The sequence below is a fragment of the Oreochromis niloticus genome, linkage group LG4, assembly GCF_001858045.2.
Source record: "Oreochromis niloticus isolate F11D_XX linkage group LG4, O_niloticus_UMD_NMBU, whole genome shotgun sequence".
Taxonomy (NCBI): Eukaryota; Metazoa; Chordata; class Actinopteri; order Cichliformes; family Cichlidae; genus Oreochromis; species Oreochromis niloticus.
In genome coordinates, this window is record NC_031969.2 from 27,081,452 (window position 1) to 27,201,735 (window position 120,284).

At 39.3% G+C, this 120,284-nt stretch overlaps 5 protein-coding genes and 1 long non-coding RNA gene across 12 annotated transcripts in view; 5 read left to right on the plus strand and 1 right to left on the minus strand.

Moving 5' to 3' along the window:
- LOC102079655 (uncharacterized) overlaps positions 1 to 436 on the plus strand; it is a 772-nt gene extending 336 nt beyond the window's left edge. Inside the window, exons 2-3 of the long non-coding RNA XR_269168.4 lie at positions 4 to 152; positions 284 to 436. This is a non-coding gene — a long non-coding RNA (uncharacterized LOC102079655). The remainder of the gene's footprint in view (positions 1 to 3; positions 153 to 283) is intronic.
- A 5,358-nt stretch (positions 437 to 5,794) lies between these two features.
- Positions 5,795 to 6,735, minus strand: rprml (reprimo-like). Its single transcript, XM_005468874.4, has one exon. The coding sequence runs from the start codon at positions 6,243 to 6,245 to the stop codon at positions 5,910 to 5,912; it is 336 nt and encodes a 111-aa protein (XP_005468931.1). The 5' UTR covers positions 6,246 to 6,735; the 3' UTR covers positions 5,795 to 5,909.
- A 6,767-nt stretch (positions 6,736 to 13,502) lies between these two features.
- Positions 13,503 to 25,419, plus strand: LOC100699105 (integrin beta-3). Of its 2 annotated transcripts, XM_005468875.4 has the most exons (15): positions 13,503 to 13,692; positions 14,756 to 14,841; positions 15,366 to 15,570; positions 15,828 to 16,080; positions 16,181 to 16,343; positions 16,647 to 16,808; positions 16,896 to 16,991; positions 17,078 to 17,167; positions 17,283 to 17,414; positions 17,495 to 17,924; positions 22,080 to 22,302; positions 22,697 to 22,797; positions 23,034 to 23,150; positions 23,533 to 23,699; positions 24,076 to 25,419. In XM_005468875.4, exons 1-15 carry the CDS (start codon positions 13,551 to 13,553, stop codon positions 24,139 to 24,141), a joined length of 2,433 nt encoding a protein of 810 aa, XP_005468932.1. In that variant the 5' UTR covers positions 13,503 to 13,550; the 3' UTR covers positions 24,142 to 25,419. The 2 variants fall into 2 exon arrangements, with proteins under 2 accessions (XP_005468932.1, XP_019213252.1); XM_019357707.2 differs by lacking the exon at positions 14,756 to 14,841 and having other exon boundaries at positions 13,504 to 13,692.
- Positions 25,420 to 30,344: 4,925 nt separating this feature from the next.
- mettl2a (methyltransferase 2A, methylcytidine) lies at positions 30,345 to 34,068 on the plus strand. Its single transcript, XM_005468876.4, has 9 exons — positions 30,345 to 30,532; positions 31,055 to 31,143; positions 31,666 to 31,934; positions 32,060 to 32,109; positions 32,214 to 32,274; positions 32,364 to 32,503; positions 32,614 to 32,720; positions 33,125 to 33,190; positions 33,286 to 34,068. Exons 1-9 carry the CDS (start codon positions 30,381 to 30,383, stop codon positions 33,426 to 33,428), a joined length of 1,077 nt encoding a protein of 358 aa, XP_005468933.1. The 5' UTR covers positions 30,345 to 30,380; the 3' UTR covers positions 33,429 to 34,068.
- A 181-nt stretch (positions 34,069 to 34,249) lies between these two features.
- On the plus strand, positions 34,250 to 46,745 carry tlk2 (tousled-like kinase 2). Of its 5 annotated transcripts, none has more exons than XM_019357705.2 (21): positions 34,250 to 34,371; positions 36,075 to 36,184; positions 37,647 to 37,724; positions 37,840 to 37,906; positions 37,990 to 38,033; positions 38,235 to 38,333; positions 38,863 to 38,961; positions 39,177 to 39,269; positions 39,481 to 39,591; positions 39,746 to 39,882; positions 40,552 to 40,704; positions 40,797 to 40,863; positions 40,967 to 41,064; positions 42,088 to 42,169; positions 42,395 to 42,486; positions 42,592 to 42,681; positions 42,769 to 42,938; positions 43,435 to 43,573; positions 44,349 to 44,460; positions 45,219 to 45,326; positions 45,457 to 46,745. In XM_019357705.2, exons 2-21 carry the CDS (start codon positions 36,077 to 36,079, stop codon positions 45,628 to 45,630), a joined length of 2,121 nt encoding a protein of 706 aa, XP_019213250.1. In that variant the 5' UTR covers positions 34,250 to 34,371; positions 36,075 to 36,076; the 3' UTR covers positions 45,631 to 46,745. The 5 variants fall into 5 exon arrangements, with proteins under 5 accessions (XP_019213250.1, XP_013125092.1, XP_019213249.1 ...); XM_013269638.3 differs by having other exon boundaries at positions 34,251 to 34,371; positions 36,075 to 36,157; XM_019357704.2 differs by lacking the exon at positions 34,250 to 34,371 and adding an exon at positions 34,386 to 35,005.
- A 1,276-nt stretch (positions 46,746 to 48,021) lies between these two features.
- Positions 48,022 to 73,789, plus strand: mrc2 (mannose receptor, C-type 2). Of its 2 annotated transcripts, none has more exons than XM_005468877.4 (29): positions 48,022 to 48,517; positions 53,853 to 54,245; positions 56,777 to 56,950; positions 57,079 to 57,243; positions 58,327 to 58,440; positions 58,709 to 58,852; positions 58,941 to 59,132; positions 60,545 to 60,699; positions 60,847 to 60,951; positions 64,645 to 64,760; positions 64,850 to 64,998; positions 66,380 to 66,579; positions 66,972 to 67,114; positions 67,206 to 67,302; positions 67,388 to 67,517; positions 67,625 to 67,657; positions 67,761 to 67,927; positions 68,180 to 68,348; positions 68,435 to 68,577; positions 68,760 to 68,868; positions 68,965 to 69,131; positions 69,209 to 69,317; positions 69,409 to 69,647; positions 69,745 to 69,907; positions 70,032 to 70,181; positions 70,435 to 70,548; positions 70,914 to 71,093; positions 71,254 to 71,277; positions 71,384 to 73,789. In XM_005468877.4, exons 1-29 carry the CDS (start codon positions 48,391 to 48,393, stop codon positions 71,602 to 71,604), a joined length of 4,392 nt encoding a protein of 1,463 aa, XP_005468934.1. In that variant the 5' UTR covers positions 48,022 to 48,390; the 3' UTR covers positions 71,605 to 73,789. The 2 variants fall into 2 exon arrangements, with proteins under 2 accessions (XP_005468934.1, XP_005468935.1); XM_005468878.4 differs by having other exon boundaries at positions 48,023 to 48,517; positions 71,387 to 73,789.
- Positions 73,790 to 120,284: the final 46,495 nt, after the last annotated feature.

Below are 120,284 nucleotides of genomic sequence, written 5' to 3' on the forward strand. Positions count from 1 at the left end.
TAGGAGCCATCTGAGGTCACCTTGGCAAGTTCGACACCTTCTCACTAGCATTGATCTGCAATGCTGAATAAGAAAAAGAGATATATCTAGATGACAAGAGCACAAGGGTGACACACTGGAGCTGAAACAGAGTGAAGGACAGGGCAGAGAAGGTGAATGTTATTCTCTCTTTGGTGGGCCACTGTCTGGTACAAAGAAAGGTAGAAAGAAAGCCAGAAAAGCAATGTGAGATAAGGCTTTGAATATATCTCCTCAGACTCTTCTTTTTTCTTTTCTCTCTAAGGAGCAGGACTGACTGACAGACAATCCGCACCACCACCACCACCTCCTCTCCTGGCTGTGGGCAAGCTTTGTATAGTGCTTACCACCACCTTGAGCTAATTAACACATCTATATGCACACTCTGAGTTTATTAATAAGAAATAAACTAGTTTGCCACAGACACCAATTATCTTTCATTTGGCAATTTAAGTGGTTGGGGGAGGTGTGTCATAGGCGATGGGAAGGGTTTTAATGGTCACGCAGTACAATGGATTTGCAGTGGAAATCAATAGGATGAAGCGCCCACTGTCCCCATGAGAGGACGCAGTCATTAGAGAAAAGCATATTAAGACCATTTGCCTTAGACAGAATGAGCTCCCATCCTGTTGGATGTTTACTTTTGTTTATTGTGGGCTTGATTAGTCCCATGATGATCTTCTCCATCTAAGGCAGCCAAGCTGGTGTCTTTGTGCCTCAGCTCCCTCTCTCTTCAGTACTCCTCTCTGAATGCAGACTTAATCAAACACAACCTGTGCCAAGCTCCCTTCTTCTGTTTTGATCGGATCTCCCCTGTGCAGAGCTGTCTCCTCGCTCTGACTGTGCCTGTACGTGTACCCAGATGCAGAATTTGACCCAAATGTGATCTTCGGCTAAACACAGAAACAGAGATGAAAGATTGCTTAGTGCAGTGTATGACTCGCCATCCCTCATGAGAATTAGATTTAACCCCACCGCCGGTCGGTCTGCACAGACAGTGAACCTCAGCTCTACTGTGCTCCATTTAAAAGTTTCCTTAGGGTTAGAGGTTCATTGGGTGATTTAATTTTGAATAGTTTATGGTCTTCTCAATGAAAGATTAAGCACATGGGTAAACAGCATGTCTATATAACAGTGAGTTACTAAATGAGCCTCTTTTTCTCTCAGTGCATAAAAGCTGCATTGCAGAATCAAGCTGTACCCACCTCCCAGCCTGCTAAAGATCACACTATCACTGACTTTCGGTTTGTTTCATTTTATTGCAAACATCTGTTCCTTTTGCATATAATTAAGCTCTTTACACAAAACAGCACATGTGAGAGCTAAACCTGTGAATACTAAGCATTAATTTGCATTTTGTTTGTAACAATTCACGCTAAATGGACTAAAAATTGAATTGAGTAGTCCCACCTTTCAAAAGTGTAAAAACCTCCTTGAGGTAAGCATTTCTATTAATATTCTGCTTTCAGAAGCACGCAAATAAAATAAGTGCCCGCAACGGTTAAGAAGAGAATAAGAAGGGGGATAATTAATTTCTTTAAAGTGTAAAGCTTTTATCGTTCTCTATTTTCACTCGCAAATTACCTTTCCTTTTATGCCCCAGGGCCACGCTTTCACTTGACTAATTCTTGAATCAAATATTGTCACCTCGTTGTTGTTCTTTATTTCCTAATTTATTCCATTATTACGCGACAGCATGTTTTTTTTGTGTGTTTGTGAAAATAATGGTGTTGCCACTTTATAGAAAAAGATGGGTTTTTTTTTTTGTAAAGTACAGACAGATAAAAGCCATCAGAGAAGGAGGAGTGGACAGACCTGCTGGAGTGAGAACACACTGACATACTGACAGGTGAATTTCAGGACTGGACAAGTACAAAAAAAACCCAGTGAACCGTCGCATCGACCAAAAACTGGGGGAAAAAATGCCTAAGGCTTGTATCTGACAGCACAGTGTTATCGGTTAAATTACGCTCACATTCAAGCTGAGAATATGCCACCATAGAAACACATTTCCAAGTGTGAAATGCTGTAGGTGTATCAGTTTGTGGATGGTCTGAAACCCATTAATTAACTGTTTATGTGTGTGTGTGTGTGTGTGTGTGTGTGTGTGTATATATGTATGTGGGAAACTTTTCAAATTCATGGTGTTGTGGGTACAGAGTGAGGCAGTTTTATTGTTTGTTGTTCATTTGCCTGCACATAATAGGTTGATTTAAAGATTCATGAACTTGAATGTAAGGACTGTTGGTCCCCTGCTGAATGGCACATGGCACAATTTGCATGGATGATGTGGAGAAAAGGCAGTGAGTCTGTTTGAGGGCATATCAGCACCTCTGTGCACGGATGCCTATGAGTTTACACTACATCCCCCTTTTTTTTGATTGTTTGTTTAAATTCCACTGATTTTGATGGACACAAGAGGTCATGCAACATCTTTTGAAATGACTGCCAAGTCATACTTTTTCTATTGTGTTCATGCACCTAAGGGAGAGAAAGAGAAAAAGACTGTTTACATCCACCTGTGTGAGATATGAGATATCGTTTCCATTCCTCATCTTCATTGCATGTATTATTACTTCCTCCTTTGAATACAGCACATCCCATTAGAAACAGAATGAATGGGTCTGTGAAAGGCCACTTCATCCTTGTGGGACCTGCGTCGGCATAGAGAGCAGATCTTTTGTGCGTCTTGCCCCCTAATCAAAAATGCCGAGGGAATTAAAAATGGCTATCTACGCAACGTCGCTCGTCCTGACAAATAGATGGCAGAACAAGACACTTTCACAAAGATTTCAAAAAGATTCTTGCTCAAAGGCAGGCTTCACGTGAGAGCTATCTTTGTTATGGTTAAGTGTCGAATGCCACAGCCAGTTTAATCACCTGTATTTCTGTCATGAGTTCAGTACACCGTTCATTATTTTTTTGTGAGGTCTGTGTTGTAAAAGGTCAGCAGTGATGCTTCTTGACAGTCAAATGTACACTTCTGGAGAGAGATCTCGAAGCGCGACAAACCCTTGCCAAAGACACAAGTGCACACATTTTGATTGGGGTGAAGGGATAACATGCTAATGTGTTATTCCTGCACTGCTACATTAGCCTTTTAATATCCTCTTCATGCACTTGTAATAATTAACCATGTGTCAACCTTAGCTGACGCAGTCTTAGTCACAATCATAATTATGTTTCCTTGTAAAGTTCAACCTGCAGGCCCAGTAACAGTACATGATGTTCTTCTCTAAACAATATTCTAAAATTGTCTCAGATCATTCAGGTGATGACAAGAATCACCATAAAGATGCACACTGACAACAGATTGTAGACATGCGGATTTTGCTCCGTGGTAACTCTTTAACATATGCATCTGTGATAGTGGGCGACTAGCAGTGCTCATAATGTGACAATTCACAGTGGGTCTTTGGCAAGAAGGTAAGTAATTTTAATTGGCACTCAGCCAAGTCAAGAGAATAAGCATTTATGTGAGAACATTACAGAAGATTCAAAGAACGGGGATTTACTTTGAACTGTTCGTCGTTTGAGCGGTACAATTACTGGCTTGAAAATATCTGCAAATGAATAGAATTTGTAAGTTATTATTTTCACATGCAGGCCAACTATGGATGACTGATTATGCAAGTAAGTGTCATATTACCAGTTATTCACATTATTTGCGTCACCTTCTTGTTGTCTTGATGTACAAGCAAACACCTTACATGTCTCATACAACCTATAGTGTGTGTTTCTTGAATAACTGCATGTATTTTACTCCATAAAAATATAACATAGATATATATTTTACTGTAAAGAACTAAAATATTATTTTGAATAGAGCCCACTTGTTGCTGTGGTTTCCAGATCATAACAACCATACAGTTAATGCTATGGGAAGGTTTGAGATAGTGTTTTTGGTTTAGTGTGTGGCTTGTTGTACAACAGTTAATATATAAATGATAAAAATATTCACACGTGCCTCCCTGTATCCAGTAGACATTTATGAGAACAATATCAGGATAATTTTGGATTTTTTTTTTTTTTGAGTATTGACTAAATTAAAGGATTTTGAAGAAAAGATTAAGTAAAAATGAATGTTTTAATAGAAATTCTCTCTACTAAATGAAAGCGGCGAAGTCATCTGGTCTCCTGTTTAGAAAGTCTGGATACACCACACACTGCAGTTACCTGTCTCTAAGAAAACATGACACTGATCCCAGTAAAGTTTAATCATTCATGCTTCCATATTATTTTCTCTTGGCTTGACAGTTTTTCATGTTGTGTTGAAATAGTGTGTGGAGTTGTTCTTAGTCATTAAAGTCTAATTATCTAATGTGTTTTATTAATTCATAGTGTTTGTCTGAGATACCTTTGTCAGAGTTTGATGGTCTGTTGAACACGCTGTCTTGTGTGCATGGTCAGTGGACACAGGTGTGAATGCATGGGTGTGTTTGTAAGGATTCATCTACCCAAGCTCTCCTAACAAGTACTGAAAAAATAATGAGAACATCGGTTGCTTCAGAGTGGGGTACATCAGAGAGAAAGAGGAGAAGATACAGATACATATAAGAAAGAGATGTTAAATTGATTCAAAATGCTGAGATGAATTCAGTGGTAACCCAAAATCTTTTTCTCTGTTTAAAATTCAAATAGAAAATGATATCTTTTGGTTATGAAAATACAGGGATGTACCATTAAAGGGAAAATGATGTATTAAATGAATAACAGCAGTTCTTGGATGTCTGTACCTGTATTTCGGACTGCTCCTCAAATTCCACCTACGATAAAAATTTTCTGTCATGTGGTCATTGTACTTTTTTTTTCCATACATAAAAATTACCCTGTGAATGCTTAAAGTGCCCCTACATCAGGATATCACTGATATAATGCTTTTACTTTGTGAATAATCAATAATCTGATGTGATGTGAAAGACAGAAAGGTTATTCCACACTTCTGCTCAGATCCGAGCTTACATTTTTTAAAAGAAGGTCAACAAGGTTCTTCAGAGATCTGTATAGCACAGGATTAATCACAACTGAATGTTAAGGAGAAAGACTTTTTTAAAAAGACTTCAAAATGCAATTACAAGAGAAATAACACTGTAGCCTTTTCCTCTGAAACATGTTCTGTTTAAAAACAACTAAATAATACAAAGTGCTAATTAATTAACAGTTGACAAAGCTTAAGATAGTTGTTACAACTTTTTTACTTGCATGCCGCAGTTTCAAGTTTTTGGTACAAAATAATTCATGCAGCATCGATGATTTCAAAGTGCAAAACAGATCCAAAGTCACTTTACAGAGCAGTTAGCGAGCATGCCAAGTAGGACCAGAATCACTCCATAAAGCTGTAACGAAGTTTGTTGAAAACCGGAGAGGCTTTTCATACTCAAAGTGTACCAAACAAGAACAAGAAAAGAAAATCAAACTTTGTATAGAGAATACACACATACACATCCATCACGTCCACAGAGTACACTGGCAGGCGTGGAACTATAAAAATTCACAATCATGCTTTTGGACGATTTTTTAAACCAAACATTAATAATCATTCGAAATTTACCAGAAGAAAAAAAAAAAAAATCAAAAATGAGGTAACGGCTTGTAAACATGTTTTTTTTACTTTGTTCAAGTTGGCAACGATAAATTCACTCAAAATATTCAACAGATCGGCCCACGTGTAAACAGCTGCCCTTATTTTACGCACAGACTTTACGCACAAACATTGGTCGTTGGACTACTTTCATGTAGTCCTTTTTTTTTTCGGAAGGTCATGTTTTTGCATATCTTAGTCACAAGGACACACTTTGATAAGTACATGCAGATGTAGATCTTGATCTGCTGTTCGAAATGTGCAACAGATCCCCATACCGGTTCTCCATCCACCTCTCCATCTAGGTGAACTAGCTGAGCCCAATCATGACAGTTTCCACGTCTTTGGAGGGTCTCCGGTCCCTTACCAGAAAGTTAATCATACTTTCCGACTTGATCATCAGGTTGCACCCAAGAAAAAATACACCGAACACTACAGTGAGTGACAACACGCACAGCACTGCGATTTGCACCACACGCATTACGAAGAGTTTGCGCTCGTCTTGCAGCAGTACCAGGGACCCTCCGCCGTCGCCGGTCACCACGCTGTCGGTTGCGTTGCCGGAGTATGTTGCCAGGGTCCCGGCGAGGCTCTGACTGCCGTTAAACATTGCGTCCTGGGTCACGTTGAAGAGGGAAACATTCATCTTTTGTTGTGGGTTAGCAGCAAATCACGCGACTCCAACTGGTAGGCAGACAGTGTCACCATAAAACCCCGACTCCGAGCAAAACTTAGTGTCATATGACTACTGAGACAAAAAATAAGAGGAAGGTATCGAGAAATGACAAGCTTTTGAAGTCCAGTTCTGCAGCCAAACATCGAGCTTTGCCAAAGCTTCGGTGCGTAATGACCACATCCACATCACCGGACCGCTACAGTCAGAGAGTGTCGGATCAAGTAATAACCCAACTATGGTAAGTTTCTTTAATTCAGAGTCCAAGTTTCTCTAATTCTTCGCGAGTCTTCTGCACAGGAAGGAAAGTGCAAAATGGTGTTTCCCGATGGTGTATTAAGAGACACTCCCTGCGCACCCGAGCTCGCCTGCGAGCGTTTTCTTCCACTGTGCCAAATCTCTCGTGCCTTTTAAAGTGATGATGAATTCTCCGTGGACCACAACACCGCTCCTCAATAGAGAATGCGGTCAGGTGGCTTTGCATAAAGCGCTACTGCATACACAAAAAAGGAGAGAAGGAAGGAAAGAAAGAAAAAAGACAGAAAGAAAAAAGAAAAGAGTTTTCCCTACTTGTTTTTATTTTACTGCCACCTGTTTCAAATTCATTTTTTATTGTTTTTGTTTGTTTGCTTGTTTGTTTTTATACTGATCTGAGTAGTGTAATAGTTCTATCTTTACAAATGTGAAGATGTTTTTTAAAAAGCATGTAAAGGTATTTCAGATACACCACGAATGGGGTTAAATGGGTTATTAACAGATATTCTGATCTCCTTGAGGAACATAATACCCATGTATGCACATTTTAATGGCTGTACAAATCACCCTAGTACTGATTGAGACATACATTAACTGTGGTGGCTTCTTGGGAAAATATTTACCTCGATGAACATTGTGCTCAGTGAGAAATAAGTTGACTGCCACCTGCACTGAAAAATAACTGAGAGGTGTTAATTGAGTCTAATTGGTTTTTGGTTTTTGTTTTTTTCGTTGTTTCTGAGTAAGATGTGACTGTGGCTTAGGAGGTGAGAGAGGGAGCAGTATTTGCAAGCTGTAACTTGGAAATGAAGACTTGAACTAATAAACTTCTCTGTGTTTTCCTCCAGGCTGCTGCTGAAATTAAATTTCTGAGCTCATATTTATTGGAATGTGTTACTCAAATATTACTTTGACGTTCAGGTGTAAACTGTTGGTGGCATGAAACAGAAATGAGAGCTTTCATGCAATTGTATCAGTTAAAGATTTTTTAATATACTGGAATATCTTTCTATATTAATAATGTTATCCTCCTGCACTCATGCACACATAATGTGAGGTTTCATTTTAGTCAGTGACAAATATATGAAAGTATTTGTGGAGTTTCCTATTGAGATGTAGGAGTTTTAATCAGAAATTAACCTTTAAAAATAGCTGAAAAGAAGTAGTATAATCAAAGTAGAGAGTATTAAGCTGCCTTGGCTGAATAGGCACCAATTTAATATTTATTATCTCACAGCTGCTGTGACTTCCTCAAACTGCTGATATACGACACAGTTATGCATGAGCACATTCAAATTTTAAAGCAAAGAAAAAAAATGTTTTTTCTATTTTATTCTAATACCTCACTTGTTTGGTTGTGAGATAACAGCGATGCATTTCAGCAGATTAATGAAAGAAGAAAAAAAATGATCCTCACACATTATAAAACTCACCAAGAGTTGTGTGCAGAGTCTGTCAGATTAATCTTCTGTTTGTCTAAAAACAACGGCCATGAAATTCAATTTAGGGTGCTCCTGATTTCTGGGTAAGCAGCTTTCAGCCACCGACTGACAGGCATGTGTACAAACAATAATTCGCTCAATCACAAATACTTTCCATGAGCCTGGGGGTGGTTTACTTTCAGATAATTTATTAATGGCTGACAACAGAAGAACAATAAGTAGTTTTTTGTGTACAATAAGATCAAATCATCTCATTAGCCTTTCGATTTGGTTGCTGCAAATTGATTGCCAGCATGTAAATCAGTGCTGTACAATCTGACTTTGTTCTATTATTCACTTTAGTGTGATTATAGAAAGCAGCTTGTACTTACACCTAATCTCTCTGTCAATATGTAAATCCTCCACTACAGTTCAAACCTACCAATGCTTCCTCGAGGCTTTAAACTACAGAACTTCAAAGAATGTGCAAATGAGGAAAAAGTAGTTGCAAAATCAGCAGGAGGAAACTTCAGTTATTCTTCTGAACTAATTAGCAAATTCTGACACACAAGTACAAAGAGCTCATCGTGTCATTATTAAGTGGTTTTTCAAGAAGTTTTGCACGTTAGAAGCTTCTTAGACTTCATTAACCTGTTGCTTATTTAAACTTCAAACTCAGCAGAGCGTCAGAGGCTTTCCTGTGAATGCCTCAGATTTCATTGATGCAGCAGTCACAGGAAGAGACATAACTGGAGGTTATTGTTAGTATAACTGTAGATGAAAATATATTCATATGAGAATGCATACATGAATGTGAGTGCCCGACTTGTTCCTAAGCAACAGTAGACCTGTGAGCCCAGTGACAGATGGTTGGTGAAGTTATTTTGGTTTAGAGGAGAAAGAGAGGGAGGGAGTGGTGAGGTGCCTGGACGGAGGAGAGGGGGGGGAAATGTTTCCACTTAACATGAGGGAATTGGCAGCCTAGCAACACAAACTAAGTGAAGACATCCCTAGCAACAAAGATTTGGTGTTTGACCCCACCCACGTCCCTACCGTTCCTTACCCATACATCATTTTTTCTCTGAGTTGCTGACACAGGGCCTAGACTCACCTTTTCCAAAGATAACCAAAATTCCCCAAAACATCCTACCCATTAATTATTAGATTTCTAATATGTCCAGTTATTAGCAAATTAAAAAACACATAGGAGGATTAATTTCCATTTCCATTTAAAAAGTGTGTTTTGATATTAAATATGAATAAATAAATTATCACAGAAGAAAATGTTTTCGGCATTTCTTGTAGATTAAACACAGGCTGATAAATATTGTTTTCTGTGGATGGAGTCAGCCAGGTCATCAAAATTCATGGGGCTGATCTGGTGTGAAATAACTAAATTCCTGCAGTGTAACCAAGTTACAGCTACTTGGCCAACCTTAGCTTGATAGCTGAAGAAAACTATTACCTGAGAGGAAATGCCTGCTGTCCAGCTGACTTGCTAAACTACTTAATCAGCTAATTATGCCCCATATTATTAACTCATGTATCATTTGTGGATCTGTCACATCAAAGTTAACTTTATTATCTTGATCAGGTATACAATATAAACTTAATTAGGTACACCTTCCTAGCAGTTTCATCCCCCCTTTCCTTCAGAACTACTTTAATTTTTCAAGGCATGGATTCAAGAAGGAGTTAGAAACATTCCTCTGTGATTTTGGTTCATTTTGACATGATTGCATCACACAGATGCCAGCTGCACATAATTTTGTTTTATCTGCTCCCTCATTCACAAGTGGTCACAAAGCAGATGGATAATCATATTTGATTTGGGAGAGATTTTAACACCAAATTCCCTTCTTGATGCAACCCTCCCAGGGATTTTTGTCTCCTCTCAGTCCCTAGGGATCTCTTATGTGATAGCCAAATGTGCTAACCTCTGTATTATGGAGCCACAGTTCTCAGTTGCATATCCATGCCATGAATCTCTTGAAATCTGGCGACTGTGGAGGTGATAATAATAATATAAGTACCTCAATGTCCAGGAAACCAGTTTGAGTTGATTTTGTGTCATAGCATGTTATTTTGCACCCATCAAAAGGTGGGTACATGCTGGTTATAAAGGAGTGTTTGTCAGCAATACTCAGGTATGTTGAGAAATTTAAATCTTGTCAGCCACCCAGAGTGCACCAAGAAAATATCTTCCAAATGTTACACCACTCCATATTGACAAGGTAGCTTCACAGAGTTGCTGAAGATATGCTGGCTGTTCTATTGGATTAAGAGCTGGTGACTGTGGAGGGCATTTGACTACTTTGAACTCACCAGCATATTCAAGAAACCAGTTTTAGATGATTTGAACTTTGTAGGATTGTATGTTATCCTGCCAGAAGCAGCTACTGGAAAACGTGTACGTTGCAGTGACGTCAGATGCAGAGACGTCAGCAACAATACTCAGGTAGGCTGTGGTGTTCAGACAATGCTCAGATGTGACTAAAGGGTCCAACATGTGCAAATAAAATGTTTCTCACACCATTACACCACCAACAATTGCAGCATAAATCAAAACTATACAGGCAACATTTTTCCAATTTTGTTTAAATTCACCTGAATCCCCGTTCTGATGCTCAGTTGGAATTTAGTAGATTTTCTTGGCCATGCTTAAATGTCTAAACGTGTTTGGCCGATTAGACATTTGCCTTAATGATCAGTTGATAGGTGCACCTAACAAAGTGTTTGGCAAATCAAAGCACAACATAAAACCAGGCAACAATACATATAACAGTACAGGACTGTCTAGGGTGGTTTATTTCTCATCATTGCTTGGCTCATGAGAGCTTGCTCGCACATACTGCAAGCTGCAGTTCCCTTTGCCTGTCATTAATAACAGTGGATTTACACCACTTGCACAGAAAACCTTGAGGAGCTGAACACCTATAGGACTCACAGTTACACATAATTATATTATAATAATTATACATTGACGTAAATGACATGGATACGTACCTTACACAAAGCAATCATTAAAGTTATTTTTAAGAAGATAGGGACTTCTTTAGTTTATATACAAGTGGATATTAGACTCTCTAAGAATGTGTGTTGTCTGCTGTTTATTTAAGATACAGTTTGCAGAACTTATAAATTTAATTTAAGAATTTCCTTCCCTGTCTCTCCTGTGCAGACATCTCATGCTCTCAGATGCCACCCATTAACCTCATTTCCACTTAGACATAACCCCACATCTCAGTAAGCAGGCTACCATGATGTGCCTCATCATTTCTGCCTGTTTACTCTCAATGTTCAGCCACTTTGTCATCTTCAAGCCCTTTTTCCCCCCAGCTGTCTCTATATGTAACCGCAGGCCACATTAGAGTTCCCACGGTTCTGAATCTTAAAAAAACAACAACAGAAAATCCCCCTTTCCATTTGTCCACCCCTCGTGTGTTCTCAGTTGAATGTTTTTTTATTTATTTTAACTTTTTTCACATATAAGCTATCATCCCCTGGGAGGCAAATGTAAGCTGCAGAGCCAGAGGAGCTAGTGTAGGAGGAAGATCAGATAGCAAAACTTCATAACGCAAATACACATTTTCCTACGTCAGTAACTGTGGGGCGCATTTCATAAGCTGGCTGACCACACACCTGAAATACACCTCAAAAACTCATATCCCCCCATTTGACCTTCCCACCTGCCAGCTAAACCCACCGAAGCAGGAAACGGTAAGCTGAGTGCAGTTAACCAAAAGCTGATTTTGCCCGAGTGTGATTGTGTTTGGATATTGGTCCAGTGTGACAGCATTTTCAGACTCAGTGAAAAGCTTAAAGGGCTCCTGATAGATCCGTAACATAGGTCAGAACCCCTCCACCCCCTTTCTTCCTCCTGCTCCACTCCTTGCTTCTTGTTCAGTCTTAATTGGCTGCCATCTGACCCAGTCGGCAGCTTTTTATTCAGGACAACTGGCGCTATGCTCATCCCAATATGTCACTCATCTGTGGGTGCAATCTCCACAGATGGCTCTGGAGCCAATAGATCCAAACCAGTCAATACTGAAGTTTGGTTTTCATTGCCTGCAGTGTATTACCTGCACACTGCACCCACACCCACAGCTTAATACCAATAGAACAGTTAACTATTATAGCTTTTCTACTCATTTCTCTATTTCTGTCATTTCTTCTAGTGGCAATTCTTGGACACTGATAGCAGTATCTTAGCAACCAGACAGAGATTAAGAACGGGGCACAGGGATAAAGATTCAATAAATGGACAAATGTACAGATAAGAAGCATTGTCTGCTTCTACAAGCACGACCATACATAAACACACCGCTGCCACCGCAAACTTCCCAGGGTTGATTTCTGTAGGAAATTGTTTATCCCATTTCTCCCTCATTTTTAACTGTATTTATTGAAGTAACTTACTTGTTCTATTGTAATAGAAGCTGGCACATGTCCAAGTGCTCCAACATTTACTGGAATCGAAGGAGGTCTTCCGTGGCACGAAGCTGTGAGTCTCAAGTCTCTAGTGAACTTTTAATAATAGCTTGAAGCAAAGCCAGACATTAAAACAAAATCTAGAAAGGCCTGCAAATAGTTGCCACTTACTTATTGCTGTTACTCTATCGCCATTTACTCTATTTTCTCTTTTAGGCATTCTATAAAATCTTAGTGTTTGATATGTCATGTGTTTCTAGTTTTGCCAGCACACATTTCACATTTTGAGGCGATTGTTATATGCTGTACTCCTGTCGGTCCAGTAGAGGGCATGGAGGCATGCAAAGCGAATAACATTTAACAGGATTTAACAGCCACTTTAAGCAGTGTTTACATGCAAAGCAGCACAGATCACCAGCTGAGGTTTTCACAGTAAACCACCATACAAGCTCTACACTATACACTTACTTCCTTACTTCCTAATGCGTCATTAAAACAAAAAGCCTACTCTAGCCTACTCTTAAACGTGTAGTCTGCCACTGCAGTTCAAGTTTCTGACTAAATCTAGGCATTTGTAGTCTATGTTGTAGGCTCACACTCGCAAGTGATAAAATAATGCATTCATTCTGGTGGGCACTCTTTTTATAGGCATTTTTGCAAAAGTTGACCATTCTTATAGTATAATAATCTATTTTGTTGCACGTGTACAACCACAGTGAAGAGCTATTTTATTCTGTTGATGGAATTCTCTTACACGTCCCTCATACCATCTCCACCAAAAGCAATAATTAACTAAAAATGTATTTATTTCTTATGAAGCGTTGCCAAACTGCTGATGTTGTCAAAATCTAATCACGGTTTCATTTCATCACTTGTTTGAGCCACAGCTTTCAGACTTTTGCAGACCTGCTTAAAAAAAATGTCTCTAGAAGGTACAAAGACTCCTAATTTCAGTCCGATGACTCACTTTCTCTACTTCTGCGAAATGAAGAAGGATTTGTGTGCGTGATTTCTGACGACACTCGTTGGTCTTGTAACCCCCCAAGTAATCCATCAGCACCGATGGTTATCAAACAACTAAGGGAGCAGTCTAAACATGTCACGGTACAAATATTGTACACACAGTGGATGGGAGTTTATTACAGTTTTAGGCAGTGGGCTATGACCCAACATGCAGAATGAGGAAGCTGAAGTTGCACAGACACATACGACTCACTTCAGATCCCGGTTCATTTGCTGTCCAGTCATGGGGACTTTAACAGACCGTTTAGCTATACTGGTTCTCCTTTTGTCCACAGCATCAAACGTCTGCGGTAAGATGGTTTTATTAATAATATTTTATTCAGCCTTAGGCTATTCTTTTTCATTTTTTATTTTCACCTGCTGATTTTTGTCTCATGTCTTTGAAAGTTCGGCGTAGCATAAAGTCGATACATGTGCGTGTGATCACAGTTATTTAATAGCCTACAATTTTCTGAAAAGGAAAAATAAAACCGCAGCTGAATACCTTAACCAGATAGACGCTGTTGTTTAGGGGCTGTAATTGGGCTGCTTCCTCGTAGCTTTCGCCACCTCTCCTTATAAGGGAGTGAAAATAGTCGGGATGTGTGTCCCATTGGAAGGTGACCTGCTCTGGCTTCTCTACTCCACACTATAACCCTCTTTTCGACTTAACTAATAAATGTTTCTTTTCTTTTCTTGTCTTTTCCTTTCTTTTCTTGTCTTTTCTTTTCACTTGTCATCAGTTCAGCTTAAATACCCTAGCACTCACACTAACTTTTGATTTCACTGATGATTATTTTTATTTTGTTACAAAACAAAGCCAATCAATGAATGAACTTAAGTTTTGTGAATGAAAAGCAACATACAATCAGGTGAGTGTAGTAAGCAAGTGCATTTACATGAGATGATCTTTGACTATGCCTGACTATGATTACTTATTGGCACATATTTTTTCAACTGAACGAACTTAGGTCATGATTTTATGATAATGCTTATGAATAATGCTTATTCTCTCAGATCATTTACTTTACCTCACATTTAACAAACTTATCACTGCTGACCGTGTTTCAGTGTTACTCTATAATCAGCCACACCCAAAGGCCTCACAAGAGAATACACAGAAAAGGGAGTGGACTTCATTGCTCTTCTGACTTTTTACACATTCAATTCAATTTGAAGATTTTAATTATATCCTCTTAGACTGTATCAAACACTTAGAATCTTATAGTATCTGAAAAGAGCTAAGTAGCATCTTAGTGCTACTTTGCGTAAAACCAGTCAACAATGTATGTCAACTGGTTAGAAAGTTAGAAAAACACTATACTCTATAGTATTGCATATATTTTTACATTTTTCTGGGTGTCATTTTCACAGATTCCAATATATGCACATCACGAGGGGTCACAACATGTCAACAGTGTCTGGCTGTTCACCCGAGCTGTGCATGGTGCTCTCAGGAGGTAAAAACACACATAAACACAGTTTCTACTCACTCCTCCCCCTCATTCCTCAGTGAAGCAAGTTAGAACTGAAATCTCATTCCCCACCAGCTTGCTTCATTCCATCACCCTCTAAAGCTTTTTCATGGTACCTGGTCAACACAGATATCCACCCTAGGCTCTCAAGAAGAATTGTCTTGTTGCGTTCAGATAGCTACTTTTGGCTGCTCCCTTATTCACAAGGGGTCACCAGGGCAGGCACCTCCACAGATATTTGTTATTTGTTTGGTGATTTTCTTGTTGTTGTTTTTTGTTTTTGTTGTTTGGGTTTTTTTTTTTTTTTTTACTGGGGTGGGGTGGGTGGGGGGTTAACATCCAGATGCAACCCTAAAGGGATTGATCATAATGTCTGGGGACTGGGGATCTTTTATTTGTTAAGAAAATGTGTAAACCACTACACTATGGAGCCACTTGCTGTGGTATTATATACATTAAATTAAGTAATGAATGCAAAAGGCCCAACAGAATGGCTGTGATTGTTTCAGGAGTTTGGGAAAGGGACATCTGGCACATCTCGCTGTGACCTAAAAGAGAATCTACTGAAAGAAGGATGCAGCGCAGCGTCACTGGAGTTTCCCTCCAGCACCCTCACTATTCAGCAGGATGTGCCGTTTAGTGACAAGGCATCAGGAACAGCTAAAGATGTTACTCAGATCAAGCCTCAAAAACTCCAGATGACTCTAAGACTAGGTATGTTAACACCCAACCAGATATCATCTGTATAAAGATCAGGAAATACATGCAACAGCACCATTATGCAACCGGCCATAAAGAGTCATTATTATTGTTCTACGTGCAGAAATAGCATGATGGTTTTAAACTGATATTAATATTACATCTTTTTCTCCTGGTAGTGGACACCTTTTGAGTTAATTCTGCTGTGTAGTTCATCAGTTTTATCCTCTGTCCCTTGTCCAACTCTGTGGTCCTCTTCTTGTTCCCCTCAGGTGATGCCAAACGTTTCACTGTGTCTGTGAAACAAGTGGAGGATTATCCCGTGGACCTCTACTATCTGATGGATCTCTCATATTCAATGAACGATGACTTGGCTCGCCTCGTCACCTTGGGCAATGATCTTGCTGCAGCCATGGGCAAAAAAACAAGCAACCTGCGTATGGGGTTTGGGGCCTTTGTGGACAAGACTATGTCCCCATACATGTACACCTTTCCTCCAGAGACAATCAGTAATCCGTGCTATGGGTAGGTATGATGAAGCTCTGGTGGAGATTTTTCTACCAGATGTGTTTAGCAACTTTTTCACTGATTCATTTTCCCACTTTCACTTGCTTAATATAAACAGGATTGGTGTACAATGCCAGGCTCAGTTCAGTTTCAAGAATGTGCTGTCACTGACAGAGAAGGTATCTCGCTTCACTGAGGAGGTGAGGAAACAGCAGATATCGAGAAACAGGGATGCTCCAGAGGGTGGATTTGATGCTGTCATGCAGGCGGTGGTGTGCAAGGTATAAATAACATAAATATGTCAACTACTGATACACGTCCTCAGAGATTTGGCAACACGGTATGCCCCTATGGAAAAGAAAAAGAATGTTTTCTTTTCCTACAGTAGTTGATATTATATACACATAAGTCTCTACACATATACTTTTCTATTATCAGCTCCTTTTGCATTTTTTAATACAAAATATTGGTAGTTTTTTCAGACTTAATTATAGATATGCTGTATGCTTTATCTTGTTTGTTTTTGGTAGTTTTAACTTTTTAGATTATATTTTATATTCTATTTGTGTATCCATCATAATTAGGATAAGATTGGCTGGCGTCCGGATGCCTCACATCTTCTGGTGTTTACCACTGATGCCAAAACTCATATTGCTCTGGATGCGCGCATAGCTGGTGTTGTCCAACCGAATGATGGACAGTGTCACCTTGGTAGTGACAATCTTTACAACAAATCTACTGTGCTGGTAAAGAGAAACAGTTAAATGCATAATTTTAAATGTTTTTGGACAAAGTGCTGCTTTTCCAACCTATGTTCTTCTGGTGTCTTCCAGGACTATCCCTCTTTGGGGCTCTTAACGGAGAAAATGACTGCAAACAACATAAACTTAGTTTTTGCTGTGACCAACTATGTGGTACCACTTTACGATGTAAGCAAAATGCACTGCTTGCGTCACGTGATAAATTTACTATTGTAAAAACTTTAACTATCTTACCACCATGTCTCCATTGCCAGGAATACAGTAAGCTTATTCCAGGCACAACCGTGGGAACTCTGTCTGATGATTCTGGGAATGTTATTCAGCTTATTGAGCAGGCATATGCGGTAAGGAGTTTTTGAGGTTGGAAAAACAAGTGGAATTTGTGAATTAATAATGTCTATTTGATCTGTAAAATATACACTAAAACCAATACATGATTTATACCTTTAACTTGAGCAGAAAATTCATTCTAAAGTGGAGCTGGAGCTGTTGAATGTCCCAGAGGAGTTAAATCTCTCTTTCAATGCCACTTGTCTTGGAGCGGTCACCCCCGGAATTAAGTCCTGTACTGGCCTCAAGATCGGAGACACAGTAAGTAATGGTTCAGGAATCTTCAGCATGTATCCAGCATTTCTACACAGACTATCAAAGAGGCATTTCTTCCTCTTCAGGCGTCATTCAGTGTTGAGGCTCAGTTGCGGAGCTGTCCTAAGGAGAAGAGTCGCACCTTTACCATCAAACCTTTCGGCTTCAAAGATCGCCTTGAGGTTACGGTGGATTTTGCCTGTGGTTGTGAGTGTGAGGCAAAGGCACAAGCCAACAGCTCCCTCTGTAGCAAAGGCAACGGGACCTTCGAGTGTGGTGTTTGTCAGTGTCACCCAGGTCGGCTGGGCCCGCATTGTGAGTGCTCACTTCAAGACTACAGTCCATCTGATGATGCCAACTGCATCCGGGAACCAGAGGGCAAAATCTGCAGTGGAAGAGGCGGCTGTCTGTGTGGACAGTGCTCGTGTCATACGAATGGGTTTGGTCGGGTGTGGGGAAAGTACTGTCAATGCGATGACTTCAATTGTCTGCGCTTTAAAGGAGCTCTGTGTTCTGGTGAGTAAATTGTTGTTGTTGTTTTTTATCTTTTTTTTTTTATCGTTAAACCATCAGTTTAACATTTTGCAATAGCACAAAACCTGATGCACAAACTGAATATCAGTCTTCACTGACAGAACAAATTGCCTCCTGAGCAAAATCAAGAAACATTGCTTCATCAAGGTGCAAAAGCTTTTAGCTTCACATAAGAAACAAGAGGAACACACACGTGCCACACCCAATATATTTAGGTCAGACAATCACATGCAGTACAAAAAACAATTTTTTGTCATACACTTGGCCTTTCACGGCCACATCCAGGTCACTGTGACACTCAATCCGTAGTTGATCAAAGTAAACGTGCAGTGGTATGTGCAAGTATATTATTCTAAAATCATGACATTTATAAAGTCTGTAGTAAGGATCTCGAGAAATTCTAGAGACTTTGCAAAAATGGCCAGGTTATTAAAACATCAAGCATATTTTCTTAGTTTTGCAATCATGTTGCCATGCTGATTTGGGGATTTACACAAAATCCACCTCCACTCAATCAGCTTTTGAAAATATCAAATCATGGGCACTGAACTACCTGCAGGACGCTAAAGATAGACAAGAAAATATTTTATCATCTTAAAAGCTGTTTTTCTTCACTAAGAGCAGGAAAAATGAAGTTTCTCTTCCCTTTTCTTTCCTTGCTCTGAGGCTTTGTTGTATGCTTTGTTCCTTTCTCTCTTTGTATATAAACATATCTCAGTTGGTTTACATAGTTTTCCTGTTACAGAGGTAGCTAAGCCAAAAAACACTAGGCTACTTAAAATTCATGTGCCATCATTAAGACAATCTTTTCTTGCTTATAACAGACATGTAAATTATTATACAATTGTTAAACATAAGCAATCATACTTATCAAATGACCAACCCTTTGTCAGATCTGCAAATATGATGTCTGTGCTCTGTAGGCGGCCAGTCAGAGAACACACCCATTTACTGCTATGTTTTTGTGGTGTGCAATTGCTATCTCTATCATTCCCAAATGCAAGTTGGTACAACTCACTGCAGAGTTACTCAATTACAATAATAAAACTTCAGTAAGCTTTGTCCCTGAGTAATTTATTGTTACAGCATATTGGCTCTATGATTGGTAAAAAGGAGTATGACTAATAGTAGAACAGGAAACTGCTCTTTTATCTTTATCAGTAATGAGCAGAGCAGACTTTGTGCATATTAACCCTAACTAGAATGAAATTAAGAGAATCTCAAGTTTTCTATATTCTACTTTTTATTTTATTTTTTAAAGAAATAAGGAAACTTTTCCTATTAGGGTTAGTACTCTGCTTTTACTCAAGCTTTGGAGTAAACATGTCAAGTACATGGACTTGTGTTACTGAGATACCTCTTCTTTCCACAGTAATGAGGACGCGAATACCATGAATCACGTGCTTACAAGCAAAGCTCATGGAGCTATAAGAAAGTGCATTCAGACACAATAAGTTAAGATCCTGTCAGCTTTCATTACAGAATGTGTAAGAAAATCAGTTTTAGAGATGTTAGTCAGTCACCCTCATTTTTAAAAAAAGTATATTATTGAAATCTGAGACAGTTATTAGTCCACTGTGATTTTCAGTAAATTGAAATAAAGTGCAGAAATATGACATGAAAGCCCCAAATTAGGCGTGCATCCTCTGGAATCAAGTTTTACCTTAAATAAATTTATCTTACATTGCCAAGCTGAAATCCAAATGTGACATACTTGTTTCAACAAGGCAAATGCTCTAACAGGTTCTTTCTTAAGGGAGATTATCTTTTGCAGACACAAAGCCAGTACTGGTGTAAGTCAGTCTATAGAGCATTAGTGGTAAACCGCAGTTTGCAGAAGAGGTATTTAAAGCACGAGTGTCCCTTGGCTGCATCTTAGTTGAAGCTACCACGACACAGGGCATAAAAAAAGTTCAATCTCTGTGACATTCCCTGTGCGTGTGCAGATCTCCTACTGCTATGAAGCTCTTTCAGGGCTCAAGAACAGGTGCCAGCAAGCATAACCCCAGGGAGCACAAACAGGAGGGAGGAGAATACAGGAAAGTTTGCATTCCTCTGGTGATTTTTTTTTTTTGTTTACTTCTTTCCTTATCAGTAAATTTCACTTGATTGCGTTTCCGCTTCTTCTTCAACAATGTAAGGTTGTGCTTTAGTAATCTGTCTTTGTCCCTGTCCTTGTCCTTTTATCATTACCCCACTATTAACCTGTGCTCTGGGATGTGTTTAATTAATGAAATTATTGTGCTTGCTCACAAAGAAATGTGCATGATGTAAAACTAAAAACCCCTTTTCATGTTTGTGAATCAACTTTCATTTAATGAAAGCAGCACAAATACTGACTCCTATTAAGTGTTGTGTAGAGAAAAACAAAAGCTAACTCGAAGCATTTGTAACCAAATAAATGTTACACATTTTTCTCGTTTCCAAAGCCTTTAAACATATCTCAGCTCTTATGTTGTTGACAGAGTTATTGAGATAGATTACACAACAACTCCACCGCCGGGCTTTATATGTGAGATTGTTAACCATTAACATGGACGGCCCTGCTTAAAACACAAGTCTCAGCTGACAAGGTGGACACGGTGGAATTGTTTCTTGAAGCTTACAGCTGCTGGTGATTTGTTTTGAGCTCTGGAATTAGGGACCCTTACACCCTCTGTGATCTTTCATGACTAGTCACTCCCCCTGTCTGATCCAGATGGACTGTGACTCACTCGCTTGGCTCATAGTCATCGAATGCCAGATCCTGTTTAGTTTCCTACCCTGTTGTCGTTGGGGCTCAGCAATAATATCTAAGGTGGCGTAATGTGCTGATGTGGGGTGTTGCTCAGTAATGCAGGAAGAAAAGCTCACCAACCAATCTTCTCAGGAAATGGACGAGATCTTCCCAGAATGACTGGGTGTTTGCGTGCTTTCTGTGCTTCACAACATCTGAGGATGTTTGTGTCAGTCTGTGTGTGCCTGCTTGCCCGATGGGATCAGGAATCATTAAACTGTACTTTCACAATAGAACATTTTCTGCCCTTCTCACAATGGGAATGATTAAGGGAAATGCATGACGCCCATTGCTGAGTAATTCAGATGCAAAAACAGCTACCAAGTTATTGCTTAACACAGCAGCATTTTCAAGAGAAGATTCAAATGATGTGGTAAGAGATCTGAAACAGATGATTGTTTTTTATTTAAACAAAACAGTTCAAGCAAAGAAGGTCATGACAAAAGAGGCAAAGTTATCATTTTTTATAATATAACAAGATAACTTTAGCTCTAATTTCTTGCTCTCAAATAGCAAAGAAGTAACACCTTTATACCTAACTATTAATTACATAGTTGCAGAATCTTCAAACAATGAAGACCTAAAAAAAACCCTAAAACAATAAAGCAATAAAACCACATCACTTAAAACATAGTACATACACTCTTTACTTCTGGCGCCCCCCATGTGCGGCAGCCTGTTACAGCAGCTCTGCTCATTTCTGAGCTTCTTTCTTATTTCCTCTTTATTTTCTCGTAACTTTTAACTTAAGTTTTAGCAATTCAGTTCTGCATGTACTACCATTTCGTGCTAGTTCTGGTCATTTTTCGAACAAATTTCCCACGTGTGGGACTAATAAAGGTTTATCTTTCTCACAAACACACAAACACTCACTCTCTAACTCCACTTCCTTCAAAGAACATTGCAGTGACCTTACATTAATTTCATGAAGAATAACACTAATCCTATCTAAGCACACTAATTAGGTAATATAGGTAAGTATAAACACAGACAAATGTGCACACAGATTCATTTATATTTATGCAAGTAGTATTTTGTAGGTTTGTGTCCCTCTTGTAGTTATGCACACTGATCTCAAACTTAAACTGTATATTTTTGATTTCGAGTATTACAGAATAAATTTTGAGCACTTTTATAGTCTTACCAAAAACTCACTTTATACCACAAATGACAGTCTTTTTACAGAAATGTGCACACCTTACAGTCACACCTTCACCCAAATGAACCTACCCAGGTCTAGCCAGTCAGGCTGAAACCTAGATTTAATCCCAGGATCTTTTTGCTGTGCCCCTACCATGTTAGACACTGCATCACCATGCTGCCCCAAAGAATTAGCTTTTCATTCTTTTTAATTCTTTCAGATCACGGGAAATGTGATTGTGGGGTGTGCAAGTGTGACGCTGGATGGAAAGGAGAAAACTGCAACTGCACTACGCGTACTGACACCTGCATGTCCAGTACTGGTTTCCTGTGCAGCAGCCGGGGTATCTGCGATTGTGGGGTTTGCCTTTGCACTCAGCCTGGTGCCTACGGAGCCACCTGTGAGAAATGTCCCACCTGCCCTGACGCCTGCACACTAAAAAAGTGAGTTAATCAGAGATGACAAAACAACAGAAAAGTCATATAAGAACTTTTAATTTTCAACCAAATTTTCCTTGGACAAATTGATTTAGCCTAAAAAAAAATTTCACTGGATTCGTGAGATATCATGTTTAATTTTAGGGTAAGTGATTGATCAACTTATTGAACAATTATCAGATCTTCCCTACGTCTAGATAGCATACTTGGCTTCTCAGGGCCCTACCTGTTGTTGGCAAAATAATCTTCCTCAAATAACTCAGTTTGCTTACGTTTTCCACATTCCATAACACAAACTACTCCTGCATATTTTTTTAGTGCAGACGCTATCATGTATAAAAGATGTAATGTGTGATGTCCACTGAATGCATATGAAATGAACCGCTTACTGTTTTTGCAGGGAGTGTGTTGATTGTCTGCACTTCAAGAGAGGACAGTACATCAAAGACGACAACTGTAATAGAATGTGCACAGATGAAATTGAAGTAGTGGATAACCTGGGTGAGAACTCCACTATTTCTAGTCTCTTTATTACTGCTATCCTGGCCTGTTGTGGTAATGTTGTATTTCTGCTTCAGATTATATGAGCATAATAAAATAAAAAGTATTTGGAGGCCTCATACAAACATTGTGGTCAAAGAGTATTGTGGACTGCTCGATACTTTAGTCTCATAAACATACCTTAAAACAATGTCTTACCTTGTTCTTCATCTTCACATGATCTCGTCCCACACAAGGGGAAAAACGCAATGGAGTAAACTGCTCGTACAAAGATGAGAACGACTGCGTGCAGCACTTTCAGTATTATGTAGATGATGGCGGCAAATCCATTCTGCGTGTCGTGAAAGAACCAGGTATTGTGAAAGTTTGTGTGCATTTATGGGATTCTTAAACTGCCAGAGAACTGAACGTTATAATTTAGGCACATTATTAGGGGAGAATAGTGTGTGCTTGCGTTCCATTTCAGTCTGTTTTTCTGGACAGCCATAGCAACAGGGGAACAGTGTGTGCATCTTGTAATGTGTTATTATCTAAAGAACACATCATCAGCCAGTTACCCACATCCACACTCTCCCACACCACAGAAACTCAGACACATAGCATTGATGCTTCAAATAATTGTGAAATGTCTCTCACCAGATTGCTTAACTTCTGATTGCACTACATTTCTTAGCAAACATGGTGTTGCCAAAAACTGTAAATTAGCTCAATTTCTCCCTCTCTCATGTCTGTCAGAGTGCCAGCCTGGTGCTGACATCTTGGTGGTGCTGCTGTCGGTGGCCGGAGCCATTCTGCTACTGGGCCTTGTTGGCCTGCTCATATGGAAGCTGCTGGTCACAATCAAAGATCGTAGAGAGTTTGCCAAGTTTGAGGAGGAGAGAGCCAAAGCCAAATGGGATACGGTGAGAAATAACTACACTGAAACACAAGAGTACAACAAAAGTAATATCTTTTGGCTTTCTATAACCTCTAGTGCTTTTAACAAATCTTTTTTCAATTTTAAGACCCAAACATGAATATGTATAAGATTTTTTTTCTTTTTCTTTATTCTTTTGAATTTTAAATTGTTTCCATGATATTCATTTTTTACTTGCTTTTATTATTGTTCAGCAATTTGTAACTTTGTTTTGAAAAGTAATTTTCTTAATACAAGTAAAGTAATGCCAATATACTGTAATAACAGAATATATCTGCCCTCTAGTCTAGCCTGCATATGGCAATGCTACATATCACCATGGAGCTGAAGTAAACACCATGACCTCTGTTTTATTTTCATAGGCTAACAATCCTTTGTATAAAGGAGCCACCTCCACCTTTACCAATGTAGCATATCGGGGAAACTAACAACTAATGGCCAAGAGGAAAATCTCAGGGGTCAACGACAAAGATGGAATGTAGCAGCACAGAAATGGATTGCGAAGAACATACTTTACACTGTCATGTGACCAGCTACTGTAGCTGAAAAAGCAATTAATGCTGTCAACAACTTGATGTAATGATTGTACATAATATAAAAGGAAACAAAACAAAATGTTTTGTTATAAATCACAGATGGCTGTGTTCTTAGGCATTCTGTTTCTACACTGTTTCACTTCTGGTGTATTCTAAAATACTAAATGTGCATTTAAGAGACAGAGATTGGTTGTTACTATGGTTTCTCATTTTTGTGGTATTGTGTCCACCACTGCAATATTTTTTAAGATGAATATTTCTGTAGACCCATTACCACTTCTCCTTTTTCCTAACAGTCAGTTACAGTAGCAGCAATGAAGCTGCAAGAATGCAGCTATTTTTTAAAAGCCACTGCAGATCTAGTTTATAGTGATGTCTGGGATATACACTGTATTTTAACCTCCTAGGACCTGGGGTCCACATATGTGGACATCACATTTTGGGTTTTCTAGACCAAAATACAAAATTTTGCTCTACAAGGGCCTGATATCCAATTACGAGGACATTATACTGCCACTGTTCTATCAAAATTTAAAGTGAATGTCCTCATATGTGGATCTCATTTTTCTCAGAAACAAAAATCAGGTTAAAAAAAAAAAATCACGTAATTCTTTGTTTTTACATTCATCAGGTCCCAATCAGCCCAAATAGCAAAGAGAAATTAAAAATGCATGCCATGACAAAGTTTGGATCTTAGAAGGTTAAATGCAAAAAAGAAATTGCCACTTCAATAATCTTATAGCATAATTCTATAAAGATTTTCTTCTATTTTGGTGCTTTTGGGGATTTTTTATATATATATTTTTTTCTTTTGTAAAATATATAACTTATTCTGTGCTCTTTTGTGCCTTTGGTTTTGTAAATGCAAGTTTTATTTGATTCAGTTCTCTACTGACCTCCACTGTGCCACACTTTTTTAGCCTCTCTGAAATGTGACGTACATTTTGGTTTTACATTTTTGGTTCTCTCAGGATGTTAGCATTTTTTTCACATCTTTTAAAGTTGTTAGCAGTTAAGGTGAAGACACAAATATTCAAGCAACTTTTGTGTGTCACTTAATACCTGTTTTCCTTTGAAAAATGTATATATATTTTTTGCTTATTAAGATCTGACTTAAAACAGAAAAATGAAATTGCAATAAACATTCACTCATGCACTCTTCAGCAAGGAGCTAATTGTTTTTGTTTGTTTTCTCCCAACTCTATTCATACGAAGAAAAATAATAAAATTATTTTGTTATGGAGGTATTGCAAGAAAACCAAATCCATACACAAAGAAATAGAAAAATAAGCCTATAGTCACTTGATTTTATGCAATTCTTTAATAATGAATTAGCTATGATCATGCACACAGTTTCACTATGGTGTGTGTTTCTGCAACAACTTATCTATTATCAAGTCAGTCAACACTTCCTGCTGTGACACACACAGGATATTCTTTCACGTGTCTACAGTATGCAGTTCAGGCAATATGATACACTTCGCTTCCATCTACATACCGCTGTCATCACTACAAGTATCCAAATTGTTACCCAGTACTGCTTTCAACTGCTTTGCATTCAGTACTTCAATATTTTGGCTTAGTTATGTCCCCAGGCTAGTCTAGGAGTTAGAAGGGACTAACATAAAGTTAAAACAATGAAGGAGGAGTCAAGATGGTATTTTTTTAAAGGTTTATTGTCTGCTTAAAGTTCTGGTTCAGACTGAGGGTTAACTTCAGGGAGAGCAAAGGCCAACATAACAAACAAAACATCCCTGATACGAAAATAAAAGAAACTTACCTAACTCCAAAGGAAACAAAATATACAACCTATAACGATAACCTACCTAACAACACATAAACAGGAGAAAACAGGATCACAAAACAAAAGGCGGCTCTCCCCTACAAGCAGTCTGAACATGGAAACACAAGTATGGCAATCAAAAATGGCCAGAGGGCCCAGAAACACAGCTCCACAGGCATTATATAGTGCTCTGCTGATCGGCAATTAGATGGATTTAGGGAGCAGCACCCAATCAGGACAGAGGAGGTGGAGCCGAGACAGAACATAAGGATTTATTTCACAGAAGAAAACCAACATCCTCCTGGGCGATGTAACAGCTTTAACAAAAAAAAAAACAACAACAACATCCAGAACTTGTTATAGACAATATCACAGCTGATATTGTTTTACTTACCATGGGACTTCCCCGAAGAGTGCACTTGTGAAAGCCTGAATCGTATTTTGTCTCCTCTCAGTGTTAAACTGAGATCTTTTGCATGTTAGCTGAATATGCCAACCACTAAATGACAAAACTACACCCCTTTCATAAACAATATATTGTTGAATTTACTGTGTTTTCATATATTAGGAAAACAGTTTAGATACTTTACCCCACTTGTAATTTAATTGTTCACAACCACATGCAGGTGCAGGTTTATATCTTAACTTCTGGCTTATTTCAAAATTGGTAAACTTTACAAATGGCCTAAAATTATATGCAGTTTTAGTTGTTATGAAATGTTGAATGTTTATTATTTGCTTGTATTGTATTATATTTACCTGAATGTAAGATTAGTGAAGCTGTGATGTCACACAGGCGGTAGGATTAATAGTGATCACCGTATCAACACAGCTAGGCGTGAGCAAAATTTGCTCTACAAACTAGGAGAATAAAAAGCTGTGAAGTAACACCCTGCTGTCTTGCAGAACTCTGTTAAAAATGATTCAGTGTTTGCCACAGTAATTACATGCTAATCAAAAGTAACAAGAAATGATTGCATTTGAATTTCAGTACTTGTATTACATGTTGCTTTCAGAAATAGTGGGGGGCGATCGTGGCTCAAGACTTGGGTGTTCGTCTTGTAATCGGAAGGTCGTTGTGTCCTTGGGCAAGACACTTCACCTACCGCCTACTGGTGTTGGCCAGAGGGGCCGATGGTGCGATATGGCAGCCTCGCCTCTGTCAGTCTGCCCCAGGGCAGCTGTGGCTACAACTGTAGCTTGCCTTCCCCGGGGTATGAATGTGAGAGTGAATGAATAGTGGTATTGTAAAGCACTTTGAGGGTCCCGAAAAGCGCTATATAAATGCAATCCATTATTATTAATATTAATTATGGTACTGTACAAAACTCTTGAGCCACCTCTCATTTCTTTAGATTTTGCTTCCAAGGAGCCAGGTTTTCTTTAATTTTTTAAAGCAGTCTTGAGCAATAGTTCTACAGGCCTTCTAAAAGTGTTTCAAAAACTGTCTCGGTTTCTTCTTCAGTCCAGTCCTTGCACCTGACAATTTAAATTTTTTATGAATCATTAAGCATAAAAATGTACCTAACTCAAGAGATTCAAGATTAGGTTTATTTGTCACACACCATAATGCAACCAAATCCCTACACAAAGGGATATTAAAGTCTGACTGTGCATAAATAAGAGGACAACACAAATGGAGACTGAAAAACAATAAACGTTTTGGTTTGGTTTTTTTAATAACTAGTAGGGCAACGATAGTCGAGTGTAGATGAATAGATGTTTAGAGGGTAGGTAGGTAGTGGGTGAGGTGGGCTTAAGTCACCGTCTCATTTAGCAGCCTAATGGCCGGAGGGTAAAAGCTCATTCTCATTCTCAGCCAGCACATGGTAGTGTATCACTAATGGGAGCATATGAAATAGTCTTTTGCTGGGGTGGCTGGAATCTCTGGTTCTTTGTGAAATTTCACATTGTGAAACGTTCTATGTTTATTATTTGCTCAGGTTGTATGGATTACCATCCTAAGGGCAAAATGGTGCTATCCGGTGCAGTTCCCCATCCGGGTGGTCATGCCCGCATTCAGACTGATCACCATGCTGCAAGTGTAGAAGTTTCTGAGCACTCTAAGCAGGAGTCTTTAATTGTCTGATGTAATAGAGGCATTGATGGGCTCTCTTTACCAGGGTGTTAATGTGCTAGGACCATGCAAGGGCCTGAGAGATGTAAACACCAAGTTATCCACCCTCTCTACATGGGTGCATTTTATGCTGAGAGGGTGAAAGCTTTTCTGCTGTTTCCTGGTGTTGTCCACTACTAGCTCCTTGGTCTTACAGACATTCAGCTCAAGGTTATTCCCTTTACACCAGCTCACTAGGTGGTTGATCCCATACTGGTAGACAGACTCGTCATTATTTGAAATCAAGCCTACTATCGCTGTGTTGTCAGTGTGTTTGACTATGATGTTGGAGTCTGAGGTGGTCACACAGTCACCGTTGTACGGGGAGTAATTGAGCACCCACCTACATGAAAATTGTTTTAACTTGATCAAGCAAGAGTGTTTAATTAGTGTCCCTTCCTTTTGAGTATTGTAGTTTAATACATAAGTGTCACTGCAGTCTCTAGTCTTCTCCCTTGTTTCTATTATCAGATATATGAGTGTGTTATCAAAATGTTTCTTTATCATTCTGTTTCCTTGCACCATTAGTGTAATGAATTGTTCGAATGAACCGTTTATTCAGGGATGAAAGTCTGAAAGTAGCTCAGTTTCTGATAATATGACACCCCCTGTTGGTTATTTGTTAGATTTGTCATAAATTGTGTGCTGCAACATGAGTGACATTTCTTTTAGCTCTGGAAATCTGCCTATAATCTATTCTAAGACCAAGTCCTTTGCACTACTTTGTTCTCCAGTGACCCTTTTTCTTGTTTTGTATATATTCCTCTTGGTTGTATATATTTCTCCTGTTTTTCATTTATTCCTGCTGTCTTACTATTTATATTTTATTCCTGCACTGCTGGCATGGAGCACCCATAATTTCGGTGTATATATAAAATGAAAATAAAGGGCTATTCTATTCGATTCTATTCGATTCTAAATGGACATAAGAAAGTGTTACAACTTCAGGCACAAAGTAGTAGGCTGATTCTGAGATGAGACAGGTCAATTCTAAACTGGGTACCAAGGTAACTTCAGTACAAATCTCAACAACAAAGATGAAGATGTCTTTGACAAATTGTTAAAAATGCCATTTTTTCTCATTGCCTTGATAATTTTAGTCTTTTTTTTAACAGCTTAGTTGAAAATCAAACTTCATAATGGGTGATGCTAAGGCAAGAGTTTTATGTGAAGGGTGTCTGGTGCTTTCTTTAAGAGATGCAAACAAATGAAACCTTCCTTCTTTTCAGTGAGCCACAAAGGCCCGTCCTAAAGCATAATGTGCTATATTCCTCTTTTTGAATCTAACTGGAATTATGATTTACAAAAAGAACATGTTACATCATCATTTTTGCAACCACAGGTGTTGTCTTCTGCTTAGATAACAGGTTTAAGGCACTTCTATAATGGCGGCACTTTTCAGACTCGGATGTAACATCCTTTTCATTATATACAGACTATAAGTAGTTCTATTCAGAGAAGCTGAAAGTCAGACTGAAGAGATGAGTGGGCACGATGGAGCTGAGGTATTCTGCTGTATATAACTACTCAGCAGTTTAAAACTTCAGCTTTTGGCTCACGCAAATTTCTTTAATATGCATTTTGTTCACTTGCTAATATAAAACTTTGGCCATGTGCAACTTTTGAACATTCCAAGATTATATATAAAAGGAAAAAAAAACATTTTAAACACACACACACATATATATATATATATATATATATAGAGCCATTAACCTAATGCCATATAAAATAATTACATACTACTGGTTTATTGGGAAATTTGATTTACGTAAGAGTTTTTTAATCTCGACTATCTCAATATCTCAATATCCGTCATCAAGTGAATCTAATCTAAAATCTGAATCTAAAATGTTCGTACACGATCAGTGAGGAGTTCTTTACCGACGGTTTTTAGTATGTTTTTCTAAATTAACCTCCCGAAAATCTTCCTAACATATGTTTCCCTCTAGTGTGTGAACACCTGTAAGTGCTACTAGAAAAATAACAAAGTGGAAACGTGAAAAAGAGTAATGTAATGAATTAAAACTAGCCTCTCTTCTTTTTAAAAAAGTGCCGTAAATCTCCAGATAGTTTTACTATCCGAGCTTGAAATATGTATTATTATTATTATTTTTATTTTATTTGTAAATACAGCTGTTAGGGCTTTTCACTTTAGTTATAATATTTCCTCTCGCCTTTGAATGCATCACAATTAAACGTCCGCCCCTTCTTCTGCACGTCAGTTCCAACATGGCGGCGCCCCACGCTGTGGACGGGGTGGAGGGAAGCAGCAGTGAAACCGGGCTGACTCTGTCGGATTCATCTACCTGTGATGTGAAGAGACCTCAGTTCGGGACACGTATCCTTACAGACCCACGACAGGTCTTCCAGCATAACGCATGGTCGGTATCTTTTAACAGAACTCCCCCCAGTAGAGCAGACATATGTTCCCGTGCATCTCTGTCAAGGCTGCTCACTGGGACACTGTTATGACTTGCCATAGATTGTGTGTAGTTCTGCGAGCCGTTATTTTTTAACATTGACATTAATTTAATGTTAACATAACATTATGTTAACAATTAAAATAACATTAACTGAATATGGATTTCTCCTACAATGTAATCACCGGGTTGAACTGGTTGCTGAATAACATCTATAAAATTATTACCAAGTATTTCTCTGCACCTGATTGGTCAGCCTTTCATATCTAAATACGGAGTTATATATAAAACATCTTTAACATGTATCAAAGATTTGTGTAAAAATGTTCAGGCTAAATGTCAAAGTACGTTGCAGATTTTATTACACCTGCTTACAACCCATCACCAATCTGAGTGAAAGTGTCATATCTTTAAGTATTTCAGGATTGAGAGTGTTTTTGTGTGCCACGTTGCTTTGGGATAATGGGGTTTTCTCACCATCAGGGACAATGTGGAGTGGACCGGTGAACAAGAAGCAGCCGCTAAGAAGAAAGTCTTAGAAAACAGTCTGCCGCTACCTCCAGAGAAACAAGGTTGCATCATTGCAGTTATACACATAAACCGCACAGTGTGACTGACAGTAAAGACCAGTAAGAGATGTATAGCTTATCTATCAGGAGGACAGCCATCCCCAATGTTGCATCCACTTTTCTTTCATTTTTTTGTTTCTTGTGAAAGAGACCAGATCTCTGTTGCTGCTGTTAGCACAAAAAGATTGTAGCTGTAATTAATTTTTAGCCACTTTTTTCAAATTCAGCTTAACTTTACAGGTCATGAGATATTATAGTTTGTTTTTGTTTTTTATTTTTGTTTTTAAATAGACTTGCAAGAATTTCAGGCAAACTTTTATTCACCTTGTCATTATGAAGTATTATGTGTAGAATTTTGAGGCAAAAATTAAAGGCTGTAACATAACAAAATGTGAAACAGATGAAGTGCTGTGAATACTTCCTGGATACACTGTGTCTTATTAAGTACTTTAAAGTGTTTTGTGGTGATATGTAAGCAAGGCAACATAATGCTCCAGTACTTAAACGCTTGCTTTACCTTTGCAGAGGAATACGACAGCCGGGCCAATGAGTACTGGAACGGCTTTTACACAATCCACGAGAATCGTTTCTTCAAAGACCGTCACTGGCTCTTCACAGAGTTCCCAGAGTTGGCCCCACAGTGCAGCCTGAACCATGAATCTCACCCTGGTGCCTCTGGTGCAGTAGAAAGTCAGCAGAACAGTCAGGATCGAGAACAAAGTGGGGAACATGCAGCTTTGTCTCACACTGATGGTGACTTTCCAGGCTCGTCTGCCACCTATCGCATACTGGAGGTGAGACAGTATAACGAAAGCAAGTTAGTAAACTTAGCTAAATTTTCAGTTAAAGAGATAGGTTTTAAGAGGATTTGTTGTCATGAAACAGTTTTACTGTTTTATTTATATAAAATTCTGTACAGGTTGGATGTGGTGTAGGAAACACAGTTTTTCCAATACTAAAGACCAACAAGTAAGAGCTGTCAAAACATTTCAATCTATGTTTAAAAACCACACATCTTATTTTTTCTCTTGCAGTATAATGTGCACAATAAAACAATAATTTGCCCTTTGCAGTGATCCAGGACTCTTTGTTTACTGCTGTGACTTCTCCAGCACTGCTGTGGAATTAGTCAAGGTGAGATAATGATGATGGGATCATGAAAGGATGATCATTTCTCAGGTCGTAATCTAGCTAATAAATTAAAACTGTCCTCTTGTCATCAGAGTAATCCAGAGTACGACCCAGGGCGTTGTTATGCCTTTGTTCACGACTTGAGCGATGTAGAAGCCAATTACCCCATCCCTGATGGAACCCTTGATGTTATAGTGCTAATCTTTGTTCTATCAGCACTGCATCCCAAGAAGTATGAACTTCTTTTTTTTTTTTCCTCTTCCCTTTTGTCTTTCCTTTGGTTTTCACTCGGTGGAAGTAATTAAATTTTTACTGCCTCTTATACTTTCACCCCAACTTCAGGATGCAAGCATCCATCAGTAGACTAGCACGCCTCCTGAAGCCCGGTGGAGTGATGCTGCTCAGGGACTATGGACGCTACGATATGGCACAGCTCCGCTTCAAGAAAGGTTAGGATAAATTTCTGCAAGACACTGGGCTCAAAATTTTCCACTGTTTGATCTTTAGAGTTTTGTTTTACCCGCTCTAACACACTTTTTTTAGGTAATTCCAAATCTATAAAACCCCATGATAGTGAATTAGACAAGTGGTTAAGAAAATGGGTGATAGATGGTCTTAAATATGTTTAAAATGCATTAAGAACTGCTTAAAATGCAAAAAGTAACAGTAAATCCAGCTGTGCAAGAAGTTCGAATTTGTGGTGTCATAGGTTTAAAAGGGCCATATATTAATGGATCCATGTATGTAATATTATCATGTAATATTACCATGTTCTGGCTTATTATTTACATGATAATTGATATGTAATTTTCTACAACTTGCTTGAAAATAATGTGCTGGTGTTTTTCTTTAGGAAGGTGTCTCTCCGAAAACTTTTATGTCCGAGGCGATGGAACGCAAGTATATTTTTTCACTCAAGGTACAAAAAAGGTCTTAATAAAGATTTATTGGGGTTTATTTTTGTAGAGTTGCTTTCTGATGGTGTATCCAAAAATATTTCTGTGCTCATTTTAGATGAGCTCCATGAGCTGTTCACTCAGGCTAAGCTGGAGAAAGTGCAGAACCTTGTGGACAGAAGGCTACAGGTGAACAGAGGGAAGCAACTCACCATGTACAGGGTGTGGATTCAGTGCAAGTACCGCCAGGCTCCAGTTTAGCCACCTGGGTGTGAAAGTGGGGAGAACCCACCTGACTTGACTGTCAACTACAGCCATAACTAGGAAGTGAAGAGAAGGTGGTGTCTGCTTTTTCCAGGGTGTGTATGGAGTGGGGATGAAAAGCTTTGTGATGAAGGGAATGCAACAGAATATTTACATACTGTAAAGGTTTTACACGATCCCAGCTGCTAAACTGCAGATGGACACTTTTTTATGCATAAGTTTCCTGATGGTGCAGCAATCCTAGCTGTAATAGTCATGTCTTGTCACTTTCTTATGGAAACCTGTTTCAGCCACTGGAAAAAAATAAATAAATAATTACCAGGCAGAGCTAAGTCTAAATTTCAAGTTATCTCAAAATTTCAAGTTGGGTTGCTGAAAATTTCAATTTACTAACTAGATCTCTTAAAATATCACCTTTAATAAGTCAAAATTTCGAAGTACTAAATCAAAACTTTGACTTGAGAAAGGCAAAAACATTTTTTTTTCAGTGATTGTTCAGTTCAGTAATTTAGGAAAGTGCTGGTTACCCATATGTTTCTCTTCTGACATATTGTTTCTGATGTTTTGAAATAAACTGAATGGTTTTTAAGATTTTCCCTTTTGTACATGCAAAATAAAAATAAATTTAAAACATGAAGGGTTTTTTTTATTTAGTATTTAAACCTTGAAAAGTTCAAGGTTGTGCATTTGTTCTGATGCTACTTTGCTTTCCATCTCACGTTTAGTGGTTGACTGGCTGGTTAGGAAAAAAAGACAACTAATCAATTAGCAATTTGTTGATATTAAGTCCGTGAAGTATGTGGGTGTGAACATGATGGGAACTTTCTGATAAGTGATCCTTTTAGTAACTGTGGGTGGGCGCTGGTAAATTGTATTGTGTACAGAGGGATTTGCCATTGGTCCAGACAAGAGATTTGGAGCAGGCGTGGACTGAATGAAGGTGAAAATACTTGACCAATCTCACGAGAAAATATGAGATTTTACTGATTATTGTTTACATTGCAAAAACATGAGAACCGAACCGAATCGATCCGGATTCAGCTGAAACGCCTGCAACAGCACAACTTCCGAAATAGATTGGTTTCTTCCCTGAAGCGAGGAAGGCGACTGGAGACGAACTTTGTTTTGGTCGAGCTGACACCCAGGACCCTAAATTCATCACATCACCGGGGGAGATAAAGATAGGGGGGGTAACTAACGCTAGCTTAAAGACATCATTTATACCTGGTGAAAAACGCAGAATCTCGAGGGTCGCCATTGTGTGGAACGAGATAACCCGACCGATGCACGGTATGGTCCTCGGAGAGAGGGATGTGATGGGGATCCCCGCCTAAGTGGTATAGAAAGGCGGGTTTGGGATACCCGGAGTTGTCGAGGCCTCCGAGGGAATCCTCCGTCGTCTACCCTGAGCTACGCAGCGCGCTCCCGTGTCTTGATCGTTGCAATAAGCACGCGAGGGACGCGGCTGTGGATGCGGCCTAGCCTGGGAGGGTCTGCCGAGAACAGGGGGAAACAACGGAGACAGTTTCGGGGTTAACAGGCCCTTCAGAGGACCGTGAAAATATTAAATTACAGTAAGTATTTCGGTTGGTTGTCGAAGAAAATGACATATCTGGGCAAGCCTCTCGCTACATGGAGACTTCGTGGCACGAGCACCTGGCAACACAGAACAGAGATGATGCTTCTTTTTTGAGTTAGCCCGTTGGATACCTAATGCTAGCCATGTAATATGTTCGCAGAACACCTTACTGTTTCGGGGTTCAATTTACTATTTATTTGCCTGAGCAGTCATTTGATCGAGCAGGAGTAATCAACGTTTGTCTGTTCTGGGAGCGTTAATTGTTTGTCAAAAATCCAATCTTTATGTTACTAGCTAACGTTAACTGTTAGCTGCTGTATTGCAATGCTACGCTAAGTGATGTCCAACATCGGTAGACTTGTAGCTCATTTTCCAGTCTTGGCTGATTACTTCGCGGGTTATTCACAGAGGATGTTTTAGATCAATATGTTGTCATTATAACGTTGAGCCAGCCAAACCTGTAATGAGTAGAATTAAGGGCTGTTTGACATGGATTGACATGGATACCACAGGTTGCACTTTTTATTTTAATCCATGCAATTCATAGATAACTGACTTAGAACACAGTGTTGGGCGTGTAACGTTAACCTTTGCACAAGCTAGCAAGCTGGACCCTTATTGTCTATTGTGGCCTTTTCCATTGCTGTGAGTGTACTTGGCAGCCCCTCCATTAGTGACCTTTCATAACTCCAGCGCCATGTAACTTAGGCCTATAATGCCAGGGCGTTATCACATGATGCTATAATTTCCAAGCAATCACCTCACACATCTGGCCCACGTCTTTAATGCCTATTCAATGTCTGTTATTAGCTATATGTTGGGCTAGACTGTGCAATGTATTATTGAGTAACAAAGTTTTGTGGCTGGTACTTGCTGAACACATGATGTATAACATTGTTGTCAAGCTTATTGATGACTCAGAACAGGAATTTTCCACATCCATATAGCTAAAAACAGCCATGACTCATCACAAAAGATGGCTTTTGAAACAGTGAACCCTCACTCCCACTTGAATATTCCACACTCTTCAACACCTTCCTTAATCTGTGCTCTTGTCTCTGCAGCCATGATGGAAGAACTGCATAGCTTGGACCCCCGACGGCAGGAGCTGCTGGAGGCTCGCTTCACAGGGGTCGGTGTGGCAAAGGTTTGTGTTACAGCAGATGTCACAAAGGTGAAGCATCGGAAGTCTAGTCAGAGAGCTTATTATAATTACAGATTTTCTTAATTAAACATTTTTGTGAATCTCTTCCCTTTCTTTGTCTAACTCAGCCTCAGTATCATTCTGCTGTTTGGCCTGGACAAGCTTGGCCCCACTCCTTTTCTTTGTCTGTCTCTGGAGAAGGTTGAGCTGTGTCTGTGTTTTTTGGCTGGTGTGATATGGCATCTCTCCCTGGCTCATGATGTAGCGGCTGTATATGCAAGTGGTGATGCTTGCCAAAAAGGCCACAGACGGGACAGGGGTGGTAGGGGGAGGAGGAGTGAAAGCAGAAGAGGAATGCAGAAATGGTTCTTGACCAGGTGTAAGTGAAGGCAGCATTTAGCCTCACACCCCCTTTCTTGCTACATGGATGGGGCTGTCTTTGTGGAAGGTGATCTTGGAACAGTTAGGGAGTGAGAGTCAGCGCCAGGAGTGGGCCCTGTGCCAGCCATAGGCAGAGCTGAGCCCAGAGCATGGCATGGCTGCTGCCGCAGAGAAGATGGCGGCTCTTGCTAAGGCATCATGCCACAACCACCCTGTATGACAAGTGTGTGTGCGGGGTGGTTTAGAAAGTGAGGGAGAAGTAATTCAACAAATCACTCTGAAGAAATATCGGTTGGTGGTCTAAAAGCCTTCAATCTTACATAGAAGTTTGGAGTTTTTTCTTTGACCTTGGAAAGCCTCGTGGCACTGCTACTGTCTTTGTTATCACTGACTTGGCATGAAAATTGTTATCCTTTGCAGAAAAAGATGTAGAGCACCTTTTGATAATGGAGCATAGGGGGGTCAGAGTCTGTTGGAAAGTGCCCCCTTGTTTTTGTAAAACAACCAAGATATGAATTTGGAGGGGGTTAAAAAGAAACCATCATTTGTAAATGACGCGAGGCATCTTTTCAATGTCTTTCTCTGGAGGGGGCACTAGTTAAGACTATAGTGAACAGGAGAAAAATAGATGACATTATCTAAAGGTGACGGAGAGACAGAGGAATACATCCCCAGCAGCATGCCTAATGTTCAGCCATTTTAGGAGGGTTCAGTGAGAGAGCTCTAGTGTGCTCTGAATGACTAAGTATCTCTCCCTGATTGGACAGTGCCTCCTGAATTCTGATGTGAATCACTTGATTGACAGGCATCACCTAGGGAACCAGCATTAGAACCGATGCAGGTCTACATTCTGTGGGAAGTTAATGGTGATGGTATTTAGCCAAGCCTCCGCATCCTTTCCCTCAGCTTGTCACCCATTTTACTCTCTTTTCTAACTCGTTCTCTCTCGCTCTTGCTCTCCGTCTCTCTTTCTCTCTCTCACACACACACACGGGCATGCATTTTGAGGATGAACTTTATGTCTACATGTCTCTTGCACCTTTTAAGCATATGTGTGGTTATTTGCTCTCTGTAAATTCTCTCATGTATTTTTTTACCTGACTTTTAATAGGGCTCAGGTCAGAATCAAAATGAGTCATCCAATCAGAGTCTATGCAGTGTGGGCTCGCTCAGTGACAAAGAGCTAGAGGTTAGTCTTAACCCTTACAGCATTATTGTTGTTGTTGTTGTTTTTTTAATGCCAACCCCATCTCTGGGTGTTATATTGTAATGCATTTGGCTGATTCATGCTACTTTCCTCACAGACTCCTGAGAAAAAGGCAAATGACCAGAGAGTGAGGAAACGCAAAGCAGACCACTTTGACAGCCAAGGTAGGATTGTCTCTTTGAGTTCTTTTTATCATGTATCCCACATTTCCTCAGCTCCTTCTGAACTCCCCGATTCTCTGTTCCAGGCAAAGCAGGAGCAAGAGGACATAAAATTAGTGATTATTTTGAGGTGAGTGGCAGAAAATGTTCTCCCGTTTTTTGTGCTGGGAACAGCTACGCTCACATCCTCTGGAATGCTTCAGTATTGGGTGTATAATATTTCACATATCTTCTAACACCTTCTTTTAGCCACCTTGGTCTTTTCCATTGAACTGCTTTTTTCTTCTTCTTCTTCTTCCATTCGTCATTTCTTCCGTTACCTGTCTATCAGTTTGCGGGAGGTAGCGGTCCTGGTACCAGCCCTGCCAGGGGAATTCCACCAGTGGTCCGCTCTTCCCCACAGCACTCTCTGTCCAACCCCCCTGTCATGGTGAGCACGTTTGCTCTATGGTCTTTCTCGTGCTTTTCTTTACTCTTTTTTTTGTTTGTTTGTTTTATCTCAGCACTTTCCATTGTCTCACTTGTCTTATTAAGAAGATGTGAAGAATCAAATGTGGTCTGTAAATGCCCTGTACAGAATCTGTGTTCGGTGCAGTACAATGCATTTAGCAGTTAAAACCAAGGGGAAAAAGTATTGAATGAGAAATGGCTTATTTAATACTGTTTGTCAAGCAAAAAGGCAGCTAATAATATTATAATCCAAAAGAGGTTAGATGAACCTGTTGCACATTTGCTACTTTTGTAAACCAGAGGCCTTGCATCTCTCCAAGTAAAATGAATTGTTTAATACACCTGAGCTTCTTTTTTTCATCCAAAACTTTAGACTTGCCTATTTTATCTCCTATGCTTCTCATTTATTTCATTTTGCGATTTCCATAAGTGTTCTTGTTCCAGATTGCTACCATGTTTTATCGCAACTATTGTGATGAAGGCGACTGATGAGTGTTTCTATCTTCCAGGTGCAGCAAGGAAGCCCGTCATCCGTCAGCTCCAACACAGAGCACTCCTCTTGTTCACTGAAGCCTCCTTCTCTTCACATGCTCCACAAAGCCACACAGGTACTGGACGCACTCTTCCAGCTGGCTGTTTGTCTGATTTAACTCTTATTTGAATTGTAAGTTGGTAAATAGTCAGCATATGTACCAACAAGTCACAAGCAGTCACTATAAGATGGAAGATATTGTTAGATGAAACTACTTGTTGCACTGCATTTCACTGTGATGTAGACTGATCCAGCATTAACCGACACTTTTGTGCTCAATGTACCCTTTAGTCTGACCTTACTATAGAGAAACTAACAGCAATGGAGAACAACAAGAACTCTGACCTGGAGAAGAAGGAGGGCCGCATAGACGATTTGTTGCGGGTACTAATCTCATTATACTTCACCCCTGCTACTCTGCTTGCAATTTTCATTGGTTTTGAGAATACCATGTTTTCTGTCTTGGTTTTTTTTTTTTTTTTTTTTTTTCACTCAAGGCATGTTAGAGTTGACATTTCTGCTTTTATAAAAAAGTATTATTTTTCTTCATTCTTCATATATGAACATTTTCGTGCTTGATTATGTTCACTTCCAGGCCAACTGTGATCTGAGGAGGCAAATTGATGAACAACAGAGAATGCTAGAGCGATACAAGGAACGCTTAAATAAGTGTGTGACCATGTCCAAGAAGCTTCTGATTGAAAAGGTATGTTTATGCATTGATGTAATTTTAAACTATTAGTTTCCAAAGTGAATAAGTCATTTGATTAATGAGCTACTTGAACAAATCCTGAAATAGGGCACTTCACAATAAATAATCCAGCTTTAATGCCTGCCTTTCTTCCCTCCCCTTATTCCAGTCTAAACAAGAGAAGATGGCATGCCGGGATAAAAGTATGCAGGATAGGCTTCGACTGGGTCATTTCACCACAGTGAGACACGGTGCATCTTTCACTGAGCAGTGGACAGATGGATATGCTTTCCAAAATCTTATCAAGTGAGGCTCTGCGTGTTGTAATGCATTAAGTAATTGCGCTAGTTTAAATGTCAAAATCCGACTGGGAAAAATAAAAAATTTTTTCCAGCAGTTGTAGCAAGCAGAATCATAGTCTGAATGCTTTGTTGTGCCAAACACATTTGCTTTCCTAACAGGAGCACCTTATACTCTCTGTAGGCTCCCATTGTTAATCTTTTTGTATTATATATTTATTTTTAGCTTATTTTATTATTCATATTATTATCTGTGTGGGGATTATGCTGGAGCGGCCAGGGGATGAAGGCCAGGTTGGTGAAAGATGGGAGAAGAAAGCAGAGGAATAGAAAAAGAAAAGGGACAGAAAGAAAGAGAGAAAAGAAGTGGGGGGGAGATGATGAAGCAAATGGACACGATGGGCCTCCAACTGCTGCATCTGTAAATAAATAAATAAAAAATACACTCAAATGATACACAGCACATGAAAGACAAAATGGGAGGTGCACACATAAACATACAAATTTTCCTGTGTCTGTAGAAATAATGTTTTAATCAATAATATACTAGCGCTATTTGCATTTGAACTGGATGCATAACCTTATATGAATCTACTGTTGTTGATTAATTTCCTTAGCTCATACTTGAACAAATTATTAGGTCCATTTTTCCTGCTAATGTATTGTCTATTTCCAGACAACAGGAAAGAATCAACTCCCAGCGAGAGGAGATTGAAAGGCAGAGGAAGCTGCTAGCCAAACGCAAGCCGCCCTCCATGGCTCAGACCCCACCACCAAGCCTTGAGCAAAACAAACGCAAAAGCAAGGCCAATGGAGCAGAAAGTGAAGCGTATGATGCTTTTGTTCATTTGTTTTCTCTTTTATACTAGATATCATCCCTCTGTATATTTATTTGGAGCTGCCTTTTTTTTGGTCTTGCAGGTTATCACAGGCAGAGTACCATGAGCAGGAGGAAATCTTTAAGCTAAGATTAGGCCATCTGAAGAAGGTAATCCTCCATGTTTTTGATTCCAGGTGCTCATTATGGACCTTTTCTTTACTTGTTTTGTTTTGTTGCACAGCTTCTCACATTTATATTTTGTCTTTTGCAGGAAGAGGCTGAGATCCAAGCAGAGCTAGAGAGATTGGAGCGAGTGCGAAATCTTCACATACGCGAGCTGAAAAGGATCCATAATGAAGATAATTCCCAGTAAGATTTCTTAGTCCCATTTCAGACATGGAGTATAGTCAAGCCCCGAAATTTTCTTTGGATGTATTCCTAGAGTACCTGTGAATTTCAGATGTGGTCTTAAAAAAAAAAAAAAAAAAAAAAAAAAAGGCCTATAAGTGCCTATTTTTATTGTCATTCAAGGGGCCATAAAAATTTGTGGAGGATATTTGCCATTTCTGCAAAATTGCAGAATGTATACAAACGCTTATTAGTTAGGTTCTAAGGAAAAATTCACGAATGACTGAGGCCATGAACTCTGAACTGTGACTTTGCAGGGGTACAATGTACATAGCATTGCTGTTAAAGTGACACCTTAGTTATTCATAGATAAGGTGACTTTAATTTTAATGTGTTCATACATTCCAAATCCATTTGATTAATTCTTGAACTTCACCTGTGATAATATATGCAGTTTTTTTTCCTTTGTTCTCTTACTAAAAACGAATAGAGCAAAATTTGTTTATTGTGCATATAATTAGACATGAACACAGAGACTGAGTGAAGTAAGGAATCCTTGTTTTGGAGAACCAAGCTGTATAAAAATAAAATGTTTTATGATGACCAATATTGTAAATCTAATCTTATTATAAGTTGGTATTGACAGCACCGTGAGATGGACTGTTGTAACTTAAAATAAGTAATGATAGTTAGATAGTTTAAAATGCTGTTTTCAAATAATTTATTCGGGTTGTACCCATTTTAGACTTCACTTCCTGCACTTCAGGTTTTTTTTTTTTTTTTTACTTATATTGGTATCTAATCCTTTGAGAGCCTATTTGTCAGTGTAACTGGCTTCATTCCAAGTTGTTCTAAGTTAAAACGGATAACAAGTTTCAGGTTCCAGGTCAGTAATATTGCTTTGTTACCAGATTGTTTAGTTGGGGTAAAATGCCGTCAGTGTTGGAAAGTTCTTTTGTTTTCTTCATCTCTTCTCCACCAAAATAATCTGAGGTGTCCTTCTGCTCCTAATACCTTTTTTTTTTTCCCCTCCGTTCTGTGCAGATTCAAAGATCACCCTACGCTAAATGACCGATACCTGCTACTCCATTTACTTGGACGGGGAGGTTTCAGTGAAGTTTACAAGGTGAGTGAGTAATGAGGAAAGAGATTAATCAGTCTTTCTTTCTTTTCTTGCATTTTCATATATTTTTTGTCTGTGTTTTGCTGCCTTTACAGCATTTTCAAGTAAATGATTATGCCTGAATGTTTAAAAAATATTATTAATAAACAGGACTTAAATCTGAAGTTCTGCTTTGGCTAATTAAAGCAATGGCTGCTACAGATGCTTACTGATGCACTTTTTTTCCAGGCCTTTGACCTAACAGAGCAAAGGTACGTTGCGGTCAAAATTCACCAGTTAAACAAGAACTGGAGGGATGAGAAGAAGGAAAATTATCACAAGTGAGTGCTTTGCCATTTTTAAGGCAATACTATTGTATATTTAACATAGCTTTGACTGATCTTCTGTGCCATTTTAACTTCATTGCATAAATGCGTTATTTTCAGACATGCTTGCAGAGAATATAGAATCCATAAAGAGCTCGACCACCCACGAATAGTTAAACTCTATGACTACTTTTCACTTGACACTGACTCGTAAGTCATTGCTTTTAAAACAAATACTTGAAACTTGCACCACATTCTGCCAAGGTGCTTAAACACCTCCTCTTTGTTTTGAAACAGGTTCTGCACAGTCCTGGAATACTGTGAGGGTAATGACTTGGACTTCTACCTGAAGCAGCACAAGTTAATGTCAGAGAAAGAGGGCCGCTCCATCATCATGCAGATCGTTAATGCCCTCAAGTACCTCAATGAGATCAGACCGCCCATTATCCACTACGACCTTAAACCCGGTAAGTCTTCACTTTTGCTCTTGCATCGTTAGAGCTTGGCACATTTCTTCTTTATGTTCAATAAATAGTAATACCATCAGTAAAATTAACCACTTGCCTTCCTGCTGCTGCAGTTTTTAAACTGCCTAATAGATAGGTTATTAACAAGGAACAAACCCTCATTCATTCATAACCAAGTAACTTTCTTTTTCTTTTTTCTTGTTTTATACCTTAATCAGTAAAAAAAGATTAGCAATGTGTTTTACAAGAGGGTTGTGTGTTGACTTGGGTGTCATTAACCTGGCATGTTTTTTGGTGTTGGAAGAAACTGGAGGTTCTAGAGAGAGCCTGTGCAAGCACAGGGAGGAACATGAGAACTCCAGAGAAAGACCCTACCTGGGTTTGAACTTTTTGTGGAATAAAAGTGCTAAACATAGATCCACTGTGCCAGCTGCCATCTTATTTTATATTGGATATTTTCTTTCATGCCTGTGAATCTTTTCCTCTCTCTTTTCAGGTAACATTCTGTTAGTGAACGGCACTGCTTGCGGGGAGATCAAGATCACAGACTTTGGCCTGTCAAAGATCATGGACGATGACAGCTACAACTCGGTGGATGGGATGGAGCTGACTTCACAGGGAGCAGGGACGTACTGGTAAGATTTAGGCTGAAAGATAACGGTGTTTAGAAAGGTCAGAAACGAATGTACATGAGTGGAGAACAAGTCGTATCGAGCCTTCCGGTAATTATTAAAGCTTGTATAAAAATTAGCCAATGAATTTCTGCAGGTTAGTAGGAGAGAAAATTTCACACAACAGCTATTGGTAAAGAGAGTGTCTCTGGGAGGTGGGACGGTAGCTAAAATATGACACAGCTGCACAGTGAAAGCTGAGCAGGCTTATAGTCAATGGAGATGGGAATTTTGTCAGATTGTACAGCACACTGTCTGGATTGTCTGAAGGTAATGAAATTGCAAAGGAGTGAAATTAAGGGGCACTTGAAGTCACTTGTGTTGAATATCTGCATTCCTTCTTAATATTGGCAGGGTAGAAATATTCAGTGTTTGTGTCACTGATTGTAATTGACTGGTCGCGGAATAATACCATAACAATGGAGAGAAAACATAATCAGGATTATGCATGTAAAACAAAAAACTGAAGTGAGGTTGTAGCTAAAAAGCATTTAAAGCAGTTCTTTACTCGTAATAGTTGTAATGTTTTTGTTAATGGTTGTTTCTGCAGTTCCGGTTTGTGTATAAGTGTATATGTAAAGCTCATCTTGCAATTTAACTCTGATTGCCTGGTTTTTATTTAGAGTGCAACGTTTATTTAAATAATTGTTATGCTGTTGAGTGCACCTTGAAAGTCCAGACAGTAATTGGGCTTGCTGAAATTCATGAATATTAACACGGCTCCCGTCTTCTTTTTTAGGTACCTTCCCCCAGAGTGCTTCGTTGTTGGCAAGGAACCACCCAAAATCTCCAATAAAGTTGACGTGTGGTCTGTGGGAGTCATTTTCTACCAGTGTTTGTATGGCCGCAAGGTAGGAAACTCGCGCTGAATAAACATTTTAAAAAGACGGCTGAGCTGCATTTGGGATCATTTTAGATGATTTTTTTTTTTTTCCACATTTATTTTTAGAGAAAAGAAATTTAGTATAACTGCACAACAGCGCATGTGAATTATTTATATTCAGTTTTTGTAGATCAACTTGGTATTGTTGGTTTGTTTGGTTGGTGTTGGTGTTTTTGTTTTGTTTTGTTTTGCGTCATCCATTTAATATCCCAGAAATATTGGTGTTATTCTTTTCTATGTTTATATTTATGCCTCTTTGTTTATCTATTTGTATCTCTAGTTCTCCACTTCATTTTATTGCTTTGTTGTCTGTTGTATGTGTGCTGCTATGACAACCTAATTACCCTCTGGGAATAATAAAGTTTAGCTGATTCTTATCACATTTAACACATTCTAAATGGTACGTAGAGACTGACCTGGCTCAGGCAGAAGCAGTGTTTGTGCATACCTACATTTTTTTTCATTAAAGCTAACCTACAACAACACAAAAATATCAGCACAAACAGTCACACTCGTAACCCTCAAATATCTCTGTAGGCCATTCTTTTTAAAAGGTAAACTGCACATTTGGTAGTTTCTCATCCTTATTCCTCAAGTTAACCCCTTAGAAATAAATCGCAAATGCCTCCCAAACTGTTTTCACTCTCCTGTGTCAAAAAAAGCCTATTGTTTTTTTTGTTTGTTTGTTTTGTTAGGTTTTGTTTTAGCTGCTTTTTTCTTTTGCAGCCCTTTGGCCACAATCAGTCCCAGCAGGACATTTTACAGGAAAACACCATCCTGAAGGCGACAGAAGTTCAGTTTCCCCCTAAACCTGTAGTCACACCTGAAGCTAAGGTATCGCACTCATGATTTTTGGCTTTGCATTTTCAAATACTTCAACTGCAACACTTTTTTTCTCCCCTTAAAATCTCTGCAGTCAAGTGCACGTACTGTCCTTACACCCTGTTTTTCGTTCACTCCCCAGGCCTTTATAAGGCGCTGTCTAGTCTACCGTAAGGAGGACCGCATCGATGTGCATCAGCTGGCCAGTGACCCCTTCCTTATGCCCCACATCCGCAAGTCAGTGGCCTCGTCGGGCACCTCAGGCATGGCAATGGCTTCCACATCCAGCTCCTCCAACAGCAGCGCTTCAAACTGAGCCCACACCCCTTAACTGACTAGCGAACTGAATTCATTTAAAAGGGTGGTGTGGGGCGGGAGCGACGCCATACTGTGTCACCCCCTCCTAACAGCATCCCACCTTGCCATGAAAAGCCCAAGGGGAAACTGGTCAGATGGCGGCAAGGGGTGGGTGAGAAGTCATGGATGGTTTGGGGAGACAACACGTCACCCTTCATCCCTCTCATATCCATCTACCCCAGCCCACCTGCCCTGCTTTCTCAAAAGGGTGACATCGTTCTAGGGGTCAAAGCCCTGGATGACTCACATAGCAAGGGGCAAGTTTTTCCACCGTGTTGGTGAAAAATGGGGTTCAGTGTTTCAGATTTTTCTTTTCTGCTTTAAAAAAAAAAAGAGAAAATAAAATGAAGTATAGAACTGCTTCAGCTTGGCCAGATGGAAAGGACTGTGGAAGGCCCTCATACCTATACACACTCACAGATACATCCATGCATGAGCCATTCTGGTCCAAGGTAGTCTGAACTCCGCTAGCTCAAATATTTTTGTTTTCATTTCCCTGAACTTAACTGAGGGAACCAGTCGGGGGGCTGTTATTGTATTGAACCCTAAATATCTATGGCACTATGTCATTCAACCTGCTGTTCTGGGAACCCTTGCCTCGAATAAATTCCAGACCTGAATAGTTTGTGACGAGGAGGGACAGAGTTGACGGTCTCATGTACCCCCTCCCTCTCATATCCTCGTCAAACTCCTGTGACCAAAGCGTATAACTTCCAGATGGTGGCAGTGTTTCACCTCTGTTTTTATAATGAATGGTTTTAGAGTTGTGCTACTTGATATGGGGTGGAAGCTGTTGAGAGGAGATCCCTTTTAACATTTTTTTAAACTTCTCAATTTAAACCAGTTTTATGGGGAAAACTGTTGTTTTTCAAGTTGCCTTTAATTAGAACTGTTAATGTTTTGTTTACCCCCTTCCCCACTCCCCCACCATAAACACATATTTATTTAGGTATGTTTGAATTTATTTTTGGCCAATAAAATGCAAGGGACTGGTTTACCTTATAGTACTGTTGGGGGAGATTGGGCCTTAGCAGAAAGTTGCATAAAACATTAAATACTATTGGTTAAAATGTGTCTGTTGTTCTTGGTTTCTGTGTGATGGTGTTACCATCACAGCTTTCTTTCCATCTTCATTTTAAATGCAGGTGTATTCATGAGCATATGTATCTTTTTCATTATTTGTCCCCTCGATGTTCCCTTAGAATCGATTTAATTGACTATTAATGAAATTTGCATTCAGCCCCATTTGGCTGCAGATGGGTTGAGTCACTAGTTCCAGTCATTATGCAAATGTACTGTTTATAAAGTTAGGGAAACCTGCAGTCAGCTGAGACTGAAAAAGTCACTTGGATGAGGGGCGAAACATTTCTCCCACTGAAAATGCTACGTCCAGATGAACAGAATTAACTTTTTGGGACTTAGATTTATAATTTATTCTTCAATAATTGAGCAAATGGAACAAGTTGTGCCAAGGAAATAAAGCATGGACACAAACAGTCTGAAGAAACCTTAATAGGGGAGCTCAATGCAACAGTTTCTTTATAAATCTGATTACAAATACAGATTTTTCTGACTTCTGCTTTTCTACAGTTGCATGAAGGGCAACATTTATACAGCTATTTTTAAAGCCCACACTCAGTGGGTTCTCTTTTGTGTGTCTGCGGTAACAGGCTGAGTAATAGTTGATGTATTTTGTATTTGAAGACAGCTGGAGAATGTCATAACAGACCTAGTTAAATTTCTAGTGTCAGCTCTTTTTTTCCTATAACACAGATTTGGCAACTCACTCATTCAAATTCAAACTTTATCCTATCGTTATTAAAAAGCTTTATAAATCAGTTGTTTTAAGTGGTACTTGGTGTGAAACCCTTGTAATGTAAAATCTTTAGTGCTGCATTACAGGTTATTTGCCATGTTCATATCCTTCAACTCAAGGCTCTCTGCTATAGCAGGTCTCTCACGAATCAGCCATGATAACTTTTCTGAGTTCAGCTCTGACAAACATGAGCTTAATAAGCTTATTGGGGGTTTTTGTTGTTTTTTTAACAGGGTTTTTAAAACAAAATGCAAAGTCCAGAATTTTATTTATGCATTTTTTTTTAATTGTAACTACTCTGCGGTCAAAAACACTAAATATGTGTATAATTTCTTAAAAATATAGATATCGGCCTTATTACTTTTTTTTTTTTAAAGATTGTTTTTCGATTACAAAAACAGATTTCAGTTATTGTCAGTTATGCAATGTACTGTTTATCAGGTTGGGGAAACCCAACAGTTATTGTGCAATGTTGGGGAAACCTGCAGTCAGCTGAGAATGAAGAAGTCACTTGGATGAGTGACGAAACGTTTCTCCCATTGAAAACGCTACGTCCAGATGAACAGAATCAACCTTTTGGGATTTACTTACCTGGATGATTAAGCATGCATCAAGACATTACATTATAGAAGTATAACTCGACGTCCTGTATGACACGCTCGGACCTCATTTTGGGAACCATATCAACACCGTCACACACTCTCAGTGTTGACTCTGCTCCATTCATTTCACTCTCCTCTGACTGAGAGGCAGACGGAGCTCTAGCGGTCAGACTCGCCACCACCAGCTCTGCATCCTCCGTCCTCGGAGTCAAACAGTCGGGCCGTGGGTGCTCCGACGTTACTTTTTTTCCTCCACGTTTGGGTGTTTTTGCAGCTTGTGCTGGCGTGTGCGGCTTCGAGCATGCAAAGCAAGCGCAGTTACCGAAACAAGGAATCGGGGGCAACATGGACAAATCGGCAACTTATACTTTACAAATGCACTTTATATTTATTCATCTTTAGTCTGGAACTGAAGAGGAGCGTAACGGGTGAGGACAAAAACAAAAAACAAAAAAAAACTCTTGCTTGATTTCATTCATGTAAAGTCGAGAAAAAGCAGCAACCATATTGTGCATGCATTTGTTTTGGTAAAGACTTCCACGCGGAAAATACATTAAAAGCTTCGCATTGTGGCTTTAGTGCTTTGGTATGCCACGAACCAAAAAGGCCAAGCAGTGAGTGGAACCAGATGTGGAGAAAAACTGGGGGAGGAGAAAAGAGGCTACAGGCTTAGTGTCTGTATAGTGATTCTTATTTATGCGTAAAGTTAATCAGAAAACACAAAGAAAGGCACCTTTTTGAGAGGCCTGTTTGATCTATTTTGGTAACCAATGGGAATCTTTAGACTGTATTGTAAAATTGACGTGGAGACACGCTTCATTTGGCACCCTGCAGGCAGATGTGACCTTTGCATCCTGTTACAGGCTGCAATTAACACATTCAGTCCGGCCCTACAGAACTGTTAGGTCTGCACATCACTTAAAAACCCACATATTCTCCAAAGATTAGAAAAGAGGTAGATAACATCATTGTTTGTTTTTAAACGCCTGGATTTAAATCAGATTTGCTTAATTTCTTTCCCAATTTCATGCTTGTCATCTAAAAGTTTGTCAGACTTACTAGGCTTAACCTGTCAGTGACTATTCTGCCTCATTTTGTACAAATGATTAAATAATGTGTACAAGCAGCTACCACAAAGAAATTCAATAAGTTAGGCTATGCATTCTGACCAATCTTCGTTTAATATTTCCATGTGATCAAAATGGGGTTTAGAAACAGGCTGAGTTGTCTTGTTGTCATTGCTTCTTATGCTGTTTAACACTTTGAAGTTTGAAGATGTCGGTCTGCACACATATCCATGACAAAATGTGAAATAGGCACGAAAAAGCCTTTTGTGTGTGCGTTCGTGTTTTTCTTTTCCCTTTGAATTTGTGACTAATGTAGTTCAATATGCAATATATTTTGTGTTGAGGAACACAAAAAAACTTCAGAACATGAGTCAGTATATTAAAGGTCATGGTTAGTTCATGAACTGCATTATGCCACACAAATATCCTTTTTTTTACATCATTTTTTTTAGTTTTGAACTGACTTGCACCTCTCTGCCATTGTCAAGGTTTTTTAGACCAAATGGATGAGATGTGAAAAGATTATTATGCTTTACTGATTTTAAAAGATGACATGCTGCCTCTTGATGTCCTGCTTTGTGAGTGATTTTGCAATTCCTAGCCACCAGATTTACCCCCAAAATATCTTTGGTCTAAAATAGGCCAGCATTTGGTAATTAGTTTTAACTCTTTCATTGGATGTTGTTTGATTTTTTAGTAGATGCTCATGGAAAACAAATGATGGGCTTAAAAGGGATTAAGATATGTTTGGGGTTTTTTTGTTTTTTGTTCTTTTTATATAAGTGGCAGAAAATAGCATGGCATGCCATTTCAGAATAAGTTTCATGTCCATTTTCAGTATTGATGTAGCATCCTCCAGCGCTAAGCTCTCACACCAAGCTTCCATTAAATTTATTTTAAAAATGTTTAAAAGAAAGTATCACAGTTAACAGCAGAAATAGAGCTGGCTTGTATCTCACTTGTTTTAACAGCTAAACCTACACTGTGATAAACTGTTATCGCCATTATAAGAGTGGGAGTGATGGAAAGTTTCAATGGTGTGCACTTATTCTCACTCTGGTTTCTAAATTTGATCCGCACTTTCCCAGAGGTTCCAGTTCGCTCTGTTTCAGAGTGTGGCTGCAAAATGCAAATAGACTCTTTTCTCCAAACCCCTTCTCCTCAGATGAGGTAAAAGCCCATTCACAGTCAGGGTTGCTTCAGACGCCAGACCACCATAAAACGCCAATGAAGCAAAAGCAGCCAGCTGGAATTTCCTGTCTGTTTGTTGCTTGCCATTTTATCACACTGACCAGTTAAAGATCTGCTTTTTTGTTTTATCTCTTACATCTGTCAAAATAAGGTTATATGGGGAAAAGACTTTGACTCATACAGTGATTTAGATCTTAGAGATAACTTTAAAAATACAAATGACAGAGAAAAGAACAATCCACCTGGTTTTAATTGTCAGGCAGAAACAATGATTCACATTCAAAATAGTGTAATGTTGAGAAATTTGTTGAACAATGTTTTGAGCCAAGACTTGCTACTGACTTGTTGCCCGTATCTCTAAGTATTATTCTTCAATCTGTTCCAACAGATGACTGCATTCAAGAATCAGAGGTTCTGGGAATATCTGCCTTTCCTGGCATTTGTTGCTAGTTGTTCTTGGCCATGTGTTTCAGCCTGTGTCTTCAGTAGGAAACCGTTTTCGGCTTTGAAAAAGGGGGTGACAGGGCAAAGAAAAGGATGAGATCACAGCAGGAGAGCTGTTGTGGCTTAGCTTTCACAGGGCTCAATGGCTTAAAGTTAATCTGGAATTCTGCACTCTCTCTGATTGCCCGGGAGTTTTTCTCACATCAAACATTCAGTCGTGTCGCCTCCAGACTGGAATTAAAACTCTGAGTCTGCTTCTTGATGTCTGGAACTTCAGCTTCAGGTTGTCTAATGGTTCAAAAGCTTATGAGAGGAGAGTCTCATCCTGTCACTGTATTAATGTTAAGCATATATTCACACACTGAAATTCATTCAGTGCGGTGTAATCCAGATGTTGACTGGCACGGTACTGTGCGAAACTCTTCCCATGGGCACTCTTCAGCTTAAAGCACTTAATTATTATTATTATTATTATTATTATTAATGTTATTATTATTATTATTATTATAGAACTCCTATTGTTAAAAGCTCAGAATAATCAAAGTGATTTACTTCAGTTTATCCCTCAGCCTGTTAACAAGTCAGCGCTGTGTAACTTTAGCTACTCAAGTGTTCACACAACTTTTTATTTACAATGAGACATGTAACTAAATCCTGAAAAAGACTGGAGCACAACCTCTTTGAGGCAGACATCGCTCTGTAATTGCAAAGCAGGGATAATTTACCATTTAGAGCTGAGAACAAGTCAATGTTAGAACGTTTTATATGAGCTGAAAAGAATTCTTAGTGAGTCATTTTTAAGCAAAAATCCCTGCATTTTACTGGTTTTACTCCAGAAATGTCTCTATTTGGTAGATTTCTAACTTCTAGGCAAAGCAGCACAGTTAAAAAAAGCAGAATCAGAAGATTAGAAGCTGCTAATTATAAAATTAAATGCTTTGGTGTGTGGCTGAAGAAAAAACTGAAGAGACAGAAGACACTGGTCACAGAAAAGTTAGAAGTATGTTTACGTTCGCCAGGCAGTGCAATAATAGAGTGAGTAGAAATACAGCCACATGGAAAGATAGTTTTGCCTCAGAAGCATTCAGAATGTTTTTTTTGTAACTGGACGATGAAGTATAAGCTCCCACTTGCTTTTACCATGAAAAGAAGTAAAAGCAAATGGCTTCTGTGCCCCATTCAGGCAAATTACTCCCTCTGATCTAATTCTTCTCATGATTAGAACGGTGAGCTCGTACCAAATAAGCCTATCGTCTTGCTGTTGCTGTATGAGTGGTTGCTATAACTTAAGAGCAGGTTGGCCTCATATCTGATTACATTGTACTTTAAACTGAACCGCTCTGCCACTGAGCTTTGGCCATTTTTTTGCAATCAAATGAGCGTACATTGGTTCTGAGAAACACAGCCACAGAGGCTAACAGCCTGTAGAGGGGCGTGTTGACTCCTTCAGATTATAGGGATGTTTTTTTATGGCACTCATTATGAGTCTTCATTGTTTCTCCATCCATAAAATCAGAATGGGAGGTTTGTAGTGTTTTAGCTGAGCAATGGTTTGTTTAAGGTACCTATATAGAAAGAAAAATCTGAACCCTTGACCCCTTGACAGTGAGTTAGTGATGACTTTTGACTTAAACTATTCTGAGTTGTCCCATTGATGGATTATTTTTCGGATAGTCCCTGTAATTGATTTGAGTTCAGTAAACTCTGAGAATCAATAGATGAATGGATTCATTATTACTGGTAGGACATGGTGGCCCGACACCTTTCTTTGACACTTCATGTTGCCATTACCACAGTGCCCAGGGATTTTTCCATTTCTTACCCTTCTTCCTGGTCTCTTTCAGGAGCCTGCTGAGTAGGAATGCTGAGGGTCTCGCTTTTCGTCCCTCCTAAACCCCAAACCACAGAGAACATATTTCTGTTTATTTTGGAAATATTTGTTCTGAAATACTTTTAATTTTAGGTCAGTTTTATGCTTCTGACTTGCCTGTTTTTGTCTGTTTTTTGCCTTCACCACTACACACAGGAGTGCCTTGACTGTCCTGATTTCTTGGTTTGTTCTAAAAAAGAAAAGAAAAGAAAAGAAAAGAAAAGAAAAGAAAAGAAAAGAAAAGAAAAGAAAAGAAAAGAAAAAAAGAAAAGAAAAAAGAAAAGAAAAGAAAAGGCGGACTTAAAATAAACCACAAACATTTTCTGAAACAGGGTGCTGGGTTTTGTTACAGAAAATCTTTGTCATTGAAGCTTGCATCCAACCACACAGGATGTGTTCTTTTTTTAATAGCTTTAGTTTTATGGTAATGTTTTATTTTAGTTGGGGTAATGGTAATATGTGAATACTGTAAGGCTCTGTGCAGCAACAACAGTCTGCAGGCATCTGCAGCTTCTCAGAGAATCATTATAAAAGGGCTATAATACCAATATAGACATCAGACTGCAGAAGTGAGAAATCTGCAGAGCAAAAACAGCTACCCTTTTCACACCTGAGGAAAATGAATTTGGTTAAAGTCATCAAATTCAAACTTGTTAACACTCACTTGAGCCAAGTCACTGTACAGTTATCTAATGATAAAGAAACCCTTTATATTTATCCATCCAAACCCCAAACTGCTGTTCCCTTTGCAAAATAAATACCCCCACCTTTAATGAACAATATGAGAACTCCATGTTAAAGCATGGGAATGGGGTAAATTCTTGAAACCTGAAGGATGGAGAAATGATTCAACCTCTATCACTAGCCTTGAATTAAAGACATTCACAGCCATTTTTTACAGTTTATTGCAGGTCATTTCTGCAATCCACCCCTTCCTAGGACTCTAATATAACTTTTATGAAGGATTTTAGAGTCACTTTAGGATTATTAGCAGATTAATTCCACTGCAGTGTGTCACACTGGGACATCAGAGTTCGCGACTCGCACTAGTTCTACACTGCAGTGAATCCATTATTGAAGATATTGATCCCGCCTCTGACCTCTGCTGCTCCAGCAGTTGCTAACAAGATATTGTTTTTATCAAAAGCTCGATTGACTGCTAATGTTGTTTCTATCTCTCTCTTTGCACAGCGCCTGCCAAGTCTGATGATTTTGCTTTCTACCTTGAGGGCGAGGGCAAGTGCCTAGGGGTGCAGGATCGCTCCCTTGCCCTGTCAGCCGCTTGTGAGGAACCCAACCAGCGCTGGAAATGGGTGACTCGGAGGCGGCTGTTCAATTTGGGCTCTTCCTTGTGCCTGGGTGTGATCACTAATAACGGCAGCTTCAGGTTGGATAAATTTCCTTTAGGAGTATACACCTGTGATCGCGAACCCCCCAAAGTACGCTGGAGCTGGAACTGTGACCAAGTGTTGCACAACTTCAACAGCTATTTTCCATCTGATCTACCCTGGAATCTGACAGTAGTCCGTTCCAATTGGACTCTACACGGGGGGCTGCAAGATCTGTGCTCCAAAACAAATCAGGGTAGGTGTAATTGTTATCAAAACAGTTCAAATTTGCAGTATTTTTCTAATTGGTAGATAGTCTTTATCTATGTTTGTGCCAATACCTGTCACTCTGAAATAACTTTGTTTTTAAAACTAGCATTCCAATAAGCAAAAATTAAAATAGAATTAATGAAGGATTAAAAAACAATTGGAAACACACACGAGCCTGTTCTTTTGCATTAATTAGTCATATAATGTTTTCTGATTTTAATAAAAGCCACAAATAGTTAATTAATTTAACACACATACTAATTAAACCCTTTTTTCTAGTTGGTTGAGCCTCTTTTGCCTAAATGACCTAAAGCAAATGATTCCAGTAGCTCAGTTCTGTGAAGTAATCAGGAGGAATTCAAAATCATTCATCCTTCAGCTCAACTTAAGAATGCCAGTGGGAACTGTTCTCTTCAGGTTATTCTACTGTATTTTGTATTGGATTGTGTGCTGAGGAGCTCCCTCTAAAAGACAGTTTCTTTGTGTTTTTCTGAGTATTTTTGGGGGGATTTATTCTGATTTTTAGGGTAATTATCCTCCTGCAGTCTTCTTATATCCGATATGTTCATTTCAGAGTTTTTAAATTAGCTCTAATATTCATGTTAAAAGCCAAGGCATGCCATATATTTACTCCAAACTGCAGTAAGCTGTTAAAGTTCAAATAATTTATTCCTTTTGCACAATAACAACAAAATGGTTTATTATCTAATAAGATTGTTCAAAGGCAGCTTAGATGAAGATTTAGTTTGGGGTTTAAAAATGTTGACGACTGAATGATATTTTAGGAATCCAGCATGATTAAGAGACACACTGAGAAAAACATACTCACATTAAAGAGTGTGTTTATGATGTGTCTGTGCCAAGAATGCTGTATTATGTTGGTAATTGCCATTTTCTGTGTTAGTATTAGTCTGCTTTGATTGCTGTTAATGAAGAGTATAAATTGAAGAGGAATGCACAGTTGGCACCCTTCTGCACGGCTGCGTCATAGCATGACATGAGCTGTGGATGAATTAAATGTTGCAAAGGCGCATTCTTTCCTACAGCCTTTGCAAAATCCCATAAAATGTTACAAAGGGCTGCAACTGCAACAGGCAGCACTTTGAGAAACCCTTAAAATCACAAGTTCACTTCTTCTTGCTCTCGTATAGAGATGAATATATATGTGAAAATCATGTAAGCTTCACAAAAATACAATATGAAATCACAGATATTACCCTTTAAGAAATGTAGATTGAATTGAATGTTTGTGATTATAGACTCACCTGTATGACTACATAACATCACATGAGGTCAGTGTATGATCACACTGAGTGAGGTCATCATTCTCTGCATGTTTTCTGCGTCTGTGTGGCAGATAGACTTACTGCTGTGGATGCCACAGCTGTATCAGATCAAATGGATTTAAAAAATGTTGCTTTTAGGGAATGCTCGAGGACTGGCTGCCAGCCGGAAATCCAAGGAAAAACATTGTGTGTTGTGTGTGTAAACTCCGGTAAACACACACAAGTTGTTCTTGACCTAAAGTATATTTATATTTCATATATTTAGTTTTCTATCTAGATTAAATCTGACCATTGTGGTTGGTACCCAAGCCCCATTTCTGCTGTAAGTTCCATTCTTACCATTATCAAATGTCAAAGTTGTTCTTTGACAAAATTTTACAGCTAGAGTCGGTCAGCCATATAAATCTGTAGTTAACATGCTGTGCTCAGCTGAAGTTAACACAAAAAAGAAAAGTCACCCTTTTATATTTTTCTCCCTTCTTCTTTTATGTGGCATGCAAAATGGGAGGATTGACATTTTTAACTTTCAAGCGGCAATCTTTACAACTTCCTTTGTGAAGTCTGCTTGCGCATGGAGAGGAATGCCTCTGATATTAGTCAGCCGAGCATCAGCTCCTCTGCAGCCAAAGAGCCAGTCAATGCTAAAGGCAGAGAAGAAAGTCAGGGAGGGAGCTTCAGAAATCTTTCCTCTCTCATTTAACATGTCTGCCTCACTTTCCATTGGCTTGACTTGTTTTGGTAACACCGCAGATCCAGCCTCTCCCTCTCACACTCCCTCGCTTTCGCCCTGTTTTTCACACTGTACTATACTTGTGGAATGTGGAGACTAAAATGGCGAGTGTAGGATGGAAAAAAAATGTAGAAATCAGGCATAATTTCTTGTTAATATATAATTTAAGATCTTGCTTTGGGATATAATTAGTTGGGGCTAATCGTTTCTAATATCATAAGAATTTCTGAACTGTTTTTGCTTGATGTTCATGATAAAAGACACTTGGCTTTCTGGAAACCCCGCCTGTTTACTCTTCCTTCCGCTGACCACTATTTGACTTTACTGTCAAATAGCTCATCCTCCTTTTACCCTGAGTTTGATTATAAAAGCTGCTGAGAAAACATATAAAGTATTTGAGTTCAGAAAAGTTCACAAGCATAGCTCCAGAAGAAAACAAACACAGACCTTCTCTGCTGCTCAGTGCAGGCTTTTAAAGTCTCTCTTGTGTTTACTCTGCAGAGATCTATACAATTCAGGGGAACTCTAATGGTCGCCCCTGCTACCTGCCCTTCCTTTATGATGGCCAGTGGTTCCACACTTGTACCAGCACCGGCCGTGAAGATGGCCATCTTTGGTGTGCCACCACCTATGACTATGGCAAAGACGAGCTTTGGGGATTCTGTCCTGTCAAGAGTAAGTTATAACCTTATATGTTGATGTTACATGATACTGTAGTCTTACATTTATATTTCTCAGTCCTCAACATTAAAATGCTTCTTTCACTCTCCTCTAATTTTTTGTTAATTCCATTGCCCTGTCAGGTAATGGCTGTGAAACTTTCTGGGATACTGACCCGGTCACAGACAGCTGTTACCAGTTTAACTTCCAGGCAACCCTATCATGGAGTGAAGCTCGGATCAGTTGCCAGCAGCAGGGGGCAGACCTGCTAAGCATCACCAAGCTGCATGAGCAGACCTACATTAATGGTAATGTGCAGAGGTTCACTGCTGTTTGAAATATGCTTTATTCTTGGTTCTTTAATGCAAGTTATATAAAGTGAAACCCTATCTTTATAGTTCCATGCCATTACATTTTTATGCTGTTATTCACAACATAACAATTGAATGATCACAGTGGAAAAGTAAAATCTATTAGAATATGGGTTTTCGGGGAGATTCTGGGTGTTCCTTGCACTTCTGTTAGATGTGCTTTCACCGTCTCAACTCCAAAATCAGTGACTATAAAAACCTTAGAGTTCTGGTGACATAATATTTTAGCAAAAAGTCCACTACTTTGGCAGGTATTTATATCTGACTGTGGACAGATATTATTAACAGCATATTGTCACATTTATTCAAGATGGTCACAAACTTTATTTATATATTTACAACAAAAACATGCAAATTTGGATCTTCTCCTCATTTCTGCGTGTATTCTCTCTGGGTACTCCAGCATCCTCCCACAGTTCAAAGAAATGCACATCAGGGTAACTGGTGACCTCAAATGTGTCATACTGTAGCTGTGAATGTGAATCGTTGGTTATCTTTCGATGTTAGCCCTGTGATAGATTGGCCACTTGTCCAGGGTGTACCCCACTTTTCGCACTGTGACAGCTAGGATTGGTTCCAGCCCAACTGAGACCTTTTACTGAATAAGTTGATGGATGGATGGATGGATGGATGGATGGATGGATGGATGAACAAAAACAGGATTTGCTTTGTGTAGTGACCATAAAAATAAAAGCAATATGCAGATGTGCCTGGTGTGACCTCACTGGACTCAGAACCTCAGGAATTGGCTGTGTAACATATTGGCAAACAGAATATTTGGTTTGCAGAGTCTCTCTGCCAACAGGAATATTGAATTTTGGGGGTGATGTGACTGTCCTGCCAATATTAGGCCACGCTTAGACTGTTGTTACATAACTATTGTGTAATCTGCCTGGTGCTGTGGTGATTGTTGAAGTCACAGCTAATCTGACAGAGTTGAGTAACTTTTTACTTTCACATAGCAAAACCATTTTTATTTATCTTTTTACTTATTTTAAGAAGATGTTGTTGCTGTTTTAGGTTTACTCACTGGCTACAGTGCTGCTTTGTGGATTGGCCTCAATGACCTGGACATCAGTGGAGGCTGGCAGTGGGCCGACTCCTCACCACTCAAGTATCTCAATTGGGAGCAAGGTTGGCCTGTAAAAACAACTCAAGCTTTTCTGTCTTTTTAAAGCTTGAAGTTTCTGTGATCTTTCTTTTTTTGAATGTTTATTTCCTGCAGATGGCTGAGAAAAAAATGCATGCTTGTTTTTAGTTCAGTTCTCAGTTCAAACACCTGCTTGGCAGCTCTCTGGTGCAACCACAGTATTCGAGCCTGTTGAGCCTGAGAGTATTTTGGGATTGACACCCTGGAAATCAGTGATTTTCTGAAGAGTTTGTCTCTCTTACTCATCTTCAGAACAGCCAAATCACGCTGAAGAGAAGAACTGTGCTGTAATAAGAACTGAGTCATCAGGTCGTTGGCAAAACCGCGATTGTTCAGTTGCTCTTCCATATGTCTGCAAGAAAAGACCCAACGCCACCCTTGACCCCTTCACCACTGGTTGGTTTTTTTATGTTTCTTAATGCAAACAGTAATACCACACTGAAAAAGTCCAACTTTGATGGGTTTTATCTCTCTGGTTACACAGATTCGTGGGCAGATGATGAGAAATATGAGTGTGATGTGGGCTGGCAGGCCTTCCAGGCTGGTTGCTATAAGCTTACTTCAGAGAAAACTGACTGGAATACAGCTCAGAAAACATGCCAGAAAATGGAGGCCAACCTGGTTAGCATCCACACTCTACCTGAGCTGGAGTTCATCATACGTGACCTGAAGAAAGGTGTGTTTCTTAGTGGGGTTTTTTGTTTTTTGTTTTCTATAGTATTGTACTATTCCCTCTCAAAGTCAGAAATGAATTAAAGTTAATGTTTTTCTGGGTGTTACCACACTTTTGTTCATCAAATGTTTCTGAAATAGGTTTCAGCTTTAACTGGACATCTATGTCATGCAGATTCTCGATGCCTCTGCAGCAGAGTTCCTACAAATAACCAAGTTGAGGGAAATAAAAACAGTGTTTTCAGGCATAATGTAGACACAGGATTTTTGCCCAATAATGAGAGTTTACGTAACTAATGTTAAAGCCCAGTAGGTTCACAAAAAAATCCTCAAAATTTAACAGAAATGTCTGAAATGTTATGTTTTGTTTTAAACACAGGAGAGAGAACATGTTGGTATTTTAGCAGTGATTATGGTGTGAATTTTAAAAGAGAATTTCATTTTAAAAGCTTGATTATTTACTCTAATATACCATGTTAAAAATAAAGTAAATAGATAGAAAACAAATACTGTTTTACAATTTCCCAGTTATGAATCCAGTGAATCTTTAAAAAGTCTTATATGATGAAAAACTTTAAAATTTTGCTTATAATGCAGTTATATATTAATATCATTGGATATAATAATTTAATCAGCAAAATTGATCAGTTTGGAGACAAATTTAGAGAGGCAAGGCTGAGATGGTTTGGACATGTGCAGAGTCGATATGTTGAGCAGAGGATGCTGAATAATGCTGCCACACAGGAGGAAAAGACGAAGACAGCAGAGAAGGTTCCTGAGTGCAGTAAAGGAGGACATCCAGAGGGTTGGTGTAACAGAACAGAATGCTAGGAATAGTGTGAGTTGGAGGCAGATCCCTGTGGTGACCCCTAATGGGAGCAGCGAAAAGAAGATCAAGTTAGTGTTTTTTGTTTTACTGCCATGTGCTGAAAACCTTTAAGTTTGGAGCTATTAAAAAGAAAGCAGCTGAAACCTTTATGAAACAGTCATGTTGCTGCAGAACAGTAATCGTCTTTTAAGACATTCTGCACATCATAAATCTGCATCACAGTTTTGAACGTTAACAAATGTGGCAGAGGTGACACAGCATACACTGCTGAAACCAGTACTGTTACATTTTATTGCTTGAAAAGTTCTAAAATTGTCCTTAACTTGATTTTAAAAAGATTGCAGCAACCCTCTATATGCCTCCAATCTTCATGATTAAATAAAGAGGAAACCAGACAGTTCTCTCCTTCCTCCTCACATTCTTTCCTGAGCTTAAAAACAGCACACAAAGTGTGGAATCAAATTCTTAGTCATGAAACGGCTCCAACGAATTACCAGACCTAATGGAAAATGTCACAGATGGAACTTAAGCCTATTTCTTTTGTCCATAATCATCTTTTTAACCCAACAGTCTGTTTTTTGTTTTAGACACTGAGCAACTGTGGATAGGGCTCCATGACACTGACATGCAAATGGACTTCCAATGGACTGATCACACTCCTGTTATCTTCACCTACTGGCATCCCTTTGAACCCAATAACTTCCGCAACACCCAGGAAGATTGCGTCTCCGTGTGGGGACCTGTGAGTGATCCCTTCTGCACCCTCACATTAACCAGGGGGCCATAAGAATGCCACAGTAACAGACCCTGACTATCAGCCAGACTCCATTTGTATATATTTACCAGCTGTGTTCTCTCTTTCTGTTTGTGTCTTGCCAATGATGTGCAGGAGGGCCGCTGGGATGACAGCCCTTGTAATCTGACCCTGCCCTCCATCTGCAAGAAAACAGGAACAAAGAGTGATGGGAAGCCAGAGCACCAACAGTGTAAAAAGGTATAACTCCTTTCTTCTCTCTATACTTCATTTTCTCCTTGACATTTACTGCTTATGCTTTAGATTACTGGTATTTGTTTCATTCCTACTATAGACACAGACTTTTTTCTTTCTATATTTCCCTCTTTTTTACCATAAATAATGTATTCAGAGCTATACAGCATACAATTCTAGCTGCTGACAGGATAATTATTATTCTGAATATTTCACCCATTCCTTCACCTTTGGCCTCTTTTCCATGTGCTCCCCTCCATCTCTCACTCTTCAACTCCATTCCACTGCCCCCAGACTGTAACTGGAATATAAATCATTATTTAACTTGGAAAGTAACAAGGTGCACCAGAGAGACTGAGCCCTGCGCACATACACTATTCTCCCGGACAAAAAAAACCCTCTAAATAAATTCAAATAATTATGTTTCTTTGCTTCAACATGTGCACATACAAAAAAAAGATGTGGCAGTGCCTTTTGCTTGTACCCAGAGAACTGAGCTGCATCTGTCCCTGATTATACAGCTCATAATTCTCTCCACACAAGACTTCACACCACTCGTACCTGACCATCACTGGAAACATTCACTGTCCAAGTACTACATTTACGGGGCTTCTGATTAATGTTTCACACAGGGGATCACTGTAGAAATTATAGCTCATATCTGTGCATCTTTATGCCCTTCAGCAGTGTTTTCAGCAATATATTTTTCCTAAGTACTGATTTATGATGTAAATGATCTCAAGTTGAGGGTCGTGTTGCTTCTCAGCTGTTACATTCAGCAAAGCTCTGCATATGGACGGACCATTTGTTTGGTGTAATGAATCCTTGCCTCCCTGTCCCTGGAGACCGAGGCATCATGGGTGGTAATGTGACAGGGGTCATTTGGCATGGCCTGTGCTGCAGGGTCTTGCAGCCGTGCGGTTTGTCTCGAGCAGATGAGCTCACTTCATGCAACATGTGAAACAACAATGACAGAAAGCCCACTGACTGCTTCAGCAATATTGCACTGCTTGATCCTGAAGCCATTTACCCCATCTAGTGCTGGGCTCATTTTTCAAAAACTGTAATGGATACTGCTGTACTGTTGTTTCACCTACTCACTGAAGCAGTAACTTGCTGTGATAGCTGTTGTTTTTCAGCTTTTTTGGCTTCTAGTTGTACTATTTTAATTATCTGGATAATTCACTTGTGTTGGAATTGATATTTTTTATATTGTAATTTGTGTTTGGGAACATACAATCATTTATGCTTAGAAATATATAATCATTTGTATGCTGATAAAGTATCTTGTCCTTATCAGGTCTGATGAAAGTCTGTGTGCACTTGTGTACCATGAGATGAGCGGAAGCAGCCTTGACATTATAATTTCCATTATAGATTTAGAAACCAGACTGTTCAAGTGCAAGACTTCACATATTTAAATGTGCATTTGAGACATGACCCATTGCAAGTTCCTGTTTTTATAGTTTAGCAAGACGCCTACTTCTGCTTTTCTGCATACCTCATACACACAGTTTAAGTTCATTGAGAGGTTGTATGTCTACGTATGGTATAGCTGGAAACACACACACACACACGCACAAGCGTATACATTGCTCACACACACATGCTTGCCTTAAAACTGTCACGTGGTTAACTGAATTATGTGTAACCTCTGTTGTCAATAAAAGAGTGAGGCGGACGCAGAGGAGTTGGAGTTGCTTGGACAGGCGAGTGACAGCACTGCTCTCCAGGGCTCCCCTTGCAAGTAAAATGTACACTGGTTTCTGTGTGGTTGCTTTCAGTAACAGGTTCTCTTTACCAGCAGGGTTGACTTAAACCCAACAACTTGCTTCAAGACGGTGACTTTAATAACTTAAAGAAGTCCAGTCACCTTCTTTTCAACCTCCTAAGACTACAATGACCTGTTTGACTGAGAACCCACACAGACACTTGCTTCATGTGTAAATAATCAGGGAGGAAATACATCAGATTTGATGCCACAGGCTGGATGGGGAATACAACTGGAACTGCTTATGGTCCTTCAACCAGGCTGCGTTGAAAAGAGGTCCTAAAATAATTGAAAACTGAACTTGGTGTTTCCCCGCTTCCCCACGTGTCCTTCCAGTATGGAATTACAGCAAACAGCAAAATGAAAAGGTGTCTTTAAAATGTGGTCCCAGACACTTTTTCATGTCACATAGCTCCCTCAGGCCTGTGAGATGGACTTGAGAACCGACCTCTGATGGCCAAGTGTGTCTGAGCTTACATTTGATCTGGATTGTTTCAGCTTAGTACATTCAACTTACTATTTATCAGTAATAGTTAGCTAACTGCCTCAACAATAGTGCTTACTATTTCAGTCATCTGTGTCTTTCACCTTTAGAGAGCCACTGTTCCTCATACTAATATACTCAAACTAACAGATTCACCTGCAAGCCATAGCTAAAAATATTACCCCTCTCCAAAGCTTCCCTCAGCTGCTTAAAAAAAAACTTCAGCTTGTTTTTCAGCTGTCAAGCCCACATCATTATTGTTTTAACTTACTTTCACTGCTACCATAGTGCTGTTTTCTAGAAAGAAAAATGCTCTGAAAAGCAACTTCATGCTAGCTTCTCAGTATAAAAGAGATACATTAAGGAACTTGTTGATGAAATAAAGGGAAGGCAAGTTATAGTTGTTGTTGGGTTTTTTTTTCTTAGCTATATATGTGCTTTCTTACAGCATCAAAGGGACTTATCCCAATGTGGTCCATTGTTTGTGTCCATGTTTTGTGTGAGTAAGTGCACTGAGAATAGCGTACTTCTATCTACAGAACATCAGCATACCATTTGTTGTCAAATGATGGATGGCATATGGGTGATTGTTTATGCTTCTATATAATTTACATATAAAAACACTGCAGACTAGCAGAAATAAATCATTTATGTAGCATTTTGGAAATTCAACATCAGTCAGCACGGGTTGTTTAATGTTTTCAATGTAACACAAGCAAAGGGTGGTTAGCAAAGGGTTTTGGGGAGGTGTGAGTTTCAGGAAATAATGCTTCTCAAGCAGCTGATATCTTTGGGGTTTCTGCCTAGATGGCAAATGTGGTTGTGCAAAAGGCCTAGGGTTGGGTTTATTCACACAGTGCTGTATATAACCTGTCTCTCTCTATCGTTCTCATGCAAAATCTCACCCCTTCTACATGTTGGCTGCACTCTGCATCTGTACACGTCCACAGCTACAGTACATGAGGGCAGGCAGGAGGGACTGAGTCCAGGGAAAGTTTTTTTTTCATTCTGCAAATGGAAAATTATCAGCTTTCTGTTTTTACATGCACTAATTTGTGTTTTATGAAAAATATCATTCAAATGCTTTGCATCGAAACATACTATATGCTGTATTTTTCCACCATGCTGTACAAAAAGTACAGCGTGGTGGGTCTTGCATGATTTTACATAGTTCAACTCTTTCTGGTGAAACACAATGAATTTAAACTGCATAACTCAGTGGTCATGATTCTGAGAGAAAACATTTTCCAAAAATAAGTATGATTGTCTCCGTGTGTGCTTTGATGCACTTTGACGTTCAGACTTTAAACTAGAAAATCTGAAGAGTTGCCCAACCTTTGTAGATGCTTGCTTTCTTTGACTGGTATATTTATTTTGTAAGGCTTTGTTTGGTTTGGTTTTATAAGTCTCCACATCCTGTTAAATTCCTCTCCTTTCTTCTTAGGGCTGGAAGTGGCACAGTCCTGCTTGTTACTGGGTGGGAGAAGAAATGCTCACCTTTGATGGAGCCAGAAAGTTCTGCGAGGACCAAGGAGCCACACTTATTACTATCACTAACAGGTAAATACTGCACTGACAGGGAAGCGATTTTACCCTGCACTGATTAAAAGTCAGTCCTAGCTCCCTAAAACACCTCATCGCTTTTAAAGGTTTGAGCAAGCCTTCGCCAGCAGCCTGGTTTCCGGGCACTCTGGAGATTCCTTTTGGATTGGACTCCGTAACAAGGGAAATCATGGTGCTTTCCAATGGATTACCAATGAGGAAGTGTCCTACACCCACTGGAATCGAGACCAGCCAGGTGGGTCACACTCCAGATTTAAATTAGCAGAATTGCATGTACAGTATGACCTGATATTGTACTGCTGGTAACTGTACTGTTGTTACAACAATTGCAGAGCAACTTTAAATCAGTTATTATTGATATACTGTAAACCACTGACGATTTTAAACAATCTTCAAAAAAATCCTTTAGCACCATACATCCAGTGAACAAATTTTTGCCAGTAAATAAGTGCTGAGTTTTTCTTTGGTCTATCTGATAATATACAAGTAAATATAATATAATGGAATCCACCTGCTAGCTGGGGGTCTTTCTGGAAAAGCCCAAAATTTCCATGACATTCATGCTATTGATGAGTATGAATTTATAAACTTCTGACATCAACTGTATCGCCCGAGTGTTTATTAATTGTTCTTATTCCTGTTGCTGTGAGGAGTTTTTGTATGGAGAATTACCTGTTTGATTGACTACAATTAACAGAAAAGAGAAAACAAAATGAAAAGAGGAACATGCATAAGTTTCTTGTTTTCTTTTTTGTTGCTGGCTGCATTATGCTTACATAATAGCAGGTCATTTACAATAGCCCCAAAATAAAAGTAGGTTAGTAAAGTCTCCTAATCAAAATGAATTCTGTATCAGAGCCAATTTGTGATTTAACGTGCAAAGAAGAAAATAGATTGGTCCCAGGTGTTTTATTCTTTTGCCAAAATACAGATTTAGAACAACATTTAGAGGCATTTACTTCTAAAGCAGTCTTTATTAACAGACAATATGCGTGTCTTGGAAAATAATCAGCAGCAGTTGCAATTAGCCTGAAGGGTGCTTTTGTGCTACTTTTAATTTAATGTTTTAAAATTGGACTACATCTTGAGAAACTTTTAACGAGTGTTCAGTCAATTAACAACCATCAGAGCAACAGAGAAGGAAATTCTATTAGTAAAATATTGACCATCGTGGAGTTTAGATCTGCAATGGAAACAATTTCTAAATCAAACAGATGTGCACTTGTCACTAATGGATGTAAAGATGTAAACTGTCTGAACTTTACTCAGTTTAAAACAGATGCTTGCGCTCTTTGAAGTGCTCTCTGCACTTTTCCTTTGCACAGTATATGCCTGCACCATGGTTCTGCCTGACATTTCTTCCTGATTAAAAGAGAGCTTGAAATTCCTATGTGCAGCATTCTTTCATTTCCCATCAGCAAATATGTCATCCTTATGGATGAACCATAAGGGAGATGAGTAATAGAGCAACAAGTTATTTTAATGCATGTGTTGTCTGTGTTGAGAAAGGTTAAATACAAGATTCAACAGCCATAATTGCCGAATGAGTAATGCATAATCACAGCAGCCTCTTTTCCTCTCCACTCACCTACGTATCGCCCCTGTATCTATTTCAGCCAACATTAGTAGCGGCTGTGTTTCTATGGCGACGGACAAAGAACAAGGTCTGTGGGATGTGAGGGAGTGTGCATCATCAAAGGCCAAATTCATCTGCCGTCAGGGCCCCGAGCTCCCCGTCCCTCAGCCCACCCCGAGCCTCAGCGGGTCCTGTCCCAGCGGCTGGAAGAGCAACAGCAAACTACGCTACTGTTACAAGGTTCATCCAAGAAGTCGAAAGTAGAAAAGAAAAGAAAAGAAAAGAAAAGAAAAGAATTATACTTCTTTTATAACAAAGTAGTGTGGTGCTCATACTTGTGCAGGTATGGAGTTGGTTATATCTTGGTGCCAGATGGCATCCGTGGGTGGCATCTGCCAATGACTGGTAAATTTCTTGCAGCAGACCCTCCCATTGGTTCCAAATTGGGTTGCACAATTTTGCCTTGCCATGCTGGCACCAGGTTTTTTTTGCATTTTAGTAGAAATAAATGAATTTTTACTTCTGGAAATTTTAATCTGCCACTTGTAACAGAAATAATTTGTTCAGCAATCAACAAGATTTGAAGAAGAGAATTAATTAAACTGAATGACATCTTCATCATCTCTGTTCAGGTGTTTCATTTCTCCCAGCTGGAGCAGAAGTTAACTTGGATGCGGGCTCATAATTTCTGCAGGAAACACGGAGCCAACCTGCTGAGTATCAGTAGCTCTGAGGAGGAGCAGTTTGTTCTGCAGATCCTCCATGAGGCCTTTGGGTGTGTGTGGATTGTTGTTTAGATGATATGCCACAGTGACGATGGTATGGATAGTGGTGGTGAGGATGATGGCGATGATGTGTCCCCACAGGGAGTCAGAGGAACATGAGCAGCACTGGTTCTGGATTGGACTGAATCGCAGGAACCCCATGGACAATGGAAGCTGGAAGTGGAGTGATGGACTAGCTGTGAGTCATGATAACAAGCAGCCTACATGTGGGGTGATGAAAAATACTTCAAATGCAATCTGTTTAATCCTTGCTTGTGTCTCAGTTAACATACCAGAACTTTGGTCGGTACTACTACAACATACGGCAGTGTGCTGCGGCAGACTTGGGTAGTATGACTTGGCTGGCCATGCACTGTGACTCTGAGTTAGACTGGATCTGCAAGATCCCTAGAGGTACAACAGCCGTGGATCTTTTTTAAGCATAAATCGTGTGTTGGATCAATACATATTGTCAAAACATATACTTGTTGGTCTTCACAACTTTTTTCTTGTATTTTTAGGTAGTGTTGAGAAGGTACCAGAAATCACTGAAGGTCTGTCTTATTTTCATAGCTTTCTTTTTATCACCTTTGTTTTTATTTTAAAACCTTCCTTCTACATGTCAACGTTGTTTTTTAATTTCCTGGCTTCATTCAGGCACCAGTTCACCTGAATGGATTGGCTTCCGGGAGGCTGAGTATAAGTTTTTTGACCACCGTAGCACCTGGGACCAAGCCCAGAGGATTTGCTCCTGGTTTGATTCTTCATTGGCCTCGGTTCACTCAGCAGAGGAGCAGACGTTCCTGGCCAACACTTTACGCAAGGCACAGTGCTCGTCATCATTTACAGGAACTAATTTAATCCAAAAAATGAAATTAATTGCCACTGTCATGGCAAGCAAGTAAAGTCCAGCTTCATCATCACAGAATATAACCATAACACTATATATAACTACAGTTAATTATATAATTATACATTCACAGTGATACTGTGGTATAAATCTGTGGTACTCTTTTTCTATAAACAGACCTCTTATGCCTAGACACACTTTTTCACAGTTTGTGTTTCACCTTCAGATGTCAAAGGTGGAAGGTGACCTCTGGTGGTTGGGACTTCACACCTATGAAAATGACGGCCGCTTCCGATGGTCTGACCACTCTGTGTTAAATTATGTGGCCTGGGCCCTTGGCAGGCCGCTCCCAATCAGCCGAGATCGGAAATGCATCTGCATGTCAGCCAACAAAGGTAACAGCAGCTGGAAAGAGATATAGTGAGAAGCTCATTTAAATACAGAGTATTTCCATTAGCGTGTCTTTCTCAAACCCAAACAGAGGACTGGGCTGATCAAAAGTGCCACTCTGACCTGCCTTACATCTGTAAGAGAGTGAATGTCACAGGGACCGCTCCTCCAACTCCACCATCCCCTCATCCACCATCAGGGTGTCGTGATGGATGGTCTTCCTTTCAGCATAAGGTAGAGCTAAAAGTGTAACAGCATAACGCATTATGTTCATTTGTACAAAGGATGACTCAAATAAATCTTGCATGCAGCCGGTAAAGTACAAGAACTACAATAACAACAGAGCACATGCTACATTTCAGGCATCCTTATGCAAGTTGACTACAGTAAAACAGCGATATTGTCTGCTTGTGTAGTGTTTCAGAGTATTTGATCAGTCAAACCGAGTCACATGGTCCGCAGCCAAGCTAAACTGTGAGAGTCAGGGAGGTGTCCTGGCAGTGATATCCAATCATTTGCAGCAAGGTAATTAAAGGAGAATACAAATGGCATACAGTCAAAACCTGGGGGTGGAAGAGGTGTGTCATCAGAATGTCGTGCAACTTATTCTCTTCCTCACAGCTTTTGTCACCACTTTGCTGAAGAACGCCAGCACTGAACTTTGGGTGGGTCTGACTTCAGACTCAAAAGCAAATTTCAACTGGGCCAAAGCTGGCCTGCTCAGCTACACAAATTGGGCACCTGGCGAGCCTCTCGACAACAGTGGACCACACCAGAACAAGACGCCGGTACTCACAGCACTTTTTATGTCATGGCTTTGTCATCAATCTGTTCCTCTTCTAAATATTTCACTGTCACCCTTCAGGGAAACTGTGTGGTGATGTATCATGAAAACTGGCAGAAGAAAACAGGCATGTGGGCTTCTCGAGCCTGTGAGATGGAAAGTCATGGCTTCATCTGTCAAAGACAACAAGGTCTGATAATCACTTATTACCATAACAGTGCAATTAAGAAGTGCTATAATAAGAATTACATATGTTAGTTAACTATCAAATCTGACTTCAGACCAAGGTCTCCCTCCGTCTCCGGCCCTCATTCCTGCCTCCCTGTCTAAGCCTGTGGAGCTGGGGGGAGTGACGTACCGAGTGGTGAAAAAACGCCTGGATTGGACTGGTGCTCTGCACCTCTGTGAATCTTTGAATGGGACTCTTGCCAGGGTGAAGGATCCCTTCCAGCAAGGTTACCTCACACTGCTTATAAACAGCTTGCGCCAGCCAGCCTGGATTGGGCTTTACAACTATGGAGTAAGCCTATTATAATTAAAAATACAAATATCAGTTCAAAAGCTTTTTATCAGTGTGAGAGAAACTGCAGTGAACTAATTTTTATTTTCTGGTTCAGGGAAGGAGCTTTACCTGGCTGAATAATGAAGATGTCATATATTCAAACTGGAATGATGGAGAGCCTAGTCTGATGGCTGGATGTGGTCACATGACCACCACAGGGCAATGGACTGTGACTCCCTGTGATTCGAGACTGGATGCTGCTATCTGTCAAATGAGTGGTATGTGTGTATCAACAACCAAATATAGCATTGCATTAAAAGGAATGCGAATAACAACTTAGTAGGACTCTGAATATTCTCTGACAACATTTTGACTTACATTCAAATGTTTTGTTTTTGCCAGATGAGCCTGTGATTCATCAGTGGATCTACACTGGCATGTGCCCCCAGTCTCTGGGAGAGTGGGCTTGGGTCCCTTTCAGAAACCACTGTTACGCCTTCAATTTGCAGCTGCTTAGACTGCAGGATGATGCACATAGATCCTGCAAAAAAAGTATGGAAGCATCTCAGAAACCACACGTCTCCACTAGCTTTATTGTACAGCTTGTACAACTTATAACACGAAATTGAAAACCAATTAAATACAAAAGCCCTGTCCTTGTCCACGGCAAACATAATTGACAAAATACATCAATAATACTAAATTTAGCAATGTTGTCATTCAGCCTGGGGCAGAACTGTTCTGTCTCCCTAGTAATCAATTCTGTTTGGTTCCATCTCTGTTTCTTTCTTTTTGTCTCTTCTAGTCGGAGCAGAACTTCTCTCCATCATGGATGAGACAGAGAATGGATTTGTATGGGAGCACATCCAGAGTTATGCAGAACAGGCACATGGAGCTTGGCTGGGTGTCAACGTGAAAGGTCCAACATTATTGCCTCAGCCTGTCTCTTCTATGTCGCTCTATAGCAGCAGATTTAAAATCCATGCTGACAGACTTGAAACTACTTATGGAAGGAAAATGCTTGCAGTTTATCTTTTGTGATTCAGTTTATTTAGTATAATTATTGAATGCAAGCAAAGTGCCTTATTCCAGAAAGTTCATTTAATATCTTATTATTAGTCAGAGTAATTTGATAATTTAAAAGAAGTGCTATAAAACATGTTTGGCAAGATAATGAGAAGATAAAATTTTTAAGCAGCGTGTGTTTTTCTTTTATGCAAAACTAAAGACAGAGTCCTTGAAAACTGCCATCTGAATATGTTTATGCTCATGCTCCTACCACAGGTAGAGGTCTAGTGTGGGCCGAGGGCACAGAGATGCTGTATACCAACTGGGAGGGACATGATGTCGCTTCTTCTGTGCTCTCCATCAACTCCTGCTTCTGGATCCAGAGCAACACTGGTCGGTGGAAGCCGGGCTCCTGTAGAAATCGCACACACGGAGTCATCTGCAAACGGCCTCGCAGTAAGCACAAAGAAGTTAATTGAACTGAGAGAAGTCATATTAAGCAGCAATTGCCAGTCATTATTATGTTTCTTAGTAAACTGCTAAGGGAAATGCCTAAATGATGATGCAGATTCTTAAATGCTAGCACACTACTGACTGTTCAATATTCCACCCGCAGGTACTGAAATCTTAACTTCAGACGGTAAGTTTTGTTCACAACTGCCAAGTTATTCAGCTCATTTGAAGCCATCAAGTGAATTGCGTGCACTTATCCAGATTTCCTTCTCTCCTTCTCAATCTCTACCCAGTAGATAGTCACCGCCTGCCCACGCTGATTGTTGTTATGGTGGCGGGCCTGGTGCTTGTGGTGTTGATTGTTGGCGTGATCTACTTCTACCGCCAACGAACTGTTGGATCGCGGGGCTCTTATGAAGGGGCCCGCTACAGCCGCACCAACTCCAACAGTGCAGAACAGGCTGAGAAGAATATCTTGGTGTCTGACATGGAGTTGAATGAGCAGCCAGAGTAGCCCGAGCCGCCCTGGACTAACGGACCAACCCGGGACTGAACCCGACCTGACACAGTAGAGGCTGATTTCAAAGTGCTGAATACAAATTGTGGCATGTATCTGTTTTTGCTGCCACTTTTGAAACCAAAAAATGAGAAAAAAACAAAACAAAAAAAGATTTTTAAAGTGCTGAAAGGCTGTGTGGAGCGCAGCAGATGTTTATTTTTTAAATTGAAACCCTGTCTTCAAAATCCCGTTTTGCCAAAATCTAACAGTTTTAGTGATTTTTCCCTTCACAAATCAGATACCTCCATCTGCACAGCTCTTTCCTAAAAAGAATTCAAGAAGGCCATAATGGATCAGATGGGAATAATTTGTCCCAGCTGGAAATATTCACCATAAAACCAGTTTTATGCAAAAAAATCTTTGCTGCCTTCCCTGGTGCCAAAGTCAGTTTTTTTTCACATTGTATATTTTCTTCCTATTTTGATTGACTATAAAGCCAAAAGAAAATTTCACAGCTACGGATCAGTTTCAACAACATTTTTCTGTCATCTGAATATCTGCAGTCTTGTTCGGGATCAAAGTCATTTTTCTGATTTGCTTTTTGGTTTTTTCTTTCTTTTTTTTGCCACGTCAATATTAACCTGAACTTGAACTTGTTTTTTGTTGGTTCTTGTGTACATGTGTCTTTCCCACTGACTTTTCAGTATCTGTGCAGCTGCAGAGAAGTGTAACTCATAATGCATGTGTGGTTTTGTGAGCCTGCCTCCCTCCTCTTTCCTGATGTGACACGTCGGCACCAGCTGTCAGGCAAGCAGAGGAGGAGGAAGAAGTCTAAATGTGAATGTGTGGAAGGTGACAGGGACCAGTGACCTCAAACCGTCTGAGGGCATACACTATAATTGTGCACATAAGTAGAAGTTTGTATTGAAAGCTGGTCTTTAAATAGACTGCATTGTCTTTTTTTTTGGTATAGCAGGTCTGAAGGTTGTCATCAAATGATCAGACTTTGAGCTTCCATGACTTTATGATATACATTTCCGCACTTTCTTCCATTGTCTTGATCTGATTCGGTCTTACTTGTTGCCACTTGCCTTTAGTCATTTTCCTTAAGGCTCAGTAACTGCTCCCAACTTGTTTGTTTTGGCTTCTCATGCTGCCATCTGGAGCTGATTCAGCATTTTTAAGGGCAGTAGTTTCTTTGTATGCAAAGGAGTTACAATTTGATATTTTCCTGATTAACCATTTTAATGACCCTTTATTCACTTTTCCCATTCTATGTTATAACTGTCTGTCTCTTCTCTTTTTGTCTTTTTAATGATGCCGGTTTGACTTACATAAAACCCTTAAAAGACATTTGGAGGCATACCCCCCTTTTATGGGATGCTGGCCAATACTTAAACTTCGAATTCTCCTGCAACAGAAAACATCGCTCATGTGAATGACACAGTTGCAACTATGAGAGCCAAAAAAAAATGTCTAAACACCAAATTCAGTCGGGGGGTTTTTCACGTCGTTTTAAGATTTCACATTTGCCTCATCAAATATTTTCCTTGCCTTTTGAGTGCATTTCTGTCTTCCTGTTTAGAGGAATGCTTTGGAGCCATTTCAGTCTGAGGCTTTTGGTGTTTCACTGAAGCTGTTATGGAAAAAAAAAAAAAAAAGAAAAATCACAGCCCTTTTTGCTCTGTGAGTCGGACTAAGATTGAGGGGGAAGGGAGAAGGATAGGGAGTAAGTAGAAGTGTGTGTTTTAGTGTGTGCGCAGTCTCCAGCTGTGGAATGTTGAGTCGGCAAGAAGAGCTCAGTGGCACGTCTGGAACCAATCAGCGAAGGGGGGCTTTGGGACATGAAGGTCAGAAAAAAAACAGAAAAAAAATAAGTAAAGAAAAGGGAAAAAAGGAGGAGGAGTGTAAGGAGGAGCTAGAGATGAAGGTAGAGAAAAAGGAATGTTAAAGGTGCAGGGGTTTAGTCCGAGCTTACTCTGTCCTCTGCTGGTGGATTGCTGTAAAGGTTTGCCTTTATGTGCAGTAGATGTGAACCCATTGAGGTGATGATGTAAAAGTGAGATAAGCATCGGTGTGATCCCCAGTGTCTGTGATGCAGGTTGGCTCATGTCCCTGTGAAGATACCTGAAGCACCTGGTAATTTGTAAGTTTTTGTGTCATTTTTATATGAAATGAATAAAAGTCTATGTTCTCAAAACTTTTGTTTTCACGTGAATTATCATTAATTCCAAAACAAACTCTTTTGTGACTGTGGGAACCAGTTATCTGTCAAGGCCAAGCGCTGACTTAGTCCCACTCTTTTGCAGCGAGCAGTGAGGTGGATTCAACCGTCAATGTGGAAAATGTGGGCTGCAGTGTTGATGTTTTTCACAAGAGGGCACACCTCGCCTGCTGTATGAGACCTCTGCTGCTGAATGTTGTTATCTGACTCCCACACTTGTCTGTAACTGGTTATTGTGTGTTTCTGACATAACTACTTCTTACACTTTCCTCATTATTTTGATAGATCAGCTGTTCTGTGCGACTTAGGTGTTTATGTCTGATATGCTGCTGCTACTGCTGGGAATGACTACATTCAATTTAATTGCATCTAGTCCAATTAGAGATTGAAAATTATTCTGGAAAAACCAGACCACTTTATTACGAACACCTGTTCAACTTCTTGTTAAGTCATTAGCCAATAGCATGATTCAGTTACTCAACTCAGTGCATTTAAGCACATAAGCATAATAAAGGCAATCTGCTGAGGTTCAGTCTCAGCATCAGATTGAAAAACAAAGGTCATTGATGTGAGTTTAATGATGCCAGAGGAAAATGGCCATACTGTTTATAGCTGATAGGAAGGCAACAGTAACTCAAAATAACCTCGTTTACACCTAAACTATGCAGAAGAGCATCTCTGAATGCACAGTAAGTGGAACCTTGAAGCAGATGAGCAGCAACAGCAGAAGACTACAACCGATGCCACTTCTGTCACAGGAAACTGAGGCTACATTTCACACAGGCTCACCAAAATCGGACAATAGAAGGTAGGTCAGAATTTGGCAATAATGTAAGCGTGTCAGTACCTTGCCTTGTATGAGCTGTTCAGGTTGCTGCTGGTCGTTGTTTAATGGTACAGTGAATGTTTTCTTGGCACACTTTATGGTCCTTAGTACCAAATGAGAATCATTTAAATACCAAATCCTGCCTGAGTACTGTTGCTGACCATGTCCATCCCTTTGTGGCCACAGTGTAGTGATGGCTGCTTCCAGCAGGATAATGCAAGTGTCACAAAGCTTAAATCATCTTAAACTGATTTTCTAAACATGACAGTGGAGTCACTGTATTCACATGGTCCCCACAGTCACCAGATCTCAGTTCAGCAGAGCACCTTTGGGATGTCCAGCAAACAAATTTGCAACAACTGTGTGATGTTATTTGTCAATATAGACACAAATCTTTCCAACACCTTGTTAAATCTGTGCCACGGAGAACTAAGCAGTACCAAGTTGAATCTTACTAGTCGATCAGTGTATATTAAGTAAGTTTTCAATTGCAAAATATTGTATAAGAAACCATGACGACAGCAAAAAGCATATAAGGGAAGAAAATCCTGCAAACACACACACCAAATTAATATAGTGTGACACACTGCCGATTTTAATAAGCTACAAAGTCAATACAGTGGTCAAGCTTATATTAATTTAGGAAAATTGACATACATGTGACCATCTAATGATTTTGTTGTGCTATTTTGAACTACATCAACAAAAAATGTTTAAAGCTTTCTGCCTCTGTTGGACAGCTTTTGTATCTCAAATAAATTTTTATAAGCCCAGGTACAACAGGTACTGCTCCCGCATCCACCAGCGTGACCAATATTCGAACCGGTAGACCAACAAGTGGTTATGCACATGTTTTAAATCCAACACCTGGTGTACTGGGAGCTTGTGGTCTCTTCCTGTGAGAGAGCTCCACCTCTGCAGTATAACATCTGAACCAGTGAATTGCTTGTTATTCAAATCAAACTGGCTCTGTGTAATCCATCTCACTTAGGATGGATGTCACAATGCATCCAACTGCATGCCGCAGGCACTTAGTTTAAAGCATCCAGGGGTTATGTACTCCAGCAGTTGTTTATAAGTTTTCCAGGCCTGACACCTGTCTTTTTTAATGCGTCTCTGGTGTACGGAAACAATCCTCAAGAAACTTTTTGTTTACTGTTTAAACGTTACACGTTTCTTCTCTGTGAATTTCAGTCTCAGCTCTATCTGTCTTGAACAAAGAGCTGTGTCTTAAAAAGCTTTGTGCTTTGTATGTATCTTACATACACATCATACTTCAGTGTGTCTGTTCCAGAGTTATGAAAAGCTCTTCATCTCAATTAGTTTTGAGAAGTTATTACATGAGCTTGCCTCTGGCTTTTACACATTAATAGTGCATCTAAAACATAGAAAATGTTCTCTTTTTTTTTCTTCAAAAAGGCACGTTTCCTTTTTTTAATTATTACTCATAAAGTGTCTTTTGTCATTTTAATTTTGATAATTATGGCTTACAGGTCATGAAAATCAGAAATCCAGTATCTTAAATTATTAGATCAGTCAAAAATCATTTGCACTACAAAAATGCCCAACTTCACTTATATAGTCAATACCAAGATGGAGGCAATCAGATTGTGGCATTGCTGAGGTGCTATTGTAACCCAAGGTTGCTTTAACAGCTCGTCTTCTGTAGAGTAGTTTAGGTGAGTTGGATGGCCATCCATTAATCTGGTCAGGTCACCAGTCTGTCATAGGGCTAACACGTAGAGACAGAACACAACTATCCAATTCACTCTCAATAATACCTGTGGCTAATTTAGAATCTGCAATTAATCATCACTCATGCATTTGTTTGGAAGCCCAGAGAGAACCCACAAAGACACGGGGAGAACATGCAAACTCCACACAGGAAGACCCTATCAGCCTGGGCATTCAAACCCAGAAGAGCACTAACCACTGCAACACCGTGCAGGTGGTCTATCAAGCACAATAATAAGGTGGTCAGCTGGCATGTTCAGGAAGTAGTTTTAGAACTCTTTTTTTAGCACAGTTGTTAAGTCCTGCTGTAAAAGAAAAGCGGTATATCCATAACGCTTGGCAGTAGATGGAAACATGAAGTCCTCTGAAGTCTCCTGGTAGACAGCTGTGATGTCTTTGGACTTGGTAAAACACAGTAGACCAACTACCACGAACACCAGCAGATGACACAGCACCCCAAACAATCCCACACTGTAGAAATTTCACACTGCATTTCAAACACCTCAGATTCTGTGGCTATCCCACCAGGCTCTAGGGCATAGGTGTCAAACTCTGGCCCGCGGGCCAAATTTGGCCCGCAGCCTAATTACATTTTGCCCGCGAAGCCATACCAAATTACTATTAATGCTGGCCTACTGGTATTATACAGCTAATATATATATTGTTTAGTATTAAGCTTTGCTTGTTCCATATTCAGTTTTTCAGCAAAACTTGTTTGAGTCCATAAGAAAAGATTCATTCTTATATCTGGAGGAAGATTTTTTTTCAATAAATATTAATGTTGGCCCGCGACTTTGTTCCAGTTTTGAATTTTGGCCCACTGTGTATTTGAGTTTGACACCCCTGCTCTAGGGCTTTGATTTCCAAATGAAATCCAAATTTTATTTTCATCTGAAAGAACAACTTTGGACCACTGTGCAACAGTCCATTTATTTTCCTCCCCGCCCCAGGTAAGCCACTTTTCATGTTATCTCTGGTTCTGGAGTAGTTTGATCTTAGAAATGTAACAGTTGTACACCCTGAAAACATCTGTGCATGGTGACTCTTGATCCACTGACACCAGCCTCACTCCACTCCTTGTGATGCTCTCGCACACTCTTTTCTTAACAATTCTCTCAAGGCAGCAATCATTCCTTTTGCTTGAGCATACCATAATTTTAATTCTGGTCATCCTTCCATTAACTCACTTCCATACACTCTGTGAACTGCTAGCCTTTTCAACAATGATTGTGGCTTGCCTTCTTTGCCTTCTTTTGTGGAGCGATTTGATGATTATGGAGAACTTTCAAGTCAGCAATCTTTAACATGAATATGTTTGTATGTACTGGACAAGACCAAGAAATACAGTGTACTTATAGTATTTAAATTACAGTTTACTTAAACTTGATATGATAAAGTCAAATAACCGGAGATATTTTCATGCAATTTTACATTTCATTTAATATTATATATAATAAATATAGAATATACAAAAGTTTACCTTTTCGAATTCTGAAAAAAAAAAAAAAACGAAAAACTTTTTGAGATAAATTCCTCATTTCTTCAATACAGGTTATGTGGAGAGTATAAAGCTGTCACTCTTAGGTGAGAAGGATGAAATCCTAATCATCATAGTGGCCAATGGGCATTTCTTAACTGTAACCACTGGAAACACAGCAGCCATCTTGCCTAAGGGTTTTTGAATACACCTGCCTGGGAAATAGAAGTTCAAAGGCAGGCAGCAAAGGGAGAGCTCTCTCCTCTGGAACTAGCACAACATTTTCACTCTTTACTGGCCCTCGCTTCCTCTGAGATGCTTGTGTAAAACACTCCTTGCTTTAATTAACTGACAAAAGTGGGCAGAAAAGAGACTGAAACTCTTCAAATAGCTGAGCTCGTGCCTAATCAATATCCTCTTAATTTGAAGGTTTGGTGTTCAGATCTTGCTCTTGTGTTGTTCACAAACTGCTGTTTATTCCTCCTCCTCCCACTCCATGTTTTCTTCCTATTTGTCAGTTTTGGCAATGCAAATTCAGGGAGGGGAACAAGAGAGAAAGCAGCATTAACAAGTGAAATTAAAAACCCATTCACTCTCCTCAGTCATCCATTTGGAGCCCAGCCAAAGGAGAAGCAGCTGTTGGGCTGGCAGTAGAGGAGAGAAAGACACAGAGATACAGAAGAGAAAGACAAAAATACACAGTGAGTGAGAAAAGGTGGATAGGAAATGGTTAATTCAAACAATATGTATATATATAAGTTTTTTAACTATAACATCAAGAAGGTGTGCTTTGGGAGCTAAAACTTTCTTCCTTCACCCTCTCCAATCCCTGAGACTTTGACCCTGTACCTAAATCCTCTCCCCTGCTTTCAGTGTTTCATTGGGAAATTTGGAAAGACACAGAGACTCAACACTCAATGTGAAGTTATCAAAATGCTGTTTATTTATATATAAAAGATCAACAATTACATCATATAAACAATATTGCTCGTTAATAGAGAATAATTGCATGACAAAGCAAAAGGAAAGCTCATCCTTTACTGTGTTCTTGAATCAAATCTTACACTTAGCCATGTAGTTCATCATGAATCATCACATCTCTGCTGATGTTTTAAAGTCCCCAGTGGCAGATCCCCACGATGGTTTAGTGTCTTTTTCACTAGTCTTCACCAAACTTCACTTCCAGACAGCTGCTTGCATATACATAACATGTATGACAAAGTGAATGAATTGAAAGAGATGGTCAGGTTTGCAAAAGAACATTTGGTCAGACTCAGCAATCTTAACAATGATTTCAATCAGGATTTCCACGATTCTGAACCCAAGTTGAAAAGCTGGCTTAGGTTAGGAACCTGTTCCTTGTAAATAAAAGAAGGAAATCAGTCCAAATTAAGATTGCACTTGATGAAAAATCACTGACAAACATTTGTGGGATGTTTAGAGTGGAACTTGGAAACAATACATGGAATGCACTTTTGCCTATTTGATCTACTTAAGTGTCAGTGCTATATCTGTTATTTCTTTCCCATTTACCCTATGTCGCCTATGTTTTTCCCCCTTATTTAATTACAGTTCTTCAATTGTTTTTCCCTCTTTTGTGATTGTCTCCTCCATTAGTCATTAGTGTTTCCCATGCAGTTTGTTCTCATGTATTTATAGTCCTCCCTTTTCCTTCTTGTTTGTCTTCTGTCCTGGCTTGTTCATCCACCAGTTTTCCTTATGCTTCTTATATTGTCTTTCTTTCTTGGACTTCTGTTTTATTTGAACCAACCTTATGAGGCTAGTGTTTTCTGGGTCTTTATGTAAGTTTAATGAGCTTTGCATGAAAGCTCGCCTTTTGTTTAGCATTCCCGTCTTGTGTGTCTGCAATTGGGTCCTCTTTTGAACACACACATAACAGTTAAGTGACCTTCTCAGCTTTGGCTCCCTTTAAAACCGAACAGAGAAACAGGCTGCATGTGGAGAACAGCCTGCTAACAGCTGTTATCCCACTGTTTAAAGCTTATGGAAGACAAACAAGCCCATTAAAGCTCAGGTGAGTTATGAAAAGGAGCTGAAATTACTACTGGATGAGTTTGAATACAATTTTTTCACAATAGGTCTAAATTGCTTTGCATTAAAGTCATTCAGATTGTGTTAGGCTGAAAGTTGAATAGAACACAATGTTACCATTAGCTATTGCCAATTATAAAAACCACTGGAAGCCACTGCCTTACGATACTGGAGTGTTGATGCTAAACTTTATCCACCTGGCTTGATAGGCACAGCAGAGGAGTATTTTAATTTTGGTGAAGAGGTGCTGATATTTCAGCACTGAATTTTTATACAAGAGGAGCATATAGTAGTAGTAATAATAAGTAGTAGTAAAACTATCAGAAGAAAAAAAGGATCCTACTGTCATGAGTCTTCCTACTTCTGTAGGAAGACTCATGACTCATGGCTCATAACTGTCATCGTGATTATGAGATCACTCCATCCACCTGTTGTCACTGCCGCTGCCCCTGAGTCAATATAATAATCTCTTTGGCCAGTGGGTTGTCTGATAAGCACTCTGGAGGCACAGAGACACACCCAGAAAAGATGCACTTCACCCCCAGCAGTGAAAGCCCCATCTGGAATCGTCCATTGATTTTTAGTCAAAATGATTTTTCATGACCATGAAAACAACCCCAGTGTGCCACCTCTTTTGGAAGAGGGGATCAAATTCCCTAATCTTTGTCCAAATCAAAGGCTGCACACTTCAAAGTGGCTGGATCAGCACAGATACCCACAGAGCGCCAACACCAGAGCAGAAGGGAGGAAAAAAAATGCTTTGCTCTCGCTTTGCACTCCAAACTCATTTTAACTCCTGTCTTTCTTCTCCCTGCTCATCTTTTCAGCGAGTTTGTAGTGGCATTGTGCTTTAGTTTGAGTGTGTGTGTTTGTGTGTTTGATGGACAGTTGTAGAAGAGAAAACTTAAAGGGCCAAGAGGATGGATGGTGTATAGAGGCAGGTTGGTGGCGGTGGGGGCTGGAGGCTGGGTGTGGTGCACTTATCTCCTCTGTGCAGATGAGAACACTTCATTGCCTGCGGGATGCTGCTCTTTCTCAGGCCAAGGATAGTAGCAGTGTGGTTAAAGGGATTATGGGGGGCACTGTTTTCAGGGGATGTTGGGATCTGAACTTGTTTATTGACCATTTTCAGATATGTAATTAGCACACTTAATTGGCCCGTTTAGAGTCAACAAAGTATGCTCTAATTTCATAAGCAACCTCTTTTACACTCAGATGATAAATCAATAAGAGTGCTGAGATTTAGCCAAGAAAAGTATCTCAGTGCCCTGAGACAGAATAATAACTCTTTTTTTTTTCTTCACAACATTTTAAGATTATTGATTTCTCTATTCTGTTCCCATTTTCTCCCCCTGAGATACAATTTGTTAGAATATTTTCAGGCTCTCGCTTCAACAGGAACTATCTTTTGTTAAAGCTAAAACCACAAAATGAAGCACAGTGAAATAGCAGTGACAGGATCACTTCAGAAGATGCCCACTCCTCCACCTGCCTGATGATGAGTCCTTACTGTAAACAACAAAAGGTGCTATTATCACCCCCAACCAGGGATAGGATTAGACGCGTACTCATTTGCATGGATTTCAACTCCAAAATAATAATAAGAAGGCACAAATAAGGGAAAAATAGAGACAAAAGGTGAGGTTAATTTATGGAAAGCCATGGCTGCATCACTGCTTACTACTTTGATGCTTAATCCGTTATTAACCTCCACAGTATTACACATACACGCATGCACATGTATGTGTGGAGATACTCACTCATGCATGCACACCTTGAGCAGCTGACTCAGGGCAACTGAGCACTGAGAGCAATATTACCCCTCAGGGAAATAAAGATAGGCTGTGGGTGCAAAAGGAGGGAGATGAGGCTACTCGGAGGACACGCTGCAGAATATCAGCCCAATCCTGCTTGTGTTTGCTCTCGCTGGTTTCCAGGGTAATGGCAGAAGGCTCTGCCTTCCTGTTGAGGCAAACGCACTTAGAGGAGAGATTTTTGGCCTTGAGAACATGTTGAGAGGGAAAATGTTCCATTACTGGGAACCTTTTGTCTTTGTGCTGCTGATTTCCCAGCGTGCAGCTGTATAGATGTGTTTGTGTGCTTGAGAAAGTGTGCAGTGTGTGCTTTAATGTTTGCTGCAAACAACATAAACAAGAAGAAATTTCACATTACAAGAAATGGTAAGCCTAAAGGATTTCCATTATGCCAATTTCAAACTAAATATTTGTGTTCTTCTTCTCTGCTACTAGAGCAACTTGTGCCTGAGATAACCATATTATGGTACCATACTCTCATTGGCATCATATGGAAGCACTGTACAGCAAAAGAGTAGCTGAAATGGAGAGTTCAAAGCAGTCTGAAGCCCTTTATTTCTGGAAACTTTGGCCATGTTGGAAAAGCATAACAAATCTTCCGTTTGTCCTTCTTCTTCTTTTTCTTCTTATTGCTAACAAAAAAACCTTCCCTATGGGTGTGTTTTGTCTGCATCCGTTACAGCTGAGAATTGTGGAAACATATTTAATTTCCAACAACCTGGAAACATTAGAAATGCAATAGGAATTTGTAACTTATAAGAAAAGATGTAATGGCAACGGCCCCAGTGTGTGTTGTAAGGCTCATGTTACAGTCGGCTGTTTATACTGATTGTTATATACTATACATATATGTGTAAACACATACTTTTGTGTTGATCCTGGTTGTTTGGATGTAGAATGCAAATGTCCAGAAATATTCCTCTCTGCCATTTGTTGTGCAGATCTTTTACTCTCAGTTAATGGTGTTTAGGGCTGCCACAAACGATTATTTTGATAGTCGACTAGTCACCGATTATTTTTGCGATTAGTCGACTAATCAGATCATGCATCCATTGGACGTAAAATGTACACCTGAAAATATGTTAAACGTTTATTTTGTGACCCAGAAAGAATAATAATTGTAATATTAAAACTAACTAGCTGCCGCCATTGTTGACAACTGCGCTGGGCCGCGCTATGAATTCTGGAACACAGTTTCTTCTTCTTCGGGGTTTAACGGCAGCTGGCATCCTTGTACATGCAGTGCTGCCATCTTCTGTTTCAGTCCGTTATTACACTCTTAAATACTACTACTTATTCCTGCGTCTTTTGGGATCTTACAAAGCTTCAAACGACGCTTCGACTATTAAATTAGTCGTCGACGATTTTAATAGTCGACGTAATCGTGACTAGTCGACTAATCGTGGCAGCCCTAATGGTGTTAAAAGGTAAAGGCATAGCAGATAGGAAATAAAATCTTCCCAGTTCTTAAAACCCTGTGGTGAGCGTTAAAATGTCTAATGATCACGCAGTTTCTTTGTACAAATACACAAAAAAAGCACCAATACTTTTATTTGAAGTCATTTTTATCAATCAATCGACCAATCAATCACCACATAGACGCCATAGAAGTTACAAATCTTGTAGTTTCATTGAGATTGAAGCAGTCATTACAGTTTGGTTATTATTATCATTATTATTATGTCACATTGTCTGGTCTTAGCTATCACAATAAAATTTCTACAGCTCGTTCTGATGGCTATATTTTTATTTCTGCTTAAAAATGAATTGTAAGTTAAATAACTCTGCCTTTCTGTGAAAAACTGTGCGCGGATGTGTGCACCCGTGTGTGTGTGTGTTTTCACCCAGTGGTTTGCTGCTGAGTGATTTTCTCCGTGAAGCACTCAGGATATGCAGAGATGAGCTCCATTGTTGGTATAAATTGCTTGGCCCATGCATGCTGCCTCTCCACCGGGCATCTCCCCCCTCGTACTGATCAATCTAATCCTTAGCTATAATGAGTTTTTCTGTCTGACTGTGAGGAGTGGGCCGGGCCATGAAGTGGATAGGAGAATGAGCAAGAGAAGAAATGTGGGATACTGGCGATGTTGGTGAAGACAGATGTAGGCACAGAAAGTAGCCAAGGTGTTTATAGAGGTAAGAAGTGAAGATCTGGCAGAAGATATCATTTCATGAGGGGAACTGTTTTTGCATGGCTTAATGAAACAGCTTGCCTTAGTATGTCAAACGTGAGACATAGATCAGATTCTCACAATATTTTTTCATTACAGATTCACTCTCCTAGTACTTTTTAAATCACTGAAGAGATCATTTAATATATATAAATTCTGAAGTGGCAAATACAATTACCCAAGGGCTGAAATGGTTATTAAAAATAGTATAAGCTTAGCAGGCAACTGAGTCATTTGTATTTGATAATACAAATATCTAAAATTAACTAATCGATCATTGTTTTAATATTATCAACTAGCTGATTGATCTACAGGAAATTAACAGTTCGAGAGTTTTTCTTTAATATGCAGATTTCATTAAGTTAACCCTTCTCCACTAATGTTACCACACGTTACTCTTCACAAAAGTCTACCTGACTGTAGAAGTTGTTTATTTCGGTAATGAAATAACAGATCAGTTACTTTTTCTAGAATTTCTCTCAAGTCTTCTAAGCTTTTTAGTGACTTTCAGTTTGTTGATTCTTAACGTCACTGTTTTGGATTATTCTCACTTTTATCCCTGCTGCAGGCAGCAGTTTTCAGGGACATAGCTCTGAAAACTCACTGCACACTACACCACGACGAGTAAAGCAATTAATCAATTTAAAATCACTGACAGAAGCTGCACAGTTCCGAAGCACAAAAGATGGATCAGAATGATTTTGACTAAACTTGTATATACTGTGGTTGGTGCGTACAAAAACTGGTCTGAAATTCATTACCAGGACACACAGTGTTATAGCTTGCAGTGGAGCTGCAGACTAATCATGGAGTACCCATGGTGATGTCTATCCAAAAGCACTTAAAATGTGTGTGTGAGCATCAGAATTGGATCCAGAAGTGATGATGGTGATGTCTGATAGATCACACCGGGTATATGTGCATGTGGTTTACTTGGAGAAGAGATAATGTGTACTCCTTTTCATTGCAATCGTATGCCTGGATGGCAGAGGTTATCTGTTATTGTGCTTGAGCTTTGGTGGAAGAGAGGAAGCTCCACAATATTTTTTTTCAAGTTGGTGCTAATAGTATGTAAATATATTGTAACAGGGGAATTTGTCAAAAAGTAGTAAAGTTTTATGTTTTTTTGGGACTCTAAATTGTGGTTTGTTATTAAGTGTTCTCTATTTTCCTTATAATCCCTGAGTTTTGAAATCTTTGGTTTATAGACTTCAGGGTTTTCTTAACTTTTATAATAATAATATGCCTCTGTGTTTAGTCTTAGCATTTATTTAGTGTAATCCATTTCTGTTTTTTTGTGATCAGTATAACCTACAGGTCCAGCCTCCCCTGTGTCTCCTTGTATCTGTTAGTCAGGTCTTCATCTTTGTGTTAGGGCTATCCCTGTTATTTTAATTCCTGTTTTATTTTGACACTCTGTTCCATGATCCCTCTTTTGTGACTGTCTACCTATGCTCCACTGGTTAATGTATATCATGTATTCTTTTTGTTCACTTTTGGACTTTATGTTTCAGGGTATTACAGCTGCTCCAGTTGTAACAAGGTTATCCTTCCTGCTGAGCTTAACAGTTCTGTTACCATGCAACAATCCCAATGCAAAATAACAAATTTTTTCAATGTTCATTTAGCAAAAGATGATAAAACACGGCAGAAAACAAAGTGCATAACATCCTAACCAAAGAAAGCTGAATTTGTAGAAGCATGACTGCATAAAACACAGAAAACAACCTCAAAAGCATTGCACATTCTCAGCTGCATCCAGCTACAGCGAGTGAGGTGAACAATGAAAAGCAATGTTGCTTCTGTCTTGCAGAGACCAGAAGCACAGAAAAGATGAACCACAAAACGGAGAAGCTGAGACAGAACAGAGCGGACTGCCTGTAGTTCACAGACTGACTGTCCATCATCTCCCAGAACCCCGGCACTCTGCACATCAAGGTAGAAGACTTGAGGATTTCTCACTATATAAAAATACTTTAGAGGAGCAATAAGTCAGACAGCTCCAACATGTCTGTGAATATGTATCAATCCTCTCTGAAACTTTATGCACAGATTCAAGTGGGACCCTATGCCTGGCCTTATTCTGCTCATCCTCTCTCTTCAGTGAATTTAGAACATATATATACATACAGAGGAACTTCCTCTTTTTTTAGTATCTTCCTTGTCTGCGCTTACTTCTAAGAGTTATTTTAAGTAGTTATGGTGTAAGTTAATCTCTCAGAAATTAATATAAATTACTTTCATGTAAGAAAATACAATTTGTCATGGCAATTCTTCAGAAAAGTATTTCACATCTTCAAAATTTTAGCTTGATTTCATCAAGCTAAAATTTTTCTAAAAGCAAAATATGTACAATTCACAGCTGCTTTTAATGAAGAAAAGTAGCAAAATCCTACATTTAAATCCTGAAACAAACACATTTTTAGCATTTTTAAGTTAACAAGTTGTCAGATTGTTGTCTTTTCTTTTTGTCGCTAGAGGAATGGGGTAAAACAGTGTCTCTCTATCGTTCCATGGCCAAGCATCTCAGGTTCAAGTATAGCTAATCTGATCACCTCGTGCCTTGAAGGCACTGGCCTGGTGTGACCGAGGCGTCCGTGTGAAAGGCCTCTTTGTTGAGCCGTGTCATCATTTGTATTCAGCAGGATCAAAGTGTCCTCAGCTTCTTTAAAATTTATCCTGTGGCTAGTGTTGCTGGAGCAGTGAATGACAATGTCAAGGGATGCAGAAGAGCTGGGAAATTTACATAGAAATGGCCCTCAATATGAATGTGTAAGGAATCAATTCAGAGTCTGCAATTTGGGATTGTGTGGGCATGTATCTGTGTATGCCTTATGCTGGCTTGGGTATTGAGTGTGTGTTTGTGCCATACACATGTAAGAGACTTAGAGGGGATTGCTGAACCAGTCTTAAAGCTACTTTTCTCACTACATCGCTTTTTTAGTCTTAAATGTTCTTTTTTCCTTTCTCCATTATTTCCAGCCCCATGATGCTCAGTTTTAACAAGATAATAGGATCATGCCTCTTCCATCTAATACCAGGGGGGCAGAGGACAACCTGAGGAAGTGGCCTCAGGCAGCAGTAAAAAAGCAAGTTAAGCTAAATGTGTTAGCTACGTGACGCAGTGATGTGGGACTGAGTTGAGTTGACTTTGGCTTTGTGTCTACTTTAAGATAGAAACCCACCTCCTACCTCCTTTAATAAACCTTACTCAACTTTATTACTCTGAAAGCACTGACAAGCCTTACAGCTTCTCAGACTGTGCATCACTTTACTGTGGGTAGAATCAATAGTGTAGCTATATGCTGTCCCATATCTGTGGCTGCTCAGACAAGTAAAATAAACAGTAGGGGTATATTCTTGCAAGAAGTCCAAGGTCTAAATCCCGGAGCAGCCTCCATTTTTACCACAACATTTAGGTATTTTGGGATGAGTAAGTTTGTGCATGCAAAACAAAAAGAGAAAACAATTCTGTTATATACACAGGGTGATAAGGTTCTGGTAAGGTTCCTTTATAGTTTCCTAAGCTTAGCCTGCTCAGATGTGCTGCATACTTAACTCACAGCCAACAAGTAAAGCAGAGCCCTGAAGGAGAAGTTGCAAAAGGTCAACCTTGTGGCCCACACACCTATCAGTTTCCAGGTAACCTTTTATCTGAACTTACAGTAGTAATTACTGGGTGTGCAGTTCGAGATGATTGCAAACATTTCAAAAAGTGTTTTGCTTTTGCCCTGAAGCATATTGGTTTGCTTCTTCCTCTATGATGAGGTAGGTTACCGCTCCCCTTGGACCTTGGGTTGGATGACCAGTCAAGAGTTCAGCAAGGTTATTATGCCTCACCAAAACCAAACTAAAAACTGAAAGTAGGAGTGGGTATTATTAATTCAGAAAACCTTTTTGGGTTGTTTTGCCTTAGCCTGGTCAGATTTTATTCTGAACAAATGTACATGTTGCTTTTGACAAATACCCCCTGTAATCTGACTAAAAACTAAAATTAGCATGTAAAATAATACCCTAAATTCAAACTAAGAAAAAAAAAAGCAATCCCATGAAGGAAACTGAAAAAAAAAAAAGAAATACAAAACTACATTAGTGATACATAAGAACACAAATCCTGTGACATTGATTAATCAGTGTCAATAAGTAAGACAACTCATTTCTGATAAATAGTGAAAATAAGGTGAACTCTTTATATAAGATGATTGTTTAAACATTTAATATGTTTACAAATACGGTCTTTAACCTTTAATGCTGCTATATACAGACACACTTTAAAGACTGATGACATCTTGAATTGAATTTCCCCATTCCCCGGCACCTTTGTGTCACACCTTGGCCTTTCTCGTTTTCATCACCCAGAGAAAGGCTGTCAGAACATATACAGATTACACTGTGGCTGTTCTGACATCTGCTGCCTTCATTATTATGGGAGACGTGCACCATAAAATCAATAGGGTCGTTGTAGACTTAATAAAGGTAATTTCTCTACAGTCCTGCCTCATGCTGCACCAAAGTGCCCGGCTTATTTCTCAACTTATTTTATCCTTCTGTGCTGTTCAGTGCAGGAGAGATCGATTCATGAGCTATTAAAACTTTCAAAAGCAGACTGTGTAAGAGAAAGGTGAAGGTTTGGGTTTGGGTTTTGAATGAAGCAGACATTTTCAATTGAATGGCTTGTTTAGGTCTGTGGATAGAGCATTTTTATGAAGAAAATGTTAGAATAAAAGGGTGAATATGAATCAAACTACAGCCTTTCAGCCTTCTTCACAGTACCACATCAACATAAAATATTCTGCACCAGCAGAAGGATCACAGAATAAAAGCATTAAACCAGGTTCACATTTCCATGCTCTGAAGTATTATCTGTACCTGGACCGTATATTTCACATTACATTAGTATAATAGAAGACTTGACGTTACATATGTTTCTGCTTTTTTTCCCTTCATAGTTAATTACAGCACACTCAGAGCACTGAGTACCATATTTTATGTTAATCTGTCTTCCCCATCTAGAATTTTTTTATAAAATGAACAGCCTGCTTTGCTCATGTGCAAATGGTGATGTTATCTAAAGCTTCACTTTGAATAAATGCAATAAGACACAAAGGTCATTCGTATGCACAGATGTTTTCTGTAGCATAAAGTCTCTGCTGCCAGATTGTTATTATCAAGAAAAATACTTTCAAATGAAATGCTTTAATTCTCTTATTATGCCTTTTGTTTTAGTGCTTTTTATGTGTCAGAGATTTTGCTACTATCAATACTTTTGCTTTTGTCTGCTGAACAAATATATTCATGAGGAAGAGCCATATATCCAGTGACATATAGCAGCTATATTCATATATTCCATGCAAATGCGAGGTTCTGTCAGCAGCAAATATTGAAGAAGTGTGATTTCTTATACCATCTAGTTTTTACTTTCATTTTTGTGAAGACCTTTTGTATTGATTGTAATACCATACACAATATAAATTCCAGCAAAGTACCAGCAAACAAAGAGATTTTAAGCAACATATTTGGTGCACAAAATAGGAGGACAGTATAAATTATGATCAGTATTGTACATATATACACTCAGTGGCCACTTCAAGTGGTTCAGCTGGTTCAAGAAACAAGTTTGACATGATTTGACAAACAATGGATGGGTGCACTGAGGTCATAAAGGAAAGGCAACAATATTCAGGTAGTTAGGCTGTAGCATTTTAACAATGCTCAGTTAGTACTAAGTGACTAAAAATGTGCTAAGGAAATATCACCCACCACATTACACCACCACCAGCCTAAAGCATCCATATGGTTTGAGGCAAGGTTATAATAGTTAACTTAAACTAAAAAGTAAAACTAGCTAGGGGAAGGGGAAACAAACATTTTAGTCAACTAAAATAAAAATAAAAACGAATTAGAAAAAATCTATAATCACTCTGGTTTGGGCTGGGCCGAATGTCACAGCTGAAACAGACTCATCAAAACAGATCAATCCTTTTAGTTTTGGTGAGCCTGTGAAAATTGTAGCTTCAGTTTCCTCTTTGAGTTGCTGTTGACTTCCAGATGCCTCAAAAACATTTGTTCTTGATTTCATACCCAAGCATTTTCAGGATTACTCTGTTTGGTACTAGAGGATGGTAAGTAGAGCTATGTTAATGTGTGAAAACATCTTTTCTGATGGGACTTTGTCAGTGAGCCATGAGAGTGATCATACTCTCATACTTTTGTGACTATCTTGAGTCCAGCCACAATCTTTATCCTCTGCTCAGTGAATGCATCTGTTATCAGTTGTATATAGCATTTGTATTTCTATTTTATTCTATTGTATATATTATTATATTCTATTATATTCTATTGTATATAGTATTTTATTTTATTTTATTTTATTTTATTGCATTCCAGTGTTTTCTAATTTCTGCTACATAACTTGCACTTTTGCTGTAACAAAACAAATTTCCCACCTGTGGGACTAATAAAGGTCATCTTATCTTATCTTATCTTATCTTATCTTATCTTATCTTATCTTATCTTATTACAGGTGGTTGGAAACCATGCAGTTCATTAACACTGCGCTCTTCTACTAGGGTCAGCTCATTGTAAATACTGCAATGAGTCATTGCATCTCAATTTCTAACTCTGACTCAGCCATAGTTCCAACAAACACTACTGAATTGAATTTCTGTCACTGAACACGAGCATGGTCTCATAGTACCATTTCGTCATTTCAATGTTCCTCATATCTGAATGTGTGGTATGGCTTTAGAGAGTTACCAGAAGGGTATACACAGATCTACAAGCACATTGATAAGATTCCAAGGACTTCAGCTACAGCCAAACACCTCCAGAGTTTAGGTGCTGAGAAGAAGCCAACTCGGTGGCTGGAATAACACCCATGGATTCAAGCTGTATGCCCTGTCACCCATCAGATAACCACATGGAACAAGAGGATGGCTACAGGAGATGATGCTGAGACATAAAAACTCCTCAGAGTGCATGGAAGGTTGCACCTAATACATTTTCCTCCTTAGCCCTAGGTGAACTTATATAAGAAATTGGCTCATCTTTCACCACTTGCATGCATCTTTCCCATACAAATTTTGAAGTGCTATAAAGTTATATATGTGTGTTACCATTTCTATACCCTTCTGCTCCAGTAGAACTATTTTTATTTCAAGCTCCTGCTCCATCCATTTATTTGTCTAGCAGGCTAAAGCTTTTTATTCTGCATATAAACAGTGTTTGTCTCTGCCCCTGGAAATGGAGGTAATATTGCCCCTAAAGAAATATTTTCAGTGGCGGGGTGAAATGTCTCTGAGAGGTGTAACGAGAAGGCTCTTAAATGACTGTCACAGGGTGGACAAGAGGCTGGATAAGAAGCTGTTTAAAAAGGATTGTCTAAGTTGGTGTGTAGCCTTTGGGAAGAGATTATATTATAAATAGGAAACTGTGGTGGAGCTTGCCTCGCAGCCATGCATCAGATCAAGGACATTTTCAGCTTGTACACTATTAAGATACTTTTTCGGATTAAAATTCTTTTAAAGTCGGATTTTGGTGTGCTTAAAGTTTCTTCTCCTCTCCACTTGGACAATCAGACTAATCTGCTGGAGCTAGAGCACAGTAGCCATCAGAAAACCACTCTCAACCCTTTCGAGGGAGGATAAAGCTGGACCAGAAGAGCTGTATAAAGCTACTGAACCATCCGAACCAAGATTAGTATTGTCAGTGTCCTCTTGAATTACTGGGAAAGCTTTAATGCTGTGAGATCTAATGTTCAGTTCCAGATAGTCTTTGCAAGGTAGGTCAGCTATTCTGCGTGGACATAAATGCCAGCGGCGAGCCCGGGTGAATTCACTGAAAAGGCAGTGGCCTTGCTTTGGCCCGAGGGTTGATGTCTACGCAAGTCGACCTTAGGCTTACACGTTTATCATCTCATCTCTTCTCTCTGCTCTAACATGACTTCAAGTTTTAAGCACCACATCATAATGAATTTTAATGTTCACTTCTGAACTTGATCGTTTGGCAGAGCCCGAAAATCTTACATGATAAAAACACTGACATTCATTCCCAGCATGCACATCGTGTCCCAACAAAACTAAGCATATGTTTGTAGTCGACACAAAAAAGTGAGGAGTGTGCTGCATTGTTTAATGACAAGTGAGTTATGAAAAATGATGGAGACATAATTCAAAGAAAATAGAAATTATATATGTTGGGACTTTGCTGGCTACACAAAATAAACAGTAAATATGTTAAAATAATGTTTATGTTGGTTTTAGTGCAGTTTCGGCATTTGTTTCTCATTTATAAAAAAAAAAATCAGATTAAAGGATTTCCAGTAAAAACACAGAGATTATCACAAGTTGTATTTTTATTGTTTTCTTGCGCTGTTACAGTAATTATGAGACAAACCTGTTCTGTAAAATTGGAATTATGGTTACATTGTACAATTCTCATTAGAATTTATACCATTATCCTTTATTTTGTGTACCTATTATTTCACTCAAAATATTTCTGCTTGTCTACTTTTGTACTGTGTTGAATTTTGACAGTTTTGCCAGATCTACAACAATAAAACAATTAGATTTTATTGTACACAATAATTAAAATATGAGACAAATTCTTTGTCAAGCTCATCTTGAAATGCTGATTATTTTAAGATAGTCACTGATTTTAATAACTGGTCTCCAGCCATGAACCAAAGTTTTTTTTTTGTTTTTTTTTTTATCAGCTTAAAGTCTCCAAACCCCCAAAAAAGTGCATCGGGTCAGGAGAGCATCAGAAAGACCATGCCTGTTGCCTTTGATATTTACTAGATGGTTCACAGTGAAGTTGTCCTGCAGGTTCAAATTCTCAATACTGAGGCAGGAAACACTCTGCCCAACTCCCACAAGTGTTTTTGCCACACCAATGCAATCATCGCTCACCACCTGCCCTGTTTGCCTTGTTAGCTCTGTTCCTGAAAATAAAATCCAGGTTGAGAGGTCAGAGTATACTGACACAGCAAAAGAAAAAAAAATCTTTTTGTTGTGATGGCCCTCTGCTTTGGCCAGGGCCTGTTGTGTTTTCCCCTGTTTGTCCATCTGTGTAGTCTTGCAGGTTCCTGGTTAACCAGTGCAGCTGGGAGCACCTGGCCAGTCTCCCTGGAGCATTAAAGAGCTGGCTGTCGCAGTTCCTGTCCCTTCTCTCCTATTTGTGTGTTTGGCTTTGGTTAGTCACCCATCCTACTGCTGACACACTGAACAGACTGATTAGCACACCTCATGGAGTACAATGCGTTTCTGCTTTAGTTGGTCATAAATTGGTGAATTATGGTTTCCCATTATTTATCATGGCCTTTGTGCCAGACTATGACAAATTTGGTGGCTGTCCTCCCTGAAACACTTTTTGGGATTTGATTTGATTTTCAGCACAACACTGCGTACACCATGCACTCATTTTCAGCACTGATTGTACTGGCTCACACATCATGGTTAGTTTAAGTTCTTTTCTCATTTCTTTTAATTGGTGTTTGTGTGCATGTCTCCTTCTCATGACTGTGCGGCCTGGTTTGTGAAAGGAAGAACGTGAAGGAGAATTCATAAGAATTTAGAAGAAGAAAAAAAATCAACTACATTTATTTGAACATACATATTTTTACATGTATGGTATAGTCTTAATCTGGGTCTGCGTGTTCCAAGGATGGACTACAAGATGATGATCTACTATAAGAACATTTTAGATACTCGGATTGTTTGGTTTGTTAAATGTTGTTGCTAACTGCGGGATGGGATGGCCTACTTTCTTTTCTTTAAAGCTTTGCAACATGTCCTTTAAAGAATCTGACCACCTGCCCCTGGGATACAACAGGGTCTTGCATCAACACCTGACACCATCACATATTAACATGCATGGTGTTTTTATTCATACCTTCCACCCTATTTCCATTCACCCCTTATTCACCTACATTTTCTTAGCTTGAATTTACTCTCTCTCACACAGACACACACACACACACACACACACACACACACACACACACACACACACACAGACAAGCAATATGCATTTAATATGGTGCCTGTCATGCCAGAGAGATCAGCAGACGACGCAAATCTCTCTACTTTGTTTCATGAAGAAGTAACACTGAGGCACTGGGTAGTCCAACCCAGCACCTCACTGCCTCCTGACTGCTGCCTTTTTCACTTTAAAGGCTGTGCTCACACACCTTCTGTGACTGTTTGTATGCAAAGTTTAGATTAACAACTACACAGCAGAATACACGCATTAAATACAGAGAGCAGTCACACTGTTTTGCATGGGATTCCGCAGATTATCTTTGCATCATCATGATCGTCACTGTTTTCATTTACATATCTCATTTGTCTCTGAATTTGTGTAGGTGTGCAAGATATAAACATGACTACTTGTTTTTTGTTGTTGTTTCTTTGTCTGAAAGCATGCAGTCTTGTTTATGTGCTGTATCACTGCGTGGCTGAGTGCTTCATGAAGGATTCTCTCGACAGGCCGGGGTATAATGAGATCCCTGGGGCTGAACGCAGGCTGCCTGTAAAACAACAGATGTGACTGGACTCGCTCAGTCTCCACACTCTCCCCAATAGCTGACAGAGCTGTCACTCATCAGGAAGGAGGATGTCTACCAGGGGAGGAGGGCTCCAGTGTAGGCCAGAAGATGGGTGAACTCTGTGAAGAAAGGGGAGGCAGTCACCTGGGCTGACACCTGATTCCACAGCATGTCGCTCTCCAAACAAAGCAGGCTGACAGCTGAAACATCGCAAATGTCAACAGTTCTATCACACCAGAGATGTGATGATGATGATGATGATGAGACCTTATACTTCTACTACTGATGCTGCAGTTCAAAAGCAAGCAGAATAATCTGACATTTAAAAGACATTTTGAGACTTTCAGATAAGGTTCCATCTATAATCACATCGGAAATGATGGGTCATTAATCTGTCTTAAATGCAGAAAGCTTGAAAGCGGTGCAATTGGATGAATAAAAAAATGAAAAGTTATGCTTTCAATAAATCCTTACATTTTATTTGGCATTTTGCCCTTTCCAGAATACCACTCCGATTCACACGTTTTATATGAAATCTAATTCAGGATGCAATCTTTCACCTGTCTTTCTTCTTGAAGTCCTAAGAGAGAGCCAGGCAGGGGAACTGGCAAACGCCCCCAGTCAAATGTTACTGCAGCATGCCAGAAACATCACAATAGAGCCTCTGTGCAAGGAAAAGACCAAATGGGTGCACACACACACAAAAAAACATCCCTCTGCTCCTGGGCAGACAGCCACTGACCCAGTGCAGCCCCTCTGTCAATAGATGTTTATTGTGCTTCCTTTAGCAGGAATCTGCAGCAGAAACCTGTTACTGTGCTGTATGCAGGCTAGCACAGAATTGAAAAAAAGGTAAGCTCATCTGTAGTGTGTTTGTACTTTTGTTGTTTTACAGATCATCCAAACTACATAAACCAAAAAAACCATGTTGTGTGTCAACAGTTTAGATTTTCGCATAGAGTTTTTCCAAAGACAAGAAGCTTTTTGGATTTTAAAAGTGAAAATTCATTGTGTTTAAATTCAGATATGGCTGTTGGTGTCTGAGGTCTGGACTTAAGTTCTTCCACACCAAACTCGCACATCCATGTCTTTATATACCTTGTTTGTGCACTTGTGTGTAGTCATGTTGGAACAAAAAGAGGCCATCCCCAAACTGTTCCCATAAAGTTGTCCAAAATGTCTTGGTTTGCTGAAGCATTAAGAGTTCCTTTCACTGGAACCCCACTCCATAATCCCCCCTCCAACAAACTACACACTTGGCAGAGTGCAGTCAGACAACAACCGTTCCTCTGGCAACCAACAAACCCAAACTCGTCCATCGGATTGCCAGACGAAAAAGTGTGATTTGGCACTCCAGAGAACATGTTTCCCGTGATCTACAGTCCAGTGGCAACATGCTTTACACCACTGCATCTGACACTTTGCGTTGCCCTTCGTGATGTAAGGCTTTAATGCTTGGCCATGGAAACCCATTCCATAAAGCTGTCTTCGTATGGTTTTTGAGCTAATCTGAAAGCCATGTGAAATTTGGAGGTATGTAGCAACTGAATCAGCAGAAAGTTGGTGACCTCTGCGCACTATCTGCCTCAACGTCCTCTGATCCCACTATGTGATTTTACATGGCCTACCACTTCATGGCTGAGTTGTTGCTGTTTCAGTCACTTTCACTTTGTTAGAATGCACCAGTGACCGGTGATTATTTCACAACCTGACTTTTACACAGGTAGCATCCTATCACGGTACCATGCTTAATTCACTGAAACTCAAAACAGTTATCTCTCACTTTCTTGTATGACAGATCAAATTTGCATTTTGTTGCATGGTTGTCGACTATTTTTACCAATTTTCAGCACAAACTTTCAGTTGGATTGGGAGTGTTTGTTGATCATGTCCTTTAGCTGATATTCCTTCCCTGAAGAAAAGCTTGAACACTCTTCACCCTGTAGCAAGATACATTATCATTCTGAAAAATGGCATCATCATCATCAATCTTACTTTCTATCAATGGAATCAGAAAAGTGTCCAAAATTTGAGTGTAATCCTGTGCTTTTACCGTTGAAGTAATGATTGCCATTTCCTCTGGGCTTTTACCTGGCATGCAACACCATATCACACATACGTGGTGAAATCTGGTTGTTTCTTCAGGGAGTTGTCTTTATGTGTTTCACTGGAAACATACTGCAGATTTTGAATCATCACTGAACTTTCATCCAGTCAGTCGGACTTTTCATTTTACTTGCTCAGAATATTTGGCACATCCTACAAGTTCAGCCAACATTTTTTGCTGTTGGATTTCATTCTCAAAGTTGTCGTATAGTTCTTTTCATTGTTTCCTTCCTTTTAATCTGCCAGGTGCAACAGCTCATTAATGTCTGCAAGCTCTCTCTTTTAACTGCAAAGTATTTTGCATATTTTGATCTGTGCAAGAATTTGTTTCAGGAATGGAGATTACAAGGTGATTCCAAAATGTTTTCCGCAACATTTGATATTTTTCCACTACGTGATGAGGAGAGAAAAAGTAATACTACGACTACTTCCACCAGGGATTAAGGTAGACTAGCATGATCTGTAACTCTTAGTGATGATCAGCAAGGGGTTGATCAGACTATAAAAAGTACCCACTCAATGGCTAACAGCTTATTTCATTTAAAGCATCCTTTCTGAATCATAATTTTTGCAAAATGGAATTAATATGTTATTCAATTTGACCCAAAACAAATGACAGAGCCCATAATCTTATCAGACATTGTATACATGCAGATCAGACATTTTGCCATAGACTTCTATAGGTCTGGAAGTATTTTCATATCACCTTCTTGGTGCCATTAAAATGAATGAACATTTAAGTCGATTCTAAGTTGGTTTCACTTTCCAGGCCCAGCACTTGGCTCCAAGTACCGCTAAATCAAAAAGAAGCTTCACTGACCTACTCACTTTTCCAGTCTTTGACAACAGAAAAGACAAATGGATTCATTGGATTGGATGACTATTGCATGGATAGATATCATTTATAAGAAAATAAACGTACTTTAGCAAAAACAGCCTTGATCCTGCCTTTTGTTCCCTTATCATATTGTCACATCAGTTCTCTACCAGCAGTAAAACAATGACAATCCGAGCTGAAATATGTTTGTACACTAGAATGCAGTGTTGTACACTAGTTAATGCCTGTGCTGTAGTTCCTTGGTTTCATTATGAGACATGTCATTAGCTAGATAATCAAGCTTGTTCCCATTATCGCTACTCATTTTAATGAGGTGTGTACAACCACAGCACGGTCTCCAGAGATGAGCCATCATACAACACGGCCCAATTCTCTCCTGCATTTTCTAATGCTCTGCTAATGGGCCTAAATAAAACAACATTTCTTTTAGTTAGTTCGCAGTCTTCGGGGCTAGACATTTACTCAGGCGATGTGCATAGACCTTTGTTTGTTTAAATGAATAGTAATGCTGGACCTGCATAGCAACTTCATTTCTGCTCCACTGCAATTCGATCAGCACACACTGGTTGGATATTTTCCAGAAGAAATATGTAGTGTCTCCACCATCAGAGAAGGCTATGATGCATGACCTGGTTGACTCGGCTGATAAATGATTTATCAAAAGCACACATAACCAGTCTAGGTCAGGTTTGTGGTCACATCCACATGCAAAGAGAGGCAGGAATACGAGAAAGCAGTGAATGTGAGAGCAGAATGTCGAGGCTCCAGATGGCGTCGCTGACAGGTGTGATCACCATTGGGAATTACACTACACTTGTGATACTCTGACTGGAGACTGCACAATGTGTGATATCGCGTCTCTAATTTCAGCCACACATCACACCACAATCAAATGTCTTGAACTTGGGTGACTTTTGAAATCAACAACAGCAACATAACTAAGCAGAGAGCCAACATTTGTATATAGATAGGTAGGTAGCCTAGAAATAACATTATTTGTTTAAAAAAAAAACAGCTTTTCAAATCATAAAATCAGATCAGTAAATTGAAAATTAAAGGGAAATTGGGAAACTTTCAACAAATCAATTTCTTATTTAAATTAGGCAGTCGTTTTATCCTATATTGCTACAAACTCAAGCTTAAAAGAAAATCAATAGTAAATCCACTTCTGCTATACTGACATGATACATCTGGTCAGACAGAAACCAGATCAGTTCGTCAGCTGGAAGTTATTTCTCAGCTGTTTTTCTAACTGAGATAGCTGCCTTTGACAAATCTCATTACTAAGGCCTTAGAGAATCATTTCAATAAGAAAATCACCATAAAAAGACAATTTTACGTTCGCTTTATCACAGAAATTATCCGAAATTGGTTACATTAAAATGTAAAATTCTAGTTAAGTCCCATTTGTTTTACCATTTAGCTTTCAGCTCAGTGACTGTTGATTAGACATGCTGGCTAATTTGACGCTAATTTGAAACTAATTTAAAACTGTACAACAAATTAGTGGAAACTGTCTAGATTAATGTTTTAAATACATCTCTTTTAATAGAAAAAACTGTCAAAGAATTATTGAGAGTAAAAATGGGGATAAAAGGTTCACTGCCCTTGTATTTTACTTTGCTTTGCTCACACTATTTTTGTTTTTGTGTTTTCTAGATGTTTTCATGGTTGTTCTAGTGCTTTAAGTTTCCTTTTTTTCCTCATGATATCTATATATAATTTGAATCTTTGATTTCTCTCTTCATGGTCTCCCACTCCTCTTGTGCTGACTCGCCCTTTCCATCTGCTTCTCCTTTTTGTTACTCTCTCGTTCTCTCTCTCTCCATCTGTGTGAGTGTGTTTGTGTGTGATCAAGGTAACCCCACTTTTGGCTTTAAGGGGCGGGGTCTTCACCTAGGTAACGAGCTCACCTGTTCCCAATCATCTCATCCCCCTTACTGCTATTTAAGGTTGAGGAAGACATTCAGTTGATCCCTGCTTGTTAAACTAACACTGTTGGTAAAGCTGGTGTGTTTGTATGTTTTTACTGTGAGTTTTGCTTAACATTTTTTCCCATCTGTGCTTTGGCCTTTATGTGAATCTGAGCGTGAGAATATTGTGGAGGAAACTACCTGTTTTCAGATCTTAAATTTCACTAACTGGAAACCTTTTTGCTCTAACTCTGTGACTAACTGTGTGTGTAATTAAATCTGTGAACTTTTCTTCAGAGTCCTGCGTATTAACTTCAATCACTCCATTGGACTGGACAATGATTTTGCAAGTCAGATGTTCTCCTTTGTGATCCTGTGTTTTTGTTCATGACATCATTGTTATCTAGTCTTACTAGATTGTTGAAATTCTGATTCCTGTCTACTTTTATATTATTTACTATTGTACTAGTTGTGAATTCTTGGTCTTCATCTAGCTTCAGTTTCTATTTTGATTTTGTTTTCTCATCACCATATTCACAATGCACAGTGAAATAAATTAAAGCACTGCATCTGTCAAGTTTAAAAGTTCCCTTTTACTCTTAAGTGTAGATATAAATTGGTTTAAATATTTTCTGAACATATGGTTTAAAAAACAGCGTTCCCGTCTTTGTTATGCTCTCTGTCCCAGCAAAAATATAAAAAGGCATAAAAAGTGAAGTGAGAAATGAGGCTCATGTATGGATCAGATGTGCAAAAATTCTCACCCCACTCCTGTATAGCTGGGACAGTGCCGTCTTGTTTAATGCTTATAGCCAGGGAAACTGGTAACAAGGGTCAGCTACTTTACCAGCTGACATTTTTCACTGAGCTTACTTGCATCATAACTTTGCAATAAAGTAGGCTGCTGCATTTGTGATTTTGCTGTGTCTCTTCATTTTCATCATAAGGCATTATAGAGGAGAGCAGAGTATAAAACTTTGTGCATGCATTGCATTTTACAGGTAAGCTTTCAACTGTGCATTGTGCAATGATTGCACTGCTTCAAATTGTAAAAATGTTTCGTGGTGTTACTTGTCTTTGTGGAAACATACTTTTTACACAGTTTGCAGTGTATGCTACTCTGCTTCTTTGTCAGACTTTAAATAGCCAAATATCTCCACACCGCAGAATCCCTCACACCCTCCTTTTCAGCAGTGTCCTTGTCTTTTGAGCCTTGGGCTTTGGCCATTGGGGTGTTGTGTTCAGGAATGCTGTTTTTCAAGTTTGTGTTCACAATTTCCACTGACATTTTGTCTTTTATCTCACTTACACTCTTAACCTCCTGCTGCTGGTATGTACTGCTGCTACTCTTACTCTCTGTGGAGGAGGAGCAGCCATGTCGAGTTGGCTCTGTTCCGACCACATGATTGGTTGGGTGCAGCACTACTCTCATTGTCATTGGTCTTTTATGTTATTAAACATGGATCTGTTGACTTTATATTTATCTTGTCTCATATTTCTATCAAGGAAAAGTTAATTCTCAATATTTATCTTTGTCATTTTATCTCCCAGCTCTAGTGCTAAGTTTCCACAGTGTTCCCTATGCATTAGTTTACATCTAATGCAAGTTTACAGACATCTTTCACTGTCTGCTTTTTCTCATTAAAGGTTAATAGTCATTTCCTGTTTTATTCTAATAGCCACTTTTATTTCTTGTTTTCTTATGTCTTGATTTATATTTTACTTCCTGTCTCTTGATTGTCCTGAATATCTGCACTTGTGCCTCACTCCCCCAGCTGTGCCTTTTCCATGATTAATAGTGTACTATTAGTTCTGTCTTCACTATGCCTTGTGTCAAGACATCTGCAATGCTCCACAGTTGTTTTCCTTGTCTGTTGTTGTGTTTGTTGGACTTTTTTGTTGGATATCATATTACATTTGCAAAAAACACCAAGAAAAATGTGTCTGCTCTTCTTTCAAGGCTAAAAAGACTTTGGCTGATGGACAATAACGGGTAGAGGGAAGGAGTGTTGGCACCGAGACATTCTGTGCTACAAGCAAAATTTCTTACAGGAGCCTTGATTCAAACATCCCGTGTGTCCCAAATGGTTTGGGACAATTACACGTATCATTACATCTCTAACTGAAGAACAAGACGGGACATGTTTATTTTATTGACATTTAACCACATTTGTGTGTGTGTCATAACCAACTGAAAATACCACACAAAAAGTACATCGTTTTTTATTGTTACATATTAAACACAAATGGACTATGAAATTAAACTAAGTTCATTTTAAGGTCCCTCATATAATGCTTTCAATTAAGCAGTTCCAATGCTTTGTTTGGACTTTCACATTTCCTTGTTTGTTTAATGATTTTGTTGCTCTTTTATTACACCAGTGAACAAAATACATTTACCAGCAAAGACGTAAATGCTGCAAAGTGTGGGGACATTTATATTGTCTCTGCTCAACGCTGTCGGACAGAAAAGCTGAGTTCTGCCAGTAAAAAAAATGTAATTTGACCTAATGGTAACTTATCTTACGGTGCTTTGTGTGAATGTGAGAGAAAGAGAGTCTATATTTATGTCTTCAAGCACTCACTGTAGGCTGTTTTCAAAAAACCGTCACAAAATAACTGTTTAGATTACCCTGTCTTGGTTGCAGTTGAGCAGCTACAGCTGTGTGGATTGGAGTGTACTCTTCTCAAGCGGAGTGCTTTATCACTATTAACTTCCCTCCCAAGTGCTATCATTTTCTCTCTGTTTTTCTCTCCTCCTCTCACTTCCAGACATAACAACATTTTGTCTCATGGTCCTTCTCTCACTCTCACTGCTTACTGTTAACAACAAAAAACCCCATGCATGATGTATATAGCATGTCTGTTACCATGCTCTCCATTTTTGCAGGCTGTCTTTCAACGTCTTTTTTTAACACCACTTCACAGAAAGGAGATGGTGCAGTGAGAGAAAAAGAAGTGGGAATAAAGCCCGGCTCGTGTTGTCTGAATACAAATTGCAGCTGTCAAAAGCTGTGATATTAACATTTGGCACAGACAAATATGCTCCTTTGGCATAAAATATAGTTGCTGTTATTACTGCATCTTCATCTCAAACACTCATTATAATTGGCATTAATTCAGTGTTAGAAAGCTGTGAAAATGTAATTTCCAGTTCAAGAGCTCCAGCCGGAGCTTAGCTGGAGTGAAGAGCATTACACTGTCTGTTGAATTGGTTTTGCCCAGCTGAGATTGCCACGACTCCTCTGCTGAGAGGGACGGGTTAATGGAGCGACGTCTGAGGAGGCAGAGAGAGTGATACAGACGGATAAAGAAGAGCAGGAGTGTGCTTATTTAGATGTAAGGGGAGGAGTGAGGGATGCGGAGGTGTGAAGGGGGATTGAGTGATGGGCTTGATTTCACCTGTGTGTCTGTCATTAATGGAGAGCTCGTCTGGCTCCATCAGCTGGCCTGGAGCTCTGATGCAGCTCATAACGCCACTCCTACCTACATCACATGGCTATTTGCAGGAAGCCGCTGTAGTTTGATGGTCAGACATATTGGTCATCACTGACTCTTTGCAGGAAATGAACAAACTGAGGGGGAAGGCAATTTCTTATTTGGCTTCCCTTTCATTTCTCTCCTATAAGCACAGTGAACAGACTTGCTGTATCGTGTTTATTCATGCTGAAAATCTTTTATTATCAGCCTCTGCTTTGTAGACAACAGTTACCATTTTTTCTTTCTGTGCTTTTGTTTCTTTTTTCTTCCCTTTTCTGATAAATGTTGAAAGCGTGTCTGTGTATGTGTGTGTGTGCTTCTTGTCTGTCAGCTGCTTTTGTGCTGCTCTGTTTTAAAGTTCTGTAGGATTTGTTCTGCTTATTGGCTGTCTTGTTCCTCCCTGAACTGTTTGGCTCCAAAACAGGTCTGTGTGATAGTTGGATTTCTCTCAGGACTCCTTGCAGCTAGCTGGGCAACGCTGGCAAGTCTTCGTGTTTATGAGACAGCGGGCATGTGTTTGGTCCCACCTGGCAGGGGGAGATGGACGGGGAGGGGGCTTGAAGTAGCGTGAATGAGAGGCCTGTTGTGTCCCTGTGGGGAGCGGGTGGGCATATTGGAGAGCAGCAGGTGCTCAGCCAATCTGGGAGGTGGCCTAAGCCCCCAGAATGGTCACCTCGAAGAAGGGAGATCCTCTGATTGGCTGAGGATCAATACTGACAGGGCCAGCGATCATGCTGGTTTGCCAAGTACCCAGTCAGAGTGCACCTGGCCTGGAGTCACATGACCGGAGATGTCTCAGACAGACCCTGTGTGTGGTGTTTGTCCCTGGCTCCTTTGAAGTCCTTGATTCTGGCTTATTTGTGCTGTGACCACATGGGGAGAGGAGGCCCTTCTCTTCCTCTCAGGAGAGCCACTGGGAGTGGTTTTGTCAGTCCGCCAGTCACCATGGATGTAGCTGCTTTTCAGCGGATGCCTTTTTGTTTTTGAACTAATTTGATTTTTTTTTTCCCTCAATCTCCCCAGGGGTGGCCAGTCAGTGCTCTGCCTCTTTGCTATCAGAATACCAATAACACACCCACCAGTGCCAACTTAACAGTCAACCAACCAGGAGTCCAGAGGGTCTGCTTTCTGTTCTTGGGTCTTTCGAGTGTGTACACGCAGGCCAACAGAGCTGCCTGGACAGAGTATGACTGTTGCTGTCGCCCATATATTTCGCTCCAGCCTTTGAAGCATTGTTAGACGTAAATCAAGCGTTATGAGATCACTGCAAAGCTAGCGGTTGGTCTCATTTATCAAGAAATTGAGAAAATGAGCGTAGTGATGTGCAGCAAAAGTGCCAAAGGACAGTTGTGTAACTCAAGAGGTCTTAGAAAGCACTTTATAGCACACAACTCCAGACTCGGTGGGTCTTTGAAGAGGAGCCATGTGCACATGCTTGTAGCCCTGTGATTTATCTTTTGATAATGAATATATAAATACAGTTTATAGGCCTATAATATTTCACATCTGAACTTTAACCATAAAGAAGTGATCAACAGGGCAGAATAATTTACTGTGTCCTTTGCCCTCCACAGTTCACCGCTCTAGCACTTTTCTCCTTGACCCTGAATGACCCTGAATCTGGGTGGCCAAAAACCAGAAAGATGAGGTTACCAAGAGGAAATAACAATCTCCCATCTCTGACTGTGGCTGATCCTCATCTGCTGCTTGCAACGAAAACCTACAGCTATTATGTCATTATTTCCAGCCTCTGCAATAAAAGGCTGAAGAGGAAAATGAAGAGAGATAAGAGCAGGGGAGGGAACAGAAAACTGAATAGTGCAGTCTATTGTTGTAAAATTGCTCATTTTTCTGTGTCAGGACAAAAGGGAAATCAATAGGAGATATTGATGTTGAGCTCAAGGCTCACTTGTATCGTTCCTGCTTTGTCATTTTTCTAACTGTCTCTAAATTGTGATTGTAAAAGTGTGTGGTGTTTGAAGTTGTGTGTTTTTGGTTGTGTGTGTGTGTTGTTGATCCCAAGAGCAGATGGCAGAAAGACACCCCTGTGTCAGGGAAACAGAATTTCAGCACCATGCCTGCCACTTACCCCTGTAAATAACTAGTGTGGATTCTGTAAATGGCACATAGGATTTGTGAGCATGTGTGGTTTTTTTCTCTTTGGTTTTACACCTACATGTGAAATTTAAATAATAAATAAATATATCCTGACTTTATATTTCAAAACAAATATCATAACCCCGTGGGCTGGTGGGTGTAATGGAAGGGTGTGATCCTAAATCCTGCGATTGCAGAGATCATGAGCTTGTTTACGGCTTCAACTGCAGGATTTATTTTGCTTCCTAAGATCATTTTTACACCTATAGTTTGTTTGGTATGAATCAGCTGATGAGTCTCTAAAATCGTAGCTTTTCCACATGGTTTGGTTTGCTTTCACACAGAAAAAACCAAGTGATGAACTCCAAGCAAACCAAAATGTGTTACTACAAACCACGTGAAAATGTTCAGTCTGCTCATTGGCCAGACCAACAAAAGTAAATACAGGAAAAAGGTGCTGTGTAAGAAAATGAATTCATGTTCATTTCAAGGCTAATTGCTAGCCCATACAAACCTATGCACATCTAAAAAGCCTTCCCGCATTGAGAATACAAAGCAAACGTTGCTACGAGATGTTTTTCAACTCAAACTTGTAACACAAACCTGGTAGCTGGTTTGGATCGGGGTTGGATCATATTCGCACTATAACCGTACTGAAACTACCTCCTCCAAAGGGTCTTGGTGCAGTTTTTTTGTTTCACACCCGAGTGCTATTTCTGTGTTCACACCTGTACAAACGAACCGTACAGGTGCAAAACAACCCCAAGGTTGATTTAAATGGACTGAAAAACGGCCTTAAACAAGGAAACACAAACTCATAAATGAATTCCTATGACTACCTGCCACAGTCCCAAAACTTTTGGTTTTAGGTTTTGGGAATGTTTGGAGGGGGTGGGGGTTGTTTTTATTATCTTTGTATTATAGTTCTATATTCTGTATGATTGACATTCTGGCTTTTTGTTATGGTTATGTTCCAATTATATGTGTATTAAGTTAATAGGAAGTTGTTTATCCCTATTCTGTTTATTCAGTCTTGTCTCCATGTTTTCTTATCTTCTTTGTGTGAAGCTTGCATGTCTTAGTCCAGGTCTCAGTGTTAGTCACTTCATTGTTTTACTTTGATGGATGTCATCAGGATTATTTTGTATTTTTGCTTTCTTTCATTTAGCAACAAAGCTGTTTTGAATTTTTACTTTGTACTTTGGTGTCCTGGTTTGGAACCTATCCTGCCTGCTACATGGCCATCATGATATAACTAGCAACTTTTTGTAAAGTATGATGTCACAGATGTTGATACATTGTCAGGAATTGCATGAATAACCTAGCAAGTATAATTACATGGAACACAACAAAGTAAATTTTATGTCCATGAATGTTTTTCTTCTTCAGTGGTACTTGAATTGGACGATATATACTAATATATAACTCATAGCAAGTCAGTAGTAAATTCATGTAATTACTAGAGATGGACCGATCCGATATTAGGTATCGGTATCGGTCCGATACTGACGTAAATTGCTGGATCGGATATCGGTGAGAAATAAAAAATGTAATCCGATCCATTAAATATCAAAAAAGCACCTCACAAAACTTGCGACACCGCGTAACTCGGCTCATAACCGTAGCAGGTCGGAGCAGTGTGCTCACATGATAGAGCGGCTGTGTGTATTTGTAGCCCCGCTAGCAATCCAGCATTTCATCTCTGAGGAAGTTATCCCAGAGAGAAGTAAAGCAAGTGTGTAAGTTCATCTCTGAATGTTTGTAAAGCGTCCCTACGTTAAGCTTAACAACCGATATATGGAGCATCTGCCTCTCTCTCTCTCTCCCTCTCCTGCCGCTACTTCATGAAACTGCTTAATGATCAGCTGATCGGCTTTTCTGTCAGGAGTCCGTCTCTCTTCTTTGTTTTTGGCCCACTTTGCACCAGAAAGAGGAAACCAGCGGCTGAACAACAGCAGCACGTTTAACCTTGATAAGCTGTCGTTAGAATTTATTTAATATTACTTTCTACACCAGGATCCTTTTCTACGTAGCTGACGGCTGGTAACTGTGCAGGGGCGGATCTAGCAAAGTTTAGCCAGGGGGGCCGATAGGGCATTAACAGGGAAAAGGGGGGCACAAAGACATACTTTTCTTTCTTATTCTCATTTAAAATGTCTAGCTTTTAATAAATAATTACCTGAATCTTACACCCAAAGTTTTAATCTGATGTAAAATGTATAGAAGTCCATTACTGTATATAGTAACTGTTAAGTCTAATATACCCTAGTAAGCTATAGTACTTTTTCCTTTGGGAAGATACCATCTGTGCAGTCTGCAATTCTGTAGAAGAAAGATGTTGAATCTATTTAATTATTCTTGAAAAATAATTTATTTCTGTGCATTTTTTTTCACCCTGCATCAAATTAAAGTTGATTACGTTGATTAAGCATCATGAGGTGGAGGGTGGGGGGTGGTTCCCTTTTTTTTTCTTTGCTGGGAGTTTGCAACCCTATTAGTTAGGTTGCTTAATATTTCTGCTAAGTACTCTTTAAAATACCAGAATAGGAAGGATGGAGTAGGTTTAAGTTTATTAGATTGATCAGTATTGCTGAACTATGAAATATTTTGGGTGCAGTGTATTTTTTACATACAGGTATAACAGAATAGCTTTAGTGTTGTTGTTTATTTAAACTTGAGTATGAACTTATACAAAATGCAGCAAGATATTAAAAAACAGTTTTATTGATTAAAAAACGCACTATATCGGATTAATATCGGTATCGGCAGATATCCAAATTTATGATATCGGTATCGGTATCGGACATAAAAAAGTGGTATCGTGCCATCTCTAGTAATTACATTAAATTACATTAATTACTGCATTTGCATCACCTCTTATTTCAACAACACAACACATATGTCAATGAGCCCGATTAGCTTACTGTCACAAACGCCATTTGTGCTTCATCAGCATGGATATTTTACTTTAAGGTCACTTTACCCGCTAGTGACAAGTCTGTTAGCATGACCTATCACTCAATACTAGCAGTTACAATACTAGCAGTTACGATCTCATAATATTTAATTTTATATTTAAACTTAAGTTTAACTGCTTCACAACAGTCTTATAATTGCTACTGTTTTACGTACACGTCATTTTGAGGACTATTAACTTATTAACAGAAAGAGGCACAATTCATGACCTTGGATTTAACTGATTTTATTTTGTTAACGCTTGCCTCTATGAAGGTTTACGTTCCTCCTGAGCGCTATGCGCCACCTAGTGACATCTTAAAGTAATGCACCACGATATTACACATAAAGTGCAGTGAGAAAACCATTGAATCAGTAATTAAAGGCATAATAAAATCAAACAAAAATGTATATCTTAACTTTTTAACTACTATTTTAATCCATATTTATGTCCTAAACGCAAATTTTCAGTCTAAAAAGTAAAAAATAGGTAAATATATTGGACAATTGCAGAACATGATTTACTTTGAGTGCCTTGTTCAGTGAGAATACCAGAGAATACAAATGTCAGTACTCTGACATTTGTGCAGGATATTGGAATATGCATCATGTCTCAGACCTGTAATTAACACTTGGCTTTTTATTAACCTCAGCCACTATCTGCTCTTAACCAAGTGTTTCAGTCATCTCAGCCTCACTGTACCTGATGCACATTTTATGTGACATAGCTATCATTTCTAATCCTAAAAAGTAACTTGATACTAAAATCAAAATCATTGTGTTTTTTTCTCCTCTCTCATTGAATTTGCAGGCACTCGGATATAGAACAAAACAACCACATCAAGGCCCTTTGGAAGAGGTGACCTATGGTTCCCAACAAACTCTAGAGCAATTCGGTTAGTTTGTATAGTAAGAATGTGACCTTGATCTGACCCCACCTATTAGGTTTATGCTGCTAAACACCTAGTTAAGTCTGAGCTCAACACTTTCCCATAGCCAGCCATGCTTTGCATTCTGGGATGCAGTAGAGTACAAGATAAATGCAGATTACATAAACTATAAATATGAATGTTATGAGTAAATTCTCCATGTTATCCGCTTGTGCCAAACACAGCACCTTCTTCTTGTACTTACTTTTTTTGCTCCCGCCCCAGACACATGTGGTTTGTAGTGATGCATTTTGGCTCGCTTGGAGTTCATTTGGAGTTTTGTCTGCATGAAAAGAAACCAAACCATGAGAAAAAGCTGCAAGTTTACCAACTCATTAACTGCTTCAGACCACAGGAAATGACCTACAGGTGTAATAACACCATTAAACAACTGTGCAGTAAGAATACTGAATAGTTCAAGGTTGACAAAAACAGGATTTTAAAGGTGTATTAAGTGATTGTTTATATATACAGTTGTTTTCATGTACAGCCATTGTCAAAGGGTAAATTCAAAACATGATTTCAAGGTTGTCTCCTTGCCCTCTATTTCCCAACTCTCCAACCCTGGAAGCCCAACTCTGACCACTTGCAGGTGCACATTTGCAGTTTCACCTTGGAATGTAAGTTGTGTAGGGAGCACACATTAACATGTTGAACAGAACCCAACATTCGTGTCGACGATCGTGGCTGGTGGGGAGATTTGGCCTCCAGCTACGACTCAGAAACAAAGGAGGAGAGTTGCTCATTGTTTTATGAATTCACATCATTTAGTTCCATTCACCACGAGTCCGACTTTAAGTATTGAGCTGTAAAATCCAGAGTAAGGGAGGACATTTGACACAATGCCTCACCCTAACAATCTTTCCCCATCTGCCCTACTCAGCAAAAGCCCACCCGCATCTTTTTTTCCAAAAGTTTCCAAACATTGTGAGTTCATTGTTTTGACACAATAGATGGGGTTTAATTCAGTTTATTTTTATTGCACCACTTCACAACAACAGACACCACACAATTCTTCATATTGCAAGGTAAATGCTCTACAATAATACAAAGTGAAGCCAAAAGCACTTGGTATTGGTGGGAAGAAAGAACTTCCTTTTAGCTGGAAAAAACTTCTGGCAGGACCAGACTTAGGGAGGGGCAGCTATCTGTCGCCACCGGCTGGGGATGATGGGGGGAAGACAGGGTAAAAGAAACACTGTGATTGAGAGCCAGAGATGAAAAATAACGATTGAAAATTTAATGTGATTACTCTTCTTGATGTGGCGTTATGGCTCAAGTCAAGACTTTTTAGAGCGATTTTAGAGTAGCCTCATAATAACGAATTACAATAGTACAGCCTAGAACTATAAACTAGTTTTTCACACAGCCACATTACCCACAAAGTGGATAAGAATTTTTATGTGTCTGGGCTGAGTTATGCAACTTTTTGGTCTCATCTCTTAAAATCTTCATCAATCGTGAAATGTAACATTCTCATCTGATTACGTGAGTTAAGTCAAAGCAGTGACACAGAAGAGACAACCAGACAACTCTTTACTTATTTATTATGAATTTATCTCAAGGGTTCTACAATGAATATGTCTATTCCTGCTATGAGTCTCATTCTCTCAATTCGATTGCCAGGCTGGGCTTTCTTTTTTCCACTTCTACCCAGCTTTAGAAAATATATAGTTCTGCAAATAACAGACATTTATTTTTGAATCACAAAAGCCCTCGTTACTCATTTCTAGGAGACAGACCTGAGTCAAGCTATCATTACTAGTCCCATCATTACCGGTGCCCACATATGTGCTACTTTATAGTCAATCTGCTTAATTTTCATTTCCCACACAGACGATTTGTGCACATGTGCTGGAGAACACATCACAGCACTTATAAACATTTACACCCTGCAAGACACGCACACAAACACTTACACAAGTAATTAGGTCTGAAAATCTGAAATTAAATCACAAACAGGCTAATTTCCTGGGAATGGCATGGTGAAAACATCTCTCTTCATAACTGGCAATTGAGAATGGGCCTATGTCATTGTCTTAGCAAAAAAAGTAATTAGTGTTAGCGAGATAGAGACTGAATTATAGGCAAATAGGTGACGGGAAAAAAGAGAGGTTGAGAGGACGGGAGTTTGACAAAGGAAAATAGAGAGAACCTTTGTGAAGGCAAGTGCTGGATGTATACATCTATAATCTGCTTAATTTTACATGGTGTTTAAACAGGCAATCCATTTTTAAATACTTCCATTTTCCTTGGCAAGCACTTTCTGTTCTGAGGTAAGGGAGCTCTTTTTTACTGCCATTTGCTGTCTGGCGTACATACTGTAACATTAAGGAGTGCTACAAGCACAATAGCCAATGTAGTGCTATTTTAATCACAGCCACAACTGTACTTGGAAACAGTACCCTGAAAAGCATCTAAAAGACTAGCTGTTTTTTGTTATTCTGCTTGTTTAACCACATTCACGATCATTACCTGTCTAAAATTAATCTTCCCCATACCCTGTCAGACTACAGGTCTTAGCATATGCTGTGCGTCAGAAAGCGAAAGATAAGCACCATTTATCAACATGAAGTGTATTAATTAAAATGCATTTACTTGTTGTTCTTTACAGCCTGGTGGCAAATATAGGATTTCTAAAACATTATGTTACAGGTGCTCGTTAAAATCAAAAATGTACATATCAATTTCTTCCCTAGTGGGTATAATGTAATAATAATTAACATGCCTGCAGTACATTTTTGTGGATTTAAGTGATATTTAACCGAAAGTACCAGTCTGTACAAGAAAGCCGTACACGATGAAATGTCTCCATGTGGAAAATGGGAAATGGCAGTGCAGCCAGGGAAATAAAAGACAAACTTGGGGGGGGGAGGGAGGAATCATAAGTATTTCTTTCAGGCAAGCAGCTGACGAAATCACACATCGTCATAGTCAAGTCAACAAACCTAATACTTGTGCACTTGTTTTTGCCGGGGGAAATTTCCCCAGTGTGAGATGCATTTACGCTTGCGTGGCTACAGTGGCCAGCTCTGGGCATTCAATGTGCTCTTCTGACTCTGTTGAGATAACTTTCCACCAGTGTGCCAGAGTCTGACCCTGGCTCCAGGCCTGCCTGAGGGGCGTGCGACTCATTTCTAAGCCAGAATGACTTTCTGGTCCTGGATGCTTCCTCATAACTGTCTTGGCTGGTTTCTGACTGGTCTGAAATTTTTATTGGACAAGCCACATGCAGCAGCTTGTGTCTTATAGGAATGTGAATGGACAAAGATCCTACCGCTTTGATTTTTTTCTCCTCTGTCATTGTCAAAAGTTTTCAGATGAAATATGAGCTAAGACAGAAATACATCTCTGTATATAAATATATATATAGATATATTTTTAAGGGTAATAAAGAGGATGGTGGTTTTCTTCTTAGTTTCGCTTATTGAAAAACAACACTATATATAGATTTTGTGAATATTCGGGGGGTAGCAAAGTGTCTAATAGTTCAGGTGAAGAAATACTTTGTTGGGTATTTCTTTACTGAGGCCAGAGTTGTTTTTGGTGACGGGTTTGTATGGTGTAAAGTCAGTCAGCAGGGGAGACAGTGATTTATGTGTCTTGCAGGAGGGAGGCTACACATCTTGCTGACACAATCCAGCCATCCAAAGGAGTTATGTCCACCCAAGTACACAAAGCAAACTGAAGGTGGACCAAAACAGGACATAAAATAAACTTTAGTTATTACCTCACACTTTCTCTCTCTCACACACACACAAACAGAAATATGCACACACATGCGTACAAAAGCCTCCAGGCCAACCCTCCTTCATTGGCTGTTTGTTCATCTGCTCCTCTTTGCCCAGCAAGAAATGTATGCATTGCCACGAAGCATAAATAAACATGGATCAACACATGCACACAGGCATAGATGCACACATGCGATGCAAAGCAAAGAGACCAAATCACACAGTAAATAAGCATGTTTAAACACATTCACACATGCAAACAGAAATACCCTCTCAGTTTATGAAAATCAGCTGCAAACTTATGGGCATTTAGATGGACGGGAAACATGCTAATTAGAATTGGTTTATTAGTAGATTGTTTCTCAGCAGTATCTTTTTTTTTAATTAACAAGGTCTATACTCATTATCTTATCAGAAGGACACAGGCTGATGGATGCAATTGTTGTCCGTGACAATATGGAGCAGAACTCAGAGAATATACTATTGTTCTCTTTATGCATGTAAGTGCATGATAACACACATAAATAACATGCATAAATTTGTGGTCATGGTCTTGAGGTGTCAGTCTCTTCTTCGCTTCACTCTTCTGAATTACCAATTGCAAGTCAGAGCCAGATAGCTTTTATACAGCTGCCATTTAGTAACTGCGGAGGCAACATATAACAAGCTCTGCAGAAGCGCTTCACATAACAAAGTTGCCAGTCTGTTACTCAGTCTGGCCTCCAAGTCTGAAAGCAATTGCTGCCAAATTGGTCATATGCCATCCAAAACTGGCCACAACTGCTCATCTGGGTCTGGACTACAGCCAGCATAGCCCCCACCCCCACCCACAACCTGCTTATGAACTACACGTGCTCACAGAATAATAGACAGCTGTGTTCGCAAAGCCAGTGCAAAGTTACAGCCCCATTACCCCAAAAAGCTGGGGCTTTGTGTTAATTATTTAAAAACCATTTTAAACTAATATTTATAATAGACAATGTTACAAAACAAAATCATATGTGGATTTTTTAAATAATATTTCAGAAGCTCAACAGCTGAGTGCCTGTTTTGTCTTTTTTTGGTTATACCTTAAAATGTTTCGCTTACAGACTCTTTTATTACAGAGCAATGCTGGTAGAACATGCGTAGAAAATGGTTTGGCATTGTCTTTTCCCTGAAATGGATGGATGGATGCATGGATGGATGGATGCATGGATGGATGCTGCATATACACTAATTTGACCACTTGTTTTGGTACACCGGTTCAACTGCTCATTAACACAAATATCTAATCAGCCAATTACATGGCAGCAACCCAAAGGTTTTAGGCATGTAGACATGGTCCAGATGGCCTGCTGAAGTTCAAACTAAACATGGGGGAAAAAATGTGATTTAACAAACTTTAAACATGGCATGGCTGATGTAATTTTCGCACACAACCATCTCTAGGTTTTACAGAGAATGAACTCATGCCATTACCCTAACCTTTGTAGGAAACTTGTGTCCTAACCCTAACTCAGGATAAAAACAAAGACATATAGAGGGATCTCGGAGTACAGCCACTACTCCTGCTTGTCAGAAGGCCCAATTGAGGTGGTATCTGGTTAGGAGAAAGGTGTTTCAAGGTTCTCCCCACTTAGAAGAGATGATAAGGTAGAACAAGAACCTAGTCAAGAAATTTTATATCTTGTCCGGCCTTGGAATTTCTCCAGGAGGAACTGATATGATAGGGAAGAAAGATATATGAAACCCTGAGTACCTCCATGAGTACAGCAACATTTACGTATTCTGCTTTTTTTTTCTTCTTTTGGTGTGCTGAGTTTTAAATTGGATTTGTGATTGCAGCAACAAACTGTTGCCACTGGCATTGGTTTTCACAAGTGTTCCTGAGTCCATTCAGCGATTTTCACTATAGTACCATCCCCATTTTAATACAGTATTGGTGTTAAAGCCTTGTCCTTTACATAGAATAAAGATTTCTCTGGATTCTTTCACTAATATTATGTAACATAGAAGATGAAATCCCTACATTCTGCAGTTTGACAATGAAAAGGGCATTCTTTAACAATTTCCCAATGCGGTTTCTTTCAGAATGTTGAACCATTCCTTATCTTTAATTCCGAAAAATTAAGCCTCTCTCATGGTTTTCTCAATCACATTATTGACCTGTTATCAATAAACCTTAATAGCTGTAGGGATTTTTTTTCTAGCTTTATAGAAATTCTTTCTGCCTTTTGTTCTCTTGTCTTAACTTTTCTAAAACATATTGCTGTCACCACAGATGAGCATACATTGAAAAAATAATAATTTTATAGTTTCTAATTTTCAATATGTAATATTTTGTCAAATGAAGAATAAGGTTTAAATGATTTGAAACTGTGACATTTTGGATTTCATTATATTTTACAGTCTTATACTGTTGAGACTTCAATGGAAATTGAGTTGTAGACATGTTTTAAATAAGCATGTTTGTGTTTACTGCATACAGATCTATAGAGACAAAGACACACACACACATATAAATCCACAAATACACAGAGAACACCAAATTACCAAAACTCATCTGAGAAGACTGATGCATCTCAGCTTAAAGTAAGGGGGTTTTCTAAGCGTGAGGAGTTTTGATCCTGACAATTATGGCAAAAAATGTCCTGAGTAGTGGGCCAGACAGAAGTGACCTTTTATAATGCAGAGGCAGACAAAGCAGGATGAAGAGAGAGGAGGTGGGCAGCCGTCTAAACACACTCCAGCCTTTGCGTCATGTTGGAGTGTGTGCTTAGGGCTACATAGGTCTGATTAGGAATGGATCGGTGACTTTTTCCGTACCAATAAACCAAGCATGTCCACATTTTCTCTCTCGCTCACTTGTTTTTTTTCTCCTTCCTCCTCTTCTTCTGTTTCCTCTCAACAAGCTGCACTTTTTGTTTGTGCTCTGAGTGACTCACCTCTGCCAGGTAACTGACAACATATATTGGACACCAGTGAGCCCATTAGCATTCTGAAGCATCACCACCGGAACAGTTACATGACGTCAGCGTCTCTGTGGAAACTCATTCAGGGATCAGGGTCAGATTCACATTGTGCCACAATCATATTAAAATTCCTTCTGTCAGGTTGTCAGAGAACACACTTTGAATAATTGTTGTGTGTCTCTCAATCTGTTTGCTGTTCCCATAATAGCTATCATTTACAATCAACATTGTTGTTCTGTTGCTGCTGATAAATAGTCTGAAACACCTGCAGGGCACATGTATAGGAAGAGAAATCCAACCGCAGTGAGAGGTGACAAAACACCTCACTGACTCGCTAATGTGTGTTTAATTGTCCAAACCAGCCTGAAAGCCTGCAAGCTCATATGAGCAGGAGGAGGGATTTCAGCCTGAGATTAGTTCTGTCCTGTGATACATGTGTGGACATGGGTTTTATTACGCTGTACTCACCCCTACTGAGTGATTGAGACACTTTTTTCCAGAGACAATAAATAATCACAGCCTTGTTTTCCTAGCACTTGGATAGCTTATTTTCATATGCAGAGACATTGTAGCGTGAAGCCCTATGGACACAAAACTCAACTTTATTTCTTATAGATGAATGGATTATCTCTATGGACAATTTTTTTTCTTTTGTTTTCTGTTTGTCCATATTAGCATCTGGACAGATGGCATCAACTGGGATGTTCATGAGGGATTATAATCCATCCAGTATCCATGGCCAAGACAGTGGACATTGGCAAAGGTGGGCTAGTGCAGACTAGCCAGCACCCCCCTGTCTTGCCACCAAGTTGGCTAACAAAGCTAACAAAGGAGTTAGCCCCAGTGACAGGCTCTACCAGTCACACTCAGGACCAAACAGGATAGAAGGCCTCACACCAACCAGACCGAGGACATTGCATTTCCGTGGAAGTAAGTACCCTCCTCTTCTTCCTGTGAGATACACAGGGTGGTGGGGCAGATAAGCGAGCCTCCTTTTGAACTTGACGGATGCTCATCGACCAATGAGTGGCAGCATACGCACCAATCTAGGCCTGCAAGGATTGGATTTGTTGATTCAGGGTTGATGTGTGAGGTGTTCATGAGTGTGTGCATGGGGCCCACAAAACTATAGTACTGATTTAAAAAAAGAATAACTTCAGAAATGTTTAAATCCAAATTTTGCAAGTGACTGTTTTTTTTCTGTACTTCAGTAAAAAAATTCCCTCAAACGCCATCAGTATTCTTTTTTTAAATGCTGTGTCTTGTCTTTTCTCCATTGTAATATTGCAGAAATGTGCTCTGAATGGTTACATCTGCTATGTGTGGCTCACATTTCTATTACATATCAGTGTTGGTGGAATAACAGCAATAATAATTGTGTGTTCAAATGACAAGGAATGCAGTTATCCTGCAATCATACTTTTAAATCACATCATCTGCACTTTTGTTAACATCAGCATAATTTCACCACATAGTCTTCCACAGCAAAAGCCACAACCACTTCATCCCTAGTTTAAACATTACATCACTGAAGATTATATTTGATTGGTAGACAACACTTGTATTTAGCTATGTGACTATGTGCTGCAGGGTTCAGCAACTGCCTTATCTATTTTAATTATATCTGTTTCTCTCTGGGGGGTTTTTCTCTTTTTTGTGGCTGTATATGAAAGACTATTTTAACCTTGAAGATAATAAAATTAAAATTTAAACTTAGACAATATCATCATAAGGACTGCTGAATGCTATGCCATCTTTCTTGCATATTAAATATCAAAATTAATTAGCACTTACTACTGAAGAGGGCAACAACAAGGACAAAAGTTTTATTTCCAACTTTCTGTTATGCCTTAATATTACTGTTCTTTTTCCAACATAATTTATTTACAAGCTTCATGGCAGAAATATAGTGAGCTGATAACACTATTGATCAGACATTTTCATTTTATCTCACTCATCTACCTGCTCAGTGGAAGTGGAAAAACAAAGTAGTCCTACCAGTGTCTATAAAGTGCTAAGCAGCTTTGTAGTGCATTAGATTGAAGGCCAATAACACTAAAAGTGGATTATGTAAAACTGTTTGTTAAGCAACAGCTTAAAGTTTAACAGTTTAAAACACTTGAGAAAATAATGACTGGTCTTTTATTTCAATCTGGTTTCATTATTTTCTGGCTATATTGCTTCACTGTGTGTGGATAACAAGTTGAGAGGAAACTGGAGCAAGAGTGTTCTTGTTGACAAGTCAAAGTATTTGTGTTTAGTATTTGTATTTTCCTCACATATGGGCTCAATTAAATCTGGACTTCACTGTTGCTCGATTTTTTCACGTTTTGTCCCAATTTTTTTAGCGCTGATTGTTGTTTACACAGCTGTTGTTTACTTGGATTTTTAAATATATTTGTTGATGATGATAATGCAATAGCATATGCTCGTATCTAATTCGGTCATCATACACTTACATCTGACAAAGTTTTGTGCTGAAGAGTACCTCAAACAGTTACAGGCACCACTGTCAGCAGGAGTAATAGGAGACCCAGCCAATTAGATCTTATGCTCTTATGCTGCTTCTTACATTGCTTACAACAGACCCTACCCCAGTACATGACACTGAAGACTAGAGGCTGAAATCCTGCAACTACTACAAAAAAAATAATGCAGGTTGGTTGTTGGATAATTTCTATGCTGCTGCACAACAACTGAAGAAGGAAGACATCATCATGTCCATGTGCTGCAGAAATTAAAGAAAAACAAACCCCACCCATTTTTTTTTTTTTTTTTTTTTTTACATCTGGCACCTTTAACATTTTCCCTTTCATAACTACTAGACATAAAAATGCTGTGAACTTTAAAATCCACTTCACAGTAAATTCCATTCATTCTGCGACTCACATATGGGACATAGTCCACTTTCTATAGTAAATATTCTGCGCACCCTTGTGCAGTATGTGAGTCAGAGGGTGTGACAGCTTAAGACCCTAAAAAAAACTGTGTGCAAGCTTTTGTAATGTGTTTTCTTGTTATGTATTCTCTGCTTTTGCTCACCATAAGCATCTCTGCTGATGCTCACTATAGATTTTAATCAGCCCCAAAATTACTTTTATGCTCTGATTATATTTTCTACATGAGCTGGCTGACTAAACTATGAAAATAAAGCAATTATAAGAAGATATTGATCTTTGTCAGGTGAAACTGAAGCAGTGTAGCAGTGATAGGTGAATGATCTTACTCCATTTGACAGAATTAAATAGATATTGCTCTACCCATCCTTAGAGATTGACAGTGACATGGCCTTTATTAATGCACTAAACCCCTAGCTGCTCCACTCAAGCTGCTCGGTGGCCAAACAGTGAACAGCTTAAAGGGCATCTCCCTAATGTGTCACTATGTAAATGGGCAACACCCTGCAGCAAATATGACAATTCCAACCTGGAGTGGCTGAGGGGGCTGGTGGGTGGGTGGTGTTGGGATTTATTGACCCACTCAAACTGACGCAAACAGATGAGAGACTATTTAAATAAACTGTTCACCTGCATTGTTGCACTACACACGGGCAAAAACGGATAAACTGCATTATCTAGTATCCGTGCTAGCCAGCTGTCTGTGATCCTGAGTAACATTTACATCCTGAGTCTGGAACATTTGAAGATGTGTGGGCTTAAAGACTATTTAGTGCTTGCCTGCATATCATGTGATGAAGGTAATGGAGAGACTAGTCTTGGCCCACCTAGATGTTTTTATGTTTTGTCTTGGCCTCTCTGTAGTTTCCATATAGACCAAATCTGAGAGTGGATGCTCCAGAGAGCTCAGTCACATTTAGATAGTTACAGGGGGAGAGGTGAGGTGATCACCTTCTTTGAGTTCCCAAGTGCATTTAACATGATTCACCTGCTGCTACTGAGAGAGGAACTACAGGAAATGTCAGTAAAAACATCCAAGATCTCATGCACTACTGACTACCTGACAGACAGGCCACAGTATGTGAGATGGGCCAATGCTTTGTCTGATTTGGAGATGTGCAGTACAGGAGCTCCACAAGGGACTCTGCTGTCTCCATTCATGTTCACCTTGTACATCTCAGACTCTCAGTACAATTCTCAGTCACGTCACCTACTCTGATGATTCTGCAGTGGTTGGATAGATGAGGAGTACAGAGAACGAGGGGATGATATTATGGAGTAGCCTTGGAGGAATCATCTGCTTCTGAAAATAAAGAAGACCAGAGAGATAATGATTGAAATGGACGCCAGCATGACCTGTGTTTTTACTGGGAGGGGATGCTGACATAGTGAAGTAAGTAACCATAACTGCATGCCAACATCAACCACAGGTTGAACTGGAAGACTAATACAAATGAGCAGGTGCATGTGGTTATGTGTTTGGCAACGTGTGTGCTGAAAAATGATAGAGATCAGTCAGTTGTGGTGAGCGCAGTGTACTTTGCTGTGGTCTGTTGAGGGAGCAGCATTGGAGTTGGTGATACAAACAAACTAAATAAAGCTGATTAGGAAGGCTGGCTCTGTGACTGGCTGCAGAGTGGTCATGTTTGAAGCTGGTGGTTACTAAACAAACTATTATTCATCGCGACTGATCCTGACCACCCTCTCTAAAAATTACTGGACAGCAAAGTGGAAAAGGTTCTCTAACAGACTAATTCATCACAGCTGCCATGAGAGATATAGCCTATAGTATTTCTGATTTTCATTCATTCATTTTCTTAATTTTTTACTATAATAACCATGTTGATATGGCAGCTTTGGCTAATGAGAAGAGGTTAGACCTCAATCCATTCTTTAGTATATGGAGCAATTTTTTTTATTTGTGCAAGCAGTTCTGAGCCTGGTTTTCTGT

What these genes read in the sequence shown, in the direction of transcription:
- tlk2 (XM_019357705.2), top strand. Translation starts at nt 36,077, where the DNA reads ATGATGGAAGAACTGCATAGCTTGGACCCCCGACGGCAGGAGCTGCTG. An exon ending in TGCTCCACAAAGCCACACAG is followed by an intron (nt 38,962 to 39,176) that starts GTACTGGACGCA and finishes TGTACCCTTTAG; the next exon opens with TCTGACCTTACTATAGAGAA. An exon ending in GTTTCAGTGAAGTTTACAAG is followed by an intron (nt 42,170 to 42,394) that starts GTGAGTGAGTAA and finishes CTTTTTTTCCAG; the next exon opens with GCCTTTGACCTAACAGAGCA.
- rprml (XM_005468874.4), bottom strand. Translation starts at nt 6,245, where the DNA reads ATGAATGTTTCCCTCTTCAACGTGACCCAGGACGCAATGTTTAACGGC.
- mrc2 (XM_005468877.4), top strand. Translation starts at nt 48,391, where the DNA reads ATGCAAAGCAAGCGCAGTTACCGAAACAAGGAATCGGGGGCAACATGG. An exon ending in ACTGAAGAGGAGCGTAACGG is followed by an intron (nt 48,518 to 53,852) that starts GTGAGGACAAAA and finishes CTCTTTGCACAG; the next exon opens with CGCCTGCCAAGTCTGATGAT. An exon ending in TGAGCAGACCTACATTAATG is followed by an intron (nt 57,244 to 58,326) that starts GTAATGTGCAGA and finishes TTGCTGTTTTAG; the next exon opens with GTTTACTCACTGGCTACAGT.
- mettl2a (XM_005468876.4), top strand. Translation starts at nt 30,381, where the DNA reads ATGGCGGCGCCCCACGCTGTGGACGGGGTGGAGGGAAGCAGCAGTGAA. An exon ending in GCTACCTCCAGAGAAACAAG is followed by an intron (nt 31,144 to 31,665) that starts GTTGCATCATTG and finishes TTACCTTTGCAG; the next exon opens with AGGAATACGACAGCCGGGCC. An exon ending in CCACCTATCGCATACTGGAG is followed by an intron (nt 31,935 to 32,059) that starts GTGAGACAGTAT and finishes AATTCTGTACAG; the next exon opens with GTTGGATGTGGTGTAGGAAA.
- LOC100699105 (XM_005468875.4), top strand. Translation starts at nt 13,551, where the DNA reads ATGCAGAATGAGGAAGCTGAAGTTGCACAGACACATACGACTCACTTC. An exon ending in CCAGATGACTCTAAGACTAG is followed by an intron (nt 15,571 to 15,827) that starts GTATGTTAACAC and finishes TGTTCCCCTCAG; the next exon opens with GTGATGCCAAACGTTTCACT. An exon ending in TAAAGGAGCTCTGTGTTCTG is followed by an intron (nt 17,925 to 22,079) that starts GTGAGTAAATTG and finishes TAATTCTTTCAG; the next exon opens with ATCACGGGAAATGTGATTGT.